This window comes from Podarcis cretensis, assembly GCF_951804945.1.
Source record: "Podarcis cretensis genome assembly, chromosome: 7".
NCBI classification, from domain to species: domain Eukaryota; kingdom Metazoa; phylum Chordata; class Lepidosauria; order Squamata; family Lacertidae; genus Podarcis; species Podarcis cretensis.
This window is the reverse complement of record NC_137176.1, coordinates 73,721,099-73,831,447: the sequence shown is the minus strand read 5'-3', so window position 1 is coordinate 73,831,447 and position 110,349 is coordinate 73,721,099. Positions and strand designations below refer to the sequence as shown.

The window sequence follows — 110,349 nt, the reverse complement described above, 5'->3', positions numbered from 1 at the left end:
ATGGAGAAATAGAATTGAGTGTGATCAGCACCTTGCTCTGAAACGCCTAATGACCATTCTGAACAGCTTCATGTAGATGTGAAATAGTGCTGGAGATAAGATAGTCCCCTGCAGCGGTCAGGGGGCCGAAAGGCACTCTGCCAATGCTACTGTCCGACTTGGTCCTGAAGGTAGGATTGGAATCAGTGTAATAATACAGTACCCCCCCCCCAAATTCCAGTTCCCTGCTGGTGGTATCAAATGATCAAGATCAATAAGCAGGAGCCAGTCACACTCCCCTTATCCTGCTCTCCATCAAGGCAACAAAGGGCAACTTAGCTCCATGGCCAGGACTAGACCCAGATTGGGATGGATCTAAATAATCCTTGGGGTGTCCTCCAAGATTGCCTGCAACTGCCTGACTATAGTCCTTCTCTCAAAAGGGGGTATTTGCAATTGGCCATTAGCTATTGCAATCTAAAGGATCCAGGGATGGTGAGATTTATAGTTCAGCAACATCTGGAGGGCCAGATCCCTCACATCTGGTCAGTGGTCAGGGAAAGCAGGTGACACCCAACATCTGGAGGTCCACAGGCTCCACAGCCATAGTTTAGGCACTTGCCAAGGTTATTGCTTTTGCTCATCTTGAAGCAAAGCAGCATACAGTGGTACCTTGGGTTACATACGCTTCAGGTTACAGACTCCGCTAACTCAGAAATAGTACCTCGAGTTAAGAACCTTGCTTTAGGATGAGAACAGAAATCGTGCTCCGGAAGCGCATCAGCAACAGGAGACCCCATTAGCTAAAATGGTGCTTCAGGTTAAGAACAGTTTCAGGTTAAGAACGGACCTCCAGAACGAATTAAGTACATAACCAGAGGTATCACTGTACAGTGCAGTTACGGTTCCTATCACGACCAAAGAAGACAAAGACCTTGTTCATTACCACTTACTGCATTCAGCACCCGCCTTCGTCTTTACCACCTTCAGGTAAATTAGGCCTGGGAAGCTTGTGAGTTGTCTACAGAGATGCAAGGAGTTTCGCAGCTGATCTAAGGGTAGGAAACCGGTTTGTTTTAAACATGGATATGAAGTGGGAAATATAGGATGACCTTTCGCACAAAGGGTAAATATACATATGCCCTGAACTGAACTTTCCTGCTGGTGTCATACACTGCCCTTAGTTAAGACTCAGGATACTGAAAATGAGTCCTACTGGAGCAAACGGCATCTGGGGTTCAGGGAAAGGTAATCAGTGAGCATGAGGACCACTTCGCAATCTTAAGTTGCTGTCTGCTCATTTCCCCATCCTTGCCCTGTAACCACCACCCTGGTTCTGGCTAGCCTAATAAAATCCTGCTAAAACCACAGGGGAAATTCCTTGCCCAGTTCTGCTTACAATGACTGTGGCAGAGAGAGCAGGTTTGTGGGGTTCTAGTCACACTGTTGAATTCATTTACTTTATATAGCTGTCCTCATAAGAGGAAGTTTCTGGACAATTCACAAAGGCAAAAGAAAACCCCACCCCACAGTAAAACAATAATATGTATGACTAACTAGGTGGGACTGTGAAAAGGAATAACTATCTCGTTCAGACCAATGCACTGAAGATGTACTTTCTTATTAAAGGACAACGTCTGCTTCTCCACATCTTCCCACAAAAGCCACTTTTATAAAACTTCATTTTTTCTTTTCTAAGAGACTGAGTGGGTCAAGTAGAGAGCGTAGCCAAACAACATTCCCTTAAAGCATGTAAGAAACAAATTCCACTGGTTTTGATTATTTTATATTCAGCAAATACTCATACACATCCTTCATGTACAAAACCCAGAGTTTAATTACCCAAGTAATATAACCACCAGGACAACAAAAAACAATAATCATTATATTGGCCAAGATATTATTCAGGGACCCTAGTCTATAGACTATTTACAACTGAAATCAATTCACTCTTTTGGGAAAATTATGTATTGGGGCTGTAAGATTTAACCTATTTAGTTGGTAGATAACTAAAGATTTGGGAACCAATTTAAATCTGAGGGTAAATTAACTGGGGGATAGACTGATTAAATGCATATTTTTAGGTGTTGCTGTAATAGAAATGAAAAAAGGATTCTTTCAAAAAATTGCTGTGATCCAAATAAAATTGCTACTAAATCCCATTAATTACTGACAAATGCTTACATATTTCCTGTAATGGGTGACTGTCCTGCTGGGAAAGGGAAAGGGAAAAGACCACTGGATGGTTAAGCCCAGTCAAAGGAGTCTATGGGGTGTGGCACTCATCTCACTTTAAGGCTGAGTGAGCTGGCGTTTGTCCACAGCTTTCCGGGCCATGTGCCAAGCATGACTAAACTGCTTCTGGCTCAACAGAACACCGTGATAGAAGCCAGATCACACAGAAATGCCATTTACCTTCCCACTGCAGCGGTACCTATTTATCTACTTGCACTGGTATGCTTTCAAACTGCTAGTTTGGCAAAAGCTGGGAAAAAGCAATGGGAGCTCACCCCGTCATGCAGATTCGAACCAGGCCCAAGAGGCTCAGTGGTTTATGCCACAGCACCACCCGCATCCCTGCTTATACACTCCAACACATTTGATATGGAAGCCTACCTGAAAAATAGGGCCAGTGATACACATTAAAATCTAACATAGGAATGTTACCTCCATTTATCTACACGACAAAGGTAAAATGTAGGCTGGCCCTCAGCACAAGCACCAATGCCCCTATTTCATAAGTGGCAAGTTAAACATGGAATGATGAGTTCCTAAGCAAGCAACCTGGGAAAACAGGAGTCCGTATAAGTTTTTCCAGCTGCCTTCAGCTTTGACAAACAGCCCAAGGATTGGCTCAGCATGCTAAATTAAGCGATACATACTAGAGCAATTCATTCCGGTGCAATCAACTGCCCATTTTTTCCTTAGTGAGGCCAGCTTCAAGTTGATCTGACAACTCAATATTTCCATGTGACACACTCTTCAAAGTTTTGGATGTTTGGCATAGATGCAATGACCCTTCATTACCAGGAAAGGAAAGGCTTCTTTGCACTTGGGCTGGAAGAAACCTGATCGCATGCATTGGAGTACAGTCCAGCTTTGTAGGTAGAGGAAAAGCCCATCTGCCTGCCGGGACTTACACAATTGCCTCGCCCCTGAGACTTCAGCATATCAAAGGAGTTTTGTGCCCTTAAAACTTGGATTTCAAAGTTCAGAAGCAGCCACTGATATACTAATCTGCATAAGCAATGCCTAGATCACCACCCAAGCAGTTCTGGAATTTTTCATGAAAGCAGGCAGACACCTGTTGCCTATGTTTGGGAAGTAGAAGTTGCTATCGCAGCTTAACCTTCCAGCAGGGCTTTTATCTTGGGAGTTTAAAGATGCAAGAAAGCAAACATCACCACAGGTACATCGAACAAAGCAAGATAATAGCAACATCTTCTTTTTTGCCTGAAGTCATGGCTGGCCTTAAGTAAATTATCCTTCTATGTACGACACCGTCAGCTTAACTGGCTTCCCTAAAATTTATAATGAGGCACTTAGTACTGCAATAAAGGCAGGGTTTTGTGAAAACAAGCAGTGAAGCAACACATTCTTTAAAATTATTTAATTACACACCTTTCTCGTAATAAGCATAATAGACAATAGATTGCCATCATTCAATTATTTACACCCTTTTCCCTTTAGCTTCAAAACAGGCATTTGAAGAGTTTATGAAGTAGCAGCTCTTCTCGCAGTGGGAGTGCATGGGGATAGGGCTTCTGCAGGAAACACTGTCCCATCTTGGTGGGATTAAATGGGATGATGCTGTCGTTGTTTGAACTGTCCAGTTGCTTTATGAAAGAACCAACCGTCTCTTCCAAGATGGCTTTAAAATAAGTAGTGAGCCGGAGTTCTAAAAATACTGAGATCAATACAAAATGATGAAGCTGAATTCTCTCCCCACTGCTGGCTCCGTGAGACCAAGGCAAATGTTGTTAGGACAGCTTCACACCAATTTTATTTTGTTCTTTCTTCATTAACCGCTGTGCTTCTTTCTCCATTTTCTTCCTTTGTTGCTCAGCTGCCCTTTTTTCCCTTTCTGCTATTTTCTGCTGCCTGCAATTTGACAAAAAATAGAATTGCATCAATGGATGCAAAAGATGGAAATGACTTTCCATCTAATGGATGGAAATACTTTCCGTATACAGAAGGTGCACAAATACAGTGACACAGAATTAATGGCTGCCTGAGATGGGACCAATAGCAGCCTACCCACGGAATATAATCTACTTTCCAATACAATTTAGAGCTAAGCCGTGGAACATGTTAACCAACATAAGCTTGGTAAAACAGATGTGAACATTGTTTGAAGTAAAATTCACCCCTTCTTGTAGCAGTTGGGTAAGATTTCAGACCATGTATTTTGACTACTGCATGGGAAACCATCCATGGCCTTAACACTAATCCTCAAGAAAGTGAAATATAAGTAACGGTGATTATTCTTTAAGCAAGAATGGGAGAGGCTTGGATGTATACTGAGCCCTCTGGTGGCTAGGGAAGGTATTATTTTAAGGATTCAGTATTTCCAACAATTTAAACTATTCTTTGCCAAGTATAGGGTCGTACCTTGGTTCTCAAACGCCTTCTGACTCGAACGTTTTGGCTCCTGAACACCACAAACCCGGAAGTGTTTTGTGAACTTTTTGGAAGCCAGATGTCTGACGCCTTCTGACTGAGTACAGGAAGCTCCTGCAGCCAATCGGAAGCCATGCCTTGGTTTCTGAATGTTTTTGGAAGTTGAACAGACTTCCAGAACGGATTCTGCTTGAGAACCAAGGTATGACTGTATATTATAACAACAACCTTTCCTGCTCATCTTTACAACTATACTTAAACAGAACTCATCAATGCTTTTCTACCAATCAGAATGGGATTTTGAATGAAGCACTGTAGCATTCTGTCCAGTACGCGTCAACATTTTTTATCAGCAACTTAGATGAAGTGGAATCCTTAGCAAACACTGCAGATCCCGCCTTTCTTCCATCATGAAAGAAAGATGGTGTACATGTGGCTCCAATCCAGGCACAGCTTCTTGTGCCTTCAAACCACGCTATTTGGGTTCTTGCGCTGACTAAGTATGCAATAGGAAGGTATGGAGAAGCTGTCATTCATAAACTCTTAGCTGAGTTGGACCCTGAATATGGCCTTTTCTCCACTTTTTATTGATAAATAGTATTTTTTAAAAGTAAGTAAGCAAATAAAAGGGACTGCATTCAACATATTTCCACTGGTGTAATGAGACTTCTCCTCCTCCATGTGCACACCCCAAAATCTTCTCTAGAACGGCCCTCAAACATTTGGGGATGGGTGGGCGGAGTGAAGAGGAAGCCCCGCTGCATGCATGGAAGTCCATCATGCCAGCAGACCTGAAGCACTGGATATGGTCCATAATTTTTATCCTGATTTTAAACCAAATCTGCAAAAGTGGATTGCAGAAGAAAATAGAACCAAACCAAAAAAATGTTCAAATTTAGAGCAGAAAACAGCCTTAAACAGAAGCAATCAAATGCCTGGGTGAATAGAAAATTCTTGGCCTGGTGCCTAAAGCTCTGGATATGTGACAAGTGAGCAGCACTGGGAACAGCATTCCAATATTAAATTCACGAAAGTGTCGGGGCTTTTCAAATTGCAATGATTTTACTGTTATGAATCTTCACAGTAATTGTATTGCCTCTTTATACTTGGGGTTTCTGTTTACAGTGGTACTTCTAGTTACGCACAATTCGTTCCGGAGGTTCGTTCTTAACCTGAACTGTTCTTAACTAGAGGCGTGCTTTCACTAATGGGGCCTCTTGCTGCTGATGTGCCGCTGGCACACGATTTCCGTTCTCATTTTCGGGCAAAGTTCTCAACTTGAGGCAACTTTTCCAGGTTAGCGGAGTTTGTAACCTGAGTTGTTTGTAACTCAAGGTACCGCTGCATTTTTTAATTCTCTTATATGAATGCTGTGCTCAGTACAGTGAAGAGCTTAGGTGACCTTAAGCTTGCACACTCCCCACTCCCTCTGGTGAGCTACTTTCATTTTCTACTCACCACAAGCCAATTTCAAACCCTGGTTTATGAAGCTTGCCACAATTAAAATAAAACTACAGTTGAGGATTCATGTGTAATGAAACACCCGCTTGAACATGCTTCTGTTCAAAAACAAGCAACGGGTTGCATCCAGTGTTCTGTGCTAATCAGTCCACTGACGCAATTGTTGCATGCACTGAAATTCACTGTGCCAGCGAAAATGGCCCAATAGCGTCTAATAGCTCATGACTGTATCAGAAAAGGGAAAAGAATTGGGGAGGAGCATACAAGCTGAAGGGTTCATTCATATAACAATGAACTACAGCTTAGTGTTACATGCAAACACGATTAAAAGTGCATGCTCCCTGAATCAATGCCTGCTAGTTAACAGCAAATATTTACAGTACAGCCAATTATAAGATTGTGTGAATTTACCTAAGAACCTCTTCTGCTTGCCAGGAGGCATCTTCTTCTTCTTCCCAAGCATTTCTGTTTTCCTGCCATGTCTCCAAGTCTCCCAGTTCTGGCTGGAAAAGGACAAGAATTCAACACACATCTATAGAGAGAGACTCAATCTGCTAAATCTCAGGAAACTATTATTCCACATTTGGGCTGTGTCATCCTATTTACAGTGGTACCTCTGGTTATGTACTTAATTCGTTCCGGAGGTCCGTTCTTAACCTGAAACTGTTCTAACCTGAAGCACCACTTTAGCTAATGGGGCCTCCCGCTGCTGCTGCGCCGCCGGAGCACAATTTCTGTTCTCATCCTGAAGCAAAGTTCTTAACCTGAAGCACTATTTCAGGGTTAGCGGAGTTTGTAACCTGAAGTGTATGTAACCTGAGGTACCACTTTATAGGAATGGAATCCTAGTTAGGCAACTGCAACTCTCGCACTCTCCACAGTACTTAATGAAGACAGTCATGTGTTGAATGAACTTCCAAAAACACAGAAGCATTTTCTGCTTTCTAGTGCTGGCCAAGACATTATTAATTCCTTATCTGTGCATACATCACTCTTCCATATTCCTGCCATGCTAGATTGTAACATTCCCTTTGGGAACATCTGTCTAAAACTCCTGAAGTTTTTACTAGCAGACAAAGCAAACTATCACAGATGTCTCTGTCACGTCCTAGTTTTTACACACATGAAATCCTAAATTTATGTCAACGAAAGGTATGATATATAGGATTGGATCCAGAAAAGTTCCCAAGAAAGGGGGTTAGCACAAGGTGAGTTTTCTTGCTCCTCCTTCTTCAGCATCTTCCAAGGATTAGGGGAACTCTGCTGAATGGGGTGGGCTGCAGAACAGGGTGAAAAGGGGGAAAGGAAGAACTGCAGGAAGACTTCAGAGAAGGTGCTTCCACCTGATTTTCCACAGTCCCCCTTTCACCCTCAGCTCCCCTGCTGAGCACAACACACCCTATTCAGCAGAGTTCCCTTGACACCCATGGGAGCCTTTTGGCAGGCTTGGGGGGTTGACAACCACTTCCTTTTATGGGCAATTGTCTAATGCATCGCATCCATTTCATGGGGGGTAGTGGAGAACCACCACATTTATCGATAGAGGGAACAAATGGATGCACTGGTTTAGTTCTTAATTTACAGATATACTTGTTGCATGTAAGGTCAGGCATGTCCAAAGTCCGTTTCAGGGGTCTAATCCAGACCGCCAGTCGGTTTAATCCAGCCACTGTGGCAGTTTATTCCCTGAGGTAAAATCCAATAAAATGCTCAACAACTTCAATCCTAAAAAAAGTTCAACACCTTTGGTCGGCCCTCACGCATGTTCACTTCATCAAATCTGGCCCTCTTTGAAAAAAGTTTTGATACCCCTGTAATAGAGGTTAAGGGGGAAGTGAATGAATTAAATCAATCCTACAATTTGAAAGCTTGGGGAGCAGACTGGATCAACCAATACTGTAGCGAGGCTAACATGCCATGGAGAACAATAAGTAGGAAAGTGTAGTGAGCCATGCCTGAAGCTACTCTACCACAAGCCACCAAAATAGCTGGTCAATGCTTGGAAGGGTGAGGCTTTGGCAGTTCAACCATTTTTATTTTGCAATTTAGCATGTCTTTTGTATTATGGGAGGTAGGAGTACAGGTAGGAGTGATATAATCAACAAGTTTCAAGATACACTCTTTAAAATGAAGTGCTGCCTTTGGAGATTTGGCATTGGAAAGTACCCTTAAGAGACATTCCAACAATACAACCTGCCTCTGAAAAAGCAAAAATAGTTACACATTCTTCTGAGAGAAAACATTATCTAAACACAGAAAGTGATCAGTACAGAGGAGATACTTACAGACTGATGAATAAAAGGAGTGTCTTGTGTAGCTGCTAATCTACTAGAAAATCCTGCACTGACATCCTGGTTCCCAAAACTTAAGGGTTCGCGTTTTTTAACAATAATCTGTAATATAACATTGGAGAAGAAAGAGAAAACACATCATAAATACCTTCATTATTAACAGAATGAATTGCAAGATTTTCAGCTCATTAACCTACTGTGGCCACAATGAATCATGCCTCATGACAATATGATATCTGACTACTTGACAATAAGGTACAGACTCACACCTGCACAACTGTGAATTGGAAGGAAACTCGCACACACGGGCATTCCCATACTTCCCAAACAATGAACCACTCTGCATGACCTTTAGACTTATGCTGCTCACTCTCCCTCCCAACCTCTTGCAGCCAAATGATCAGAAGCATCTGAATCCCACTTTAAAATATGGTTTCCCATTATGTCCAAACTTTGGTAACGCTGCTTTACTTAAGCTCTAGTCAGCGAGAATTTAGCCAGGATTAAACCATGGTCTCAGATTTCAGTGTGTTTCCACTAACCAGAGTTAAACAAACTGGTGTTTCCCATGTTTGGGCCAAAACAGAGCCCCATGGCCTGTTTAAAAACAGAAAAGGTGCTTATGATTTCCTCTTTGTGCATACCAAGGAGGAGAAAAGGGACAAAACCAAAGCTTATGAAGGCATGTACACTTCTGAACCGAGTCAACGCTGCTCTGGAAAGCTTAATTGCACCAACTCCCTTGGTATCATACTGTCGCCAGTAAACATACAAGCCAGTCACCTGATTACAATTGAAGTTCTAAGCTACAGAAAGGAGTAAGCTTCCTCTGAAGTCTCCAAAATTTGATAAAGCAGCAATAATGTAACTATCCACGCTGCTGTACTTGTAGCAACCCAGACTAGCCAGTTAAGAGATCAAGATGGAGTAACACCTTTAATTTTGCATGTTATCCCTCTGCCACATACAACCATGTTGTTGCATTACAATACTAAAATGCCCCAGACCAGCTGATTCACACAAAGAAATTTCCTCTGCACCAAATACTAATAAGGACTACTTTATAAGATGTTACATAATGTTTGGTGTCACGCGTGCTTGAAACCTACTTTCTGTGTTTTCCTTATTGTTGGCGTCATGTCCTTAAAATAATCAGGCTCCATTTCTTCCAAACCATTTTGCTGATTGGCCACATCACCATTGCCACCTTCAATCTTCACGCTTGTAGGTGCATCTTCATCCCACGAAGTCCAGTCTTCTACTTCTGACTAAAGATGGAAACAGTGAGACTTCAGCTTTCTATTTGCAGCTTGACACTCATAAAAAACAATCTATATTTGACTGAGCCACTTGGAATTACTATTGTTCAATCACTGACATTAAAAGGTATTACCTGCTTTGGAACCAATGAGTAATCCACAGTAGTTGGTAAAGTTATTTGATCTCCACTAAGTTTTCGCCCTCTTCCAGTCCTGAAAAAGAAAGACAAGGATCTTCTTAGTTCTGAAAACACGAACACTAAAAGCTATTGGTAAGGCTAAATATATTAAAGAAAATTATTGAACGTAGCTAAGTGAAAATGTAGTGGATTGAAAAGGTTAGTAACTTTTGTGTGAACAAGCAAAGATTAATGTCTGCTTTTGAAGATGTGCTGGTCTATATCTTTATCTTAATTTAGACCTCCCACTACTATCCTAGTTACTATAGATGTCTCTCAGCTGATGCAAGTGATTTCCTTCATAAGAATCAACATGCCTGACTACTTACCAAGGTACAGACTCCTGCTTGCACATCTGTGATTTGGAAGGGAACACATACACAGTGTGATGACATCTAGATAGTATGGACTACAATTCTCTTTGACTCCAACCATTGCACATGCTGGCTGGGGCTGATGGAGTTAGTGTCCATACCATTAGGAGAGCATCTTATTGCCTCCCCCTGCTTTACAATATATAAAAAGAAGAGGTCACTTTCTTTTCTGATTGCTCTTCCTCCTGTGGAATCTGGCCATTAAAATCCTTGTGTTGGAACATTAACTGAAGCAGTAGCCTGTATAGTTTCTCTGTACCAAAACACAGGCACAGAAGTGTGTAGAGAACTTTGAACTTTGAAGAGAGAACTGTGCCTGGAAGACACAGCTTTGAGTCTTTAGTTCAATAAAGTCTTGCTAAATTTCTTGAATTATGCAGCCCAAATGGATGGAACAGTGTTTAACATTATTTATTGTATGCATGCTTCTCACTATTTATATTGGGGTGGAGGTGGTGAGTGAGTATAAAGCCAGAGAGAATAATAAGGGAAGTTTGCCAGGAATGGGATCTATGCTGTAACTACCAAAATCTTCACAGGGACTGTACTTTTGTTTTCTAATTTTTAAGTAAAGTGTTAATATTTTCAAGGTTCAATCTTGAACCAAATTAAAGTTCATAGAACCACTACTGAATGAACACTACAGAAGCAACAAGCATACTTCTACATTTAAAAAAAAAGTAGTAGAGGGGTAGCTTAGTCGGTAGCATGAGACTCCTAATCTCAGCGCCATGGGTTCAAACTCCACGTTGGGTGAAAGATTCCTGAATTCCGGAAAGTTGGACTAGATGATCCTTGTGGTCCCTTCCAATGCTATGATTCTATCTGCATGCCTCAATTTGTCCATGGGATTTTTTTTGGCTGGGGGGGCAGGGTTGAGTAACAGATAAAGATTCATTGGCACCTTAGACCAGTGTAATTACTGCTGCAAAGACTTTCTGAAATTGTTTCTATTTGATGTTTATTTACAGTATTATCTAGCTATGTTTATTCATCAAGAGGAAAAATATTGAGTATGCAGATAACAAACAAACAAATATTGAGGACAGAAAATCCAGTCACATGAATACAAGATCTAGTTTGCTCTGGTAAGACCCACTCCTGAAAAGTATTGTGACACCTACTGCTCCCTGGAACTGCTTGACTTTGTCCCTAACAAAGAATGCAAGACTTTTTACCCTTCTCTCTGTACTCAGGATTTTATCTGCTTAATTAATTCCTCCAAAGGAGCCCAGGGCAGTAATGCAGATATGTCAGCTAATTAAAATGACTTCATCATGCATTCAAAGGTGTAGATTCTGGCCCACAAACACTAATGCCACAATAAGTGGCTTAAGGTGTCCCAGCAGTCTCTGTTGCTTTTGCAGCACAGCATTTCCTTTTTCCAAAGAAATGTTTACATTGTTAGCTTCTATGTTGCTAAAAGTGTCATTTCAAACCAGAAAAAAAAATTGTTCAACATTTCCAGGTACTCCAGAAGTTCCAGAAAAAGTTATATAGATGACATGAAAAAGAAGAGGTGAAAGTAGGTGCTTTAAAACAACTGTCATGGCTATTTCTTAGCAGTCCAAATAAGGAATAAAATGATATATATATATATTTTACAACTCTTTTAGGTACAACTCATTTAAACGTGTAACCATGCAAATTAAGGTAGAGCTTTACACAGCCTGAAATTAAATAAGAAAACAAGTTCTTCACAAATGAAGAGGGGAAAAACCTTACAATTAAACCAAAATCACATGCAAGAAAAGCTATTTACCTGCATATTAAGCGCTTAAAAAAAGACAGTACTGCTGCCAGGCATGTACAAATTTTAAAAAGACGGAACTGTGTAATGGCCATGGTGAAAGTCTTCACCTGCAAAAGAATTAATACAATTATGCTGACATGTATTACACAACTTTTTACTACCTTATGGATGCAGGAACAAAGCCAGCACATTCCCATTCGCTAAACCACTCTTTGGCTGTAACATCCAAACTAGGCCTAACCAGCCCTTCTATGTTTATGCTCACTGAATTCATGAGTTTACATATTTTTTTCAGACCACCTTCAAGTCTTGCTTTTTTTACCAAGGAAAGCAGATATTAAGAAGCCAAACTATAAGCAGCCTCTTGAATTTATCAGGTCCAGGGGAGAGGCGGGTTCTCTAAACTGCCTTTGCACTTCACTCCCTAAGCCCCACAGAGATAATTTGGAATCAGACACTTAAATAGTCCAAATAAAAATGGAAAAACTATCATTCAAGTGTGTGGTTCTCTTCTTTATCAAGTTCCACAAATGGTTTTCAGTAACTGCAGCATCAGGGCATTCAACTTACTATTAATTTTTAAAATCACAAAAAAATATTAGCCTGCCTGCCCATACAAACCTATGTTAATAACTTCTGACACATTAACAGCCTGAAGTGAACAAAAGAACCACCTCTCTGCCTCAACCAAATATTCCCTGCATGGAAGCAATTCTTACTTGCCATAGTTTATCAACTGAGTGACTATTCAAGTGAGTTTCTACTGCACTTCAACAGGGCTTCACAAGAAGCTAATCTGAATTTTTTAAAAGAAGTTTATACTAATTAATGAAAAGTCAATCACACACTCTGTTTTTCACTTGATTTCGTTAATGCAATGAATAGTATTTTGGATCTTTTTATGTCTCATTCACAGACAGACTTAAACTGGAAAATACAAATATGAACTTTCTCCTGTACTCCCACTCTGTAAACATACAGCCCATAATGCTTACCATTCTGGCAGAGTTTATACAGTTCAGAAAAGTCAGTGTTACCATGAAGTCAGTTAACCCTACATTTTCTCATGATATGCAACACTAAGCCTGCAATCCTGTACATATTCACCTGGGAATAACCATCAAGGAATTCTTTCAGACAGAGAAAAATAATTCTCAGACAATAACTATCACCATTTCAGCTTCAACAGTGCAATTTTGTGAAATAATTGAGAGTCCTACAACTCAAAATCTATTCTATTATACAGAAACTACTTTATAGTTCTCCCAGGAGCTTTACAGCATATTTGGAATTTTGTTATCTAACAAGGTCTTGTCTGTATGCCACAATGCCTATGATTTTTTATTCTTACAAACTGTATATAGGAATTGCATTTTATGACCACAAATAACTTTATTAAGACAGCATGAGGTGGAAGCATATCCTCATATCCCATAATATATCATAAGTGTACTGTAAATGGCAAGAAGAATAGAAGAGTAAATAACATGATGGAAGGCAATACAGTGGTGCCTCGCAAGACGAAATTAATCCGTTCCGCGATTCTCTTCGTCTAGCGGTTTTTTTGACTTGCGAAGCAAGCCCATTGACGGCTTAGCGGATTAGCGCTATTAGCGGTCTAGCGGCTTTTAGCGATCAGCTGAGAGGCGGCTTATCAGCGGAACAGCTGATAAGCGGCTTAGGAAAGGGGGGGGGAGCGGAAAAAACCCGCGGGAACTCGCAATATTTTTTCATCTTGCGAAGCAACCCCATAGAGAAATTCATTTAGCGAAGCGCCTCCAAAACGGAAAACCCTTTTGTCTAGCGGGTTTTCCGTCTTGCGAGGCGTTTGTCTTGCGGGGCACCACTGTAGTAGCAGGCGGGCAATCCTGTCCTGTTACTTCACTTAGGAGGGAAAAGTGCTTCATCATTAAAAAAAAGGGGGGGCGGGAAGCTCTTAATGCTCAGCAGCAACTGATACTCCAGTGGCTTATCTACCTGTGGAAACTTCTGGAATTGGCACAGCAACAAAGTTTCTGAAGACATTTCAAAATATATAAGTGTACTGTGAGATTGCCAACATTTCTTCCCCTTGGATGGTCAACCCTCTTTTTTCAGCCAAGTGTATAAAGCTGAATTCACACAAGTTAAATAGTTGTCACTCAACTGTGTGAGGCTTTATAAAGGTCAGTAAGAAAAATGTACAAATAAGCTAACTATGCACATATCAGGTGTATCAGGACAAATAACCCCTCCAAAAAGATATATGTAGATTCGAAGATCTAGGTTCTCCTGGACTGGAGTTAATGTATAAAATGAACAGAAACCAATCAATGTCAAAAGCATTATTTCATTCACTTCAACTAAGTATGCTTGTATTATTATATTTACTTCAACTAAGCATGCCTAGGTTTGCAGGCCAAGATGGAGGAGTTCTCCATGAGAAAGAAAAAAAGTTTATCTTCACACTCCTTCCCAATTTGACACCAACTCGGAACCGAGGTGGGGGGATATAACCCTATAGTAACACAGTTACCTCAATAAGCAAAGGGTTCACATACACCTAAGAGGATGGAAACAGAAATGGTAAGTTAGGTGATCTGTATTTTCTCAGGGATAAATTCAGTATCTATTAGTAACTGATGTTGAAGCAATACCCTGAAAATCACAAGGATTCAAATGCATTCTGCAGAGTTAACAAGCATGCAACTGTTAAATGCCATGAAAATAATCTCTCTCAACCAACAGCTCCAACCAGTTACAGCAACCAGATAAGAGTGGCATTATAAAATAAGAACATAAATTTAGAACAATCAGACACTCATGATGCTCCTCCCCTTTAGCCTCCAACCAATGTACACTGCAATGAACTAGTAAATAATAGTACTAACTTAAGTTCTGGAGCTAGCATTTCTCAGAGTATGTAAAAAAGGGCTGAAAATACAGTATCTGTCTCTGAAAATGTCCTTCTACCTTCTTCCACAACTTAAAGATCCTCCACTGCAAGGAGGTAGTCCTACCATGTACCTTAAGCATATCTCAGATTCAGTGAGCCCGTCATTGAATTGTAGCTCCCAAGAGAACATCTGGCTGCTACCCAGGTTAATGGTTTGAGCTCACCCAGAGACAGCTGTGGGCAGGACTCCTGCATTGCAGGGGGTTGAATTGTAAGTTGAGTCTGTTCCAGCTTACAATTCTATGATTTTATGTCCACCAGTCTCATTTCTTCATCTTCTTCTTCATCATCTTCTTCTACCTTCTTAGTCTACTTTCCTGGATTGTTCTGAAGTGTAAATGGCCCATAACTCTCTGCACAAGTCCTCACAAGCCATACCTCAGGTATATAAGAAAAGTTCATCTTGGTTGCCAAAGCAACACACAGTTAGTGAATTCTCTCCAGCTTACTCACTTTTCTCCCTTCAGTTAAAACTGGTCTTTTGGCCTATAGTGTTTGCCATCCTTTTCGACTTCCCTTTGTCATCTCAGAAGCCATGGGTAATCCAATACAACCTCTTTAACATTGTCTGTTGTAGGTTGTTTAGAGAGCTAGACTATATGGTGGCCATGTTTGTTGATGACACCAAATTAAATGGGATGATTAAATGAAAAGGGATAATAAAGAGTTCCAAATAAAGAGTTGAATGGGTACTAAAAGAGAAAATGGTGTTTAGTTAAGCAGGAAGTGATGCACACTGGGGAAGAAAATCCTAGTTTCATATATACAATGACGGGGCCTGATCTAGTGGCTACTACTCTGGCAAGTAATCTTGCAGTCATGTTGAATAGCTCAATGCAAACATCAATCCTGCATTATGAAAATGGCAAAATCCATGCTGGAAATGAATAGGAAAAGTATTAAAATAAAAAGACCAATACTATAATGGCCTTATACAAATCTATGATCAAACTTCATATGGAATACTGTGCACAGTTCCAGTCACTGCATCTTGCTGAGGGCTGAGGTGGAAAAGGTGAAGAGAAAGACAACCAAAATTAGCAGGGGGCTGAAGCTACTCCTCTAACAAGTGAAGGATGCAATGGTTGGAGCTTTTTCATTTAGAGAAAAGGTAAATAAAGGAAGGATATGATAAGAGGTTTGCAAATTATGCCTTTGTCCCAGTAAACAGATAATGGTAAAGGTAAAGGGACCCCTGACCATTAGGTCCAGTCATGACCAACTCTGGGGTTGCGGCGCTCATCTCGCTTTACTGGCCGAGGGAGCCGGTGTACAGCTTCCGGGTCACGTGGCCAGCATGACTAAGCCGCTTCTGGCGAACCAGAGCAGTGCACGGAAACACCATTTACCTTCCTGTCAGAGCAGTACCTATTTATCTACTTGCACTTTGACGTGCTTTTGAACTGCTAGGTTGGCAGGAGCAGGGACCGAGCAATGGGAGCTCACCCCGTTGCGGGGATTCGAACCGCCGACCTTCTGATCGGCAAGTCCTAGGCTCTGTGGTTTAACCCAGTGTTTTCCAACCTTGGGCCTCCAGCTGTTTTTGGACTACAACTCCCATCATCCCTAGCTAGCAAGTCCAGTGGTCCGGGATGATGGGAATTGTAGTTCAAAAACAGCTGGAGGCCCAAGGTTGGGAAACACTGGTTTAACCCACAGCGCCACCCGCATAGGAGACCCTCAAATTATAGGCATTGCCCCTACTTTCTGCCTGTCCTTGTTATCTGGTTTACCCCATTTAGCTATACAGGTACAGGAATTCTTCTTTAGCACTATAGTACTTAATTTGTTCAGAGCAAGGGACAGCCCTTGTCAATTAAGAGAAAATATGGTTCATAACCCCTCATTTTCATAAGGGAGTAAAGGTAAAAGACCCCTGGTTGGCTAAATCCAGTCAAAATTGACTGTGGGGTACTGTACGTGGACAACTGTATTATCCCCATTAGCCACTCTTCCAGATAGCTTGGAAATTCATCTAGGGGCCAAAAGGTGTTTTGCTTTTTCAAAGTGACAAAATATATAGATTGAATATAGCAAACCCTTATTTTTTTCAATACAAGTACTAATCATGACTACATACTATAACGTATACTAGGTATATGAACATCTCTTGTGGATTTTCGTGGGTGCAAAAAAAACAAATTGTCACAAATGTCAACTCGTACTGCTCAAAAAATGGCTATTCCTCAAACAGCAACTTCCACCCATGTCCAGCATTCTTAATGTGTCACAACCAGAGTGAGTCAAATGTATAAAGTAGAAGCTTTGCCTTTTAAATGTTAACGGTGTAACGTTCAAGTTGTTCAGTTTAAATGGAATCTAAAATATATGACCCTGTATTTAAAACAAAAAATCTGGTAGCCACAATTACCAAGACTCATGAGTAATAGCCAGTTTCCCTTCCAACCAACATCAAATTCCATTGAGCTCACTGGGACTTGCTTCCCAGTAAACATGCACATGTTTGGGTTGCAAATATTTCTAGAAACAAAGAGTTAAGACTTGCAACAAAGTAACTGTACTGTAATGCTTATCCTAAAATTTTAACTGCCGATATGACATGCCCATGACTTTAGTGTCAATCTCATAACTCAAACTTATTTAGAATAGAATAATAAACTATACAGCTCGAGGTGCTATTATGAATCAAATCTAGGGGAACAGGTATGCAGTAAAGACATCTGGACAGTTGAACATGGAGTTTTTCTCCTCAAATACTAGGTCAATACAACAGTTTACAGTGAGTGACCCCTTCCTTGACCAGCTTAAGGATGCTAGACTTGTCTGAAGTCTCATCCAGTATAGCATGCATTAAATACAGCCAAGGAGCTTTTCTTTGCATCTCACATGATCAAGGTCATTTCTCCCTATCTCTAGATATAGTTCTCATAATTTGTGATACCAGAAGTAAGTTCAGTATTTCTTTGAAGAAAAAGGCAATCTCACAAGTGATGCATGTAGATAGGAACAGTAAAAGTTCAAAAGAACAAGAGGAACTATAACTTTTATCTAGTGATGTACGTCCCCTAATGCTTGAAGTTTTATTTAGCTGCACATGTCAGAGGGCACCCCAAACTTTTTTTAAAAGGTGGGCTTTGGTTCCAAGTGGGAAGCACTGTTTTATAAAGAACTACAGTGGTAGGTAAAGGTAAAGGTACCCCTGCCCGTACGGGCCAGTCTTGACAGACTCTGGGGTTGTGCGCCCATCTCACTTAAGAGGCCAGGGGCCAGCGCTGTCCGGAGACACTTCCGGGTCACGTGGCCAGCGTGACATCGCTGCTCTGGCGAGCCAGAGCCGCACACGGAAACGCCGTCTACCTTCCCGCTGGTAAGCGGTCCCTATTTATCTACTTGCACCCGGAGGTGCTTTCGAACTGCTAGGTTGGCAGGCGCTGGGACCGAGCAGCGGGAGCGCATCCCGCCGCAGGGATTCGAACCGCCGACCTTTCGATCGGCAAGCCCTAGGCGCTGAGGCTTTAACCCACAGCGCCACCTGCGTCCCTAACTACAGTGGTACCTCAGGTTAATAACTTAATTCGTTCTGGAGGTTCGTTCTTAACCTGAAACTGTTCTTAACCTGAGATACCACTTTAGCTAATGCGGCCTCCCACTGCTGCCGTGCGATTTCTGTTCTCATCCTGAAGCATCTGTAACCCAAGGTACCACTGTATAACTATCACTAGTATTTATAGTACCTAGTTTAGAGCAGCTTCCAACTTTTACTCAACTCATTCCCACAAAAGGAAAACCAAGCTTATCAATTGAGCTTCGAAACAAGGTTATGGCCTTTGACTCAACTACAGATGCTAATTACAGTAACTAACCGGTGCCAGGATTGCTAGATTGCTGCAATCGTGTTTTCCACACGTTTACACTTTACTGCCATTATCCCTGCCTGTATTCCTTCCAGTTTCATTTCCCCACTGACCTCAGGAACTAAAATATTGAATGTGTCTTGAATCTATCAAGAGGCTTTTAACCCAAGGTTGGATGGACATGTGTCAGGGATTCTTCAGTCACGATTCCTGCATGGCTTTGCCTAAATTTAAACCCCACTGGCCTACTACCCTTAGCATCGCAAGACTGTCATGAGAGTGCTTGGACTAAAATTGTCAACCAAAAGCATTACTTTTCTGGTTCATCACCACAACAGTTACTAACACTGGGCTTCAGCGAAGCAAATAATTTAATTAGACAGCGTCTGTATGATATCGAGCGAGAGAATAATTTGGCCACAATAAGGACATTTTGTCCATGGTATGATTATTTTCCACCTAGTCATCTTGACACTTTGGCACCCTATCTGCAAAATTTAACAATTCCAAAGTACAGACATGCTTTCACTTTTGCAAGATTGAATATACTGCCTTCGGCTGGACTTCAGGGTCAATTTCAAAAAATTCCACCAGAAAAACAGTTATGTCCATGTGGAGATGGCAGTATTGCATCAGTTACTCATGTGCTTCTGGCTTGCACTCCTTATAAAGATTTGAGGACCGAGGTCATTACCCCTTTATTATTGTCCATGCCGAGTCACTCAGTCACTGCTACTCTGTTCTTCCTTTTAGCACATCGAGATGATCAAGTGACAGAAAAACTGCAAGGTTTTTAGTGGGGGCAATTAGAATAAGATCTATTATTTGATTATTGATGTAAACCCCCAAAATGCATTTTCTATAGCTAAGTTTCTACCTCTGTCTTCAGTACATTTTATTTTATTGTTATGGCTATGGCTAGTGGCTGATGCAAATAAAGATTCTTCTTCTCCTCTCTCTCCCCCTCATAAAGCAAAAAGCACATGCCCGAATAAAACTCCCTTTTTTTGTAAAAGGGGTGCCGCAGAACACCTCCCGCTGGCTTTCCACAACAAGGCTGCGACTCTTACATTACAAGGCGAGAAGGGGGAAAGAAGACCTTTTGGGGCTTCCCTGGTTAGCTGAGCTCGGCAGAGGGGAAGCGGGTGTCTGGCAAGTTGGAGCTCCTCGCTCCGGCGGAAGAGCCGCCCCTGGGAAGCGGGGGGGAGAACCGCGGCTGGCCAACCAGCGGCCGCCCCATCAGGGCTCGCAGGCGGGCCGAGGGAGGGACGGGGCCCGCCTGCTTCCTCTCCGAGCCGGGGAAGCAGCTGCCCAGCTCACCCCCCGGGACGAGGCGGCTCCAGGGCGGGCAGCGCCTCCCCGGCGCCCGCTCACCTTGTCCAGCGCCAAGCGAGGCGACACGACGGCGGCGGCGCGAGCCGAGGGGGAGCCGCTTCCCTCGGCGACCGCGGGCTCCCTTCATTCAAGGGCGGACGCGGCCTCCCGCTCAGACGTGGCCGTTGCCGCCGCTGCTGCTGCTGCTGCTGCTGCCGCCGCTGCTGCTGCCATCGCTTGCTTCCCTCATAGGCCGTTGCCGCCAGCCCGGCCTTGCTGTTACCTGGGAGACCCGCTCGCAAGCTCGGACCCGCCTCTTCCGGCCGCGCCCCGCCGCTCTCGGCCAACCAGGCGCAGAATAGGGGAGGAGGAAGACAGGAAGCGGAAAAGGCGTTTTGCGCAAGCGCCTCAGTGTGCTCGTCTCCGCCTTCCGAGGCGTCATCTCGCGCTTTGGCCCGAGGAAGGCGCGCGGGGGGAGGAGAGATGGGCGGGGCTTTAAAATGAGAGGCATGCATAGCCAAAAGAAAATTAACTGTCAGGCTGACAGAAAAATGCAGTATTAACATTTTGTTTATTTGTAATTCACTTCAGAAATTAAAAAACATGGGGGGGGGGGACTCGGATGGCTTTAAAACTGACACAAATTATTGCTTATATACACATAGGCATCCGTTTGGGACGTGGCACGTTATCCTTTTATGATGTATTCTGTGTTCTCATTTTGTATTTTGTTGTTGCAAACCGCTCTGTGATCTTGAAATGAAGGGCTGTACACAAACTTAAATAATTAATAATAATAATAAAGAAGAAGTGAGAAGTTACATGTCATTTAAATGTTATCCCACCCTTGTGGGTACCAGCAACTGCTGTTGCAAATGGCCCATTCTGTTCTTAACTACTGGTGCTGTTTGAATTCCATGTATAGAAAAATAGTTTTGGCCGCTCCTGCCAGGAAATACATCATAGAATTGGAAGGGACCACGATGATCCTCTAGTCCAAACCCCTTCCTCTTGTGTAATAAGGCTGTATCCAATACTAATCCTCCTCAGAGTAAACCCACTGAGATTAATGAACACGATTTAGAGCCATTGATTTTAATGGGTAAAGCTTAGTTGGATACATCCCATAGTCTGCAATGTTACATACCAACCTAAAGCATATTTGCTCAGCATTAATTCCACTGAATTAAATAGGAGTTTCTAGATAACATAAGATTGCAATTAAAAAATGCCATTGGATAAAATGGATTAGGATTTCAAGGTTCTCGATTGGGGGGGGGGGCAATATGCACATTTTTTCTCCTTAGCCTGTGCCATCAGGACCTTAAAATAACATCAGAGGAAGATTTAATTTCTGAGATTAGTTTCAAATCTCACGGTCTTACAGGCAGGCATACTACCTTATTTTGTTGTCAAAATTGCCTTAAAGATCTAGCTTCCATTGCCATGACCTCATATCCCTCCCAAATCTTAACTGCTTCTTTTAAAAACAGCATCTCTTTCAACTCAGCATCACAATTACGGTAAGTACTATAGGCAGTGTTTAGCTATAGTATAGCTATAGGCTAGGGCACCAAAATATATTGATGCTCCCAGGTTGGGAAAGGGTAGGCTAAGATAATACCCATCTACCCAAAATCCTACCCATCACTGCTCTGCCCCATCCTGTATCATATGGACATCCTTCTTTTTCTCTGCTGTTAACATGTGTTCTACTGTTATCATTTCTACTACTGCAATTTTAAGAGACATTTGGAATACAGTGGTGCCTCGCAAGACGAATGCCTCGCAAGACGAAAAACCCGCTAGACGAAAGGGTTTTCTGTTTTGGAGGCGCTTCGCAAAACGAATTTCCCTATGGGTTTGCTTCGCAAGACGAAATGTCTTGCGAGTTTTTCCGAGTTTTTCCCCCTTTCCCTCCCCCTTTTTCTAATCCGCTAAGCCGCTTATCCGCTAAAAGCCGCTAAACCGCTAATAGCGCTAATCCGCTAAGCCGTCAATGGGCTTGCTTCGCAAGACGAAAAAACCGCTAGACGAAGAGAATCGCGGAACGGATTCTTTTCGTCTTGCGAGGCACCACTGTAGTTAATAGTGATGAAAAAGATGTTAATCATGTTAAGCGACACAATAACCTTTTAATGGCAAGAAATGGCATCTCTTTCTAACATACACCCACAAGCAGTTCATTTTATTTTTTATTAAAATAGCAAGAATTAAGAAGTCAATGTAGCAAAGTACACTTCCAGTAACTAAACATTAAAAAAAAGTGAACTTTCAACCCTAAAGCATGGAAAAACGTCTTCCAGTTTCTGGCAAGATTCACGTCATACAACACGGTAAGACTCAATGGAAGAAATCAAAGGCTGGCGTGTTGAGCGAGGAATGTTCTTATTCTTTGTAGAAGCTCTTTCTTTACACTGTCGGGTACCAAGGCTGGAAAGTAAAAATAGGCAGCAAGAGATGAGAGTGCGGAAAAGATGTGAGAAATCAAGCTGTAGCTACATTACATGTGACAACAGGAGCTTACAAGTGCTGCAGTGCAAACACCATTTTTATAGAATACATACAAAGTGAAGAGCCCAATTTTATATCCCTCGAGATTCATCCTGTTTAGCCCAGATTAATAACAAACCCCATGAAATCAGAACTTTGGCTCTACAAAGCTCAACAGCCATGTATAGTTCCGGTCTACTGGGAAGTTGGTATCTCTGGGTTTGTCTGAGTTGTTGAGCATCTGGCAGGTCGCAATCTATAGCCCATGGGCTGTCTTTGGATTGATGGATCATATGAACTTTTGCACAGTGGCACGTTTGTGTCATCCTCTTCTAAGAGAAATCCCCCACCCTTAGTCTTTATGGGTTTGTAAAAAAATGCCAGGCAGTCAGGCTAGGCTGAATTAAACTTTGATGTTACCTGAAATTATTGTATCTGGTTTTGTGTTATAACTCAATTCTATGTCCTTTAATTATTGCCAGTGGTTTAATTTGCTGTGATCCACAATGAACTCTGCTTGGACAAAACAGAAGAGGCCCTTCCAATCACTGAGAACTAATTAGGATCCAAGCCATTAATACGCATCAGGAAATACTGAACTAGCTGAATGCATTTTCTGATAATATTGAGGGTGCATGTCCAGTTGTTACATGAGACTAGTTGCATGTGGCTAGAGCTGTGCTGGTGCCAGTGCTTCACTCAGAACAATTCTTTCTTTCTTTCTTTCTTTCTTTCTTTCTTTCTTTCTTTCTTTCTTTCTTTCCTAATTGCCTATGGCTGATCACATTAAACACATTCAATTCATCTCTTCGCAATTAAGTAAATGAGCACCATTAGGTACATGCCTCAAGATGACAGAGAATCTTGTTTACAGTAAACCAATTGCGGCATTCTCCTAGATCAAGGATGGAGAAGGTGCATCTCTCCAGGTGTTGTTGCACTCCGACTCCCATCAGGACCAGCCAATATGGCCAAAGATTAGGAATGATGGACGTTGAGGTCCAGATTCACTTTCCTTGTCCTAGATGCAGCAGTACATAAATCTCAGCCAGATACACATCAGTGTTCTTTGCGTATGTGTCAAAGCAATGTTAGTTCTCTTACCTCTGCCTTTGGGAGTAATTTCTGCCACCAAATCGTCAACCGTGACATGCTCTAGGCCTTTGTCTTTGATGACATCTAAGCAAGGTTACACACAATACTTCAAATTAGAAAATGATACTAGCCAACATGAAAAAACTCAACACATGTATTAGGGTTCATTCCAAAGCGCATTTACACATTTAACTTTAAGTGATCAGATGTGTCATGTCTGCATTGGACCTATACAGAAATAGGAAGGAAAAATATACTCGAACTAGTGACCATATAAAAGTAGGAACCTTCGTCAACCTAATTCTGAAATCATTATCAGATTTAGCTTGTTAGAAGCATAGCCTGGGTATAAATATAATAAACAGAAAAATTAAACTTTTTTTTAATAGAAATTTTAAGCAGCTGATGATTATGCACTATAAGGTGGAATAAATCTTCTGGGAAATGGACATTTTGTTTCTAGAAGGAAGTGGGTCTAAAATGCAGTGCTTAAAACTGCTAGAATGGAGATGGAAAGAAACAGTCAGGTGGTTTTTTTTAAAAAAATCTATCAGTATTTAAAATGCAGATATATAGGCACTCACTTCCATATGCTTTGTACTTAAATGGCTTAGCTCTGTCAATACATTCACAATTACCGAGATCAACCGACAATTACCTTTGCAGTGTGCCTTCAGCTGGTCCTTCCAACCACATTCGATTAATTTGGCTCTCAGTAACTCTTTAAGGCTGTAAAACAACATGTCGTTAGAGGACAGTAAAGTAAACCGCATTATCAAGCCCCAAATATAAACTACCACACATAAGAGAGATTAGCACAAAGAAATGCTTGGAATGTGGAATCTGCACTGGCCAAACCTAATCCAAGGGTGACACAGCTGTAAACCTCCAGATGTTGTTGGACTGCAGCCATGCTAGCTGGGGCAGAGGGGTCCAACAACCTGAATTAGAAAGCTAACATAGACCCAATAAGCAAAATCCCAAACCAGCTATATTTGTAGTTTTTTTTACTCCAAGTGATTAAGGGCAGCATGCATGGTCCCTACCACCCACCAATTTTATTGTCTCTACAATCACACTTAGTTAGGCTGAGTGATACCAACTGGCTACAGGTTCTCCTCTGCATCTGTGAGAACAGGATGCTGGACTAGATGGGCCACTGGCCTGATCCAGAAGGACTCTTCGTATATTAACACACCTTTTCCCCCTAGTAACGAACACAGAAGTCTCCAATCCTAACCATGTGGGGTTAAGACTGCAGCCATAGTGATGCAATATATTCCTACATGTGGAACAAGAAACAAAGCCCACCTACCGTTCTCGTTCTCCTGTTTCGATTAGCTTTTGGTTTATGCTTGCTCTCATTTGGGCATCTTTATTCATTTTTTGGGGAGTCTATCTGTGAACAACCGATCTACTAAAAAAAAAATAAAAAATGCAGAGATGAAGCTTACTGAGACACAACATCTACCACCCATCTAAACTGGGTGTACACAAAAAAGGTGAATATAGCCCATGAGTGGCTGCTTGCCAGAGACTTGAGAAGAAGAAGAAGAAGAAGAAGAAGAAGAAGAAGAAGAGGAGGAGGAGTTTGGATTTGATATCCTGCCTTTCACTCCCTTTAAGGAGTCTCAAAGCGGCTAACATTCTCCTTTCCCTTCCTCCCCCACAACAAACACTCTGTGAGGTGAGTGGGGCTGAGAGACTTCAGAGAAGTGTGACTGGCCCAAGGTCACCCAGCAGCTGCATGTGGAGGAGCAGGGAAGCGAACCCAGTTCACCAGATTACGAGACTACCGCTCTTAACCACTACACCACACTGGTAACAGGAAAAGTCTCAGAAGCTGACAATGCATGGTTGGATGGGCAGGGTTTCATCAGGGGGGAATCACAAAGTACACAGACCTGTTCTGAGATTTTCCAGTGTTTTGTAAGTTGGTTCTGTTTTTATAGTCGGATACTACATAAATCCATTCTTTGCATCTGACACAAGGACCTCAGTGGCAAGACAACAACTTCCGTTGTTGATTCAAGAGCCAAGCACAATGATTTTCTTAGACCAGAACAGTGAGATCATACGCAAGTGCAATGTTTTCTTAATAGTTTTTTACAAATTCCAAACCACTCCCAATAAATGTGGCTCTTTGTTCCCAACATTTTGACCTGGTGCCAATCCTAGGCACATTTACTGGAACAAAGTCCTATTAAATTCAATGCAATTAATTCCAAGTAAGTGTATACAGTCGCCTTTGCCAGCCTGTGCCCTCCAAATGTTCTGGAATACAACTCCTATCATCCTTGGCCAGCACTAATGGGAGATGTAGTCCAAAACAACTTAGTTCAGTGCACTGCAGCATTAAAAAGGACCAGGGAGGAGTAAAACAGCTTAAAGCTCCTCTCTGGAACCATGTACATTTTTGTGGGCTCCGTAAGTCATAGTTTGGCTTAGCATATTGTGAAAATGAGCTCATTGTTTTATTTATTATGATAGTCAAATTTTTTCTGGCAAAACTAAATATGGATCCCCCCCCTTCAGTTAGGAACAGCTGGGGACAGGGAAAATGAGTGTGGGCTTTTGGCAGGGGGTGTATCTTCCTGTCTATGCCATCCCCCCACTCATTTAAAATCAACCCTAAAGCAACCATTAGCCCCAAAGAGGAAGGTACACTACAGGAAACAGTCTTGTTTCTTCTTTGAGACCACTAACAGCTGGGGGCAATTTAAATTCAGGAAATACTGTAAAAGGGAAAGGGTTAAGACTTCCCCCTCCAACATCAATCTAAATCTCTCCTCCCACCCTCCAATATTTGTTCTTAATAAAAAAAAAATCATTTTAGAATCCCAATAATGGATACCCCACATGTTTTGATTGATCTGCAGCTTTGGGCAAGCAGATATCAGATGCACCAGCACTGGGCTGAAAGTGTTGTTTGATGAAAGTCTCTCGCTGTCTTGATGTAGGAATGGTGCATCTCAAGTTAGATAAAGAGATTTTCCTCCCCTCGTGCAGGCTACTGCCTGTGCTCCATTGGACCCTTGATCTACACTGACTGTTACTGGTCCTTCAGTATTTCAGTTAGGGATCTATCCCAGCCCTGCTCCGAGATGCTGGGAACTTAACCTGGGACATTCTACATATAAAGCAAAAGCACCGTCTATGAGCTATGACTCTTCACTTCATACACAAAGGGGTATATAAAAGTAAATGTAAATTGTGAGGGGGAAAGTAAAAGACAGGAGCCAAAAAGTGCACGTTTGGAAATTTTGGTCTAGAGGAATGACGAGAAACTTACGTTTTAAGAAAGGAACACACAATATGCTGTTCCCAAACGGATTTCAATCACCACGGATTTCAGCGCTTCCTCTGCAAGGAAGATACAATTGATAGTTTTAAAACTGATCAGAAATATTTTTTTTAATAATATTTATTAAATTTTTTAACAGAAAAGAGTTACAAAGTAGTAACACACAAAAAAAATACAAAAATACAAAAACCAAAATCCAACATAAAAAGAAAAGAAAAATAAAAACCAAAAATCCCTCTTTTATAATATCTTACATTCATTTACCTGTTTTCGTGACTTCCTCACACCTCCCTTTTTTGTATTCCATTTAAAAATTTGTTCAGCAAATTCATAGCCTCTTATTTTACCCTTAAATTATTTATCCTCACATATTCAAACTTCAAATTTTCATCTAATATCCATCCCTTCTTGCATATTCTTCTTTTATCTTATTACTAGAACCACTTCATTTCATTCCAAGGTCATTAACATTCAATAATTTTACAATGTTTCTGTAGATAGATCTTAAATTATTTCGGTCCTGGAGGTTTTGCTAAACATGATTAGAAGAGACCATCTGATTAAAGGTATCCAGGTCGGAGCTAAACAATACAAACTTAAAGCTTTTGCAGATGATTTAGTTTTGACATTACAGGAGCCAGAATCTAGTACTAAAAGGGTTTTGGAATTAATCCAGGAATTTGGTCAGGTGGCTGGTTTTAAGTTGAATAAATTAAAAACTAAGGTTTTGGAGAAAAACTTAGCACCAAACGAGAGAGAGAGGTTTCAGAAGGAGACAGGTCTAACATTGATAAAAAAAGTAAAATACCTAGGGGTGAACATGACTGCTAAGAATGTGAATTTGTTTAAAGATAATTATGAGAAATGCTGGTTAGAAGTGAAAAAAGATCTTGAAATATGGTCAAGCCTGAAGCTTTCCTTGTTAGGCCGAATTGCCGTTCTCAAAATGAATGTATTGCCAAGAATGCTGTTTTTGTTTCAATCATTACAAATAATAGACAAGATGGACTGTTTCAAGAAGTGGCAGAGAGATATTTCTAGATTTGTCTAGCAGGGCAAGCCCAGAATAAAATTTAAAATACTTACTGACGCAAAGGACAGAGGTGGATTTGCCCTGCCGGACTTTAAGTTGTATTATGAATCAGCAGCTTTTTGCTGGCTGAAAGAATGGCTGCTTCTTGAGAACACAGACATTTTGGACTTAGAAGGTTTTGATAATGCTTTTGGGTGGCATGCATATCTGTGGTATGACAAGGTCAAAGTGCATAAGGCTATCAAAAATCATATTGTCAGAAGAACATTGTTTAATGTCTGGACAAGATACAAAGACTTACTTGAAAATAAAACCCCAAGGTGGCTATCACCTATGGAAGCGAAGGCTTTGAAAAAACTTAATATGGAGGCCAATTGGCCAAAATATTGGGAGATTTTGGAACAGGAAGGTGACAAATTGAAATTGCAGAGTTTTGAGAAATTAAAGGATAAAGTGCGAGATTGGCTCCATTATTTTCAAAAAAAGGGAGGCTTATAATTTAGATAAAAAAATTGGTTTCCAGGTGGGAAAATCAAAATTAGAAACAGAATTGTTAGAATCCAAAGCTAAGACACTATCAAAAATGTACAACCTGCTGTTGAAATGGAATACTGAGGATGAAATGGTAAAATCTGCCATGATAAAATGGGCACAAGATATTGGACATGACATTATATTTGCTGACTGGGAACAGTTGTGGACCACAGGTATAAAATTCACGGCATGTAATGCCTTAAGGGAGAATATTATGAAAATGATATACAGGTGGTACATGACTCCAGTCAAGCTTGCAAAAATATATCATTTGCCCGATAATAAATGTTGGAAATGTAAAGAGACTGAAGGCACATTCTTTCACCTCTGGTGGACGTGCCCAAGGATTAAGGCTTTCTGGGAAATGATCTATAATGAAATGAAAAAGGTATTTAAATATACCTTCTTGAAGAAACCAGAGGCCTTTCTCCTGGGTATGGTCGGCCAATTGGTGCCAAAGAGGGATAGAACTTTTTTTATGTACACTACAGCAGCAGCAAGAATACTCATCACAAAGCATTGGAAGACACAAGACCTACCCACCTTGGAAGAATGGCAGATGCAAATAATGGACTATATGGAATTGGCTGAAATGACCGGCAGAATCTGAGACCAGGGAGAAGAGTCGGTGGAAGAAGATTGGGAAAACTGATCAGAAATAATGAAGCAAAGTCATTATGATAACGAGTCAAATTTAAAAGTAAAAAACAACAACAAAGCATTTGTCCTTCAAAACCAGGCAAGGGAAAACTTGGCCCTCTAGTTGTTTTGGGACTACAACTCCCATCATCCCTAGCTAACAGGACCAGTGGTCAGGGGTGATGGGAATTGTAGTCTGAAAACATCTGGAGGGCCGAGTTTGCCTATACCTGTTTAAAACTGTAATGCTTTTAATGCAATTGATGGTCACTATTTGTAGTCACCAATGATGTCTTTCCACCCCAGTCTTTCTGCATTTGCAGAGAACATAGGAAGGCATATGGACAGAGCTCAGCAAAAAGCAGAAAACAGAAGCTGGAAGCAGCAACGGGAGGTCCGTTCTTAACCTGAAACTGTTCTTAACCTGAAGCACCACTTTAGCTAATGGGGCCTCCAGCTGCCACTGCACCGCCAGAGCACGATTTCTGTTCTCATCCTGAAGCAAAGTTCTTAACCTGAGGTACTATTTCTGGGTTAGCGGAGTCTGTAACCTGAAGCGTATGTAACCTGAAGTGTATGTAACCCAAGGTACCACTGTAAAGCACTTGGTGGACAATCCCACTCTGCACCACAGAGGATCAGAAAGATCCCTATTTGAAGCCCTGTAGAACTGCTGCCAATAAATCATACTGAAAACCAGGCTGGTCAATTGGCTTATCGCACGGCAGCAAAACCAGAAGCGCATACACTGGTGTACCAATCAGGAGTTATGTGTTCTCAGAGTGGGGGAAACTCCGGCGTGCACACGCCACAGTCACGTTTAACGTGAGAACGCACCCTGAATCACCATCTCATTTTAAATGCGTGCACGTTTCTAGTTGCCTGGCCAGCAAATTTCCAAAACACGCAGATGCGACCTACTGAAGTCAGGCGAATTTACAGCCACCCCGATTTTACACTGGGGAACTTGGATCTGGAAAAAAGAGCCTTTCTCGACCCCCGTATCTGGAAATGGGGAGGGGGGGAGAGAGAAAGAGAGAGTAGTCAATTCCAAGTGGGGAGATCGGGAAAAGGGAGAAGGAGGGAGAGGAAAGGGAGCCATTCTTCAGTCTAGGCGACCCCCCACAGACACACCCCTGCCGCCGACAAGTCGGATTACCTGCCCCGGAGGAGACCCGATCCCTTCCCGTCCGGCTCCCGAGACCAAGACTTAACAGAAATCTCAACGCCCTGCCTAATCTTTCCCGCCGCAGGGATGCATGGGAAATGTAGTCTTTGGTTGCGAACTCTGCGAGCTCTGGTTAGGCAAAAGAACTACAACTCCCAGAAGGCCCTCCAGCCGCTCGCCCGCTTTGCTAGAGCCCCCACCCCCCGTCTCGAGATGAAACTATGTCTCCCACAATCCCTTTCGGCAGCTTCGACTCGGGCAAACCGTAGGAGGGTGTTTTTTCCACGCAGACTTCCACGCGGGTTCAATGCAGATTGGTGCAGGCATAGAAAGCAGGCGGAGGAGGAAGGCTGGTTTTCGTGGGGTCTAGGTTGCGAAACTTCACCCGGGAGTTTAGGTGTCACTCAATTCAGTAGGAGGTAATGGATTTGCTCCCATCGAGTGTGCAGCTTTCCTTAGATGCAAATCTTTGCTGATTTCTTTCATTCATATATATATATGAAGTCAGGCGAATTTACAGCCACCCCGATTTTACACTGGGGAACTTGGATCTGAAAAAAAGAGCCTTTCTCGACCCCCGTATCTGGAAATGGGGAGGGGGGGAGATATATATATATATATATATATATATGAATGAAAGAAATCAGCAAAGATTTGCATCTAAGGAAAGCTGCACACTCGATGGGAGCAAATCCATTACCTCCTACTGAATTGAGTATATATATATGGTTTTTCAAATTAAATCTTTACAGAGATATATCACACATAAATAATAAAAAACACGATTCCAAGGAATCTCTTGAACTTCCATCCTCCCCTTTGTGGGTCCTATTATTAATCCTTTCCTCCCGCATCTTTTATGATAATCCAAAACCTTTACCTCTTTTCCGTTATGTCCAGAATTCAACCTTCAACTACACGTGATAATTCCGATCCTACTAACGATTTTAACTGTTTACAATGGTCTAAGGTAAGTTATAAATTTCCCCCATTCCTTCTTAAAATATTGGTCTTCCTGATTTCTGACTCTTAAATCTTTGCTGAATTCACTCCCAGGCAAATATGCCTAGCTAAAGCTAAGCAGGGTTAATTAATACGTAAGAAAAGCGCGCAAGTGTGTTTAGCAAACTTAATGGGCACCTCATCAACTCTTGTCACTAGGAAGCAAAAAAAAAAAACAACACACCAAAAACCCTTCGAAAGTGCAGTTTACTTCTGAGCAAGGTCCACAAGATTAGATTGCAAGACGTGCTTTCCCCCCGGCAATCATAGAGTTGGGTACCCGAGGGTCATCCACTCCAGCATGGAGCCTAGAGGGCGCTCTTGAACTACATCTCCCGGCGTGCCTCAGTACCCAGGGTCCTTTGCGGCCGCGGGAGGCGCTTCGTCGGCCGATCGCGACGCCTCGCCGTTTCAACAACAACTTTATTGGTTCCCGGGCGGCATGGAGGCGGCGGCGAATTGCTCCCTTCGCGTCAAGCGGCTGCTCTTGGACCCCAAGTTCGAGGGATACAAGTTGTCGCTGGAGCCGCTGGCCTGTTACCAAGTGGGCCTGGACTCGCGTGAGTGCCGTGGGGGAGAAAGCCGTGAGGGGCCTGGACGCCTCAGTGCTCCCTGTCACCACCCTGGGGGGCGGGGGGAGGAAGGAAAATGAACCCCCTTTCGAAACTATAGCAGTGTTTATTGGGGATGATTTGTTACTTTTTATTATCTTTACTATTGCCTGTAAGACAGGCGGGCTAAAAAGTACTGGAAGTTTTCTCTTTTTAAAAAAGCTATGGGGGTTCCTGCATTGCAATAGGGTGGGCTAGATGAAGCTCATGGCCCCTTCACTACAATTTTATGAGACTGTGATATCAGATCCTCCAAGTGTCCCTGATTTAGAGAAGCCATCCCGGTTTCTGATTTGATCCCAGAATGTCCCACTTTTCATTAAAGGTAAAGGTACCCCTAGCCAGATCCCTTTAATGGGATACCCTTAACGAGGAGGGGCAGGCAGGGGCTACAACCTCCCCCCCCCCCATAAGCAGGGATTAAAGGTAAAGGTAAAGGTACCCCTGCCCGTACGGGCCAGTCTTGACAGACTCTGGGGTTGTGCGCCCATCTCACTTAAGAGGCCAGGGGCCAGCGCTGTCCGGAGACACTTCCGGGTCACGTGGCCAGCATGACATCGCTGCTCTGGCGAGCCAGAGCCGCACACGGAAACGCCGTTTACCTTCCCGCTGGTAAGCGGTCCCTATTTATCTACTTGCACCCGGAGGTGCTTTCGAACTGCTAGGTTGGCAGGCGCTGGGACCGAGCAGCGGGAGCGCACCCCGCCGCAGGGATTCGAACCGCCGACCTTTCGATCGGCAAGCCCTAGGCGCTGAGGCTTTAACCCACAGCGCCACCTGCGTCCCTCCCACTTTTCATTAGGATGTCCCTATTTTCACTGGAGAAATGTTGGAGGGTATGGAGTTATCCAACCCCCGAGCCATCTGAAGGCAATCCTGTATAGGGAAGTTTTTAAAATATTATATGTTGGAAGCATATTTTTTTCATGGTACTAAATTTTTATTCTGTGCCTCTGCAAGCAGCATGACATTCTGTGGAGGTAGTGAGCTGCTGTTTGCAATTCTGTTAAATATTTACCCTAGACCTTCCAAGTGCCCCTATTTTCCAGGGATGTCCCTGATTTAGAGAAACCACCCGGTTTCTGATTTGATCCCAGAATGTCCCACTTTTCCTTTAGGTTTCCTTATTTTCATCAAAGAAATGTTGGAGGGTATGGAGTTATCTGACTCCTGAGCCGTCTGAAGGCAATCTTGTATAGGGAAGTTTTTTAAAACAAACAAACAAAAAAGTTTAATGTTTAATTATGTGTTTTTATGTGTGTTGGAAGCTGCCAGAGTGGCTGGGCCAACCCAGTCAGATGTGTGGAGTGTAAATAGTAAAATTATCATTATGGAATGGAACGCCCCTATTTTCCATTGGTGTAATGTTGGAAGGTATGTGATATAAACTCTTGACGATTAAGAGTTAATGTTACAAACCCTTCCTCTGCCAGGCCTGGAGCCTAAAACGTCTTGCATGTGAGTGGGGTTTGTGGGGATTCATTATTATAATTATCACTGTAGTTTAATAGGGATAATAATAACCCCTCTAGCTTTCAAATGAAGCTGAAGGTGGCTGGCAAATCCATATATATATCAGTTAGGTTGGCATCCGTCTGTCTCAGGAGACTGGTGGTGTGTGCCCGTGGGGATGAAGTTAAAAACTGTTGAGTGACTGGCAAATCCAAATATTTATTTATTGGATTTGCATGCCACCCTTCTTCTGAAGCTCACAGGGAAGTTTACAGAATAAAAATGCAAACATGCATAACATAAAAGCAAACAAAACAATACCTGCCCCACACACAGTTTAAAGGCCATTTTTGTTGTTGTTTAGTTGTTTAGTCATGTCCGACTCTTCGTGACCCCATAGACCAGAGCACGCCAGGCACTCCTGTCTTCCACTGCCTCCCAAAGTTTCGTCAAATTCATGTTGGTAGTTTCGAGAACATTGTCCAACCATCTCGTCCTCTGTCATCCCCTTCTCCTTGTGCCCTCAATCTTTCCCAACATCAGGGTCTTTTCCAGGAAGTCTTCTCTTCTCATGAGGTGGCCAAAGTATTGGAGCCTCAGCTTCAAGATCTGTGCTTGCAGTGAGCACTCAGGGCTGGATTCCTTCAGAATGGATAGGTTTGATCTTCTTGTAGTCTATGGGACTCTCAAGGGTCTCTTCCAGCACCATAATTCAAAAGCATCAATTCTTCGGCGATCAGCCTTCTTATGGTTCAGCTCTTACTTCCATACATCACTACTGGGAAAACCATAGCTTTAGTTTGTTCAATTAGCCAAAGGCCACACTACAGTGGTACCTCAGGTTACATATGCTTCACGTTACAGACTCCGCTTACCCAGAAATAATGCTTCAGGTTAAGAGCTTTGCTTCAGGATGAGAACAGAAATTGTGCTCCAGCGGTGCGGCAGCAGCAGCAGCAGGAGGCCCCATTAGCTATAGTGGTGCTTCAGGTTAAGAAGAGTTTCAGGTTAAGAACAGACCTCCAGAACGAAATAAGTATATAACCCAAGGTACCACTGTATTGAAATACTGCAATTTCTGTGTCTAGCACTAAGCTTTATATCAGAATATTGTTGTAGAAAACTGAAACCATTAATAATTCCAAAATAGCCATCTAAACTAAAGCAGCATCAGAAATAAACTGGTGGGGTGGGGTTTGGTGGATGATAAGGGGTTGTTTATGAAAATCTTTTAACAAGGTATGTTTTTGCCATCCGTCTGAGACAATGGTGACAGGTCATGCCTGACATTTCTCACTGGATTTTACAGGGCGATTGCTGCTAGAAAAACTTCTGGGGCTCAAGGGATAGGAGGATCTTGATTATAGGGCCAGAAAGGGCCTTTAAGATTAATGGGTGTTGGTGTCAGTAGACGTCTTCAACATTTTCATATACAGGCCTTGCTTTTAACCTCACCATGCAACACTTTTTTAAAAAATAAAATAGACTGATCCTGCACACGTTTACTCAGAAGCTAGTCCCACCGTGCTTTGTTGTTGTTTAGTTGCTTAGTTGGTCTTATTTCCTAACTAAGTCTGCTTACTATTTGCATCCTTAGGCTGCAGTTTTGTTTGCTGACTTATATGAGAGTAAATCTGATTGAGCTCAATGCTTCTGAGAAAACATATTTAGGATTGCACTGTTGTTGTTGTTGTTGTCGTTTAGTCATGTCCGACTCTTCGTGACCCCATGGACCAGAGCACGCCAGGCACTCCTGTGTTTCACTGCCTCCCGCAGTTTGGTCAAACTCATGCTGGTAGCTTCGAGAACACCATCCAACCATCTCGTCCTTTGTCGTCCCCTTCTCCTTGTGCCCTCCATCTTTCCCAACATCAGGGTCTTTTCCAGGGAGTCTTCTCTTCTCATCAGGTGGCCAAAGTATTGGAGCCTCATCTTCAGGATCTGTCCTTCCAGTGAGCACTCAGGGCTAATTTCCTTCAGAATGGAGAGGTTTGATCTTCTTGCAGTCCATGGGACTCTCAAGAGTCTCCTCCAGCACCATAATTCAAAAGCATCAATTCTTCGGAGATCAGCCTTCTTTATGGTCCATCTTTCACTTCCATACATCACTATTGGGAAAACCATAGCTTTTACTATACAGACCTTTGTTGGCAAGGTGATGTCTCTACTTTTTAAGATGCTGTCTAGGTTTGTCATTGCTTTTCTCCCAAGAAGCAGGCGTCTTTTAATTTTGTGGCTGCTGTCACCATCTGCAGTGATCATGGAGCCCAAGAAAGTAAAATCTCTCACTAACTCCATTTCTTCCCCTTCTATTTGCCAGGAGGTGATGGGACCAGTGGCCATGATCTTTGTTTTTTTGATGTTGAGCTTCAGACCATATTTTGCGCTCTGCTCTTTCACCCTCAATAAAAGGTTCTTTAATTCCTCCTCACTTTCTGCCATCAAGGTTGTGTCATCTGCATATCTGAGGTTGTTGATATTTCTTCCGGCGATCTTAATTCCGGCTAGGGATTCATCCAGCTCAGCCTTTCACATGATGAATTCAGGGACGCGGGTGGCGCTGTGGGTAAAAGCCTTAGCGCCTAGGGCTTGCCGATCGGAAGGTCGGCGGTTCGAATCCCCGCGACGGGGTGCGCTCCCGCTGCTCGGTCCCAGCACCTGCCAACCTAGCAGTTCGAAAGCACCCCCGGGTGCAAGTAGATAAATAGGGACCGCTTACTGGCGGGAAGGTAAACGGCGTTTCCGTGTGCTGCGCTGGCTCGCCAGATGCAGCTTTGTCACGCTGGCCACGTGACCCGGAAGTGTCTCCGGACAGCGCTGGCCCCCGGCCTCTTGAGTGAGATGGGCGCACCAACCCCAGAGTCTGTCAAGACTGGCTCGTACGGGCAGGGGTACCTTCACCTTTAGGGATTCATCCAGCTCAGCCTTTCACATGATGAATTCTGCATATAAGTTAAATATGCAGGGAGACAAATAAGCAGGGAGTATTGCACTGTAAGTTATTTAAAATATAAGCAATTTTTTAAAGTTGAAAAGCTCCCAAGTGGGTTCATGGTTTCTCTCTCCAAAGGAAATCATGGACGCTAAGTGCTAAGCCAAGAACAGGACTTCATTACAGCTCATGGTTTGTTTGGCAAGACACAAACCATGAGTCTGAGTTAGGACGTAACACAAGGAAAACCACAACTTTGCTGCTCCTCTGCTATTAAGTGGCCACAATTTTCTTCCTATGCACCAGCACACAGTGAATGCTCATCTTTAAACCATAGTTAGCTTTAACTGTTCTTTAAAGCAGGGGTTCCTAAAGTAATTCATGAACCATCAATGGTCCATGAGTTTCATCTAGATGGTCCACGGTAGCAACTCTGCAGAGCAGCATAGCTATGTGTGTGTGAAGAACAGTGGGTGCAGAGGCAGCTCCATCCTTCTTAGAACACAGCAGTCTACCCAGAAGGTGAGCAAGAGGGGCTTGAAGTGATGGGGAGAGGAGGATCTGCCTTTTTCTGAAGAATAAACCCACAGCTGGCAGCAAGACGATGGAAGGTCTCCAGTGCAGAAAAGAGTCTGATAAGCCACTTGAAAGGAGTGGAGAGTTGATACATATTTTGCATCTGGCTCAGCACATTATGATTGCTAAACAACAAAAAGAAAAATCATTTTAATTGGTCTATCAAGTACCTAATTTTCAAGTGGTTGTGGGGAGAAGAGTAAAGGTTGGGAACCACTGGTTTAAAATGTGTTTGTAAGCTGTGGCAGGTTTGATCCACAGGATGGCAGTACAATGCAGAGAGTTGCCTTGGCTATCATTTCTAAAGCTTTCTGCTTAAAGATGGTGGTGAGAGAAGTTTTATATATTGAGAGAGAATGTTTATATATATATATTGGTATCTTGGTGCACAATGAATAGCCCATAGGCTATAGAAGACCACCCAGGTTCTTACACCTGTTACTGGCAGGTCACCTGATTGATGCTTTCTAAGGAAAGGAGTTGTGGCAGTTTATAGATTGTAGATGTAGCCCAAAGCTTGCCCTGTTCAGGAGACAGAGAATGGTATGAAACTATTTACACACCAGGGCCAGGGCAGTGACTCAATGGCAGGTGAAGAATATGAAGTAGAGCAGTCACTGCCTTAGTCCCATAAACCTAGTGACCTTTATGGGCTCATTGTTGAATCTGACTTGAAGAGGAAGCTTGGGGTAACCAGAATAACTGAGTCTGCTATACTTGGATAGAGGAAATATGCTCCAACAGAGCTGTGTGTATGAGTGGTGTAGAATTACTTTTTTAAACATAGTATCTTCTCTCTCTAACTTACTTTCCACATGCAGCTTCAAAGAAGATGCTGGAAGCATCTGCTTCTTTTTTCAACTCATGGTTTGTTTTGTGCAGTCAAGGAACTGCATTTAGTAAACTGTAGTTTATTAAAATAAGTCAGAATCATTAACCAAAATTTAAGTTGGCTCATTTCAAAAATCATAGGTAACAATAACCACACTTTGTCTAGTGTTGGCAACAACCTGTGGTAAGTTGGAAGCTGAAACAAAGGCTTCCCTTCTCCTTGTGGCCATGCTGGAGGACATCAGCCCTTTGGCTTGTGAATGTAACACAATGCCATGATTTAGCATTCCTGAAAAGATGGCCATTCCGTTACTGCCTGATGGTGATGATCACACAATACCGTATGCAATTTTCTTGTATTTCAGCTAGCAGTTCACCAAAAGTTATGTATAAATTGGGTATTGGGAAACAGGACCTGATAGCCAAGAACATTAGCAGTGGAAGTTTCACTGTTCCTTTTTGTGTGTGTGTGTTTGTCCATAATGATTGCAAACCTCATGAAAATATTATGCGAAATGACATGGTCATAGCACTTTGAAGGTCTGCCAGGCTTGATAATGGCTTTGTTGCCACTTTCTCTCTACGTTTTTGGGACACCAAACAAATGTGAAGCTTTGATGACAATAGGGAAAAGAACCTAAACCGTTTTACAAAGTTGTCTCTTGCATATGTACAACTTAAGCTAGAGGCAGCAGGTGGCACTCTGGGGTTGTTGTTGTTTTATCAGATCTGCTTCACCATATTTGATGATGATGATGATGATGATGATGATAATATAATTTGAATAAAACATCTAAATTCAGTAAGTCAGAGACTTAAAGGACAATTCTATTTTTCAATGAAGTTACCATTTTGAATTATATGTCCCAAAGAATTATTATCTATTAAATGTAACTTGAGATTTTTGTTTTTAATGGATGCAGGATCTTACATTTTCTGGGTTTGTGTTTTGTTTTTCAGCTGTAGCAGAAGTCAAACTTCGGGATGATCAGTATACCCTGGATCACATGCGTGCCTTTGGCATGTACAATTATCTACACCTGGATCCCTGGTACCAAGATAATGTTTATTATGTTGATCAACTTGGAAGAGTCATGAATTTAAGCATTACTCTGGTAAGGATGCCATGAAAAAAGAAATAAAAAGTTGAGTCAATCGCCTCAAACTGATTTCACTGGTTCTTCTTTGAGTATGACTTAGTCAGATGCCACCAAGTAAATACAGTGGTACCTCGGGTTAAGTACTTGATTCATTCCGGAGGTCCGTTCTTAACCTGAAACTGTTCTTAACCTGAAGCACCACTTTAGCTAATGGGGGCTCCTGCTTCCGCCGCACCGCCGGAGCATGATTTCAGTTCTCATCCTGAAGCAAAGTTCTTAACCTGAAGCACTATTTCTGGGTTAGCGGAGTCTGTAACCTGAAGCGTATGTAACCCGAGGTACCACTGTACTAGTATTCATAATATAAACATACTTTTTAACATATTTCTTTCAGTAACTTATGATGCTTGAATATCATTAAACATCTTTGTGTTTATGATTTGTAATTAAAAGAGATCAGACACTATAGAATTGATTTTTTTTAAAAAAATGCACTTTTGACTTTAAATATGGGCATTTCTCAATTCCATTAATTGTGTGATCCAATAAAGATTACACATTCTCCAATAATGTTGCTATTTCACTATTCATTGCTATTAATTAAGCTACCCAACACATTTGCACGATATTAACTGCACTGTATTTCACCTTAGGTAGTCAAGAATTGCACTCACAGGGTTATGCACAGTTTAATTATGTCTATTCAGTTAGTTGCACAGAGCAATACTTTGCACATTTCTTTTTTCAAATTTGAAGTTAGAACTGAAGCTGCAGGCTTACTAATTGCTTAAATGAGGTCGTGTGACAATCTTGCCATATCTAATGTCTGTTCAAACAGTCCCGGAAGGCAGATGTACGACATGTGCTTCCATCTAATCATCACTCTGTGCTTAGGTTTCTGCATACTGAAATGATTTTGCTTCCAGAAGCTTTATTTGTGATCCCTTCCAGAGAGCCGGCGCACACACTTATTTGTGAAATATCCTGATTCTTCTCAAAGGCAGTGATTCAGATAAGAGAATGCTTTGGGTTTTACAAAGAAAGGCAAGCCTCTGTAGCTATCCCTGGCCAAGCTTGGAAGGCAGTTGTCTGGAACGGAGAACACCTTCGCAGAAAGTGCTGCCATTGTTTATAAAGATCTGAGTACAACGTACTATTAGGAAAGAGGCAGGATTGCTGGGCAGACATGGTGGATGGGAACTGAGAAACTAAGGAGGCATGGCCAAAAACAGAATACGTAGTAGGCTGATATGAGCAGGAAGGATGGATGGGGGAGGCAGAGGTTAGTGGAAAGCGGTGCGGAACAGCAAGGAAACTCAAGCAACGGGTTTGGGGTAATGCATTTGACAGAAAATGGGCAAATAAAGGTATTCTGTAGGACAATGGGACAATGGGGAAGCAAGGTTAAAGAGGCAGTGGAGTGAAGGTTGCTGAACTTCCTGCTTGAATGAACCAGTCAGCAGAATATTTGACTACAGTCTGTTGAATAATATTGCAATACAGTGGTACCTCGGATTAAGTACTTAATTCATTCCAGAGGTCCGTTCTTAACCTGAAACTGTTCTTAACCTGAAGCTCCGCTTTAGCTAATGGGGCCTCTTGCTGCCACTGTGCTGCCGCTGCACGCTTTCTGTTCTCATCTTGAAGCAAAGTTCTTAACCCAAGGTAATATTTCTGGGTTAGCAGAGTCTGTAACCTGAAGCGTATGTAACCAGAAGCATATGTAACCCGAGGTACCACTGTAGTACTATATAACTTTCAAAATAGTGTGGTTAAGAAGTAAGACAAAGATGGAAATAATTGTTTCCACCCTTAAGGATTGTGAGAGATGGATAATGTGCTTTTGTGACTTGTTTGCTGAGAAATGTGCCCCTGCCTCAATAAATAATTGAGGAAACAAACTTGTCACACTTCTTACTCAGAATTTGTTATAGAAATGTACAGAGAAGTATAAAACACGATGTTTCTCTGAACCTTTTGGAAGTATTGTTTTTTTAATAAAAAAAAAAAGATTGCCGTAAAAACAGTTTTCACACACACACACACACACACACACACACACACACACACAAATATCTTTCTCCACTCTGAAAGCAAAGTTACTTCTTTTCCTTTCCTTCCAAACAATTATGGTGGTCGTGATGGGATGAGCTTTCCCTTCCTCATTTCTGCCATATCCTTAGAAATTGCAGCTCTGGGTGAGGTGCTGCCCCAGAGTTATCTGCAAACTGTTTCCAGCAAGCAGGTCATGGTGTCATTCTGTGTGGGAAACACTGTGCTCATACTAAATGCTAACTTTTGAAGAGCTGTTACCTTGGAGACCATGATGTTGAAAGACTTTTTTGGTCCCTGAAAAATGGAAGCTGACTTCAAGAGGGAACTTGATATTTAGGCGAGAGTATAGGTTGTCTGGGAACAAATCATCTTAGTCCCATCTGTAACGGAGAGGGCATCTGAAGCATCTCGTTTTATCATTCATGTCCAAGAACATTAGGAGCGAAGCCTATGCAGCCTATTCTTCCAGTCCATTCCCAAGTGCAATACAAGGTGCTAGTTATTACCTAAATGGCTTGGGACCAAAGTACTTGAACAGCTGGTCTCTCTTAGGTGCATCTGCCTATCCTTTAAGATCCACAGTTGTGCTTCTCTCGTGTGTGCCATTTCCTTCTAAGGCAAGTGGTAGCATGCAAGAAAGCTTTCGCTGGTTGCTCCAATACGTGGAAATCCCTGCCTCACAGGGTTACATTAGTTTACCCATCATTTTGTGTTGTACTGGCAATTCAAAATATTCCTTTTTGAATGCAAGCCTTCAATTCCGTTGTGCTTATAATGTGTTGGGTCTTGAGTGCTGTTCTGTATATTCCTGGGGTTTCTGCAGTTTTTTGTTTGATTTGCTCCATGCTTGCATTACTGTTCCGAGCCACTTTGAGCAATCCCTTTGTGTATGGGAAAGCAGGGTATGTATTTTTAAAATAAGAATAATTCACAAAACTGAATACACACACACACTGCATTTTGCTTTGGTAAGAACCTAAGAGCCCTACTGGATTCAAGATCCATCCAGTCTAGCTTTCAATTTCTTGCTGTGGTCAGCCAAATACTTCTAGGAAGCAGAGCATGAAGGTAACAACCCTTTTCCTCTTGATGGCTAAAACAGAACTGAAAATTCATATATTGATATTTTTACCATGTTGAGACAACAATTTTTAACACTCAGTTTATAGCAAAGCCTGTTTGCTCAAAACTGCATAAAAACACCCGTTTATATCTTAGTCTACACTATGTATCTGAAGAGTGTGCTAGAATTGTTTTGACTTTCTTTGTATACTCTTTAAATGTTGCCTTAGTGCAAACACAATATCATCTTTTTCTTTATACGTATACATTTTTTTAATGACTAAGGAAAAAGAGATTCATCCAAACAGTAGCAGTTGAGAGATGAGTAGCCTTGCTTTCCTAGCTTCCAAACATTGCAGATGCTTCTGGTAACCAGGAGAGGCAAGGCAGCAGGCAGGTTGGAAGGTGCAGTGGCACCACATTGGATTGACTCTGCCACTGCACCCGCACCACTGCATCCCCACCGCTTTGCCTCTCTCCCTCTTGGTTACTGGCAGCAGTGTCCTTTGCACTAGGAAGCCACACAAGTACTGCCACACCCACACTGTGCTAACCCACACTGCATTCAGATATAAGTAGTGTTGCTAACTGTAACAAAATAGTCAAACTTCTTCCAGTGAAAATGTTTTCTCTAAGCATGCCATCTTCAGATTCATCTTGTTTTAAGATATTTATAAACTGACTCTCATTTTAACAATAAAAGCATTACAAGATTTTGCTTACAAGGCTTGCAAAAAGAAAAAGTAGAAGATAATACCAAGCTCTTCCATAACTCCCTAAACTGAATAGATAGGCGCCGCATGTTACTCAACGTATTTGTAGCTTTCAAGCTGGCATGACCTCTTCCCTCTGCCAAAAGATATATATTGTGCACAGGACAAGCACTTGCAGTCAGAATGTGGTTCAGTGGTAAGAGTGCATGCAAATTCAATCCACAGCATCTCTATTTAGGGTTGGGACAGATCCCTGCCTGAAACCTTGGAGAACTGCTGCCAATCAGTGCAGCCAATCCTGAGCGAGATAGAGCAGTGGTATAACATGGTATAAACTAAGCAACTGCCTTTGTTCCCAAAGGAATTGCCCCATAGTCAGTAATTTGCAGGCTGACTTTGTTCCATGGGCTGCCAGTTGCCAACCTGCTTCTAATCTAGGGAAGCTGAAGCCTTTTCACGATTTAGCAGATAACTGCAGTCTGGATCTTTTACATTCTTTATGTTTTTAATAAGTGTATAATTTATGTAACTTGTTAAGTCATGAAAATAGTGATTCATAATAGCAGGGATGATTTAATAACACTAGTAAATTAATAAAATTATGTGTAATGGCAATTAGTAAGCAACTCAATTTCCACGGCAAAGATATATATATGATGAATGTATCTTATTAGAATAAAAAGGCAATTGTACCAACCAAGCTATATGCCATATATTTTTTTCCAGCCATTGCAAAATTGTTGGAAATTGTGAAATTAGTATTACATGGCAATACTAACGCATGCAATTGCAAGTAAGTTACTTATCTCTAGAACTGTTGCTTCTATCATAACCTTTATGTAATCCAACAAAATCTTCTTTGGGACCAGAAGAATATTATACCTGGATATATTTGAATATCATTTAACACCCCCTTCCAGAAAGGTCATACATGTGTGTGCCGTGAGAAAATATGCATGAAATATGCCTTGTGTTACCTTTCCAACACTTGTCTGTCGTATTTGGATATATCTATCTCTTTAAACCTACACAGAGTCAAATAACACTGAAACTTTTTTTACGTGATTAACTGGATCTTCAAAATTATTATTGCCATGTACCAGCTGTAGGTTTTTCTTAATATTCGCTCTTCTGGTATGAATTTCTCTAGGGCTCAGTTCATATGTCATCCTTCTAATAAGGGGATGGTGGCAGTTTGTTATCCTGAGATAAGAATGAGGTGTCTCTTCCCTTTGTATTCCAAACTATTTGCTGATAAAATATGTTAGGCCAAAAGCAAACATTTGCCATCAACATTTGTTCATCAAGGTTTGATTGTCGTTAGTCTAATTTCAACTCTGTTCTTGTTTCCTACTTACAGGACACTGCCTTAAAAAAGCCCAGAGAAGTATTCAGGCTTCCTGCAGACTTGATAGCTTGTGATAATCGCCTTTGTGCATCTGTACACTTCACATCTTCCACCTGGGTTACGCTTTCAGATGGAACAGGAAGGCTGTATCTGATTCGAACAGGAAAACGTGGCGATGGCTCATGTGAAAAGTGGGAAGTAAGTATTGTAAAGCCTAGCTTTTCTATTTCCAGATGGTTGAATGTGCTTAAGCAAAGCTAGAAGTTACTGCCTCCTGCTCTTCCTGTGTAAACCAGCTCTTTCCCCTCTTATTGCATCTTGAAGGTCTTCAGGTCTCCAGAACCTTAACTTGGATCATTATTCATTTGTGCAAGAACACTTGCCAGTCAGGGTTATATGGTATCCAAGCCATGCTACCTTACTTAACATGTACAAGAGCAGTCTAGGAAACTGCCAGCTGGAGAGGAGAATGTATGGCAGAGAAGGTGAATTTTGACTGTAGAACAGGGAATTGCGGAAGAGACACTGAGAAAGTACAGTGGTACCTCTGGGTGCGAACGCCTCTGGTTGCGCACGCTATGGGTTATGAGTGAGCTCCGATAACCCGGAAGTAGCCACTCCCGGTTGCAAACTTTGCCCCAGGATGTGAGTGGAAATCGCGTGTCAGAGGCACGCACGCAATGAGAGGCACACTAATAGCGCCTCATATTATGAACAGTTTCCAGTTACGAACGGACCCCCAGAACAGATTCAGTTCATAACCAGAGGTACCACTGTATGAGAGAGTGAGAAACGTCTTGCAGGATTACTTGAAAAGTTCAGTATTTGGTTTTAAATAGTTGCCACACAGAGATCTCTATGAAGCTTACAAGCAGGCATGAAGGCAGCAGGTACCCATTGTGGTGCCATCCTAGTTTCTGATACTTGGGTATACTGCCTCCAAATGTGGTGGTGTCATTTGGACAGGCATCTAATGGCAAGTACATTTAAAAAAAAAAGTTTTATTCTAAGCCTCAGAGAAAAGTGATCCCCTTGATCTTGTACTGAGCCTCACTAAAGTTCAGAGAGCAGTGAGATGTAGGCAAGCAGGGACAAAACCTTTTCTCTCAGCATGTCCCAAGCTTGAAAGCACAGGGGAGGGTGGGGCTCACCTCTACAGTCTTGCTGGACTTTGTAAGCACTTCAGATACCTCTAGTTGGAGGTGTCATGCTATAATCAGGACCCCGTAGGATAGATGGCCAGCACACCTTTTGACTGGCTACCAAAGTCAGCCAAATTTTCTTCACCCTTGCATTTTGTTGCCATGCTGTATGTGTAGCCTGGGGTCTAACTTCACATCTGGATAGCACATCCAGAAAGCAGTCAAAGTTACTCAGATGAATCTCTCCTGCTGATAGTTCTTAAGTGAATTTGAAAACAGATGTAGAAATGCCAAGTGCTGAAGCTATGGTCTTCTTAATGTCTGAAGCTGCTTCATTCCAAGTCATTTGTTTACTATGATTACCTGTTTAAGACCTTTCTATGCCCCGCAGCCTGAGCTTATGGGGACTCGGCTAGGTGCTGCCTATGACACAGTAGTCCTGTGTTGTACTCTATGGCTTCTCCCATTACATTCAGTGTTACCAAGTCAAGGTAATTATAGTAAAAGTACATTTGAAGTGAAGTCAGGCAAATATAAGCACATTAAGTGAAAAGGCGTATGAGAAGTATGCATCTTTCTAAAGTGTCTCATGGGGATGTTGCTGCCTTCGAAGTGTGCCTTTCATAGTCGCTCTGTGATTTTGTTGATACTTGAAATGTGAAATTTGATTTTGTTTGCAAGTCATAGATCTGCAACCATAATTCATCAGGAGAATTAAGTAGTAATATAAACCGTGGAAGAAATTTTTGGATTCCATATTAACATTAATAGCGTTTAGATGGGCACTAATCCTAGCTTTATACCATAAGTGGTTTCATTGAGCATTGAAGAATCCACTTTGCTTGCTTTATTTCCAAGCATCCTAAATTGACTATCTGAATTGTTTTTGAGAGAGAATAATGCAGCATAGAGATTGTTTCTCCCCATTGCTTCCTTTTGAAAGACACAGTAGCAGCAGAACATGTCATCTGTGTCCTGCTTTGAGGGTTCAAAGCACTTTGTGTATGTTGGTTCATTAACAACAGCACTACTGTAGTCAAGTCATTATTGTACCTGTTTTGAAAATGGAGGGGTTGAAATGTAAATTAAATGGTGATGTACATAAACTCACCTACTTACACAAACGTATTGGAAACGTATCTTACTGAGCAGGTGAAATGCTTCAAAAGAATACCCAGCACTAAAGCTACCCAGTCATCAGTAATCTGATAACAAAAGAGCCAATAGTGTCCCACCTGGTCATAAAAAGCAGCAACTTCCAACTGGCTTCTCTGTCTGGGCAATCGGTATTTCAGGCATGGACTGAGCCTCTTTCAGATAATCCATCCCCATTTCCCTTCACTTCACCCAACTCTGACAGCAGCTGGTTACCAATAATAAAACGTTATGCAAATTAATTTCAGAATCATGTATGGGGTAACTACAGTAGGCAGGGATTGTATGACTTTTGCCTTGTTCATTAAAAAAAAAGAAAACAATTCCTGGTTCTAAGATAATAGCACAGCTATGGTATGATATCTGTACATCCTATAAAAGGTATGTGACACAAAAGCTTATATTCAGACTTTCCAAGGTCTGAAATCTCTTTCAGTGCACAGGATATCTAAGTTATTAATGCTGCTTATCATTGGGGACTGTTTAAAGAGAAAGCTGATGGAAGGAGACTTGCTTGTAATGCTTTTTCAACTTAACGGCATATATTTTCACTGTACTTTATGTTGTGGGGGAAAGCTTGCTAGTTTGCAAACCAAGCTCATGCTGATTTTCCAGATGAAAGAGTAATAATGGTTTCCTGTGAACAGTTGTGTAAAAAAGCAAAGTTGTCCTAAGCAAGTGCATATCCAAATTTTCAGGCATTAGTATAACTTGAATTTTATTTCTGTGTCAGTTTACAACAAAGGCCATACAATAAAACTTTGGGGTTAATGCAAAATCTGGAGTTGGAAAATACAGATACTGAAACCTAGGTAACAATGGTTGCAAATGCTTATTTATTGATTAAAACATTTATATGAGAAGTCAGCAACTTCCTTCTTCCCTCTGCTTGCTCCCTGATGCTCAAAAACTGCTCAGTGAATACACTGGTGCTTACTGGTAACAAAGCATGATTGCAGTCAATTTTTCTACCCATTTTTTAAATACTTTTGACTAAAGTTGATGACAGCTCAAAACCCTTATTCAAAACCCATTTCCTTCTAATTACAGGGCTTAAAATGCAGAGTCATTATCAAGTTAGTTTCTTCGGACTGTACATTGCCCACACATTTATTAGACAGTGGAAATTATCTAGTTTCCAGGGGTGGTGGGAATGTCAGATTCGTAGGCACCAGAAACAAATTATTTATATGCATGAAACAAATAAAAATGGGAAGAAAAATCTATGCTTGAAATGAAAATGATGCTATGCTTTCAGCGAATTTTTAAACCTCTCAAGTAATAACACTCCCAGTACCAATAAAGCTGGATGGATGTCTTGGAAAATTGAGTGTTGTGTGTACCTTATCAGCATTTTCCAAAAGGTAATAACTCTTGTGGAACCAGGTACTAGAGCAGAGGTGCCACCAAAACCCAACATTCCTGTGTCATCTTCTCCCCCACCCCACTCTGCACTGTATTTTTGTCTCATCCTTGAGTTATCTGTTTGATCTGAAACATGCATTGTGCATTCAGAAGGCATGACACAGTAGCATTCACAAAGACCGTCTCTTCTCAGATACTATTCAATGAAGAATTCGGGAGTCCCTTTGTTATAGTCCACAGCATCTCCTTTCTGCAGTCTGATGCTCATTCAGTGGGTGTACTACTCCTTCGCGTAGAAAAAGATGAATTGGATGTACAAGGCAGTGGCTTCCATGTTTCCTTGGAATGGGTCACAATTACAAAAACAACCAAGGAGAGTAAGTATTTTACTTGCTGTTGCTTTCTTTGTGTCTGAAAAAGAGACTCGTACTCCTTATATGTTTAGGAAATTGCCATTCCAGTGGCTCGGGTAGCTGGAAATAAGTTTGTCATCTTTTTGATAGTTGTGTGAAGGATCTGAATCTGAAGTCATTTGGGGGACTGTTGGATCCCTGAGAGTCAAAACAGTCACTGAGGAAGGCAACAAGCATGTTGTAAATCAAATTTAAATCAGTGGGGCTGACTTCTAAGTCAATGGGTGTCTTGGAAATGTGGCTGCTGTGTGCCCCTTGTTAGTGTACACATGGAACTGAAACCAGACATTAAGGACAGATGCAAGCAGCACATTTGCAACTTCTCCTTTCTCCCTTGAAATCATTATGAGATACTAATTGCAACTCAGTTGTCAGAGCACTGATCCTTCTGTAGTCCAGCATCTGTGCACAAGAGCTGGTATCAGCAGGCTGCAGAGGGGGAACCCACATTTTGCACAGAAGATAAACAAGTCTTTAAAAGGGAAAGCACTTTTATTTATTTTTAAGGTATTTACAGACCACCTTTTAGGGCCAAATGCTCAGCTTCTAACATGCAGTGGGAGGGGACCCCCAAAACAGCCCAGTGAGGACCGAGCCTTCTTAGAAGGCATTGAATGCAAGTTTACTGGAGCAAACATTAATGGAATAGAGGAGTTATGGAAGGGGAAGGAATGGCGTGAAGCATCCTGAAGAGGAGAACTCCGCATGGCATTTTGTAATACCAAATCTGTGATTTGATATTGTCACAGGACAATAGTTGCCTTTTCACTTAGTTAGCTGTCTCCTGCAGGACTTGGGATAGTTGCAGCATGATGATGTTTTACCAATACAGTGGTACCTCGGGTTACATACGCTTCAGGTTACAGACTCCGCTAACCCAGAAATGATACCTCGGGTTAAGAACTTTGCTTCAGGATGAGAACAGAAATCGTGTTGCGGCGGTGCGGCAGCAGCGGGAGGCCCCATTAGCTAAAGTGGTGCTTCAGGTTAGGAACAGTTTCAGGTTAAGAACGGACCTCCGGAATGAATTGAGTACTTAACCCGAGGTACCACTGTATCATGTTCATCGTCAGTGTAGTTTCAGTCTACATCAAGGAAATAAGATAAGAAATATCCAGCCAGTCCATCTGGCTTTGTACTGCGTCCAGAATTTTCGGTCCAGGATTTTAGCTACTAGCCATGATGACTATGTTCTGCCTCCACAGTTGAAGGCAGCAATGCTTCTGAATACCCGTCTCTGAAACCACAGGATGGGAGAGTGATCTTTGCTTCAGGATGAGAACAGAAATCGTGTTGCGGCGGTGCGGCAGCAGCGGGAGGCCCCATTAGCTAAAGTGGTGCTTCAGGTTAAGAACAGTTTCAGGTTAAGAACGGACCTCCAGAACAAATTAAGTACGTAACCAGAGGTCCCACTGTACTATTGTTCCCACCACCAAAATACTGTGTACCCTGCCTCTCTGTTAAGTATTCTGGAGATGGCTAACAACATACGTTACAAAAAAAAAATGCCCACAGTAAAACCATTGTGATACTGCTCTTTCCTGCTGGTACCACCTCACAGAGTGTTTGTTGTGGGGGAGGAAGGGAAAGGAGAATGTTAGCCGCTTTGAGACTCCTTAAGGGAGTGAAAGGCGGGATATCAAATCCAAACTCCTCTTCTTCTTCTTCTTCAAAAATATTTTTCACTGCAGTGCCACTCTTTCATATAGACAAACGACTCCTGTGCATCCCACATGAAGGCTAAACAGTAAGAAGATCAAGGCAGTATTAAGTTCTCATTCCCCTCCGCAGCTGATCAGTACAGAAATACTCAGTGCCCTCAGGCACCAGTCATGGCTGGCGGGAACAGAAACTCCATGTTTCCTTAGAGCCATCTTTTAGAATAGCTTACCTGCTGGTGCAAAGAACCTTGCGGTAAATATTAATATGGCCTTTATTTGTATTCCTGTGTTCAACAGATCCTGCTGCCTTCTTGTAGCAGTTATTGGTATCTAATTTTATGCATTTCCTGAGGTCTTTCCAACACAGTACTGGTGGTTACTTTTAAAGGGGGGGGGGCTGGGTTTTAATTACAAACCATAAAAGAGCAAATTTAGGAAAGAAAAGGCTAACGAAATAGCTAGAAGATCAATAGAGAATTGCCTCTTTTAGAGCAGCAAAATGAATTCGTATTGTTATCAGCCTGGATATTTATTATGTAGCTGCTTCAGGTTGCTGAAAAGTGCTGTATTTATTTAAGTGTATGTATTTAAGGAGAAAACAATTCTTAGAATAATACTGTATCAGGGTTTTCACTGTTTTCTGAAATATGCTTATTTTTCAGGTAAGCCTCTGTGTGGGGCTACCCAGTTTTGCAAGCTATGTCTGGCATAAATGGAAACACCTAGATGGGTGGGGTGGGTTTGCATACCTGCAGCCAGAATCCAAGGAAAGCCCAATGCACACTGGCATTTTTGTGCAACAACAGAGGAGTGAGATGCTAGTTATTAGAGGGGACATCTTATGAACAAAACGGGCTACTAAATTAGGTTAAGACAAAGCGGAAACGGGCTCATTCTAGGGACCTATTCTTCTGTAAGGCTATACAGAGGGGCAAATCCTTAACAACTAGCAAACCTCTCTATTTGCAATTAAAAAAAATATTAGCAAGGGTGCCTCAGAGGACGTGGGAAGTGGGTAGAAGAGGCTTAGGACATACTTCCATATAGGTTTTAGTCAGAATATGACAGGAGGAAACTTGGCATATGGAAACAAAGAAATGGTCTCATCAAACTCTCCAAATTGGCTACAGATTTAATTGTCTTTGGAGAGAGGGAGGTAATGAGAGCAGAGCCAAGTGTACCCAGGAAGCTTAAAAGCAGCATGAATCCTCCAGGAATGGGGTCAGAAATGGTTTCTGGAGACCATTTGCCTAGAAATAGTCTTCATTACAGTCCTGTAGGTGAGAGTCAACAGTACAGTGGTACCTCGGGTTAAATATGCTTCAGGTTACAGACTCCACTAACCCAGAAATAGTACCTCGGGTTAAGAACTTTGCTTCAGGATGAGAACAGAAATCATGCTCCGGCGGTGCAGTAGCAGCAGGAGGCCTCATTAGCTAAAGTGGTGCTTCAGGTTAAGAACAGTTTCAAGTTAAGAATGGACCTCCGGAACGAATTAAGTACTTAACTCAAGGTACCACTGTACTATGCTAGAAGGCTTGTCGAAGAGCATAAACCTTGGAGATGTTTGTGTTTGTTTGACGTCTTTCTCACACTGTTACCCCATGACGCTGCAATCAGATAGAATTGACTTTTTTCAAGTAGTGCTTTGGGGGTTACCTTGCAGTCTGTCATGCCAGGAATATTGAAAGCCTGCTAGATTGAAAAGCCTGCAGTCACCTATCTCAGTGTTTCTGCATTGACTTTTTGTATGTTCAAGGTCTTCCAACTAAGGAACGTGTTGATTTCTGTTAAAGTCAACCAGCCAGTGTGGTGGATTTTTGTTCTTTAAAAACTGGGATGAGCAGAGTTGGGTGGTGTCAGCAAATTCAAAGGAATTGTTTCTCTTTTGATCAGGTGATCATGGGTATGAAATCTCCAAGCGTCGAGTTCTTCAAGGAAAGTCAGTTCCGCATTATGCAGCTATAGAGCCAAGTGGCGATGGCCTGATGGTTATTTCGTACAAGCCCTATGCTCTCACACAGAATGGTGAGGATAAGCACGACAAAAGTGAAAAGGAGAAAGCAGAGGAAAATAAAAAAGGTAACCTTGCATTCCTGACAATAGGTTAGACTACTAGCTCATTTATTATTGCTTTATAATTTTCTATCTCACCTTTCAGGGCACACTAGGGAACAAAGCATGGTCTTGGAGCTTATATTTGTGTTAGAAATGCAGTGCACTTTACATTCAGTGCTGTCTTAAGTCTTAGTAGTATGGTTTTAAAGTTATCTGTGCAGAAATCAACCTGTCATTTCTCCAAATGAGCAAGATGCAGCTTGTTTATTTGGAAGGGTGATGACCATTACCTGAGGATTCAGCAGACTTAACAAGTACATGCCTCAAGACAAAAGCTGATCACCTGCAGGGATTAGGAAAATTATTGCTTCCCCTCTCCACATGCTCAGCATTTCACTTAATTGATTATATGATGCTGTGTTGAAACTACAGGGAGCGCTTGGTCTGTTGGATAGATTACAGAGGGGAATCTTAGTGTGATGTTTGTGTTTTATGCAAGGGGTCTCCTCTTAACTTCTGTTTTGTTCTGGCACAGGTTTTCCATGTTAAGGTAGAAAGATTTGTTCAAAAAACTTCAGAAAAAAACAGGGAAGGGGAGAGAGAAAGATCTTTTTCTGAAAATTTCCAGGTTTTTTCTCGCAGGCCTTCACATCTCTACCAGGTCGTAGTCTTAACATTCCAGGCACTACACCACCCTGCCTGTCCTACAGGTGTGCTTAGTGTTGCAGTTCACCATCAGTGATCCATTCCTTTTTGTGTTCTTGGTTTGTAGAACCTCTCTACTACTGGCAAGAGACTGAAGATGATTTGACGGTTACTTTTCAGCTACCAGAAGACTTTGCCAAAGAGGACATTCAAGTCCGTTTTTCTCCAGGCCATCTCAGTGTCGCACTGAAAGATCCCCTCAGCCCTGTATTAGAAGGAACGCTTTTTTCATCGATTGATCACGAAAGCTCCACGTGGATAATTAAAGAAAATAATAGGTATTTCTTGCAGTACTGAGTAGTCTAGTCTGGTGTCTGTATAGCTGAATGCCTAAGTAGCTCAATAGCCCTGGGCACTAAAGTGTGTAATACTGTGAACCTGAGCTGTCTTATTCGGTGTGCTTCCTTTTCTTGCAGGCTGCTTCCTTTTCTTCACGGAAACAGAAACTGGTCACAGTTAGTCGTACGTAGACATTTTATAAAGAGAGACAATGGAATTTGAACAGAATTTGAACAAGGAGGAAGGGCCTTCCACTATTTCCAGTACATTTGTTGCTCGATAGGAATTGCTGATAAATCATGTCTTCTCTTCAATGAATGCTTGTGATTTAATACTATTACCTTTTGTGCCTCTAAGCAGGCTGCTACAACAGCAAAGTTAGTGGGTTATATGCAGTTGTTGTTGTTGTTAATTAAATTTGTATACCGCCCTATACCCGCAGGTCCCAAGGCGGATCACAAGATAAAGTCACAATATAAAAAAAACAAAATATATAATAAAAACAAAAGCAACCCAATAATCCCCCCCTCCCTAACACATTTTAAACATGCATTGGATGTCAATCAGTAAAAGGCCTGGTTAAAGAGGAACGTTTTTGCCTGGTGCCTAAAGGTGTATAATGAAGGCGCCAGGCGAATGTCCCTGGGGAGAGCATTCCACAAACGGGGAGCCACCGCAGAATATTATTATTAATTATGACACTTTAGAGTTCAGCATGTATGTATTCACCATTATAGCAAGATCTATATAGATTTATTTATCTAGAGATCTATATAATTCCAGTATGTAGTCTTAAATAAAGGAAGAGAGTAACTCAGCACTGGACGCTAATGTAACTTGTTCAGTCCATTTAATGGGAACAATCATTAAACAAATGTCTTTCATTAGGCCGGTTTCAGTATTGGATTTCTCTGAGGGGGGTTAATTTATTTTAATGAAAGCAACACTATTTTCAGCTTTAGCTCACCTCGGCATGGATAACTTAGAGATGTCTACTGTTGCTTCAGATTAAAGTTTTGAAAATCTATCCAGTTTTCCAAGAGATTTTTGTTGTTGTTTTAACAGCCTTAATCAATCATTTTATTTGTACGCCAAAGTTAAAACTGTGCTCAAGGCCACTTACGACATGTAAATAATTCCGTAACTGCAAACATAACAAAAGTAGTCATAAACAAAACATCAGAATGTTCAAAACCAAATTGAACCATTTCCACATAGATCGTAAGATCCAAAATAAAGATACATGTTAAACATTCTGATTAGCTATTTGCAGAGAAGGTAAGGAATTCTGTTCAATACAAATGCATATAGCCCTCTAGTCATACATTTTGTAACCGCATGTGAAGTGAGTGGTGCTTTCTCTTGATCGTTTCGGGATTGAAAAAAGCCTTTTCTAATCATATCATATGTTGATCATGAAAGCGAAAGCTCTTTCCATCTAAATTAACTTGTTCAAAACAATGGGATTATTTCAATGCTTCTCCTATCCCCATTATCTTTCTTCCAGCTGTCAGTGTTTCGGTTTGATTTGGCTTGCTTTTCTTTCCACAAAGCTAATTAAGACATTTGCAAGGATCATTTTTGACAACAAATGTGTTTCAAGTTTTTCCTCTGACTTAAGTGTTTGAAAACAAAGGCGTGGTATGGGCTACATTTGGTACTCTATTTTTAGAAATGGAGATAAGTGCATACTGATCCAATCTTCCAGATTCCTTTTCTTTTTCCTCCCTTAAAGCTTTTTAAAATACTGCTTTTCCTTATCCCCTTTTGTTTTCTACTCCTACCTTCTAATAGGCAAAAAAAAAAAAAAAAAGTTTAACAGATATTTTTGTATAGGAGAAGGGGTACTGGAAGGGCCATAGCTTGATTCTATAGAGCCCATGTGTTGTATGCAGCAGGTCCCAGATTCAAGCCCATCATAGCTTTGAGAACAGCGCACTTAGCCAGGTGGCCTTGGTTGAACTAGAGATCAAAACGAAGTACATATTTGAAACATATCTGCTTCAGACCATCCTCAGTGACATAATCTTTTGCATGCACTTCGGGAAGCCTCATTTAAAATCTATGGCTGTTTCCAGAGCTTCTTTTGCAGCCAGAACACTCATCTCCTGAGAAGACCTGTGTAATCCTGGTGTTTTTGGGTGAAGACAACAGCTTTGGTTGTCCATCCAAAATAGGTTGGAGTTCCTGCACCTCTTTTCCTAGGAAGAAAGCACTGACTGTTTCCCAAATAAGCATGGTTGTGACCAGGATGCACACTCCGTTTAGAACTTGGAAGTATTGGAAGGATAAACATGATATTTATCATTGCTCATATTGCAGTAGTTAAGAGTTCTGGCTTGGATGCTAGCATCTGTTCTGCACACAGGACAGAGCTCTCCCTCTGTAGTCTCTGTTGCCCCCCAAGAATTAATCCCTGAAGACTGGGGAACTGCATGGGATGTGGCGCAACACTCTTCTTGCTGCACACATAACCTGGCAGAGGAACAGGAGTGATGGTCCAGCAAAAACCAGACACTTCTGTGCACAGATTTGCCTCCTACTTGCACAACAGCACCTTAGCACTGAAACAACTTTTTGGCGTGATTATTAAATATATATATAATTATAGTGTGGAATATACTATGACACAGTAGGCATGCTAATTAGTAGTATTCTCCATTTTCCAACAGCCGCCTAAAGCAGGTAACACACCGTACTCAAATCTTCATTGTCCCCAGTTTGACAATGCCTTCTTTTAAAAATAGAAGATGCATACTACGTAAATGTTACCTTTAGACAGTACACTCTCATGGTAAAGATTGAGAGGACATGAGTTATGAACTTCTGGATACTATAGCAGTGGCTTCCCTGCTGTTCCACGTGGAAGATGGTTTCCATTAAGGTGGGTTTGACATTTGAACCTGTAATAGATCTTAGCACTCTGTAGATCATCTTAGCACAGGCATAGGCAAACTCGGCCCTCCAGATGTTTTGAGACTACAGTTCCCATCATCCCTGACCACTGGTCTTGTTAGCTAGGGATGATGGGAGTTGTAGTCCCAAAACATCTGGAGGGTCAAGTTTGCCTGTGCCTGTCTTAGCACCTGCTAAGTTACAGGAAAATGAGAAATGCTAACAGCACTTATAGTCATACATCTTAAGACGGAGGACTCATAAAATGTTGCAGTGAAATGATACCACTTCAGCTGTGCATGTGGAGACCACATGTTTGAAAGTTTGCATTAAAATCATGCAAACAAAGCAAGTTGGGCCATGCATATGTATGAGTGTAAACCTAATTTGCATCATCTTCCCTTCAAAAAAAGAAAAGAGAATGAAGCTGGGTTTGTTCATTTGTACACACAATGTTTGCAGCACAAATTACCTTCTACATTATATATCTACTAATTTAAGAATCTGTGTACCGCCCTTCACCACATGGTCACTGGATAGATTATAACTTGTCAGAATATGCACATACAATGAGATACAGCGAAAGTGGATGTACTTAAGTGGATGTAATTAAAAACTCAATTAAAAAAATTGACCTTCCAGGTTCAGATTGTAAGCCAGCACATTTTGCCTTCTGACGCAAAGCCATCCATCTGTGTGGCATTACTTTGCCAGTTCAGTTAAGGGAGTATGTTGTTTGAGGGAGGATATTGAAGAGCACCCTCAGTGGTAGGCCAAATACTAGGGACCTCTGGCCCTACTATGTTAATTGATCAGGGTGTTTTTGTAAGAGAGTGTGTGTGTATTTATCATTTTGATATTTCATATATACAGTGGTACCTCAGGTTACAGACCCTTAAGGTTACAGATGCTTCAGGTTGTAGACTCCACTAACCCAGAAATAGTACCTCGGGTTAATAACTTTACCTCAGGATGAGAACAGAAATCGCGCGGCGCAGCAGCAGGAGGCCCCATTAGCTAAAGTGGTACCTCAGGTTAAGAACAGTTTCAGGTTAAGAACAGACCTCCACAACAAATTAAGTTCTTAACCCAAGGTACCACTGTATTTTAAACTGTTGAACTAGCCCAGTTGCATATGCCTGGTGGTCTTCCGAGAAGTGTACACTTCACTTTTCTGTGTCTCAATTAATCTTTATTAATGTTAGCGCTTATGGAAGACTTGGATGTCTGGTAGTATGTACAACTGCATGCTTAAGTAACAGACGTTACACTGCCCTTCAAAACTAATAGCCTTCCGAATATGGCTTCCATTGGTAGCAAATATGTGTTGCTTTATGTTAATAACCAATATATGTTTAGAAACATGCATACAATTGAAATCATAATACAAGAACCTGTTGATATATGTCTGATGCAATAAAATTAAGACACCAACCAAAAAACCAGCAACAGCAGCCTATACAAGAAAAGCTTTCAGTTATAAGCCAAGGAGAAGAAATGGTTTAGTGACACTAACTCGTTAGGATACCTTGTTCAGAGACATCATCTCTGAATACCAGTTAATGGAGGCAAACAGCAAAGGAAGTCTATTGCTTTGGCGCCTGCTAGAATCACCAGGGTGGCCACTAATGGAAACAAGGCGCCTGATTTGATAGCTTGTCTTCATTTCTCATATTTAGTAATTCGTCTAGAATACAGATACAACCAATAAGGGACTGGAAAGGGTTTTTAGTGGGGAGGATCTGATGGTGTAAGGAATTCAACTTGGGGGCAGTTTGGCAGCTAACTCCGGCTGAGAGAGGTCAATTTGATTATCTGTTTTCATCTTGTTTTCATAATTGGTTTGGAATTGCTCCAGAATATCTCAGTAATAGTACCAGTCGTGCCACATCTGCGTCTTACCCATTTGATTTTTTCCCCCTTCGGTGAAGCTTTCATTGGATAGTTAATGCAATATTTAGAAGAAGAGTGACCTTTTAATAATGGGTATGGGGAAGGGAGGAATGAGTGGCTAATCTAAATTATGAATTTATAAAACCAGAGTGGTTTAGTAATTATTAGCTTGTGATTAAGTGCCAAAGTGAAGTATAATTCTTCAGCACTAAACAAGTTACTTCCCTGCGAGTTCCACAATATGAATTTATCATGTAAGATTTGGAGTACATTTAGAGAGGCGAACTCTCTAAATGGGAGATTTGTTATGTTTATATGGCTCCTCTTCTTTGCCGAATGCAATCTAGAGAATATTTCCTCCCCCATTTTTATAAATTAAAAGGCCGCTTGCTGCATTGAGCCCTGGATTTCAGCAACTTTGGCAAGGTCCAAGGGGCAGCCATATGGCATTCTGACAGAGGATGGTATAATATCAAGCTAACTTATATGTACAATTTGGTAACAGATCTACAAGTATTGCTGGAAGTAGGAGGTCAGAATAGAATGGAGAGAACTGCCTTTAACTCTTTCATTATGCGTGGTTCCAAGTGTCAATTTAAAAGCTTTCCTACAATTTTCTAGCTAGCTAGTACATGAGCCTCTTGCAGGTTTCCTGTTAAAGTCAAACTGCTTTGGCATCTTGGGGACAAAATCATTTTACTATGGCAGTAATAAAGCCATCGTGCATAAATTCCAAATTCTCCCATGTAAATCAGGGACCTTGTGCAAGTGGTGCAGTGTTGCTCTGCGTTATTTCAGGTGAATCTCCCTTTCACTGCAGCCCACAAAGTTCCCTATCTAGATTTTGATGAAGATTTTGGGGGCATAGATGGGGAAAGTACATGTGTGTAGGTGGGGAGGGACAGGGAAATATAGTATGAGCTGCCTTTCCACTCCTTCAGTGCTGGATACTACCTGATACTGATAATTTTGTCCCACGCATCAAATTTACCAATATTCATCTCTTCATCTCTTTACAGCTTGGAGATTTTCCTGATTAAGAAGGAAGTGGGACCTTCGTGGCCAGAACTGATTGTTGGTGACTCTCGGGGGGAATATGTCATGGATCCAGCCAAGAGTGCCGCAATAGCTGAACGCCTGACGCATCTAACCTCTGATGAAATGGTAAAGTGCTGATCAAAGAGAACTCTTTTGATTCTAAGAGCGAAATCAGTCTTATCAAATTGCAGCAGAATCTTTAAGTCAATCTCACTGAATCGAGTCCCGTAAGTCAATGTAACTTACTACCTAGCACACATGTGGATGGACAAACTGCAGCCCTCTGCTAGTGCCCCTGACCGCTGCTAAATTTCACTAGCTGAAGGCTGAGAGGACTGCAGCTGCAACGGGGATCGGGGGGAGGCACACAGGAAGAGTCACCCCTTTCTGCCTTTTCTCTGCTGTAAAGTCGGGGTCTGCAAGGGCCCTGTGGGAGGTTTGGCTTGGGGCATTTCCCCCTTCCTAGCTGGAATCTCTGCCCTTGGTTGCCCAGTGGGACCCTAGACATTCATCATTGACTGACACTCATGGTGGGCGTTTGTTTAGCAGTTGTGTGGTTTGTCCTGAAAGCTCTGAACAACTGTTTGGCGGGTTGGGAGGAGTGCTTCTCTCTCTTGCGGGACTGTCCTTCAGTCCAGTGGGGAGAGATTGTGTGTGTGAGAGAGAGAAAGAGAGAGAAAGTTTGTATGCATATGTATACGTTCACGAGATGTGGCCCTTGAACACCCATCTACTGTTGACCTTGACGCTTGGAGCAAACCAGGACAAGGTTGTTATGATGAACAGTTAAACTGCTAAAAACACCAATGCTACATTGAGTTCCCACTTCTTGGGTGGATGTCATTGTTTTGCTTCCCACCCCAATCTCCAGTGGCAGATCAACAATGTGGAGTGCTGGTGGGAACACCTAACAGCGTCCATTTGCATAATTATATGTTACGACCAAAGCTGGGGAAGCTTTCAGTTTTCAGCAGCACCAACAGATTTCTTATCGCATCTAGTTCGACCCACAAACGCTTGATAAAGTGGGGCTCACTTCTGCCTGTGTCAGAATTGGTGATAGGGTGGTATAGTACAGCAATGGATTCTAAGATGTATTTAACTCTGAGAAGCCTGCACTGATTTCACTGTTGAAAGACTCATGTATAGGCAAGTGGTTGGGCTGTGTGGTGGCTGACCATATTATGGCTCAATTGTTACCCTGATGACGGTACTTTCTTCAGTATATTTACTTCCTCAAAAGAGAGAGAGCGAGAGAGAGAGAGAGATGACAACAATAATTTAAAGCATCCATTTCCAAGGCTCTAGGCTCTGCTATCACAGTGATTAGAGTAGCATCCCAGGGCACCTTTCAAAGACTAACAAATGCCTTGTGACGCTAAGCTTTTGTGGGCTGAAGCTCTTTTCAACAGCTTCAGAAGATACTGAGATAGCATGCCTTCTAATATTTCACAGCTGATAATAGGGGCGTTTTTTGTCCAAGATCCTTATTTCCGTGCACTACTTGTCTCTTCCACATCCAGGGAGGCACAGGAGGAGTCAGGTACACATAGCTTATCTATGAAACTGAGTCTAGGAAGTACATCAGGAACAGAAATCTGTACATGGTGTTACTTGAACAAAAAAAGCCAACACCCATGTTTTCAAATCTATTCCTTCTTCACCCACAGGCATGCATATAAAGGGTAGGTTTTTTTAAAAAAAAAATCTTTATTTATTTTGACTGAAAGTTTGATAATGTGCTACAAATTCATAGGAAGTGTTATTTAATATGCTTTTTGACTGAGATGTATCTTCATATTTGTTATAATGTTTCAACTTAATCTTCTAGGATTCAAAATACAGTGGTGCCCCGCGAGACGAACGCCTCGCAAGACGGAAAACCCGCTAGGCGAAAGGGTTTTCCGTTTTGGAGGCGCTTCGCAAAACAAATTTCCCTATGGGCTTGCTTCGCAAGACGAAAATGTCTTGCGAGTTCCTGTGGGTTTTTTTCCCTTCCCCCCCTTTTCCTAAGCCCTAAGCCGCTTATCAGCTGATCCGCTAAAAGCCGCTAAACCGCTAATAGCGCTAATCCGCTGTCAATGGGCTTGCTTCGCAAGACGAAAAAACCGCTATACAAAGAGCCTCACGGAACAGATTAATTTCGTCTTGCGAGGCACCACTGTATTCTTGGAAACAACTGAGATGCTGTAGTACATTATTTGTGCTACAATAATGTGCAAACTTTTGAGCTAGACTTGATTCTTCTTGATAATAGCCAGTGTTTCATGAATGAGCTTTTATGTGGAAGCACCTGCAGTGGGCACACTTGCGTTTTTGCTGCATGCTAAAGACTTTTCAGCCAAACCTTTCTAGAGTAGCTGTTGGTCATGCATTTTATTCTATCTTATGAGTCACTGGAAGATTCAAATAATTGTGGGATCTTTTGCCCCAACCCCAAGGCCTACAGCCCTTGGAGTTCTTTAGTATGCCAGGATGTCTTTTGTCTCCAGAGACCACTGTACTTATGCTGAGCTTGGGGCTCCTGTTATCACATGATTCCCTCTGTATGGTTATGCCACAGTAACCTAATTGGCAAATAATGCTTATGGCTCTTGTAGTGTAAGGACCCTGCCTATACCCCTATTTCCCCTTGTTTTGATTTGCTACTGGGGTTGTTCCCCCCACCCACCCCAGAACTTGCATTGCCCTTCTGTCCCACTAAGAAGTAGTAGTAGTTGTTGTAGTAGTAGTAATACCCCTCCCATCTGAGTTTCCCCAGTCACTCTGGGTGGCTTACAGCATATATTTAAAATGGCAAAACATCAGACATTAAAAAGTTCCCGATACAGGGCTGCCTTCAGATGTCTTCTAAAAGCAGGCATAGGCAAACTTGACCCTCCAAATGTTTTAGGACTACAACTCCCATTATCCCTAGCTAACAGGACAAGTGGTCAGGGATTATGGGAGCTGCCTTCAGATTTCTTCTAAAAGTCAGATAGTTGTTTATTTCCTTGACGTCAGATGGAAGGGTGTTCCACAGGACGGGCGCCACTACTGAGAAGGCCTTCTGCCTGGTTCCCTGTAACCTCACATCTTGCAGTGAGGGAACTGCCAGAAGGCCCTCAGTGCTGGACCTCGGTGTCTGGTCTGAATGATGTGAGTGGAGACGCTCCTTCACGTATACTGAGGCAACACTTTTGAGCAGGCATAGGCAAACTTGGCCCTCCAGATGTTTTGGGACTACAACTCCCATCATCCCTAGCTAACAGGACCAGTGGTCAGGGATGATGGGAATTGTAGTCTCAAAACAACTGGAGGGCCCAGTTTGCCTATGCCTGCTTTTGAGGCAACACTTGCCTGCCTTCCCCTTCTGTGCTGCCTTTTCCTTCTCTGCCTGTTTCTCTCTGGTGCCTTCACTTTCCCTCTGTATCCAATCTCCCTCACCTGCTCGGTTCTGTGTTTCACTGGGCTGCTCCACATAACCTGTTCTCCAAAATTTCCCTTCTTGGGACCTGCTATTGATGCTCCACTAGCTGCCCTTTGGTCCTCTGGCTGGTTGAATGTTTCTTCCTTCACCACCACAGTGCCTTAACACTTCTGATCCTCCCAGTTCTCCTTCTGGGCAGATCATGGAGCTGATACCATTACAATGCCTCCAGCAGCAGTTTTTATTTTGGCTGTTGTCATTGTATATATATATATGATCCTTTTCTACACCGCTTCAAGGTTTTTTGTTTTTTTTTATAAATTTTTTATTAGTTTTCCAATTTTTAAAAGACACAACAAGAACAACATACAAACAAACACATAAATTCATAATTTCTTAACCTCATTTTCATAAGCCTCTTCAACCGCTTCAAGGTTTTTTGGATGTTAGGCTATCTACAGATATGTTTAATAATAATCTTAAAAAATCAAACTGTTGTACCTGCAAAAAAATTCTTGGTAAAGAACCTTTATTATATTTTAAAGAGTGGAAAATTTGCCTAGTTCATTCACAAATCAAATGCATGGCAAGAAACGTACCTCATTAGGTTGCACAAAGCAACTTTTCATACCTGTCAGCAAGGGAATAATTAGACAAGCCACTTTTTTCTTAAAATACTCTTTTGCATAATTGTATCACATTAGTGGCAGGCATTATCATACTGGAGGAATCTGTACAGGCCTTGATTTTGTAACAAATAGACTGATTAAGAATTATGTGTTTAAAACTGGGCCCAGTCAGCTGAAATTAGCCAGACATTGTCTCCATCACCATTGCCATCCCCACACATACTAACTACCTACCAAGAAGATAGGGGTGAGAAGGAGAACTTCACACGGTTGTTTTGGGGCTTTGAAATCGCAGCCCCACCAAAAGAAAAATGAAATGAAGCCGGATGAAACAATAAATGGTATGAGAAAATGTTCTCTTGAGGATGATTTGTACCCTAAAAAATTCTTTGGACTGTTTAAATGGCTTACTGGGAAATTTTAAAACTAAAGAACAGCTCCTAATCCTAGAAATATTTCTGTAAATTGCCTGCTGGAACACAATGTTAGTAGCAGTAAACACAGCAGGAATTGGTGTGTGTGTGTATGTTTTCAGAACTAAAAGCATACTGTACAGTAGTACCTCAGGTTAAGAACTTAATTCGTTCTGTAGGTCCGTTCTTAACCTGAGGTACCACTTTAGCTAATGGGGCCTCCCGCTGCTGCCACACAATTTCTGTTCTCATCCTGAAGCAAAGTTCTTAACCCGAGGTACTATTTCTGGGTTAGCAGAGTCTGTAACCTGAAGTGTCTGTAACCTGAAGCGTCTGTTACCCGAGGTACCACTGTAATTAAAATTGTTTTAGTTACAGATAGGTAGCCGTGTTGGTCTGCCATAGTCAAAACAAAATAAAAAAATTCCTTCCAGTAGCACCTTAAAGACCAACTAAGTTAGTTCTTGGTATGAGCTTTCGTGTGCATGCACACTTCTTCAGATACACAGTGTGTATCTGAAGAAGTGCGCATGCACACGAAAGCTCATACCAAGAACTAACTTAGTTGGTCTTTAAGGTGCTACTGGAAGGAATTTTTTTATTTTGTTTTAAAATTGTTTTGTTTGTGAGAATGGTACAGAACTGCCATCAATTAAATATGTGTTAACTTTTTCACTTAGAAACAAATTAATAGTGAATCATATTTTTAAATGCGGTGCACCATTTATTTCATTTTGTGCTGCACATACTGTACCTGGAGAACAATTAAACAGTTCACAATAATAAGACCATTAAACAGCTAAAATGTGAGATGTCAGATCTATGCTTTTGTTCACTCTCTTAACTTATAATATGCATTTGTTTCAGTATCCCTCCACCCAAAAAAACGCTCCCAAACCCCAAGTCTATATATGCAAGGCTATAATAACTTTGCTGCAATTCTATTCAAGATCTGTTTGTGTTTTAGGAAGTCCCAATAACTTTGTATGACCTACTTAGGACCAAGCATGCTTTGACTTGGATTGCAGGACTCTCTGCACCTGAAGAATCATTTAAAAGTTACCAAGAGAAAATGCAGAGAATATGATGCTGCGCCGCCGCTGTTGAGTAGGTGTCATTGCCTCATTGCGTCAGCTGCTCCTGAAGTCTTATAATCAATAGGATTAAATGCTGCTCCCTGTGCTCAAGTCACTCAAATCCCCTTCATTTTCAGTCCTAACCTTCATAATAATTTTCTAAGCACCTCACCTTGCTCTGGATTTTACAGAGTGAACTTTTCTAATCCCAGGTTTTGAGTGTGTACTTTTGTTACGGTGGGAGGCAGCATCTTCTCAAGGTTCCATGCATCGTGGTGTGTTATCTCAGGTTTCAGCACAGTGGTGGAACTACGATAAAATTCTGTTTCTTATCTTGGTTATGAAAGAATCTCTCATCCCAGCTCTGAAGAAGCCTGTGACGATTGACATCCACTATGGTGATAATCCTTGAAAGCAAGAATCTTTAAATAGATTGATTAGCCCTGTGGAAAAACAAATGCACCTTTCAGAGTAATTATTCAGACATGGTGCAGGCATAATACTTAACAAGTCATGGTTAGTTTTTAACCTTGTTTACCAACCCTATTATAGGGACGCGGGTGGCGCTGTGGGTTAAACCACAGAGCCTAGGACTTGCCGATCAGAAGGTTGGCGGTTCGAATCCCCGCAACGGCGTGAGCTCCCATTGCTCGGTCCCTGCTCCTGCCAACCTAGCAGTTCAAAAGCACGTCATAGTGCAAGTAGATAGATAGGTACCTGTTATGCCTATCAGCATGGTTGCTCGAGAGCAAACAGGCAAGAGCCTCACTGGTCTTTTCAAAGGCTTTATTATTGGTGCAAAAACATTTACAGTGCAGAACGCCTCAATTCCATGTCTTGCTCAGTCACTAGCAGAATCTGAGAGTGGGCGGTCCTTAAACTTTCCCCAGCAGAGTAGTCTCTTGACCCCCATCTGACGCCTCCCCTCTCTGCGCGAAAACCTACTGTGCAAGGAGGGCTTGTGTAAAGGGGGACCTGCTCCCCCCCCCCGCTTTGCTCATGCACGGTGTCTTGGCTCTTCCTTGCATCCTCCGAGCCCTGCATCTCTTCCCCACTAGAGGCGGGGCTTCCCTCCTCTGCTGAGGAAGTGCTGCTTTCCACAATCTTTGGACGCTCCCTGTAATCCAGCTGCCCTTCCACCTCTCGTCTCTGAGCTGATGGCAGTTCTCTGACAGTACCGCTCCTGTGGGAAGGTAAACGGCTTTTCTGTGCACTGCTCTGGTTCGCCAGAAGTGGCTTAGTCATGCTGGCAACATTACCCTCGGCCAGTAATGCGAGATGAGCACCGCAACCCCAGAGTTGGCCACGACTGGACCTAATGGTCAGGGTTCCCTTTACCTTTACCTTACCAACGCTATTTAAGATCCCAAGCATACTATGAAGATAAAGTTTAGCTCAGCCTTTGCCAACCTGGTGCCCTCCAGATGTCTGAGATGACAGGGTCGTGCCTGCTAGGGTTGATAGGAATTGTCACCCAAAACTTCTGGATAGCAATAGATTGGTAAAAGCTGATTAGCTTGTCAAGCTAAGTCTATTGGAATTTGACCTTTAATCTAGTCGGGCTGCTTTAGTGGCAATGGAATCTGCTGCTTTCCTTTTCTGGTTTCTTTTTCTTCTTTTTTTAAAAAGTGTTTCCCCTAACAAATGAGTCATTTAAATTTCAAAGATTTTAATATTAAAAACATTTCAGAAATCTCAATGTAAGAACCTCAGATTCATATTTTTTTGCCTTTATAACTACAGTGGTACCTCGGGTTACATATGCTTCAGGTTACATACGCTTCAAGTTACAGACTCCGCTAACCCAGAAATAGTTCTTCAGGTTAAGAACTTTGCTTCAGGATGAGAACAGAAATTGTTCTCCGGCGGCACAGCAGCAGCAGCAGGAGGCCCCATTAGCTAACGTGGTGCTTCAGGTTAAGAACAGTTTCAGGTTAAGTACGGACCTCCGGAACGAATTAAGTACTTAACCCGAGATACCACTGTATCTAGGAAACCGTGGTTGAAATCTGTTACATATCCTTCACATTGTTTCACTCGGGGGGGGGGGAGGAGAGAAAAACCTAATGTTGGATTCATAATACCTTTGACCAAGGTTTCACTTCTGTGAACCATAAAAATTTAGACATGGAAAATGTTTGGTCTTGTGAATTAAAAGCAATGAATCTAGGGCAAATGGTTTCTGCGCTGCTGAGCATTATTTCTCAGCAGAGGCCCTGCATCCCAGTAGCTAGTCTAGTGTATTAAAATAATAAGGAAAATGGTATAGTGTTGCTTTTCCTAAGCACATCTTCTAAATTCTGTTTAAACTGTCAAACACATCCTGAAAAAAATTCTATTCCACCAGGCTTATGCCTGCAATTAAAAATACATCTTTCCATGATAGTTGATGAACTCTGATTTTATACACACACACACACACACACACACACACTAAATCGCTTTCATATTTTTAAATGATATATATATAAAATAATCATATATGGATAAAAGTAAATTCTGCTCTCAGCTTTTGATTTACTCTTTCTAGTCTTAGTCAAGTGTTTATCCCCTTTAAGAGAAATCAGTTTTCATTTGGGAGTAACTGAGAATGGTGCAGCAAGCCCTCTTCCAGTAAATGCAAGTTTCCCAGTAAGTCAATATCCTCTTTTATCTCTTTGTATTTCTTTAGAATACTTGTTGTTGTTGTTGTTTAGTCGTTTAGTCGTGTCCGACTCTTCGTGACCCCGTGGACCAGAGCACGCCAGGCACTTCTGTCTTCCACTGTCTCCCGCAGTTTGGTCAGGCTCATGTTTGTAGCATTGATAACACTGTCCAACCATCTCGTCCTCTGTCGGCCCCTTCTCCTTTTGCCCTCAATCTTTCCCAACATCAGGGTCTTTTCCAGGGAGTCTTCTCTTCTCATGAGGTGGCCAAAGTATTGGAGTCTCAGCTTCACGATCTGTCCTTCCAGTGAGCACTCAGGGCTAATTTCCTTCAGAATGGAGAGGTTTGATCTTCTTGCAGTCCATGGGACTCTCAAGAGTCTCCTCCAGCACCATAATTCAAAAGCATCAATTCTTCAGCGATCAGCCTTCTTTATGGTCCAGCTCTCACTTCCATACATCACTACTGGAAAAACCATAGCTTTTACTATACGGACCTTTGTTGGCAAGGTGATGTCTCTGCTTTTTAAGATGCTGTCTAGGTTTGCCATCACCTTTCTCCCAAGGAGCAGGCGTCTTTTAATTTTGTGACTGCTGTCACCATCTGCAGTGATCATGGAGCCCAAGAAAGTAAAATCTCTCACTGCCTCCATTTCTTCCCCTTCTATTTGCCAGGAGGTGATGGGCCCAGTGGCCATGATCTTCGTTTTTTTGATGTTGAGCTTCAGACCGTATTTTGCACTCTCCTCTTTCACCCTCATTAAAAGGTTCTTTAATTCCTCCTCACTTTCTGCCATCAAGGTTGTGTCATCTGCATATCTGAGGTTGTTGATATTTCTTCCGGCGATCTTAATTCCGGCTAGGGATTCATCCAGCCCAGCCTTTCGCATGATGAATTCTGCATTTAAGTTAAATAAGCAGGGAGACAATATACAGCCTTGCCGTACTCCTTTCCCAATTTTGAACCAATCAGTTGTTCCATAGCCAGTTCTAACTGTAGCTTCTTGTCCCACATAGAGATTTCTCAGGAGACAGATGAGGTGATCAGGCACTCCCATTTCTTTAAGAACTTGCCATAGTTTGCTGTGGTCGACACAGTCAAAGGCTTTTGCATAGTCAATGAAGCAGAAATAGATGTCTTTCTGGAACTCTCTAGCTTTCTCCATAATCCAGCGCATGTTTGCAATTTGGTCTCTGGTTCCTCTGCCCCTTCGAAATCCAGCTTGCACTTCTGGGACTCGGTCCACATACCGCTTAAGCCTGCCTTGTAGAATTTTAAGCATAACCTACATCCTGCTTTATACGCCCAAGAAGCTCTCCAATGCTATTTAGCAAAAAAACAAAATTCAAAAATCAAAATTGCACTCAAATTGAGTGCAGGAACAAAGAATATATGGTGTCCATATGGAACCTGGATAGTTTTCCTTCTGCCATTCCTGTGCTTAAAGATGAAGATTCCTGGCTTGTTTACATGACCCTTGAATATTCAGTCAAGGGTAGCATGGCAACTGGCAAATTGCAAACAACTCCAGGGAACTAATTTTTATTCATCTTGCCTGTTCATGAACAAGCTAATATGTCGGCTTTTCTTGTTACCCATTTTTGTCAGCTTCCAAAGTGAATGCATTGCTGGAGCATATAAATGCCAACCCAACTTAAAATTCTCAAGCCGATTTGTTATATTCCTCATTCATTTTACAGTTGATTTGACCTCTGCCTGTGGCAGTATTGCTCATTTACACAATGCAATATTTGTTCCCGGTTCACAAATTGCTTTATCGTCTTACTTGTCCTTGCGTCGGGCCTGTGTGTGTGGTTTTTCCGTTATACAGATGGCCAGCCCTAGAAGTCGTAGAAGCCTCCCACTCTGAGCAGCTGTGATTTCAAAGATTCACTGGGAGCACTGGATCATTTGTGTTCAGTGCCTCCATAGTGAAAATAGTGTCCTTGAAACTTGTGCTAGAATCATAGAATTGTAGAGTTGGAAGGATCATCTAGTCCAACCCCCTGTAATGTAGGAATATGCAGCTGTCCCTTATGGGGATTGAACCTGCAACCTTTGCATTCTCAGTATCATGCTCTTATTAGAATTCCTGATCTATGATTGCAGTCATAGAATTGTTGTCTTTCACATGACGGTATGTGTTTTGACTCCACAGAGTGGGAAGTGATGGAGACAGGATGTTTGTGTTACTGTGTTCCATGAAGTGGGACGATTGTCCTTTGTTCTTTTTCTCTTTGCTGTCTGACGCTAGAGAGAGGGGGAGCCATGTTGCAGCGCTCCGTGTGTGTTTATATGTAAATAAAGTAGATTAGCCAATATGCTGAGTTGTTGAGGTCTGTCATGCGCATGCTGCACAAACTCTGCGGATCCCTATGTGTGCCGGTGTCAGTTGGCATCAGTCGTTGTGAAGTTTGGGCTGAAGAAAGCTTATGAAGCTCCCGAACCATCGACCAGGAGGGAGAGAACATGCCAGTCGGGCTTGTGTCTCTGCCAGGGTCCTACTCGAGTGTAGGCTGAACTCCTGACAGCTCTAACCAACTGAGCTATCCAGGCAGCATAGCTTTTACATTTTCTTGCGCTAAAGGCACATTCAAATATGTACAGCTAGCATGTTATGTGAAGAATTAATTGCTGTCCCAGCTGCGGTCTGAAATGGTACAGCCCAAGGAGGATTGCCATGTTGCATTTGTTCCTTGATATCACTCCTATTCCAAAAGTTCAAGAAGACCTTGTTTGAATTACCTTTGAAATATTTTATACAGTACATATTGTATTGCATTCGTGGGTATTTGCACTTCAAGACCCCCAAGCCACCCCAGGGGAATTAAGACACAAGGACACAGAATTTAGGTTAATGTTAATGGGCAAAATTTAGGCTACAACTTTATTGGTTACAGAATGTGAGCTGTATTGGCTTAGGCACTGGCATCAACAGACTACAGTGGTACCTCGGGTCAGTGGCGTAGCGTGGGTTGTCAGCACCCGGGGCAAGGCAAGTAATTTGCGCCCCCTAACCCGTGGATTTGCGCCCCCTAACCCGTGGATTTGCCCTAACCCCAGAAGTTGCGCCCGGTGCAGCCGGCCCCCCCTGCACCCCCCACGCTACGCCACTGCCTCGGGTTACATACGCTTCAGATTACATACGCTTCAGGTTACAGACTCCGCTAACCCAGAAATAGTACCTTGGGTTAAGATCTTTGCTTCAGGATGAGAACAGAAATCATGCTCCGGCAGCGTGGCAGCAGCAGGAGTCCCCATTAGCTAAAGTGGTGCTTCAGGTTAAGAACGGTTTCAGGTTAAGAACGGACCTCCGGAACGAATTAAGTACTTAACCCGACGTACCACTGTATATCTGACACCTGCCCGCCTTGCAGGAAGTCTGCAAGGGTAAACCACCAGTAGGGGGAGCTCTGTCGATGCGGATCAAGTCGAGCCCCCCTGGGTTCCTGCTGGGGTCATGGCATGGCCCTAGCTTGTTTGAACTACCTTTGAAATATTTGATACAGTACATATTGTATTGCATTAGTGGCTATTTATCGTATTAGTTTTACTGTGTGGCTATTTTTCCCACTCACCCATTTTTCAGTAGTGTAACCTTTATGTGCCATTGGAATGCCTAAAAATCTAAATAATATTAATTTTTCATTTAGAATCCAGACCCTAACAAAGAGAACCCTCCATGCAATGCCCAGGAGCTGGAAGAATGCGACATTTTCCTTGAAGACAGCACAAGTCTGTGCAGATTTGATGGTAACACCTTCAATGTCACCCATGTGGTAAGCATAAGACAATAATCTTGATAATAAGCATTTCTTAATTACTTGCCTACCAGCAGAGAACTGGATTGCATTGTGGCCTGCCAGGGCTGGACTCCACTCATCAGGAAAGACGATCTCTGAACAGGCGCAACACGTAGTTTGGTCTGTGTTGTAGAATAACGTAATGTACATGCAATTTGTGTAAGTGGTACTAAAAAGCAGATTGTCCTTGAATAAAAAGACACCGCTTTGGCATTGTCCTCTCTTAGCTGCTATGTTTTGTTCTGTTGTAAAGCATATTGGTAAGTTTCTCCTTATTTCTGTGTACAAGATTTGAAAAACCTACCATTCTGAAAATTTATTTATCTGCATAGTTTATATACTGTACATTCCGTGTAGGTTTATGGGGGCCTGAAAGTGGTTGGTGCTGTTTGTGGCAGGGAGGTGAATGGGAGAGAGAGGGAGAGAGGGAGAGGCAGAGAGGCCAAGCCTTTCATCCCTCTGCAAAGGGGAGAGAAGGGCGAAAAAGCTTATTCCTAGCTTGACTGCTGCACATGTCGTATTGATTCATCTGGCAGCTTCTCTGCTACAGTTGTTTTAACTTTATAATGGGTGCATGTGTGTGACGATGATGTTGATGATTGGAGGCGAGATGTGCCTGGGAGGGGAGGACTGGAGAGAGCAGGGGGGTCATTTGCAGTGGTTTAGGGTAGGGTAGGCTTCCTCAACCTCGGCCCTCCAGATGTTTTTGGCCTACAACTCCCATGATCCCTAGCTAGCAGGGCCAGTGGTCAGCGATGCTGGAAACCATAGTCTCAAAACATCTGGAGGGCTGAGGTTGAGGAAGCCTGGGATAGGGGCAGGTAGGGAAGGCCAGGTAAGGGGCATATGGCACAGGCACTTAATGGCTGTGCCATGTGCCAACCCCACCATCTGGGGTTGTGCCAACCCCACCATCTGGGGAATTGTGGTTGTCCTATCAGCCAGCCGTGGGGCCTGCAGCTGCTGCTGTTGAATGTCAGGTCAGCTCTGAATAAGATCTCCCTCATCCATGATCCTGATTGTGGATGAGGAGGCTGATCTGGTCTATATTACTGAGACTTGGGTGGGTGAGCAGGGTAAAAAAAAATTATAGAAGAAGTCAAAGCAGCTGTAGAATTGGGGGCTGGCACAACCTGTTTTATCTGTCCCTTTTCACTATAGGCCGCCCCATTCAGCAGGGTCCCCTGATTTGATGGAGCATTTGAGGCAGCCTAATGGAGATGGATGATAGGGGAATCAGCTTAACCTTCCATCAAACCCTTTATGTTTATTTCATTGGTTGAATTTATGGCACAGGTTTCCGCACTGGACTTCTTAAAACAGCTTTTGCATCAAGTCTTTGTAGGAAGCATTCAGAATGGCTATTAACTGATCTTCGAGTTTTAGCAGTGATTTAGCATTTGAAGTCGCCGATTATGAGATCCCATTTCCAGAAGCTAGATATATAAATCTGTTTTTAAATATATATATGTATATATCATGTATCAGTGCTTCTGTTGTCACTTCAAACACTAACTTAAGGAGAGACAAAGGCATATTTTTGATCTCATTGGCAAACTTACTATCTCCTACATCATGCCAGGATATGGCATATGCCCCCCACTGCTTCCTCCAAGATTGAAAATTCTCAGAGCTAGTAAGGCAATTCTTTATTTTTATGGGCTGTTACTTTTCTGGGATTTGCTACTTTATGCCTTGGCCAGTGGAGCCATGCATCTTCCCTTTATTAGTATTATTTATCTGCTTACCGCCAGTCTCAAGATATGAGCTCAACCAGTGAAGTTATCTGTCTTTCATTCACTTTAGCTGCTCTTGAAGAGGATTTTCTTTTCCTGCTCTTTCTTGACTCCTTTTGTCCAGGGCAAGTAGTGCACCTTTACACCCCAGTACTTTAGAGATGTACCACTTTCAGGAAATTAATCAGTCTTTTGTGCACTATTAGGTTCGAAGTTTTCTAAATAAAGTAGATTTGATGATGTCCACAGTTCTTTGTATAATAGTCCATTGCAATATCGTTCTTCTAATTTTGATTTTTCAGTGCACTTTGTCTCCTCCTTTATTAAATAGTTGCGTGTGAAGTTAACAGCTCATCTTGTTTGCATCTAAGCCAAAAGGTTGCTGCCATTCATTATTTAGAAAACAAAAAAACTCGTAGAAATCACTTCACTGTGACAGCAAAAGAGGAGTGCTAGCATAGATAACAAGCAGTGAATACATGTTCATGAGAAAGGCAAACTCCCCTTTATGCAGTTGTATCAAATAATTACCAGTTGGCAACCAAGGAAGACAGTTCAATGCAAATGGTTTTGTACTTAATGCCTGTTTGTCACATTTGCTCCTTTCGAGCAGGATGCATACAGTTGGTTACTACTGAAACTAGATGGGCAAGACACTGGTATGTAATTATGCCATTTGCTGTGGGGAGAGTAGGAACAAAACTAGAAAACTAGAAAACTGCTAGCACATTTGCATAGCTAAGCAGGGTCTGGTATGGTTTCAAAATGCACATTTTTCTTCCGGAAATAATCCCTAGAAATAAAAAAGCATGCACAACAGCGTTAGCCTGAATAATTTTAATTCTTCAAGCTGATCTATCTTCCACCCAAAGACATGGCAGAACTTAAACTTCTTTCACTAGTATGGGATGATAAATGCATATGAGAAATAAGCACAATGTTTGTCTTGCTAGATCAGACCAGAGATGATTTAATCCAGCACTCTGTTGGCCTGCCAGACACTGATGAGCAACATACAATGAATTAAACTTCCTGTTTGTCTGTATCATCTAGCAACTGGAAGTAATGCTCTGCTAAATCATGCTGCTTCTTTTTGTAGTCATTGTGGCCAATAGGTGCTAGAAATGTGCTTCTTGAATTTTTCTAGCCCTTGTATGTTTTTGTGTCGTCGTTTCCCCCCACCCCCAAAGCTCAACCCCACAACATGGTTCTTTTACTTTTTCTTGCTTCTATGATTGGGGTGGTGTGCTTTTTTTATTTCAATTTCATTTGCTTTTGTTTCTGTGTGTCCATTTCCCACTTGGAGGGCGTATATAGTATTTGGAACAACATCCCCATAGAGATTGGTTGTCTGAGATTAGGTGCCACTCAGCTCCTTTTGCCTCCCTCTATAGAGCAGGCATATTCAACAGGTAGATCATGATCTACTGGTAGATCACTGGACCTCTGTGGTAGATCACTGGTAGATCATTGGCTCCCCCCAAAGAAGCTGAACAATTGTGGCTCCCCTAAAAAAAGCTCAACATTTTACTTCCTCCTTGAAAAACTCAACAACTTTGACCCGACCCCCAAAATGGGCCTTCCTCCTTCCTAAAAAAAAAACACTCAAAAACTTTGACCTCAACCCCAAAAAAGGGAGTAGATCACTGCCAGTTTTTAACTCTGCGAGTAGATTGCAGTCTCTTGGGAGTTGGTCACCGCTGCTCTAGAGCATTGCTTTAAAATAAGCTTTCACATATTGCAACTTGCCAGTCATCTATGGAAGCCCAGGAAAGGGTCAATTAGACACCCTGTGTCTGCTGTCTGCCTGGGCCTGCAAAACCAAGGGCATTCTCAAGCACCTGAGAAGCCAAACCAAGCAGCTGATAGCTCATCAATCACAAACTGCCAGAAGCTTGACAATGCAGCTTATCTTGGTGGGCTTCGTTCCAAAGTTCCTCTGTACCATCTCCCCACCTCACTTGTGTGTTTTTGTTTTGTTTTTCCATTTTAAGCATCAGCAGCCAGGTCTTGTTGCGGGCCCCAGCTCTTCATTGCAGTCGCCCCTTGCCTCAATTTTTCTAGGTGTCCACGCAGCTCATTCTGCCCGATAAAAGTTGACCTTTGGAAGCAGCAATACAAATAGACAACTTTAGCAGATAGACATGCTGCATGAAGATTTGCCACCCCAAGGCTTATTCAAGCTCGAACCGTCTGCATTAGCTGCCCATGCTTTGAATGCTGCTTGAATCCAAGAACAGCCCTGAATGTCGGGCATTATGCATAGTTGCACAGAGGCAGCCACTGCTCAAAGCAGTCTGCATTTTACTTTGAAATTAACTGCTCTCGAGAGTATCAGCGAATTTGGAAACTTCTAATGTGATTCAGACAGGGATTCTTGGTGCAGGGTTCCTGCACAGACAGAAAAGTGCAGTTAGCTGTTGCCAGCTACTATTGATGTTAATTAACAATTAAATGTATTCTTTCTATATAAAAACAGAGATGCACATTATTTTTGCCTCTAGAATATAGGTGTGGCTGAATCCAATCAACATGCTAGATAGCATTATCTTGTTTGGGTGTGTTTAATCTTTGCATGCAAGGTAATGTAACCAGTGTTTTTTTGAGGCACAGGACTACTGTAATGTGAATTCATCTTGTCTGGCCAAAAAAAAATCCACAACCGATACATCTCTTTTGTCAGAGAAGAAGGGAAATAGCTACCATTAGTGTCTCTTTATGTTCTTTTCTGCTTCTCCTAGTAATCAATGGGTTGGTATCGACTGCTTCTATTTTCTTTTTGTGCCTCAAAAATAATTGCCGTCTTGCAAACTGTAATTATTTTTTTGCAGACTAGTTTAGAATATCAGTAAGCTTGTCCTCTCTCCCTTGCGGGGCTTTTCTGTATTTTAAAATTACTGGGTAAATAGGTGCCTTTAGCTAATTTTTGGCTGATAAATTTCAAAGCAAGCAACTCTTCTCTCCTGTCTGTTGATGAGGGAGAGGGATCTCTTTTTCTACTATCCCTTGATGCAGATTCTCTTCCCACTCCACAATATTCTGCAATCTCTTGCCCATTTGGGTCCAAGTTCCTACCTCCATAATGTACATTGAACACATGAACCAAGGCAGTCATTGACTACGCTCAGTAGTATGGTGCTGTTACTTGTGCAAAAATTGCTTGGGCAGTCATGGTTGTGGAGAAGGACCTGGCTTTCAATCTGTTGCACGATAAGGTGAGGAGAGGTGGTCAAGAATGGTGTGTCTTGTAATCCACCAACAACTGGAGGGTCACAGTTGTTCGCTTACAGTACAGAACAAATTTCAGTGTCATAATAATAATAACAACAACAACAACAACAATTTATTTATACCCCGCCCAACAACAACAACAATTTATTTATACCCCGCCCATCCGGTTGGGTTTCCCCAGCCACTCTGGGCAGCTCCCAGCGGAATACTAATGATGATGATGATGATGATGATGATGATGATGATGATAAAGCTATAAAACATCAAACATTAAAAACTTCCCTAAACAGAGCTGCCTTCAGATGTCTTCTAAAAGTCAAATAGTTGTTTTATTTCCTTGACACAATGGAAGGGCATTCCACAGGGCGGGCGTCACCACCAAGAAGGCCCGCTGCCTGGTTCCCTGTAATTTCACTTCTCGCAGTGAGGGAACCACCAGAAGGCCTTTGGAGCTGGACCTCAGTGTCCAGGCTCAACAATGGGGGTGGAGACGCTCCTTCAGGTATACTGGGCCAAGGCCCTTTAGGGCTTTAAAGCTCAGCACCAACACTTTGAATTGTGCTTGGAAATGTACTGGGAGCCAATGTAGGTACAGTGGTACCTCAATTTAAGAACAGCTCTGTTTACAAACTATTTGGTATATGAACTCCACAAAACCAGAAGTAGTGTTCCAGTTTGTGAACTTTACCTCAGTCTACGAACGGAAGCCGAATGGTGGAAGGGCACCGGCGGCGGGAGGCCTCATTAGGGAAAGCATGCCTTGGTTTAAGAATGGACTTCTGGAACAGATTAATTTTGTAAACCGAGGTACCACTGTATTTCGTTGTAGATACCCCTCCAAATGTCCAGGTGTCGGAAGTCAACAACTGCAAGATTCTATGGTTGCCTAATTCCTGAAAAAGGTTCTTCCATTTTAGAAACAAGAAGTTACCCACCAGTGAGAAAATATTGCTAATCTCGTGCAGTTTCCTCTCTTGTTACTCCTTAAGCCTAAAACTGATACTGCAGGGAGTGAGTTGTGTGAAGGGGGCATCACACAGTTCCAGGAGTAGCACTGTGTTGCCTGCCCTGACTTGGACATCCATGTAGACTGCTTGCCAGGAAGAAGCCTTTGCACAAATAGCTGTTCACTCAGACTTCTTCACTGCATGCAGTTGGCGTTAACTTGTGCATGCCCAGACCCTCCCAGTGTCCATTTTGAATGACAAAGAATAATCCTTGGGACCAACCTGCAGCTGCCCGAGAAAGCTAGCCGTTCTCTAACCCTCTTGTGAGCACCAGGGTGAGTGGGTAGGTGCATGTTTCAGAGGCAGCCTCATTATGGAATTTTCTCAAAAAAAGCTTGGCAGGTTGCCTCTGGTTTTATCTTTAAGTAGCAAAAAGCTTTCTGTTCCAGTAGGTGCCGGGGAGAGTAAGTGGAATTGATTTTGGAGGCTCTGTCATGTGCTGCTAGTATGCTGTTTTATGCTTTTCTGATCAGGGGCTTTTCATCTCTCTTTAGAAACTGTGTTGGGCTTTTTCTTCTTTTTTCTTGTGAGGTTCCCAGAAGGTTCAGGGAACCATATGGTAGGAAACAAATCACAAAACAAATTGAATGCATGCACAAGAAACATGCCTATCCTGAAGGCTGTCTAGCAGAGAAGCATCTTTGTGTCCCGCCTCCCATCTATACTGGGTTAATTTAAAGTTTATCAGTATGTAGCATATTTTAGCCAACCACCTCTCTGGATTGCACTTCATCACCCCTTCATATGGGCTCCAGTTGGGTAGCTTAAGGTTCTCATGCACGCACAATACAAATCAGGCACAATAGAATCAGGGAAGCCAAATTACAGGGAACTAGGCAGAGGGCCTTCTCGGTAGTGGCACCCGCCCTGTGGAACGCCCTCCCACCAGATGTCAAAGAGAAAAACAAACTACCAGACTTTTAGAAGACATCTGAAGGCAGCCCTGTTTAGGGAAGCTTTTAATGTTTGACAGACTATTGTATTTTAATATTTTGTTGGAAACCACCCAGAGTGGCTGGGAAAACCCAGCCAGATGGGCAGGGTATAAATAAATTATTATTATTATTATTATTATTATTATTATTATTATTATTATTATAATATAAATAAATTATTATTATTATTATTATTATTATTATTATTATTATTACTACTACTACTACTACTACTACTAAAGTAATGTATTCATTAGGTTTGCCTTATTTCATTAGGAACTATAATGAACCATGAGAATCCCAGTAAGAGAGACATCTTCTTGATCTTAACTTGTGTGGGGAGTGTGTACCTTCAAAGATACTGGGTAGAAGGAGAAAAGGGCGGGGGGAGAGGGAAATAATATTAAAAACAGTAATCTGTTTTGAATTAGTCCATGGAGAAGCTTATGTTTCTCTATGGCCTTCCATTCTGGTGTTCCTAATGCAGAGTTGGATTAGAAGTAATGTGGATTCAGGCATTACTTATTCAAGGGAGTCAGCATATGATATTAGAATCTGCCAGCAATGTTATTACTGCGGACAGTGCATGATGTATAGTCAATGGGACTCTCAGAATCATAGTAGAAATACTGATTCCCTGACCTAGAAAATCATTTCTCTGAAAACGTTACCTTTCTCAGTCTCTGCTGTTCATCCGCAGCACGGAGGGTGGGGGGTGGAGTGTCGTCCAGCGACTGGTGGTGCTGAGATTGGGAATACAAATGTAAACGTGTAAAACGGGCAAGTCCTGATATCAGTGGCATTACAGTTTTGCCTCTTTGCAACAAATAACAAATAACGTCCAGAGAGCCTGCTTTAGAGGAGAAAACAAATGGGTCATAGTCGCATGGCAGAGATGCTGCCGTGTGCAGAAAGATTTCTGCATGAAACCACGGAATGCTGTTGCCAGCCAGTGCATACATTACTAAGCTGGATCTGACATGGTCTAAGACAGCTTCCTCTGTTCTTAAACTAAGAAAATATTTAAAAAGGGAAAAACAACAACCCTGAAGTAGATACAGAATTTAACAAACTAGCCGAAGAGCAGACGGGTGCTTAAGCCCCCAGTTCTCTGGACTTCAGATGTCAGCTAGCCCTGCCTTTGGTTACAAGTTGCCGTCTTGGCTGAAACAGCCAGATTGTTCTTTTTTCTGAAAAAAACAGCTGCTGGCGATGTAGCCTTTGCATCTAGCGGATCTGCTTCAATCCTTCTCGGCGTGCAAAGCAGAGCGGTTTATTTTCATGCCATTAGACGCCTGAGAAGTAGGTGCTTAAATTGGCTTAAACATTATCTTTACAAAATGGGGCTGTCATGGTCCCAGACCACTCAGAGATCTAGACAGCTGTCCTTGCTGCTTTTAGGCACAGGCTGTCCTCTCTTGGCAGATCAGAGAAACCTTGCTTGTCATGGGGGAATAAATAACCCCTCCTAACTCCCGTCACCCATTGCAACGTCCTCCTTCCAGAGGTAGCCTTTGCCTTCCTCTGGCTTCTCTCTTCCTCCCTGGCTCCTTCTGAGACTTATAAGCCATCACCCGCCACCCTTGCTTAGCTGCTGCCCATCCTGACTGGTTGCTGGTTGGACAACTTGTGAGCAAGCAGCCATTTCTTCCCCCACATCCTCTTTTGGAAGACGTGGCACTTGTGGGTTGGTGGTTTCGTTTACCATTATAATTGTAGCTGTTGTTCAATGTATATAGCAAGCCCTGGCAATTCACCAGTGGGTTTTGAGAAAAGTAAGTGTCGCTGGTAGTCTTTCTAAAGGAAGTTTTGAATTTCTGTTTCTTTATTTTTATTTTTGAGTAACAAACACTATATAAATATTACTGTTAGGGGGGGAGAAACAGGAAACAGAGGTGCAAGTCAGTGCTTAGATACTTAAACAGTAATGTCTAGCAATAGCCTTAAGTTCTATATTGATACTTGTTTTACTTCCCTGTCCTGAACGTGCCCAGTAATTTCATAGTTTAAATGGGTTCAGTCCTGTCTGAAACTTCAGAATCTGAACAAATTTAAAAAGTAAAGATTATATTCAGACTAAAATGATAAATGTATTCAGCTGTGCTGTATGGTTTATTTGTTGCCTATTTATCGTACCTATCAGTTCGAAAGCACGTCAAAGTGCAAGTAGATAAATAGGTATCGCTCCGGCGGGAAGGTAAACGGCGTTTCCATGTGCTGCTCTGGTTCACCAGCAGCAGCTTAGTCATGCTGGCCACATGACCCGGAAGCTGTATGCCGGCTCCCTTGGCCAATAAAGCGAGATGAGCGCCGCAACCCCAGAGTCGGTCACGACTGGACCTAATTGTCAGGGGTCCCTTTACTAAGAGTCCAAGGTAGCATGCATTTTGACCTCATACAGTACTGTGAAATAGCCATTAGCTCATAGTCAACCAGCAAGTTTCATGGCCGAGTGGAGGTCTGAACTTCAGTGTCCCAGCTTCTAAGCCAACATGCCCCCCTGGCTGTTAGGAATAGAATTTAGGGTAATCTTTGAACCATGAGGAAGCGGTTTTGAATGGATCTAATGTTGCACTAAAACATTCCTTGGTGTAAGTAAACCACCATTCATATCTATGTCAGGGCAAGGGGGGAACCAAAACTGACTATAGCTCTGCTGGTCCTCCACAGTGCATGGATACCTGCTCTATCAATTTTCTTTCACCCCCCTCCCCCAACTGCTGTGAAGCTGCTAATGCTACATATAAGCAAGAAGATAAGCTTTACATTTGTACTAAAAGGATCCCCCCTTTTTTTTGTCTGCAGGTGAATCTTGGAAGCAACCAGTACCTCTTCTCAACGGTGGTGGATCCCAAGGAAATGCCATGCTTCTGCTTACGCCATGATGTCGATGCTCTTCTCTGGCAGCCACGCCCAGATCAGCAGGACAAATGGGAGCACATTTCAACCTTCAATGCCTTAGGTATGGGAGGAAGGCTTTTTGAAATAGCATTTCTCTTCCTTATAAAGCTGTGGTCCATAACTCTTCCAACACTTCCATGCAGTATCTCTGATCCCATCCATAACAGAGCTCTCTGTCTTTCAAAACTCGGTTGATAAATCGCAGAATCTTGCAAAGCAGCTAAACACTAAGCTGACTTCCGTAATGACTTAAAAGGGAATAAGCAACCAACTGACAATGGGGGGGGGGGAGAATCAGTATAATCTTAATTACTGCCTCCTCATCATAGCCAACTAATTGAGAATGGAGATCTCTAAAATCTTAATTACTATCTCATCAGCAAGCCAAGTTTCTTCAGAATTAAATAGAAATTAGTTTTATGGATGAAGGGTTCTGCAGTGCCATCTGGAGAACACAAATAGAATCTATGTCCACAAATAAAAAACATATTTCAGGGTTGTGTGCAGTTAAGTTGTAGGTAGACCCAATGGGTCTAAGTTAGTCATGGCCATTAATTTCTGTGGGCCTGCTCTCAGGAGAACTTAGTTCGAGACAACTCCCAGAACAAATTTGAGGATCAATTCCAAGTTAATTGCTCCAGAGTGGGGGGAAATCCATAAAAAAATTCCAGGCATTCACTAACTTGAGTGGATTTCACTGAGCACACTACTGGCAAAAGGAGTGCTGTAGTATTGCCCATCTTATACCCTTTGGAAGATTTCAATTCAGGATTGTGTTGATGTAAAAAATACAACAACACTTTAGGGTTTGGTTTTTTTTAGCTGGCAGTCCCATGTTTTTATTCTTCAGTGTGGAAAATAACAGGGAATTCTAAAGCATTTTGGCTTTGATCATCCCATAATTTTTTAATGAATAACACTTTGTGGTGAATTTCCACATCTTTGGGCCACTTCATATACTGAATTTTTCAGAGACCGGTATATTTCCCATTTCTACACATATGACTGACTGTATTTAAAAGTGCTCCTTCTGTTCCAAAAGAGGTTGGCTACAACTTTGGGATTTGTTTGCTTTGCGTTGAACAGCAATGTGCTGTGTTATACCACAGTCTGTGGGAGGGATTCACCTTAGGAGTCCCTTGCTCAGGGACAATGACATATTCTCATAGCCCCGTTGCCCTCCAGATTGGCTGAAGCAGGATCAAAAGAACCCTCAGATCAGCGCATGGGAAGAAGGGGGGGGGGGGTAGTTCCATCTGGCAAGCTAAAACATTTATCCGGACAGAGCATTTGTAATGGAGCAAGACTGAATTCCACCCTGTGTTTTGAAAGTTTCAGCTATGGCGTTTAGTATAGAGGTTGGGTGGTCCCAAAACAAGTCCAGGCCTGTCTCCACTGTCTCTCAAGGATGTCAACAGCAGCAGCAGCACAAGCTCCCATCAACCCTAACTAGGATGCCCAATGGTCAGGGATGATGGGAGTCAGCCCTCCCATATCAGGAAAACACATTTGCCCCAGCTGCAATTCTGACCAGTTTCAAAGGAGCCACACCCAAATGGAGGGCAATCCAGTAGTCTATTCCTGAGGATACAGGGCATAGAAGATGCTTGCATCCGAAAGAAATACTTGCCAATATATATTTTTGCATCTTCTTTCTTTAAAAGAAAACTCTGTGGTTGACCTCTATTTGAGAGAGGATGTAGCATATCTAAAATACAGCGGTACCTAGGGTTAAGTACTTAATTCATTCCGGAGGTCCGTTCTTAACCTGAAACTGTTCTTAACCTGAAGCACCACTTTAGCTAATGGGGCCTCCTGCTGCTGCCGTGCCGCCAGAGCATGATTTCTGTTCTCATCCTGAAGCAAAGTTCTTAACCCAAGGTACTATTTCTGCGTTAGCGGAGTCTGTAACCTGAAGCGTATGTAACCTGAAGTGTATGTAACCCAAGGTACCACTGTAGCCCTATCTTCTTTTTATTGTCTGTGTGTGCTTCAGGTTATGTGCAAGCATCAAAGCAAGACAAGAAGTTTATGGCATGTGCCCCAAATCACTCCTATTCTGCCCTTTGCGAGTGCCTGCGACGCGTGTTCATCTATCGGCAACCGACTCCTCTGTCTACTGTTCTCTACAACAGGAAGGAAGGAAGACAAGTGGGGCAAGTTGCAAAGCAGTTGGTAGCGACTCTTGAAACCCATGACCCCGTTTTGGGGTTCCAGGCAACAAACGAGAGATTGTTCGTTCTGACGATGAAAGTGCTCTTCATAATAAAAGTGAACACTGAGAACTAATGACCAAACGTATCGCGTTATCGTTGCATTCAAAATTGGTTCAAATAGTGACTGCATAAAAAAATTATTAGGAAAGTACAGAGGTATGCTGTAAGTTCAAAAGCAACATTTATCGCACCATGACCAAAATGTATCTTCGCATTTGCCTTGTATTTAATAGAGAGAAGTTTTCGGCTTTATTTTTTAATAAACAGTTCATTATTTGTGCAAGGTTGCAGTTCTGTTAAGGAAGTGCAAGGAATTTGTTTGTTTTTCTCTTTCCAGCAGGTGCTTCCGTGAAATGGTTAATTTGCTGCTTTTCTAAATAGTTTCCAGTCACATATTTTTTAATAATAGCTGGTTGAAAGTACATTGTTCATTTTTCTTCATTTTTTTTTATTACAGCAATGTCTTATCTGGCATGCTAAGTCAAATCACTCCATATATATGTGTGTGGAAATCTACCAAAATAATTAAAATGTAATTTGCAGCCTTAGTTAAAAAGGCGGCGTTATTTGTTTTCATTTTTGTTTTGTTTGCTTTTTCATCTCTATAAATGTCTCCATGCTTAGCACTTTGCATTGGCTCATCGGATAAACGATAGTTAGCACGAACATCTTACTTTCCTCTGCTATTTTTTTTTCAATTGACTCTGAAACTTCTCATTATGTGTAAACGTTGATTGTGTTTGGGTTCCAGATGAAAATCTTCAACCTTTTTAGAAATAAAGTGGGTTTTTAAAGAGCAAGCAAATAAATAAATACATAAATAATACTGATGTTCTTGTCTTCTTTCCCCTGACGTTGAGGTAGGAGCTCTGATTTGAGGGAGAATAACTAGGGGTTTGAGGGCATTCAGTTCTACAGCTGCTATTGCTGTCTGAAGGTAAGAGATAATGAATCTAAACAATGCCATAGGTAAGCCTCTTATGAGAAGAGGAGGTTCAGCACTGTTGCAGAAACAGGAAGGTAGCTGCTCTGCAACTGTTCAAAGGCACACATAAAATCCACTTCAGTATGATCATGATGCGGGTGAGATCTTTGAAAAATTAAACCAGTTTGTGGACATGATGCAAGCAAGATGCACCCACCTGTTTTTCCTTTCATCAGCCAGCCCTGCTGCAAAGCTAAATTTTACTGTTGGAGAAAAAGCTCCTTTATAAAATAACAATTCATTAGTTATATAATAATTCCTCTCCTGCACACAACAGCACATTTATTTATATGCTTCATAAAATTTATCGCTTGATGGTTAAAAAAACACCTGCCCACTCTCAAAGCTGTTTACAAAAAGTTAAAACAATATGATCAGGAAGAATTTGCAATATTTTAAAACAAACGAAAAGTTAAATACTAAAACATTAAAATTAATGTCAGCATTTATGAAGCTAAGAGTTGTGGGAAGCTCGTTTTCTCTGTTTCTTGTGGCAGAGAAAGAAAAACAAATAGCTCCCTATTCATTTCTTCACATAGTCTTCATTATAGCAGACAAAAAAAGGCGAGCATGGAAAATGTAGCTTAACTTCCAAAGGTTACCAAAGGAGCAAATCTAACCATAAAAAGGTTTTATTTCCCTCTTAATGATACTTCTGTACACTTTTTGGAAATAGAATAGTACTTGCAATGAATCAAAGTTTTGCAGCACACATCTAAATCTTGTTCGACCCAAGCATACAAAGATTGATCTCGACATCTCGTAGTGTATCTCCAGCAAAGATAGAGAAGTATCCTAATTCCACATACGGTTGGATCTCCCATTTCATACACTGTGTTCCACAGCAGGAGGGAAGAAATGGAATGAGCCACTTCTGTTCCCACTGTTAAAGGACACAGAGATTATTGTGGGTCTAATTTAAACACATCCCTCCATAGCAGCAGGGCATAGCTTATCATTTGATAATAGCAATGGGTAAAATAATTGACTTTGGCAAGTTATTCTTGATTGTTGGGCGCAGCCAGTGCTTAGCCTGCCACGTAAAATTAATTTGCATCCTAAATACGGTGTTATCCATTAATTGACTCCTAAAGCAGGATGGCACAAAGGTTTCAATCTGAGTGTGTTACATGTGCTGTAATGCAATTTTGGGATTAAAAGGCCTATCCTTGAGTTGTTGTTGTTGTTAAATTAATTATTTTTTGTGCTGCCCTTCATTTGAAGATCACAGGGCAGTTTACAGCATAAAAACACAAAAATACATGACATAATAACAAATTAACCAATACCGACCAAGGGTTGTTGCTCCAAGCCACATGACCAACCACTGCTAGCCAAAAGCAAAAGCTTCCAAACGTCTTCTCCCAGCCATGTGGGAGGAAATGGGCGAAGATGGGAAGCATACAAATCCAAGATTGGCGGTGGTGTCTTTCTGGTTTAGCGTGATTTGTGAACATCACCACTGTGAGCAGCAACCTCATGGAAATCAGACTTCTATATCCACCTTGTCCTGTCAAATGATAAGGAGAATAGCTCTACGGATCAGATACAGGTGTGCGGCAAACTTGTTTTCTGCGTGCATTGGATGCCATAACAGAAAAGGCAACAAGACAGCATCTGAAGAAGGAAAGGGTGCCAGTTTTTAGTTTTTTTAAAAAAGAAAAAACCATAACAACTTAGTTCAAGGAGCAGGTTTGGTTAGGCTGGTGACTGGGACCAGCTTAGTATGGGTAGCACAACATCTACAGTTTTGCTTAAATGGATTGTGCCTGATATACGAGCAAAATATCACAGTCAAAACCTCACAACCCAGAGCAACCCACATTTCTCTTCAGAGGCGTTTTGGCTAGCTGAACACCTCCAGGAACTTAGGGGAACTTCGCATGGTACATACTCCATTTGGCAATTTCAGCATTGAGTGTGACTGGGGCACTGGAGGTTAATATGGACATATCAAACTTCCAGATCCCCAGTGCCAACTGTACATAATTTAACTTTGTGAAGTAATGTGTTTGTTCATTTTTAAAACTTCAAATAAATTGTATTACGGCAGAGCCGTATGAATTGTCGATGTCATTAAAACTTCCTTTCCAGAGACTGCCGCTGACTAGGAGCAATAGCTCAAAACACGTAGGACATTTTAATTTACAAGGAAATAATTTACAGCAGCAGCAGCTGCTTTGTACAGAGATGGAAAAAATGCAATCCATTTCCTGCCACTGTGGAATTTGGTTAGCTACGATGCATCGAATGAATATCCATTCAAGCCGTAGCTTCTTCCTTCCAAAGAGAGTTTCTGAAAGTTATTGGGAAAGTTCAAGAGACATCTCTTGGTAAAGTTTTTCTGGAAATAGCATCTGGCAAGAAAGATGCTACAGAATGGGCTGGGCACCTGTGACCCTCCAGATCCCTTACAGTGAAGGCTGATCCATTAGGATGAATAAAGCACTGTCCCAGCAACCTCAATCTGCCCCCAGCCAACCCTCACTTGCCTGCCTTATACTGTTGGTCTCCTTACCGTCTACCCTACCAGTCCTCATGGGCACAAGCTCTGGAGGGTTAGGAGAACCCCAAAAACATCACCAGAGAGGAGGGGAGATTGTTCCAGCAGGCAGGCAGAAAGGATCGCACTGGCAGAGAACAATCATATTGCTGCACCATTGAATTCCCCCCACGCAGCGAAGGTTCATGCTTAACATTGGGGGAGCAAAAGGGCATCATCCAATTGAGGAGTGATTTGAGAGAAAGAGAGTATTAAGAATTGGTGTCTTGAGTTTGCCAATGTGGTATAGTGGTTAAGAGCGGTAGTCTCGTAATCTGGTGAACCAGGTTCGCTTCCCCGCTCCTCCACATGTAGCTGCTGGGTGACCTTGGGCTAGTCACACTTCTCTGCTCTCAGCCTCACTCACCTCACAGAGTGTTTGTTGTGGGGGAGGAAGGGAAAGGAGATTGTTAGCTGCTTTGAGACTCCTTAGGGTAGTGATAAAGTGGGATATCAAATCCAAACTACTACTACTACTACTACTACTCTTCTTCTTCTTCTTCTTCTTCTTCTTCTTCTTCTTCTTCTTCTTCTTCTTCTTCTTCTTCTTCTTCTTCTCTTCTTTATTCCCTATTGTGTTATTTTTGGATGGTAACCATACCCACAGATCCACAGAAAACCATGGTCAAGTAAGTCTACTCCTAGTCTTCCTTTGCTGGATGCCACCCTTAGATTGTAATGCTGTGAGGAAGGAACGGCTTGTTTTTATTGATTGCTGTGTGCACAACTCTGAGAGTCTTTGGGGAGGGAAAACATTTCAAATAAATATACTAAATGGAATCCCCATGGAATCATGCATGCTGGTGACTTCTGGAGTTATGTTTTGTAACTTTCAGGAAGTCACGGTTTGGGGACAGGGGCTAGGAATATTGTCAAAAGCTATTTCCGTTGCAGCATTTATATGCATTCTGGCCATAGCTAGACTCAGCCCAATATTTATGAACTGTCCACCAAGACACCCTCCCTGTTTGTTTTCTACAAAATTTTTACCCTGAAGTTGGCTGGGCTATTATTCATTGTGAAAGGTGTCACACTGAGTTCTTTTCAAAGTCTGCTCATTTAACTTTGCTGATAGCAAGACACAGACTTCCTGCTCAAAAACCAAATGCTACGCTACACGATCTCAGAGTCTGCATTTCTTTTTTTTCCCCTGCAGCACATTAAATGAATGGATAGTGGGACTCAAAAGATCAGCCACTTTGGCTAACCCCTCTTTCTACCTGTACACAACCAGATTCCAATAAGCAATTAGGCTTAATAATAGAGCAGAAATGGGGAATCTGTGAGCCTGCAGATGCTGCTGGACTACAGCTCCCATCACCCCTGACTGTTGGTCATGCTAGCTGGGGCTGATGGGACTTTGAATGCAATAATATCAGAGTATAGTAACAGGTCCCCCATCTCTGCAGTAAAGGAATATGTGCCTGCAAATATTTCATTCTTCCTTTTATCAGTCTTGTTTCAGACAGTCATTGCACTTCTGACAGCCTCTATTCTAATAGTGGGTGGGTGTCTAATAAACCCCTATTTTTAAAAAAACAAAACAAAACAAATCACAGACAGAAGCAGTGGCCTGGAATGAGCTGTCTTGGAATGAGCCATAAGGAACTGTGAGGAGTAGGGAATAGCACAGACACCACGGAGGCCTTTGACTATTAGAAAATAAGATTCACTCTAGGCAAAATAACTGTATAATTCACAAATTATTAAGTCCCTGCTATTCTGCATGGCTCCTGTTGGCAAAAGGCAACAGAGAACATGGTTTACAAAGAAAGGAGGGAGGGAATTGCCTTAGCTGCTGCTGGCTAGAAGATGCAGCAATTGTTACTGGGGATAATTAGGAATCAAGTTTCCCCATTAAGTCATCTTACTTAATTCCCCTTTTTAATAAATGTTTAATTTAGATTGTAAGCCTGCAGGTATGAACACCTGTCTTGTACAATCTCCACAGGCTACAGAGAACTAATAATCATTTTGGCAGGCAGGTTTTCTTCTGAGAGAGCAGAGCCCACACGGGTAACCACTCAGACTGATTTGTGGTAAAGGCTGTCTTCTCGGTGGTGGTGGCAGCTGGTGCCCATTGGGGATCCCTAGAGCAGAAGGCATGGAGACCCAGAATAAGTGGAACCAGAGACAAGGACAGGCACTGCCCCATTTTGCCCTAAGGGACCGGCCTCCACCACTTATTTAGCAAGTTCTCCAGGACGTGATTGCTCTCCCTGGAATATTTTAATCATGCCTCTGGTTTAGTGAGAACATCGGGGGGGGGGGGGTGACCCGCCAGGAACTCTTCCCCATTGGCGCAGAGGCCAATTCTCCATATACTGTATGTTTCTCCTTGAAAATTGCCTGGGCTAGGCATGTGGACGGTTGTTAAGAGAACAGCAGAGGTAGAATACAGGTACATTTCTAGACCAGCTTCCTGTTTCCCACAGTGGTCAACTATAGGCCTGCAGAAGCCCCCATGCAGGAAGCCGGCCGGGACAATATAGCACTGGTCCTAAAGGATCTACACTGGCTCCCAGTCAAGTTCCAAGCACAATTCAATGGCTTTGTCCCTGAAGGAGGGTCTCCACCTCCATTGTCCAACTTGGACAATGAGGCCCAGCTCCGAGGCTCTTCTGGCAGTTCCCTCACTGCGAGATGTGAAGCTACAGAGAACCAGGCAGAGGGCCTTTTGGTAGTGGTGCCTGCCCTGTGGAACATCCTCCCATCAGATGCTAAACAGGCAGCCCTGTTCAGGGAAGTTTTTAATGGTTGATGTTGTATTGTGTTTTCAATATTTTGTTGGGAGCCACCTAGAGTGGCTTGGGCAACCCAGTCAGGTGGGATTCATCATCAACAACAACATCATCAAGCACAATTCTCTCCCATTGCTGTTGTAGAATACAGAAGGACCCAGGTTCAACCCTTGGCATGTCCAGGAAGGACTGAAAATTTCCCTGTCCAAAACCCTAGAGAGATGCTGAGCTAGATGAGCCCATGTTCTGACTTGGTATAAGCCAACTTTCTGTGTTCCACTGTAACTGCTGTTCAAAGACCTGCTGTCTCTGATTTTGGAAGGAGTATATGGTAGCCACTGTGGCTTGCAGCCATTGACAGCTGTCTCCAACTTTTAATCCCTTTTTAATGTCATCTGAACTGGTGACCATCACAACTCCTCCCAGCTCTTCCTTTTCCCCCGTCCTGAACCTTCCAGCATTCAGCTTCATTGGACGGCCCTGAGGTTCTTGCATTATTAAAGGTAAAGGGACCCCTGACCATTAGGTCCAGTCGTGGCCGACTCTGGGGTTGCGGCGCTCATCTCGCTTTATTGGTCGAGGGAGCCGGCGTACAGCTTCCGGGTCATGTGGCCAGCATGACTAAGCCACTTCTGGCAAACCAGAGCAGCACACGGAAACACCGTTTACCTTCCCGCTGGAGCGGTACCTATTTATCTACTTGCACTTTGACGTGCTTTCAAACTGCTAGGTTGGCAGGAGCAGGGACCAAGCAACGGGGGCTCACCCCGTCGTGGGGATTCGAACCGCCGACCTTCTGATCAGCAAGTCCTAGGCTCTGTGGTTTAACCCACAACGCCACCCACGTCCCGTCTTGCATTATTAGAAGGGGTCAAAAACCTTATGCAAAATTTTATGCACCTTCCAACACCCATGCCCCGCCTCACCTCTTTTCTAAACTCAACAGCCCCAGATGAGCCATAGATCAAGCCCAGACCAAAACCCTGATCCTGGATATTTATTTATTGCATTTATTTCCCTGTTCTGGGCAGCACCCCTGAGATTATATGTTGCAGCAATCCTGTTGTGCCCCCAAGGGACTCTGCCTTCCAGTGTTTAATATTAAGAGCAGGTGTGCTGCGTTATGTACTGCTAACTGAGCCTGGAAATGAAGTTCGCATTGGCAGAGGCTTAAGGACTCCCTAGACTGGCAATAATCTCCATTATAGTGTCACTCTTCTTTAATGCTAAGACAAGTTGATTGAGGATGAGTGACTGCAAAGCACATTGTTGTGAAATAGCAGCATCCAGCTCTGGCTCTCTTGATAGCCTCCCAATAGAATACAAACAAACAATGACCAGAAATTGCCAGGTAAAGATTTTGCAGTGAGGCACAATACATTCGGATGTATAATGGACTAGTTTTAAAAGAGGTTTTCATAACAGCAAAGGCTGCAGGAATCTCAGCGCCTCTGATTTGTAAAGAGTTCTGCTGCAATCCTAACTTACCTGGGAGTAAGTTCCTGGTGGATTCAATAGGACTTATTTCTGAGTAGGCATGGTGAGGCATGTCAGTGTTAGGGTTGTCACTGGAAGATAAATAGCAATAGTAGGAATTTGAAACTAGCTGAAATAAAAAGATTTTCCCTAGGAGAAAAATCATTAATTCATAACTGATGTTGAGAAGTTGTTGCATATATTTTAAGAGTACAGTTGTACCTTGGTTTTCAAACAGCTTAGTTTATGAACAACTCAGAACGCGAACATCGCAAACCCGGAAGTAGGTGTTCCAGTTTGTGAACTTTGCCTTGGAAGTCTGGCATGGCTTCTGTGGCTTCTGATTGGCTGCAGAATGCTACTTCAGCCAATCAGAAGCCGCTCCTTGGTTTCCGAACATTTCGGAAGTCGAACGGACATCCGGAATGCATTATGTTTGAAAACCAAGGTACGGCTGTATGAAGAAAAGCTTTGATTTTACTTCTAACATTACAAGCTTGAAAGTCTATTCCACTGGTTTTCTTTTCTTCAGACATCCCCTTCTTATGTGTTTCCATGGTTTGGGATGGGGGTGAGGCTTGTACTGGGTGTGGGTGTGGGTGCGGTTTGTGTAGATGGGACATGCCTCAAGAAGTGTTTTTCAGCTCCTGAAATTGCCGTGAGGTTTTTCTTGGTTGATACAAACTGCAGGAAGTCCTGGAGGATATATATTATCTAAGTCTTTTCAATCTGGGTTTGGGGACTGGACCTGCCTTTGTTGCCCAGACTGATGATCTGTATTAAGAGCAGGACAGGGAGGATGCAACTCTGTTTCTCCTTGTTATAAATATATTATCAGGATCAGGACTCCCTGATCCTGAATGGGGTAACTGTGCCCCTGAAGGACCAGGTGCGCAGCCTGGGAGTCATTTTGGACTCACAGCTGTCCATGGAAGCACAGGTTAATTCTGTGTCCAGGGCAGCTGTTTACCAGCTCCATCTGGTATGCAGGCTGAGACCCTACCTGCCTGCAGACTGTCTCACCAGAGTGGTGCATGCTCTAGCTATCTCCCGCTTGGATTACTGCAATGCGCTCTATGTGGGGCTACCTTTGAAGGAGACTCGGAAACTGTAATTAATCCAGAATGCGGCAGCTAGACTGGTGACTGGAAGTGGCAGCCGAGACCATATAACACCGGTCCTGAAAGATCTTCATTGGCTCCCAGTACGTTTCCGAGCACAATTCAAAGTGTTGGTGCTGACTTTTAAACCCCTAAATGGCCTCGGTCCTATATACCTGAAGGAGCATCTCCACCCATATTGTTCAGCCCGGACACTGAGATCCAGTACCGAGGGCCTTCTGGCGGTTCCCTCACTGCGAAAAGTGAGGTTACAGGGAACCAGGCAGAGGGCCTTCTCAGTAGTGGTGCCTGCCCTGTGGAACGCCCTCCCAGCAGATGTCTAGGCAATAAGCAACTATTTTACTTTTAAAAGACAACTGAAGGCTGCCCTGTTTAGAGAAGTTTTTAATGTTTGATGCTGTATTGTTTTTAATATTCGGTTGGAAGCCGCCCAGAATGGCTGGGGAAACCCAGCCAGATGGGAGGGGTATAAATAAATTATTATTATTATTATTATTATTATTATTATTATTATTATTATTAATACCTTGCCTTTTCCCCTGACAGGCACTCAAGGTGACTTAAAGATAAAAATAAGTACATCTAAAAACAATCTTTTTAAAAAAGCCAATTGAATTAAAACAAAATAAATATATATTATTGGCATCCATCTGTCTCGAGAGAAAATGGAGTACTCCTCCAGGGGTGAAGTCAAACCACTGCATTAGCAGCACCGAAGTGCAAGCCTGGCAGTATGTAGGGAGGTCCTGGGCTGCGCAGAAGACAAGACCCCTCTCTTGGCCTCAATGTGACCCAGTGGAAAGCAGAGCACCAGCTTGACTGCAGGAGTTGCTGGAAGGAAGCATACAAGGTGCCATCCAACCGTTTTAGGGACTACACTCTGGATTTCTGCAGGGTTTACTCCTTTGCCTTTTCTTCTCCCGAGGATATCTCACAATGCAGTGGAGGTTTAGAATCAGAATTTTCCTTCTCCTAGATGAGCTACCTTCCCGGATTGATGAGCCCCACCTGCCCCTCACTTCCCTCTTCAGCACATCCAGAAACCACCTTCTTGACCTTCGGGCCCACTTTTGTTTTTTTGTTTTTTTTAAATATTTATTAAAGTTTTGAAAGTTACAGAAAGGAAAAAGAAAAAGAATTAAACATAACAAAACCATACAATACAATACCAAAACAAAAATATTACATATACATAACAAAAATAAAACAAAATCAATTAAAAAAAAAAACCTATACTTTCAATGTTATTAACTTTCTTTTACTTGTTTCAGCAACCTCCTCACACCTCCCTTTTTTTGTATTCCACTTCGATTAATTGTTTCAGCAAATCCTTTCCATCTTCCTCAAACTTCTGTCCTATCATTTAACTTAACAAATTCTAACATTATTTTTTCCTTTAATCCAATTACAATCTATTATACTTAATTCTTTATAACATTTCTGCTAAAGCCATGTAACTTCATTCCAACATCTTTCTAACATTCCTTAATTTTACAATATTTCTGTAGATAATCTTTAAATTTCTTCCAATCTTCTTCCACCGACTCTTCTCCCTGGTCTGGGATTCTGCCAGTCATTTCCGCCAGTTCCATGTAGTCCATCACCTTCATCTGCCACTTTGGGCCCACTTTTGGTCTCATCCACTCAATCTGCCCAAACCTGTACCACCAAACTCCCAGAGTTTCTTTTGTAAGGATTAATTGCCTTGATCTAAATGATCTTAAAGTTAAAGACATCTGAAGGCAACCCTGTTTAGGGAAGTTTTTAATATTTAATGCTGTATTGTTTTTAACACTCGATTGGGAACCGCCCAGAGTGGCTGGGGAAACTCAGCCAGATGGGCAGGGTATAAATAATAAATTGTTGTTGTTGTTGTTGTTAACAGGAATTTCTCTCCATTTCATGCAATGGCATTGTTTCTTCTGGTAACTGATGTGCACTATTTTAATTCATGTTGTGTTAATTTACCAGATTATTCTGTTTTCTCTGTGTTAGGTTGACCTTGCAAACCCAGATAGTGAAATATAAAATAAAGTGTTACTGGTTGCAGGACTTTTGAGAAATGTCCATAACAAGACAATGAATTAAAGCTAGCAAGTGTACGTTTGTCTTGGGAGCAAGAAAACCATGAGGTCCCTACCACTGAAAGGAGGATGGTCAGTGAGGCACATGCTACTGAAGAGTGGAGATGGTTGGAATATGCTAGTCATAAATTGCTCTCATGGTCTTTTGCCTCAGGCTACCTGTTGGGGCAAGATGGGATGACATAAAAGAAAAGCCGCATTTGTTGTCCAGCACAAAAACCAAAGAGAGAAACTCCCAGCTGTAAGCCTGAGGGAAACTCTGAAGGCAAACATCCAAAAGGATCCACATTGCGTTAGACAGAAGCGCCCTGTTGTAGCTTATTTCTGTATTTTGATAATCTCTTCTTTCCCTTTTGGCAATAACCATTCTCTACAATCTCTCCCTTCTCCAATGAATTAAATTTCTATTTATTAACGGCAGTGGGTTTTGTGAAAACCAATCCCCTTGATGCTTTGTGCTTTATTTATTCATATATTTGGGTTTTAGCTCTTTGACTGCATCACTTTCAAACTGAGTGGGTAAGAATGAGGGAGCCCAGGCAAACGTGTTGTTTTCTTCCAGCTCAATAGGGTCCATTTTATTTATTTATTTATTTTTGCTTTTCTTTATATCCTGCCTAAATCATGAGGAGAATTCTATACGCTTCATTTTCTCAAAGCAAACACAGCACAGGCTAGAGGCTAGAGAAAACTTCATAATCAAAAGTTAAAAGGGTATTTTATTCTGCAAAGAGCAGGCAGCAGAGGAAATAGTAGTAGCCCTTAACAGAAGGTTCTCTCTCTCTCTGTGTGTGTGTGTGTGTGTGTGTGTGCGCGCGCACACACATTCTCACATACATACATCCTGATGCAACATATGGAATCCTTAACCAGCAAAGCTGAACTTTTGCAGTATGAAGAGTTGTGTGTGCAGGCATCCTCCCACACAATGGACCATATTAACTTTAAATAATGAGACATGACAAGTTGTATTTTGGGTCAAATCAGGCCACAACTTTATTGACTGCATATGTAAGAGGTTTGGCATAGGCATTTATTTGAAACACTCCCTCCAGTCTGCCTGCTGGAAGTACTTTATTTGGGGTCAGTCAGAAGAGAGGGAATTCTTGATGAACATCAAAGAGTAGCTCCTCCCCTGGATTGTACCTGGGCATCCAGACAGAATCATCTCCCCTGGATCCCTTTAATAGGCTACCCCATTTTCCGGAGGGGCAGACAGAGGTTACAACCTCCCCTCTGTCCAAGACTACGTCTACCCAATGCCTAAACTAAGATATGAGGATGGTGAAAGTCACGTGGCAGGAGCCAATTTGCCGAATGTGTGTGTGTGTGTAAATGTGTCTTTCTCTGTGTGTGTTTATTTATATGTATATATATCTGTAGTATCTTGGCATAGTTCAGGACTATCATTAAAATTTCACAAATAAAGCACATGTATGAACTACTGTGGCACTGCTTTCCCATTCTATCAGTTGCAAGAGCACTGTCAGGCTTCAGGGAATTTGATCCCTCCACCGGTGGCAGCAAAGAAGCAGAAAAACAAAAAGAGTTCTTACCAATTAATTTATTCAGTATTCACAGAGAGAGATGAAGGAATGCAGGCTCTATTAAATAATGGCATTGCTCCAAGTAAACTCCAACCCCTTCTGTCTCTCCTATTCTATGTCATCAGCTGATCTGAGCTTTCTGCCTCTGAACTTTCTGTTCTCCTACTCTTAATGGCCATCTGGTCCTGAGAGCGGGGAGGGGGGGAGGTCAGGAATGCTCTCCAAAGACACTGAGTCTGCCAGCTGTCTCTTCTCTGGTGTTTCTTCTTCCTGCTGTTCCTCTCCCAATATTTTCCAGCTATTCCCCTCTGCAGCCTCTGAACTATGCCCTTCTGCAAACCACTGTTCTAAATCTATACTGTCTTCTTGTTCTCAGGAAGGTTCAGGAGTAGGGGGGCAGCCCACACCATTACTCCTCAGTCCAGCCTGTGACACAGAGAGAGAGGGGGGGAGGGCTATTATGTGGCACAAAGCTGAAGCTGGAGAAGGGTTAGGATGAGAGGAGCATTAATATCTAGACTCCACATGAAATGTGCACCATGCTGTAGCCAAGATTGCAGCATCAGTTCCAACCACATTGCTGAGCATTTTCTGACTGAAAAGCTCAAATGAGCATCACACTTGCTATGGTATTATCTTTGCTATCAGAAATGAACTGAAAGGACAACCAGCTGCTCTAGTTAATGGTCTCTCAAAGAAGTAACATTAGCTGCTGGTTGGACAGGCTATCTGAAAGCTCGCTACTTGCCACCCATTAAGACCCAGGCTTCCCTGTATTTATCAGTAAGTGTGAATGAACAATCTCTGTGTTGACGGAAGCCTAGGCAACACACAAACTCTAGGATGATTTTGGCTGGCCTCTCAGTGACAGCAGCAATTGCCATTCTTGGTATGAATGGGGAAAGGAGAGGCACAGCAAAGCATGAAAAACGAAGAAAGAAGGGAATTGCAGGTGTAGGAAAACAATTTGCTGAATTTGTGCTGTTGTTTCAAAAGCCAATGTGCACTTTTCAGACTATGCTCTTCTTTAGGGCAATGTTAAGAACAACAGAAATTGGCCATTAAACCTCCAACAAAATCCCAAGGATATATAATTAGCACACATTCATTCTCACCCTCTATTCTATTAAAATGCTTGAAGCATTTGAAAATGGACCATTTTTGATTACCACAACATTTTGGTCTCTGCTGGTGACTTTAGACAGGTTGCTCCACCAGGAAAATATTTAGATATAAGTTATAGGAGATTCAGTTACATGCTGTACTGGGCACACTCTATGTTCAGGCCTTTGAGTGCAGTTGCCAGTTACAAGATACTATCAGAGGGCCAGATACAGGACAAGGAGCATAAAAAAGGGCAGCCTAATTTTGGGCAGGGGTGATAGGCTAGCTAATGCGGTGGACACAGGCAGCAAGGAAAGGAACCAGGAGCCAAATTTGACAATGGTGGTGGATATTTGGGGTTGCAGAACAGCTCCATCAAGGACACATGAAGTTCACATATGCATTGGGAGAAAAGGGAAAAGGAACTGGGGTTTTTAATGCAATACGTTTAGGTGCCCTATAAATGCAATAGCTGCATTTAATTGATAATTCTATTCTGTGAGCCCAGACCATTACGCTTTCAACAGACCTGCAAAGTTAAGACCTGTCAATTTGTTCTCCGACCTACTTACTCATGTAATGTTTATGGAAGAGGAAGAAAACTAATAGGCTGCCTAATGCTCCAAATGAAATTTCAATCAGTGGCTGCATACTGTACCAGAATGTGCTTTCCAGATGCTTACAGCATCCAGCCTCTCTCCAAGGTGCTGAAAACCCCAATGTCTGCTGTTTTCAGCAGCAAGGAAGAGAGCTTTCAGGCATGCTCTGCAATACCAATGGCCTCAGTGGGACTTAGGAAGGCTCCAGTTCAATTCATTAACCAGCTACAGCCTTTTCCTCCCTGCCCCTTTCTATTTACTCTCTTTGCTTTGTCAAAAGTAAAGTTGGGTCAAGATGCAACTCAAATCAAGGTGCAAGTCTTCACCCCAGTGGCGTAGCGTGGGGGGTGCAGGGGGGGCCAGCCGCACCGGGCGCAACATCTGGGGGTTAGGGTTAGGGGGCGCAAATCCATGGGTTAGGGGGTGCAAATCCATGAGTTAGGGGGTGCAAATTACTTGCCTTGCCCCGGGTGCTGACAACCCACGCTACGCCACTGCTTCACCCTCTTTGCCATTGCTTCCTTTCCATCTCTACTCATGCAAGAAGTCAGTTTATGTTATGAACTGTTCTTTTTTGGGGCCTTGGGCTTCCAGAGAAGCAGCTGTTTTCCAAAGCATGTCAATATATCCATTGAATATTGCCTACAAACATTATGCATGTGTGAACTACATCCCTCAACTTTCTGCAGAGTCCAAAACACTGACATGATTTAAATGCAGAATCAACATTTTTATTTCATAAAATTTATATACCACTTGGTTGTTAAAAACAATGACAACTCCAAGTGTTTTACAAAAATATACAACAATAAAACCAAGAAAAAATTACAGCCCTACTTTAAAACATACAAAAGTTAAAATACTAAAACAGATAAAAAATATCTTCACTTTCTAAGCACCTGGGTAAAGGTAAAGGTAAAGGGACCCCTGACCATTAGGTCCAGTCGTGACTGACTCTGGGGTTGCGGTGCTCATCTCGTTTTATTGGCCGAGGGAGCCAGCGTACAGCTTCCGGGTCACGTGACCAGCATGACTAAGCCGCTTCTGGTGAACCAGAGCAGCGCATGGATACGCCGTTTACCTTCCCGCCGGAGCGGTACCTATTTATCTACTTGTACTTTGATGTGCTTTCGAACTGCTAGGTTGGCAGGAGCAGGGACCAAGCAACGGGAGCTCACCCCCTCGCGGGGATTCGAACCGCCGACCTTCTGATCAGCAAGTACTAGGCTCTGTGGTTTAACCTACAGTGCCACCCGCGTCCCTTAAGCACCTGGGTAGACTTAACTAAACAAGAATGTTTTTTTATCTCGTGTCAATATTTAGTCACCTGTAACAGTGAATTAAGAAAACCTCTCCCCAACCCCCCATTGCCTTTTTCATTCCTATTTTAAAAGCTGTGCTATTATGCACTCTCTCAGTATGCAGCTCACTTCTCCTACTGCCTTTCCCCTGCATGGGCAAGTCTCACTTGGCTGGTTATTGACAATCCTGATGCCATTTGATGTGCTGAGCAAAAGGTACATCTGTTTATCTGCTACGTGAACAGCTGTAGAGCTGATAGAAGCTGCCGTGAAGTGTAACCAGGGGTTTTTTAATACAGGGCACAAAACTGCATTCTAGACACAGCGAATCAGATAGGGCAATTGTGCATGAACAGAATGTTAGAATAGTACAGAGTATGAGACAAGGGTCCACACAATCATGTGGATTTTAAATGGGAAGTCATTTTGCCAATAGTTTGATATCCTTTAAAATAAAATAAAAAACACATTAGACCAGGGGGGTTGTGCCAGTGGGCAAACTAGAGAGATTCCAAGCACCAGAAAAAGGGGACAGGGAAAATAACAGCCATTTAGGATCCCATGGAATACTATTGCCTGGTGTCCAGACAATTCATTTATCAATCACAGACTTGACTTCACTCTCACAGGTGGGAGAAGCCAGTCTGGCTCATTTCACAGAAATTGTTTAGAGGTGTATCTGCACACTTTTTGCTTCATAGCTTTCTTTCTGGGGGGTTAGAGACTTACATTTTAAGAGAAAAAGAGAAACCCAAGCATATCCCCCTTCCCCACCTGGGGGTGTCAATGAAGGCCTTCACAGGCCCCTCACTGGTGACCCCTACATTAGACTAGTGCTGGGAAGAATTTGTGCAAGCAGAATTATTCAACTCCAACATGAACATTTTTTTTTATGTGTAATATAGTTGAGAGGATATTGGGCTTACCTTTTTATCACAAATGAAACAGTTCACTCTCTCCTCTCTCTCATCCACTATCAGTAGTCTTGGATCTGAAAGAGTTAGGTCACAAATAGAAAATGACTTCTACAAGTCTATCTCCTGAGCATTCATACTGGTGTAAAAGCAGATATCTGAGTTCAAGTCCCAGTCTAGATAGATGCCATTTAATTGTTTAGCAACTGAATCTGATAGGGACTTAGTGAGCTCAGACCCATCATCATCTTGATGTACCTCCAAGCCATCACCAACTTCAAATTCTTTGCTTGGAGGTCCGATCTGAAAGGCTACAGTCAGAATTCCTCTCTCCACTAACCCAACCAGTGTACCAATTATGGCATTCAAACTGGAAAATTCCTTTTCCAATGTGTCCCTTCTGGTAAAGATTCCCTCTGCTATTTGTTTTGTTAAGAGACATTGGTTGTGTAGAAGTTCCCATAGTGAGAGAGTTTCAGTCTCTGGTAGACCAAAATTGTTATTATGCATTGTGGAGGTTTCATTATATGGAGGAAGATGAGATTGTCTGGGAGCATATGTATCAGCTCCTAAGAAGTCTAAATCAATCGACCAGTTAGCTAAGCTTTCATTAGAAGAATAGGTAGCAAAAAAATTTACTTGGCATATGGCATCTCCAGACCATTATTTTCCTAGTGATCTCTCCCACAGTCATTGGCTCAAGCTAACCTAGCCTGAAAACTGACAAGATCACAGCTTGTGTCAATACCCCCATTCCTCTTCCTAATGAAATATATTAGATGCTGCCATGTCTGAATAGGAGTGAGCTGGTTATCTTTGCTGCTAAATCTTCACTGCTGTCCCTCCACTTGCCTCCCCTTGTAACTCCTTTGAAAGGATGAATTGTTTCCAATGAAAAGCAACCCCAAGGGAATGATCTGTGAATCCAACTCTGCCTTCCGGCTCAGAGGCCTTTACTGAGGCAGTTTGACTCCAACGTAGTCAGCTACATTCATGCAGTCGACATGCAAGGAAGCTTCAGAATATTGATTCTACAAAGCTCTTGTAGAGGGAATTCACCAGGTGAAATCACTCTTGCTGACAAGAATGAGCATTGCACCAATTTGTCTCACCCAGATAAATTTGTCTCACTGACACAGAAATGTGTGATGATTAGGCTGAGTGGCAGTGACTGGCCCAAGGCCACCCAGTGAGCTTTGTGGTTGAGTGGGGATTTGAAACCCAATCTCCCAGCTGCTAGTCCAACGCTAACCACTATACCCCACTTGTGCCCAGAAAAAAGGTGTTGGTATTCACCATGAAGTTGTTACAGTGAGTGCCACACTCTGTACCTTTGAGTAAAGGTAAAGGGTAAAGGGTAAAGGGACCCCTGATCATTAGGTCCAGTCGTGACCGACTCTGGGGTTGCAGTGCTCATCTCGCTTTATTGGCCAAGGGAGCCGGCGTACTGCTTGAAATCACACCTCCTCCTGCCCCCCCGCCCCCCGCGTTTCTTACAGCTTTTGTTACCACAGTCAAGCATGAAAGTACACTGGGCAAGTTTTCAGAATTTCTCCTGCCCACAGAGCTGTTTGCCAAAAACACAGTCACCTGAGAATAGGTCTGTGAAACTGCAGGCTGCATTTTTGCTACAGCTTTAGTGGACAATCCTATGTGAAGACCCAGTGGGATGAGCTGTTTAGGATGCAGTGGATCTCTGGCTCACCTGGCTGATTGCAGGCACAGCAAGGCTCAGTCAGTGTTTAGCCACCAATCCTGGCTCAGCCAAAGATTTGCCAGTCTAACTTGGCCATCCTTGTTCTGCCAGCTGAGCTGAAGCTGGCTGAATTAAGGCCACTGTACATGCTCCAAAATGGGGCATGATATGGGCCAGACCAGAGACGGGGGATTTAGGTTGGATCCTGTTAGCTATTTTTCTGAGTTGAGTCATGCAGAGGGATACAATGGTTTCACCCTCAAAGCCCTAGTGATGAAGTAAACTCTACATACAAGACTCTTTACTTGCAGGGTGGCAAATATTACAAGCAGTGTTATTTATGCTTAGCAAGTCCAATACAATGTGTTTCTCTCCCTTGAGCCCAAGAGAGGGTCTTCTTGCTTCTGAAACTCCTTTGAAGCAGTCCATAAATTATAGCTTTGTCTGTCCTCACCAACTCCTCCCCTCTGTTTTCCCTCTGCCAGGCTTAGGCAGAGCTGTTCAGTTTCTGTTAATTGATTCTCATGAAAACTTACAGATTCTGGCTTCACACAATTAACTCAAGGCAGTGTCAATTTACTCTTGGCAGAAAGCCAAGGTCTGCTTGACCTAGAAACTACTCACTCCGATTGGTTAACGACCAGCACTCAACTCTGTTATCTAGGAATGCTAGTACGTTTGGGGTGTGGCGTGTTAGGAGTAAGAGTGCTGTGTAAGGTTAAGAGAGAGAGAGAGAAAGAAAGGATTTATTTTACTTTGTTTTGTATGCAGAAACTCTGCTGGTTTCTTTTCCTTTTAATAAATCCTGTAAATAGTTATTCTGAGTCTAGCTGACTAGTCATTTCCACCTCGACTAGCTTCTTCGCTGTGCAGGAAAACTCTTCTACGTTTGGGCTAAAGCCATTAGAGCTATGCCTGACACTTCAAAGTTCCAAGAAGAGCACCCCCCCACCCCATTGAACAAGGTTTGGATCTGGTGTAACTTTACCCCGGCTTAACTTACACAGGTGTGCTTTATGCCAGCTTCTTGTGCACAGAACTGCCCCCTCAGTCTATGCACATTCCATTTCTGTGTATCAAGGGACCTTGCCATTATTGCTTGCAAACAAATCTTAGTAAGTCAATGAATGTGCACATGAGAAAGAGCTGACAACACCAGGTCCAATCTCTGGGTAGGTGTTCCAAATGTGTGTTTTCTCATTCACACATTGCTGTTTTAAGTGCACATCTTAGATCTGTGTGACGTTCAAATTGGTCCTAATAGCCTCTTTCTATAGTGGAGTCACTTCTCAATTCTAGTCTTCTTTTTCTTCTTCCAGTTCTGCTACCTTTCATGCTGTTTGTACAGTCGTACATTGGTTGTCGAATGAAATCCGTTCTGGAAGTTTGTTCAACTTCCGAAAACATTCGACAACCAAGGTGCAGCTTTCAATTGGCTGCAGGAGCTACCTGCACTCAAGCGGAAGTCGCAGAAGCCGCAGAAGCCATGTTGGACGTTTGGCTTCCAAAGAATGTTCGTAAACCAGAACACTCACTTCCAGGTTTAAGGCGTTCGGGAGCCAAAACGTTTGACTCACAAGGCGTTCGGGATCCAGGGTACGACTGTATTATCCCAGATGTCTAAACCTGAGACTCTTTTATTCAGAGCCTTCATTTACTCAACCTACTTCTTCACTGATCCACAGTCAATCTTTCTTCAATCTGCCTCCATCCTTTATCAAGGTAACAATGCTGGGTTCTTTAATGTTTTGGAAGAAAAGCAAAATCTTAGCAACTCTGAATCAAAGGCTTCTGTCACTCACTAAATTTCTGAATAGGACTAAGCAACTAACTTGCAGGGCTCTTGTGGCCCAAAACACAATAAACAAATCAATTGTTTCCATGTCTCCAAGGCAGCAGCAACACTCTTTATTTTTAAGAAAAGGAAAATCAGACATCACAAAAGTGTGTCAAGTAGTTACTTCTGTCTCTGTGGAGCATCTGCTTCTAGATGATGAAATGGATCTTAGGCAAGTCAATTGAAAAATCATGGGGTTTTGGAGTTTTTGTAAGAAAAAGCTCAACAACTTTTGGAATGTCCTGGTTTTTACTTATTGAAATATGGCAACCCTAAAACAAAGGAAGAAGGCATGTTTTATTTTTGCAGACTTTTTGAATGTATTGTTTGCTGGAGTTTCTTTTCTAATTTTTGTAAGAATGCAAGTAACAAAAATGAACAGTAAAGGTAAAAGGAAAAAAGATACAGCATGTCAGTTCATAATACCATGAAGAAGATTAGGCATATTCAATCAAAGCCAAGAGTTAAAAAAAGGGAGTAAAGGAAGAAGAAAATAAAAATAAAAATAAAAATTAGAAGAAGGGGTTTGGAAGGAAGGCAGAGGGAAGAAGATGGAGAAGACTGACTGGCTAGGATCACACAGTTGAGATTCAATTTTAAGTACCAAAACATGGCTCTGAAGCAGCAGTAGGTTGGGGAAACAGCTACCACAACCAAGTACAAAAATGTGCATTAAGTGTGAAATATTTTTTCTGCACCCATCTTTCAACCTATACCTTCTTCTGGCAACTTTAGTTTCAGAAATTGAACTTTGCGAAATATCTGAACTTCACAGAGATTTGTCACAGCACTGCTTTTCAATATTGTCTATGACCTCGGGCCTAAATTGATTTCCCCCCCTGCATATTTTACTCACACTGTATTATTGACTATTCGACCTCATATACAACAACAAGAAAAAAGTACTTAGCTGGATAATATATATTGTACCATCCAAGAAGCCTTGTTTACTAAATTAATTTCTGCTTTCTCTTCCATCCTATGCATGTTTACTTATTCACAGCACGTTCCTTGCAAATCAGGGATCATATAGGGCAAATGATGATGTCACCGCACCTCGTAATCAATTTGAGCAGTTTCATTGATTTCAGGTGCTCCTTTCAAAGGAAACAAACTTAAAGGGGTGTATAAAATTTATCTGTGCAGTCCATATTGTTCATTGCTGCTAATCTAATCTAGCAATTCTGAACCTTGGGGATGATTGCTTGTTTCCTTGTTGCTTTTGGCAATTACTAGACATTCTTACTAATGGTTCTGTTGTAAGAGGACAATCCAAAAAGATGGCGGGAGGGAGAAGTGAAGGCAGAGAAATTGCTCAATCCAAAACCCTCCTGGGCTCAGCTTAGTAGAATGGAAGGTGTGATTCATAGTTCTTTTTTCACTCTCTCTTGACTTTTTATATTTCCGCAAGCTTTTCTTTCGGAAGCTTTTTGCTCTCATTGATCTCAGTGGGACAGAAGATATGTATGCTGTCCGGCATATTCCACCCCCCACAGTATTCTGGGGGCAGGTCAGGGAACAGATAGATTTTTAATCCAGTGGGTGGCGCTGTGGTCTAAACCACAGAGCCTAGGGCTTGCCGATCGGAAGGTCAGCGGTTTGAATTCCCACGACAGCATGAGCTCCCGATGCTCGGTCCCAGCTCCTGCCCACCTAGCAGTTCGAAAGCACATCAAAGTGCAAGTAGAAAAATAAGTACCGCTCTGGCGGGAAGGTAAACGGCGTTTCTGTGCACTGCTCTGGTTTGCCAGAAGCAGCTTAGTCATGCTGGCCACATGACCCAGAAGCTGTCTGCGGACAAACACTGGCTCCCTCGGCCTATAGAGTGAGATGAGCGCAGCATCCCCAGAGTTGTCTGTGACTGGACCTAATGGTCAGGGGTACCTTTACCTTTAAATCCAGTGGATTCCCCAAATGCCTCCTTTCTTTGTGCCACTGGAGGTTTCCATGGCCTCTGGGGGTCAACCACCTGTGCCCCCTATTGATCTTTACTCTCTACCCATGGAGTGGGAGACCTGCATTACTCTATGGTCCTCTGTACCATCCAAGGAAAAAACCAACAATTTCTATCCAGTCCTTGCTCTAAAAGGAGCAACTGGCAGCATTTGATCACATCCTCCTTTTTTCCTTTCTTTTTAAAGAAAGCAACCCACTGAGTGACTGGAAACTGAATGCATTGATAGATAGAAGATAGACATTTATTTCAATATATTTTACTTGCTAACAGTATTTATATGTCATCTAGTGATCAAATCCTCTAGGTGGTTTAGCAATAAAAATAGAACATGATAAAGCAGAGAATAAAATCAGTATTTAAAAAAATAAATAAATCTCTGTGCATGTTCTGCTTCATTGAGGTGTGTTTTTTCAAGACACTTAATTTTTTGCTTAAGAACACAGGAAACTGCCTTAGACTGATTCAGATCATTGGTCCACCTACCTCAGTATTTGTCTATATTTTCTACACTGGCCAGCAGTGGCTGTCCAGGGTTTCATACCTGGCGATGCTGGGGATTGAACCTGTGCCCTTCTGCATGCAAGGTAGATGCTCTAACACTGAGTTACAGCTCTCCCCTGTAGGTGGGTGGACTATATTTGTTGAATGCATGAATATACACATGCTCCACACAGAGAGACAATTAACATGTCGGGGATAAGGCAAAGCCAAACCTTTCCCCTTAATTTGCTTTTGTTTTTTTCTCTGCTTATTTTTGTGGGCAAGGAGGTGAATATGCAGTCCCTTGCTTATCTGCAATCTGAAGCAAGACTGCCAGGAAAAGCTCTACCGTGCGATTAGGGTGGCCGTATAAGTTGGGCAGCCCACAGTCTCCAGGTGGAAGGGAAGGGGGCTTTCACTGCTACATGTTCAGTGCACATGGCATATTTTTTTTATTAAAAAAACAACAACAACACCATGCACAGAGAAATAAATTAACCGGAATGAATACAGCACACAATTTACTATGTCAGAAAGAAAGAAAGAAAGAAAGAAAGAAAGAAAGAAAGAAAGAAAGAAATGTTAAAATCACACCAGCTACTGGCGTTCAAAGAGCAGATGGAATTGGCGTTCAAAGAGCAGATGGAATCCAACTAGTGGTGGCTGCTGCCCATTAGGAATGGTGGTGCAGAAGGCAGGGAGGTCCGTAGTAGGTGGAGCTACAGCCAATGACAGGTAGAGCCAGAACCAATGAGAAGTGAAGCCTGCTAACTCCAGTGCGGCTGCCATCTTCATTTTCTGCAGCATTCCAGTGGCTCCAGTGTTTGTTTGTTTGTTTGTTTGTTTAGCAGTGGTTGCCTTTTGCACTTGTCAGGCAAGCACAGCAACAACTCACAAGTATGCATGTCTCTCTGTGTGCATGCATGCCCACAAACAAACACACTGTAAGTACAGAGAGACAGCGAATGGAACTTGGCAAATGCTGTCAGAGAGAAATCATTCTGAAGATTTTATTACGACACGGTGATAATGCCCATCAGATCCGAACAATGTGAGGCCAATTAATTGAGCCAATTAGCTGATACTTGACAAGTGCACTGCAGGGGGGAAATGCCCCCTTGTGTGCATTTAATGATCCAACCTGCTTTTGTCACACACACACACACCCCCAAATCCTTCCGTTACTCCACAATGTATTACAATACAAGCAGGTGCACCTGATCTACGGGATTTGTTTTTAATCTTGCCTGGCTCAAGCAGATGGGCTCTCGGTGGAACACAGCGAGCGTTTAAGAGACATCCCTCGCTTCTCTCCAACTTTGATTAATTTAAAAGGTTAAACTTCAGTGTCAGCAAAACATTTCCTTCCACCCCTCTCTCTGAAGCTTTGGTCCTTCTGGGGCTCTTTCGTTTTGCATCCTTATTTCCTTGACAAGAGCCTCCAAACCTCTCTAGCGCTTGAATGTTTTGTAAATTAGGGCCCGAGTAGCTCATGATTCATGGGAAAGAGAGAAAGAAAAAGCCCAGATTCAATTCTAATTATTATGCCCAACATGAAAGCGTGCTCAGCATCAAGCAATCAGACCATTGGCCATATTGATTATCTGCTGAAGGGCCCCTCCGCATTGACTACTCATCCATGGAGGCATGAAGAGTTCCAGTTTTAATGAAAATACAGTTTTTTCCTGTAAGTAAGGAGGACACAATTTTTAATTTGTGGGCAGTTTGGTCCAGGGAAGTGGTTCGCCTAAGGTGAGGGAAAGATGAGCATCCATTGCTGTTGCATGAAACATGCCATTTTGTTCGGCTGTTGAGTAAAATTAACAATCCTAGGTACATATCAGGCAAGGGATGAGGAATCGGTTGCCTTCTGATGCTGCTGAACTACAAGACCCACCATCCCTGACTATTGGCCATGTTGGCTGGGGCTGATGGGTGTTGTAGTCCAACAACACCTGGAGGGCCACAGGTCCCTCAGCCCTGAATTATGGCACACTCATGACACAAACGGTGGTGCTCATCTTTTGATTGGGTGGGTAGGACTTGCCCTTATTCATATGCTCTTGAATGAGCATTCTATGTATTTTGTATTGCTCATTGTGAATTTTACTGGACTTAAATTGCTTTCATTTGTTGTTGTTTATCTTGCTAAAGCACTTGGGGCCTTTTTCTTTGTTATAAAGTGACTGACAAATGTGATAAGTTAATAGTAATAGAATTTGCGACATTCAGAAGTCATTGGGGTGGATGTGCATTTGCCTTCATCTCTGTTGTCACTATTCCCAGCTGCTTTCCATCCTCATGAGGCTTCCTACACAGGCAACTCCTCATTTACACAGGGGTTGCGTTCCGGGGCACTAAACAGGTCAACAGGATGCACATAAACCCAGCCCGTTCTGCCCTAAAAACAGCCCATGCATCTGTGGTCATGAGCACGCAGTTCCTGCACAAATGGGGAGTTGCTTGTAGTTTATTTATTTTTGGGGTTTGTGTGCCACCCCATAACACAAAGGTCCTCTGGGCAGCTTACAATAGATATGCAAAAACAAAACAAAAACCCAGCAGCAAAACCATTAAAACTACCAAGGTTACAGACTGCTCATCAAGAGATGCATCTATCCCTGCTGTTTATTCCTGCAACAATTCCCCCTGCATAACATTTAAACCGGTCCTCCTTGGTTAGCCAAGCAAAGACTTTTGCTCGATCTCCAAGACAAAGATTTGCAGCATATATATATTATGAGGATGGTGAGAGTCATAGATTAGGTTCTCACAGTCCCCAGCTACTAGCACAGTGAATGATTCATGCACCATTTTCTCTTCTTATTATCATCCTTGTTATCAAAATTAGGTTTTGAATCCCTTTAGTCATTTTTCCAAAGAGACAGTCTTCAGTGCACCTCAGTGACATTCTCAATCTTTTACAAATCAATTAAATGCATGTCTTTGCTCTTCCGCCCCTCCTGCATGCCAGCTGAGCTGGCAAGATGGGAAGGCTGCCTTTATGCACCTATAGATCTTTTGTTGCTTAAGCGTTTTGCCGATATTGGTTACTTAAGCTTCAGAAGGTTACGTTTTGGCTGCCAGTCTCTCAGCATTGCCATTTTGAACCCTACTTGCTGAAATGAATATTCACATTATGTTCTCCACCCTGGATTCTAGATATGCCAACTAGGTGTTCAAGCACATGAATTCACTTTCAAAAAGAGCAAATGTGGTTGGCGTATACGGATTAGGGTGGCTCCCGTTTGTCGGTATTTTGTGGGAGGGATTGAAATGCACCCACCAGGAAAGTGGATTAAAGTGCTCTGCCACATTAGTACAACAAATCCACTTAAAGAGGGAGTGGGGGGTAACCTGACCTTTTGCGGTTAGAAAAGTGATGAGGAAATGTGTTGAAAAGTGTGGAATCAACAAATGGTGAATGGGAAGGTGGATAAGCACCTTGCAAACAAACTAGGATGAGCACAGGTTGCCTGGAATGCAGGAACAAATCAGAAGGAAGGCTCAGTAAAGACCAGAAACAATCTAATCTCTGTGTAAACTCTGTGCAAGCAATTCAGGATGAATGCATGGATTACAGCCCAAGGATCTCTCTGGTTTGTTTGTTTTCAAATAGGTTTCTAGTCCATATGGTTGTGAAAATAAATTTGATGTAATGGGAGGCGGTGAAATCATGTTGCAAGGAGAGGTCACAGGAATGGGAAGATGTTGATGCTCAGCAAAACACTTCCAGTTCTTCCTATGACTAGCAGGTATGGAAAAGGTGCTATTTTGTACAGTGCCTATTAGCCTGATTAGTGAACCAGAAGGCCGGTAATTCAGATATTGTCTCTACAGTGAGCTTAAGAGCAGTCTGGGGCATATAGCAGAGACCGAACTGCTAAAAGGGAATGTAACAAAAATAGGAAGTTTGATGATATTGCAGGGAAAATAGGTAACGTAAAAGGTAAAGGACCCCTGGATGGTTAAGTCCAGTCAAAGGCAACTATGGGGTTGTGGCGCTCATCTCACTTTCAGGCCAAGATAGCTGGTGTTTGTCCACAGTTTTCCAGGTCATGCGGCCAGCATGACTAAACCACTTCTGGCACAATGGAACACTATAACGGAAGCCAGAGTGCATGGAAACCATGTTTACCTTCCCGCCACAGTGGTATCTATTTACCTACTTGTACGGACGTGCTTTCAAACTGCTAGGTTGGCAGAAGCCAGGACAGAGCAACAGGAGCTCACCCCAACGTGCGGATTCGAACTGCCGACCTTCTGATCGGTGAGCCCAAGAGTGGTTTAGACCACAGTGCCAACTGCATCCCAGCCAGCAGGGAAAATAAAAGATTGCAGACACGTCATATACAAGAGAGAGGAGAGTAGGATCCATCATTCCACCTATCTGCTTTATGGTGAAGGCGTCATGCATGTTTACCAATTTCCACAGGGAGATGTTCCTTCCAGGATTCGGGTGGTGGTTGTCCATGTGTCTACAACCTCTCTAAGAATATAATTCAGCTCTTCTTCACAACACAATGATCAGAACAGCTAACAATGTCGATATATAATTTATCAGCCATGGACATTAGAGTTATCTTCTGCTGGGATTAATGACCCCATTCACATACCCTGGAGCTGTTGTTATCTAAGATCTCATCAAGTTCCCATAGATGCAGCTAATAACATTTTTATTAGGCTTCGTGCACTTATTTTGAACTAGAAATCATTGCTCCAGGCACAGATATGCAGAATATCTTCAGAGATGATGTCAAGATGCATGGATGTGTATTGGGGTGTTCTCTTTTAAGTGTCTTAATTATTTTTCCAAATGTTATATTCAGTTTTTTAAATAGAAACTTATACTCCACCCAGTGAAATCAGAGTGGCTTACAGAACACAGCCTCGTCATCAGCATATAAAAAATGATCAGGTTTCAAACATATCATAAAACCTAACCCTAAAGGGAGCAATATTAAAAAAAACAAGCAAAGAAACACTAGGAGAAACTAACTATCCAAACTGTTATTTGTGCAGTGTGCTGAGTGTTAAAGACACCATCATCCATGCAATATCAGGACTACTCAAATTATTCCTAGGGACAAAGTGTCACACACTGATGAATTTCAATGGTTGTTGTGTGTGTGTGTGTGCACTTTATTTATAACCTGCCCATAGCCCTCCAGGACCTTTAAGCCGTTTAGAAAATACGTAATACAAATTATGTTGTTTTCAAATAGCAATAAAATCACAATATGGATGTAAGTTGTCATATAACTGATCTCTCTATCCCTTTATAAATAATAGCTTCTCTATCACATGCTAGAAATAGCCTCTGAAGTGGTTCACAATAAAAACCAAAAGAAAATACATATGGACCCCAGATTAAATCATGACATAGGACCCACAAATCCTAAGCCTTTTAAGGTCTCCTTCAGAACTTGCC

General features: G+C 42.3%; 3 protein-coding genes across 4 annotated transcripts; 1 reads left to right on the top strand and 2 right to left on the bottom strand.

Annotated features, from left to right (window-relative positions):
• Nucleotides 1-3,574: 3,574 nt before the first annotated feature.
• EBAG9 (estrogen receptor binding site associated antigen 9) lies at nucleotides 3,575-20,177 on the bottom strand. Its single transcript, XM_079984533.1, has 7 exons — nucleotides 20,041-20,177; nucleotides 11,926-12,023; nucleotides 9,745-9,823; nucleotides 9,461-9,619; nucleotides 8,346-8,453; nucleotides 6,472-6,563; nucleotides 3,575-4,080 (listed from the first exon to the last, which is right to left on the bottom strand). Exons 2-7 carry the CDS (start codon nucleotides 12,006-12,008, stop codon nucleotides 3,960-3,962), a joined length of 642 nt encoding a protein of 213 aa, XP_079840659.1. The 5' UTR covers nucleotides 12,009-12,023; nucleotides 20,041-20,177; the 3' UTR covers nucleotides 3,575-3,959.
• Nucleotides 20,178-22,162: 1,985 nt separating this feature from the next.
• ENY2 (ENY2 transcription and export complex 2 subunit) lies at nucleotides 22,163-30,372 on the bottom strand. 2 transcript variants are annotated; one of them, XM_079984578.1, is made up of 6 exons: nucleotides 30,238-30,372; nucleotides 26,861-26,931; nucleotides 24,884-24,985; nucleotides 24,227-24,297; nucleotides 23,578-23,652; nucleotides 22,163-22,413 (listed from the first exon to the last, which is right to left on the bottom strand). In XM_079984578.1, the coding sequence occupies exons 3-6, from the start codon at nucleotides 24,949-24,951 to the stop codon at nucleotides 22,337-22,339; spliced, it is 291 nt and encodes a 96-aa protein (XP_079840704.1). In that variant the 5' UTR covers nucleotides 24,952-24,985; nucleotides 26,861-26,931; nucleotides 30,238-30,372; the 3' UTR covers nucleotides 22,163-22,336. The 2 variants fall into 2 exon arrangements, with proteins under 2 accessions (XP_079840704.1, XP_079840705.1); XM_079984579.1 differs by lacking the exon at nucleotides 30,238-30,372 and adding an exon at nucleotides 30,000-30,146.
• A 1,254-nt stretch (nucleotides 30,373-31,626) lies between these two features.
• Nucleotides 31,627-83,358, top strand: NUDCD1 (NudC domain containing 1). Its single transcript, XM_079984347.1, has 10 exons — nucleotides 31,627-31,808; nucleotides 38,611-38,765; nucleotides 43,941-44,126; nucleotides 47,784-47,967; nucleotides 51,561-51,746; nucleotides 52,495-52,705; nucleotides 58,514-58,658; nucleotides 70,359-70,484; nucleotides 80,223-80,379; nucleotides 82,315-83,358. The coding sequence occupies exons 1-10, from the start codon at nucleotides 31,691-31,693 to the stop codon at nucleotides 82,605-82,607; spliced, it is 1,761 nt and encodes a 586-aa protein (XP_079840473.1). The 5' UTR covers nucleotides 31,627-31,690; the 3' UTR covers nucleotides 82,608-83,358.
• Nucleotides 83,359-110,349: the final 26,991 nt, after the last annotated feature.

Coding starts and splice junctions, on each gene's coding strand:
- ENY2 (XM_079984578.1), bottom strand. CDS start 24,951: ATGAATAAAGATGCCCAAATGAGAGCAAGCATAAACCAAAAGCTAATC. Junction 23,653..24,226: donor GCTGAAGGCACACTGCAAAG/GTAATTGTCGGT, acceptor AACCTTGCTTAG/ATGTCATCAAAGACAAAGGC. Junction 22,414..23,577: donor AATTACTCCCAAAGGCAGAG/GTAAGAGAACTA, acceptor TTTACTTTCCAG/CCTTGGTACCCGACAGTGTA.
- NUDCD1 (XM_079984347.1), top strand. CDS start 31,691: ATGGAGGCGGCGGCGAATTGCTCCCTTCGCGTCAAGCGGCTGCTCTTG. Junction 31,809..38,610: donor CCAAGTGGGCCTGGACTCGC/GTGAGTGCCGTG, acceptor TTTGTTTTTCAG/CTGTAGCAGAAGTCAAACTT. Junction 38,766..43,940: donor TGAATTTAAGCATTACTCTG/GTAAGGATGCCA, acceptor TCCTACTTACAG/GACACTGCCTTAAAAAAGCC.
- EBAG9 (XM_079984533.1), bottom strand. CDS start 12,008: ATGGCCATTACACAGTTCCGTCTTTTTAAAATTTGTACATGCCTGGCA. Junction 8,454..9,460: donor CAATAAGGAAAACACAGAAA/GTAGGTTTCAAG, acceptor GTTATATTACAG/ATTATTGTTAAAAAACGCGA. Junction 4,081..6,471: donor CAAGCAGAAGAGGTTCTTAG/GTAAATTCACAC, acceptor GTCAAATTGCAG/GCAGCAGAAAATAGCAGAAA.